This window comes from Vidua macroura, chromosome 5 (genome assembly GCF_024509145.1).
Source record: "Vidua macroura isolate BioBank_ID:100142 chromosome 5, ASM2450914v1, whole genome shotgun sequence".
NCBI classification, from domain to species: domain Eukaryota; kingdom Metazoa; phylum Chordata; class Aves; order Passeriformes; family Viduidae; genus Vidua; species Vidua macroura.
The window spans coordinates 26,938,066-27,082,244 of NC_071575.1; the positions used below are offsets into that span (position 1 = coordinate 26,938,066).

Below are 144,179 nucleotides of genomic sequence, written 5' to 3' on the forward strand. Positions count from 1 at the left end.
TTCTTCTAGCCCTGGCTATCCAAATGGTTAATTGCTCCTTTGATTTACCCCAAAAGGAGAGTATTTAGCTTGTCCTTTGGCTTTTCTGAGGTCAGTAACTAGCAGCAATGATGAATACATTCCAGTATAATATAATTGCAGGGAGGTATCATAGGCAACTTTTAAAATATCATCTCTTTTTTCACATGAAGTTAATTCAGATACACTGTCAAAATGCTTGCTTTACATCCAAGACTCCTAATAGCAACATCTTGGAATGAACTAAGGAATATCTCAGCAATACAGTCAAGAGAAAAATACAGATTCACCACTGCTAATCTGGCATTGCAGCTCACTTTAGTTGACAGCTTGAAGAGCCACCCAAAGGAGTTTTCAAGTTTTTTCTTTATCTTATCTTTATCATTGTTTTATCTGTCTATCTATCTATCTATCTATCTATCTATCTATCTATCTATTTTTATATATTTATCTTCCGGTATCTACTTTTTTGTGCTACTGTAAATTAAGACTATCAGTGTTTCATAGGGTGAATTTGGTGATTTAGCCACTTTGAGAGGTCTACAGGGTTAATTGCACATCACCCAAGTAGGAAATAGCCTCCAACACTAATTATACTTTGAAATCTTTCTAGTGGCTGGTCCTGTGTCTTATGAACAATAAGGCTTGAAAAAAAAAATTAGAAGGTAGATTACATTATAACTTTTAAATAGTGATATAAAGTGGGCTGCAAAGACATCAAGTTCCTTGCTCAGTGCTGTGCTGTGAGTCAATGATAAACTCTGAAATGTACCCAAAAATTACCCACAGCAGGTTCCTTTCCATTAACTGCCAGGCTGTATTTTCTCAGATATTAAATTATGAGATACACAAGTTTTCTCTTTTCCACTATGGAATACAAAGGATCAGTAATTGGAGGTAGGCAGACTTTTTTTAATTTTTGTTTTATGAAGCTGTATAATATTTCACAATTAAGAAATTTCTTTATAGGAAACTTACGGGTCTTATGTTTTTGCAAAGGTTTAGAGCATTATGGAGCATAGGTCTATTCTATTGTTTTAGCTCTTATTTTTGTGGAAAAAACAAAAGAAAAACCAAAAAAAGAAAGCATACACACAAAAAAGGAGAAATTTTTAGCTTGAGCTCATTTGTTTTGCCTCTACTTTAAAGATCTGGACTGGAAGATGGAAACAGAAATCTTCAGACATATTCTTTTTTGAAGGTAGCAATTATGAACAAATTGGTTTGAGAAAGGCAGAGAGAATGGCCTTTCATTATAAGGATTTCATAAGGAGAAACTTCTCCCTAGAAAAATATGTAGGCAATTGTTTATTTCTTTCAGTCATTGTTAATAAAATGGAAGTACTGTTTTACGAAACTGTGAGAGAAGTACTGTCAGAATTCTTTCTTTATTTGAGACATCAATATAACGTATTCAATTTTTCATTCACATATCATTCTTTTCTTCCATTAGCATCAGCGCTATTTTTAGAGCCAGACTGCCGTGGTGTGGTGTTTGTGTCTGGGACAGAGTTAATTTTCTTCACAGTAGTTAGTACAGGCTATGTTTTTGGTTTGTGCTGGAAATAACTGTTTATGCAACAGAACTATGGAAAGCTACTGCTGAGCTGGGCTTACCCAGGGCCAGGGCTTTTCCTGCCTGTCCCCCCACAGGGAGTGGGCTGGGGGTACACAAGAAGCTGTGGGGAGGCACAGCCAGGAGGGCTGATGCCCACCGACCCAAGGGATATCCCATACCAGTGAGCATTGTCATGTTCACTGGCCAAAGCTAGGGAAGGGGGAAGTAGGGGCATGTTGGGAGTGATGGAGTTTTTCTTCCCAAGTCACCTTTACCTGAGATGGCACCCTGCTTTCCTGGGGATGGCTAAACCCCTGCCTGCCCATGGGAAATGGGAAGTGGATGCCTTGTTTGGCTTTGCTTGTGTGTGTGGCTTTTGTTTTATCTGTTACACTGCCTTCATCTCAGTCCACGAGGGATTTCACTTTTACTCTTCTGATTCTCTCTCCCATCTCACTGAATGAGAAGCAGTGTGGGGGGTAATTGCCAGGTGGGGTAAACCAATACACTCAGCAAGCACTTCTTATGAGGGAAAGAGCTGCTACAAAATGAGGCACAAAGTCTAGAGAGGTCTCAGCAAAGAACTGCACACTCTAGTGCCATAATGGTGATGAATCCCTTTCCCCTCATTCTGATCAAAATGGTGGAAAATGACCTTAGGACTGAAGCTCTTCAGCTTCTTAAGTGTTTGTTTCATATCCTGTGATGATATTTGTCAACCAATTTCTGCTACACAATGTAACAAAGAGTAGGAACCTGGTTTTGCACAGCAAACTCAATCTTCCATGCAGCTCTGGTGACTGTGACCTGGAATTCAAAAGCTCTTCATGTGCCTGCCATCTGATATCTCCTAATATGTCCTAGCTGACTGACAGCTTTATCAGACCTCCAACACACTGGTGACTTCCGAGCACTATGAAAAGCATGTTCAACACATCTAGAAACAGCAATAGGATGATTCCCAGGTACATTCTCACTGTGCAATACCCTTCCTTGACCACAAGCATTGTCTACTGGTGTTTGCCAGCCCTCCAATGGGCAAGAAGTGTTGGATCAATTAATGCATGCTCAGCATCCTCTCTTAGTATTTTATTACTTTATTATTCACAGGCAGTGAACTTTAGTGAGCAAGTTCAGTCTGTCCCAGGCGATGCCTGATGTGCTTCAGTACAACATAGAATCCTACATATTTCCCACATATTTCCCACTAAGTATGAAAGACCCTTTAAGGCAAACTTGTGTTGGTATTAAGGAAGTTCAATACATTAAAATAACTCAAACAAAACCCCTGAATTTGAACTGAGAGTTTTAGAAGGAAAAACAAGCTTCTGAGAATTGAATCATTGTTTTTCAAAAGGTTTTAGACACTTAGGAGTTCAAGTCTCCCTAATTTGCAATGAATATTAAGCTTTCACAGGTTGTGGATGATTGTAAAAATTAACATAAATGTCCCAAATTACTGGGGTGCTTTTATAAAGTTTCCACTAAATCACTGTGCTAAACATTGCTCACAAATCAGACCAGGATTGTGTTTTACATACTTGCTTCTCATTGACAAGAAAAAGATTTCACCTTTCTTTTCACTGCAACAATCATAATGTGTCAGTATAACTCAAAGGGTCACAGGCTTTAATTTTCATAATCAGCCTATGGTTTAAGTGAACTACAAAGCAGAAAAGTGCTGTTAACAATTCAGTTCACAGAAATCCCATAGTTACCCTATGTGACATTTTGAACCTAGTATTAAAGCAAATAGTCTAGCCATAATAAAAGAAAGATTATGGATGTTGTAGTGCATGAATTATTGAGAAAAACTATTCTAGCCAAGATAAAATGGAGAGTACTGAAAATCATCTCCTTATTCTACTTCTATCTGTAAAGTCAGCTTAGATTAAATGAGGTGATTTTAAGCTTTGATCAAAGATTTGTTTAAGATACAAATTTTGCTGAAACATTAACAAAATCTTATCCAGTCTTTCAAGCTGGATAACACAGAAAGCATTACAAACAAAGAGGATTTCACACATTACTCCTGTGCAGCTGTGGAGCAAACAGGGCAGCTCCTCTGCTGATCAGCATCTAGCACAGCATTTAAACTTCTCAGTCATGCTGGTACCCCTGACTGAAATCTCAATGGGCTGTACCAGGAAACATCAGGCTTGCCAGTGCTGTTAAAGTGGCAAAGCAAAACTTCAGAAAACCAGAACTTTCTGATCGCAAAGTTAGGTTACTTATTTGCAGCCAAATCCTAGAACTTTAGTGCATCTTTTCCATGTAGTATATAAAATTCACAGTCTTCCTGGGATAAACTCTGCTACCCAGTGAAGGTAGGAAAGTCTGTACATGGCCAATAACTGCTTGTGCCTCTTTACCCATCTGGAAAATTAATATAAGTAACATCTGCTTTCCAGGTCTGATTTTATTTAAGATTTTATAATAGAGGTCTTGACATGCAGAGGTTCAAATGAGCAATAGATATTATTACACATTTTCATTTCTGCCATTTATTTAGATTTTCTAATAGCAGATTCCCAACAAGAGCAAGTAGGCAGAGCAAAACAGAACATTCAAGATGAGCCACACAAAGCCACATAAAAGAGGCAGGTCGGAAATAGTAAATCTCTAACATACCTAAGGAAAATCATAGGCACGAAGTTACTTCTTTTAAGTCAGAACATTCCAAGCTCAAATTTTTCCCTGCACTGCAATCCCAAAAGTATAGTACTGCCTGTGCCTCTTGCCTGGCTAACATAGTTGCAACCCTGTGCCCCTGTGGCCACACGACTTTCAGCATTGGCATCTTCCCTACAACCTCGTGGCACAGGCAACACCAGCACCTGCCCCACTGGGTACCTCAGCTCTACCAAAAGTTCAAGTGACACTGGGTTTTCTTCTCTCAGATAAACACTTTTGTGAGCCTTTGCTGGAAACTGCACAACAGGGAAATGTTTTTGCCAGATGGCAGAGGATGGTTTGGATCTTGTTGGTGATTTTCCATCAGCATTTATATATTTTTACCTTTCACCTGCATGCCATGCTGTGGCATATCTAGATAAACACAGGCACCCAGTGCCCTGCCTCATCCCCACACCCAGCAAGGCGACGTTCTCAAGTGTGAGGCATCAAGTTCCTGCCAGCTTAAGGCCGCAGATCTCTGTCTGACTGAAATGTCAGATACTATATTAGAAAGGTAGCAGATTGTGGTGATAATGAAGTGCTGCAGCCTGTCGCTATGTTACCAACTGCTCTGAACTGACATGTCAGAAAGAACAGCAAGGAAAATGCCCAGAATCCCTGTTTTGATCCCCTTCCCACGCCTACCACCAACTGAACTATTTTAAATATTTACATATATAGCCAGCATGTTTCTTTATAAACAAAGCCTAAAATGATAAATAGATAAATATGTTACCCCAGCAAGCCTGCTGTCTAAAATCATCCTCTTGCCTCTCCAGTTCGCCTCAGATTGCGTTTTTCACTCTTCACAGAGAAGCATTGGTTAATGAATGGGCATTTCTCTACCCCTTATCTGTCCCTTAAAGAGGCCAACCTCACCCTTTCCCAGCACTGTGTTCAAAAGTACATTGAAAAAGTAAGGTTTTAAAAAGTTTTCCTGCTGACTGGGGGGGTTTGAGGTGAGAGCTGTGGATGATTTTTAAAATGAGCGGGACACTCTCCATCCCTCAGCCTGCAGATTTTACCTATTATTGCCTTATTTATACAGTGTTAGTTACTGTCCTCAGCAATGAGTGTTGCTGGATAAGAGTGTTGCTGGCTGCAGCTGGTCTAGGGGAGTGAGGGCAAAAGGAAGGAGGGTGGTGTACAAGGGAGAGCACAGCCAATGCCTTGCTTTCATCCTGTACAGAGCAGCACAGAGCTCCCAGCAAGCCTAATTCCTTCCCTTTCCTCAAAAAACCCACCTATTGTGCCAAGCAGAAAACACTCCCAACCAATCTGCTCCTGCTGCCATGGCAATTTTGCATAAATAAAGAGAACAAAGCAGAAACCTTATCACGATGCCAGGGATTCGCTGTGACTTGTCTGGCAATTTTGATATGAGATGGGTCTTCATCACAGGCCATGTTTGCTGAGGAGAGATTGTGTTTGGAAGAGCACCACATTGGGATGTGTCTCTGTGCTCATAAGCCCCAATGCCATTTTTAAAACTCTCTCCTCAGTCAAGCAAACAAACTGCTTGGAGTCACTTTTTTTTTCTCCTGCCCACTATGCAGAAATGGGATTCTCGATTATTTTACCAGTTGTGGCTGAGTTTTCAGTTCCATAAATGTTAGGTTTTCCCAAAACTATGTAAAGTGATCTTTCTTTTAAAACCTACAACATTTAAATTAGAAACAGGTTCATTTTCTGCTAAAAGATCTAACATATCATTATCCTAATTCAGCAGTAAAATATTTTAAACTGGTTTTAGGTGAAAGTAAATTCGTGCTAAAAATACACAGCAGATACATTTTCAAGAGCCATTTTCATTATGGAAGTAATTTTGTTGTTTGTGAAAATCGCACCCAAATAGCAGTGGCTGCTAGGCATTAAATTTCAATAAAAAATTTTTTTCTAGATGATATGAATGTAAGCATCACAAGGAGAGTGTCTGGATTTCTGCAGGGTACAACCCCTAAGCTCCAGGTGCCAGATGAAATGAAGGAAACAATGTGGTATTATTTGCTGCTGCTTGACATGGTACTCCATAGGTAATGGAAAACAGAATTAAAAAAAAAAAAAAAAAAAAAAAAGACAAACCAAAACTACTTAAACCCCACAATTCCTGATACTTCTGAGTGTGTTTGAAAACAAATCGCTCAGGGCATAACTGAAGCTGTGTGCACCCAGGAGGTCCAGCTACTGTCCCTGTCCTTCTGGTGGTAAGGGCACACAGTGGCAACAGCTGTACTGAAATGGAGGGGAAAACAGGCATTTCACAAAATTTCTGATTACCAGTGCATGAAAGCTTCATGGCCTATCACACTTGATCAACCCTATTTACCCTCATCACATATGCCATCAGTTCTCATTGCTCCTGCCACACAACTCAGAGGAAAATTGGCAGAACTTCTGCATCCAGTGCCAGGGCACACCAATATCTTAGAGATGCTGTATTTGCTCCTCTCTCAGCTTCATTTTCTGTTCCTCCTTCTTGCACCCACACTTGTGAATGGGCAGAATCCAGACATACCTGAGACAAATATCTGAGAAAACATCTTATTCTTTAGGCTCTGCTTTGCAACAGCTGTCATCAGACCTATTTGGATAGGGTAATATTGCATAAAAAAGGAAAGAAAGAGACTGCCAGGGCCAACTCCAGTGGTCTACAGCACCTTCCAGTGGTACTGTAAAAGGCTGGGTTTAGCTAGAACAGGACAGGGCTTCAGGAGAATGTGTGTGCTTTCTTACAAGAGATAATTACTAAAGACAAGGAATTGTTAGTACAAAAAAGCTGTGGGATGTCTACTGTTCGAGGTTTTCCAGATGACTGCCAGGTATATTTTAGGCATAAATATAAGGTGCCAATATAAGCCTGATGATTAAATAAGATCCCTTACAGCCCTATTTTCTATGATTATAATTCTGACATATATTTTAATATATTTTCTGCTCCCTAAGAAAGAGGAAATGCTGCTGTACAGTTCTTTAACAATATTTCGTGGTATATTTTTATTGACAGCAAGGTCTCTGGAGTGCAAGATGTCAGGCACGCTCATTCAAATATAAATAATAAAATAGGGTTTTTGCTCCTCTATTAATTTCACATAGCCCTTTCTTCCCTTCCTGCACACAGATACCTGATTAACATAATTGGAGCAGAGAGTTTTGTTTCCCCCTTTCCAGCAGAAAGTTTTGTTGGCTTTTTCCCCTGATGGGAATTCAGTGCATGAGCTTAACAACACCAGCCTGGTAGACTGAAATGTGCCTTTTAACTTTGTCTTAAAAGGAAGCTAAAGGGAAAATGTGAAAGGAAAACAATTCTAAATGAAAAGTGCAAGGTAACTGCTACTCCACAGTGGATCATTGGCAGAATATTATTAAGGTCTGTCTGCATCAGCAGGGCTTGTAATGGAATAAATTCTCGGGGCCTTCAGACAGTTTGTTGTAATGAGGAGAAGTCTTCTGTGGTCAAGTCTCTTGACTCTACTTGTTTTTATCTATTTACTGGCAGGGTGTGCTTTATAGATGAACCATTATTGGCAGATGGCAGACAAGCACATGTGCACTCAGTTGGACACCCAGGAGCCTCAGTAAATTGTGAGATATCCATAAGACCAAATGAAGCATTGTCTAGGTGAATTTTGGCCATAGGGAAATCTGGTAAAACAACAGTCTCTCACATCCAAAGGCTTGACAAATACTATGTACATGGGAGCTGATACCTTTATGTTCTCTGTTTTTCTGAGCCTGAGACGTCCTTTGCATTGTTAAAATTCCTAGGGGCATTCTGAGTTACCAGCAATAGAGAAGAAGCCTCATGGATGTATCCACATTTCCACATTTCTCTTTATGTCAGGAAAGCAACAGAATTAATTTTCTAGCTCATAATCAATAACTCCAACACTACAGTGGGAAAAGGCGCATTTAAATGATTGTACAAATGTAATTTCATAAATGCAATTTTTCTTAGATATCAATTTACACCATGTGCTTTAATTTCACAAAGTCAGCGCAGTCAGACAGAGGCATCTGTGAATCTTTCCCACTGTGCCCAGGCTCTGAACAGAGACTTTGTTCTTTTCCAGTTCTCAGAAGTGCAGCTCTTATTCTATGCAAGAAAGAGAAGAACATTCCTTGGTGTTTTCAGCTTCCTTGACTGGCTTGCTGCTCTTGTGGTAAGATAAAAATTTAACTTATATGGTTAAAAACTTGTCCATCTCTTCCCTCTGCTTTTGAAGCATCCAAAACATGTGTCAGGGAGGAACATTACAGAGAGTTACAAAAAGATAAAATAGAGAGGTAATCAAACAGATCCAAAGATGGCATGGAAGAGTGAGAAAAAGCTGCTCTCTCTCTGCAGCCAGAACTTTTCTCCTGGGTTTTCTGAGCTGAAAACACAACACTTAGATGCAAACTCTTTTGGAGTTGGACAGTGGATGATAATAAGGCCGTTGAGATGGACCGCAGACCGACAAGCAAGTGTGAAACTTATTGGTTCAGAATGGAAATGAAGAGGGTTTTTTTTGTCTTGAGAGCGCAGATGGGCAAACTACAATGAATTGAGTTGGAATTTAGCAGATCTGTAAGGAAAACAGCCTGCAAAAGAGGGCAAACTGATTGGCTTCCTGAAGGCTCAGCCCCTTACTGCCAAGCTTGCATCCATATCCAGCCCCAGACTCAACCATCTGCTGCAGAAGGAAGAATATCACCTCCACCACCAGGAACATACAGACTTACATGGTTGAAAGTCCTCAGTCTTCATGGCTTTAGAAATCAGAGTTTCTGGTGTTCTAACTTAGTAGTATCCCCAGTAGTTATTAGGATCAAATTTACCCTCTGCACATTTCATTTCAGTGCACTGGCACAGGTTGTCCAGAGAAGCTGTGGATGCTCCATCTCTGGAAGTGTTTAAGGACAGGTCGGAGGGAGCTCTGAGCAACCTGGAATAATAAAAGCTGTCCTTGCCCATGACAAGGGAGGTCTGGAACTAGATGACCTTTAGGGTCTTTTCCAACCCAAATTATTCTATGATTTTATGATTTTTTATAATATTTCATCTAGAAAATTTCTTAAAGATTAACAGCGATCTCAAGGAAAAAGAAGTTTCTGAGAAGTTACACTGAGACTAACACCCACAGTAATATGGAGCCATTATACTACCATTTCTTATGAAAACATAAACAAATATTCAAAGAAAGTGTATAAAAAGTGGATTTCTAGTGGAAGTACTGCTAGCAAATTTCTAATCAGTTCTGATTCTTAAAATAACAGAGGATCATATTAAATTAAATACATGACAAATATAACAGGGAAAATAAGACAAATCTGATTTATTTCTCTTGATGACTTGCATTCTGTACTTGCTAAGTTATTATTTTTTATAATAGCCAATATTACTTTAATTTCCAGAGTCTGTGATAATGCAAATGTGCTTTTTAAAAAATAAAAGGTAGATCCCATTGTTCCCTTGGGACAATTTTAGGCAGGATAACTTTACCTTGCTTAAATGAGTTCACTGAAATGATAAATTGCAGCATTTATAAAAGTAGCCATTGTACTCAAAGGCAGGTGCTGTCCTTTACTACATTGAAGTATTTTGTAAAAACATGATGAACATTAATCAAATATTATTATAAAAATTATATAAGATGCATGTTTGTTTATCAAAAAGAATCTATTTCAGATTCTGTCAGAATCCTGGCAGAAACACTGCTAGAGCCATTTAGGAGCATATAAACAAATTAGTAATTTGGAAGACAAGCTCAGATCAATAGATGTTAGATCAGTTGGGTCTCTTAAAAAAAAATTGGATGGAAGGCACAACAGAGATGGTCCTCTTAATGGATTTTAAAAGTGAAAGTGATTAGAGATAAGATTATTCTGCACTCTGATAAGATGGGCTCAGTGCCTTCCTGACAAGGTGATTACTGGTATGGGATAGTAGAGAAATATACTTCCAGTTATTTCTAGAATATCTGCTAGTATAAGAGTTTGTGCATAGCTGTATGAGGATCTACATGCCATCTACACCCCACACACACTTTCAATAAGATAAAGTTGCAGAAAATGTTGGATTCAGTCTACGGATTCCTGGATTGTATTCACTGTGGTAGTGTCAGAGAGATGGGTGACCTTGCATCAAACTCTGTTACTTCTCTATACCTCAATTTCTTCAATTCCAAAATTATGCCAATCACACTTCGTCATGGACTGTATTGAGATCTGCTGATCTCAATATTTCATGTTAATGGACTGAAAATCACTTACAGCTACTTCTCAGTAGTGTGAGTTGGTTAAAATAATAGCCATGAGTTTGATTTCACTGTGTCAGTGCCAGGGTTTTGACCTCCTTTTCAGCACACTGCTTTTCACTGAATTTATCTTTTCTTTCCTGTGGCATGGTGTTACAATTTAGGAGCCTTATCAGATCACAGCACTTGCACAGAGAACACAGAAAGGTTTTATTATCCCAAAGAACTCAGTGATCCATAATGGGAGTTTCCAGTGCATTTGTGTCAGCTACATTTGTACCCTTTAGCATTGCTTTCTCCACAGCATTTCCAATGTTCCAAACTTTCATGTTTTTCCCTGTGAGTCTCAGAAACACAAGGGGAAGGAAGAAAGAAGAGAAACTCTCTCTCTGGGTCTAAAAGCCTGTTCACTGATTCCTTTTCACACCCCCAGTCTAGCAGACTCTGAACAGCTACCTGCCTGACTGGCCTCATGATCTTCATGCCCACCAAAATTATTTATTGGTTATGGTTATTGGTACCTTTTTAAATGTTTCCATACACCTCTCTCAAAGCAAAAAACCATCTGGATAACACCTGACAGCCAACATAAGCACAGGCTGTAGACACAAAAACATTTTCCAATTCTGCTACTAACAACACAACAATGGTCAATAAATTTTGTTATTTGCAAGACATGGAATGGAAAAAGAATGAGATGAGAATATATGCATAAAATGGACCTTCTTTCCAATACTAATTTTTTTTTAATTCTTTCCATTACTCAGTTGTTGAGGATGAGATGTCTGTGTTCCTCAGAATGCTTTTTCCTGCATCCACTCTAAGTGCAATGTTGCATGGGTTTACTGGAAGAAAAAAGGGCCACAAAAAGAACAAATTACATAACAGCATTACTGTCATCTGTGCAAAGAAAGTATTGCACTGGCACCTTGCAATGTTGTATCTAGTTTATTGTTTTTCTTCGAAGAACAAATATTTGAAATATTCAAATACTAGGGAAGAACATGCTTATTTTACCTTGTCTGCAGTCTGGGTTTTGCAGCAAAGGCTCTTGTCAAGAGTTCCTGAGCTTTAGGCTTTAACTTGTACCAGGGAGTAAAGGAGATGGAAACAGAGGTAGAAATGTCAGGACAAACTGTCTGGGATCGTTGAGCAGAGAGCATGGTGTGACATTCACATTCTCTGGACAGAGAGACATAATTCCGTCTCTCAGGAGAAGAACAGAGAGAAGAAGAGAAAACAACCTTTATCTCTGCTCCTTTGTTTTCCCCATGTGGAATGTGGTATGGAGATTGTTTACCTGAAGTGATTGCTTGATTGGATTCTGGTGAAGGTTGTTTGGGTTCAATGCCCAATTGGATCCAGCTGTGTCTCAGACTCTCAGCAGAAAGTCACAAGTTTGTTAGTTAGTTAGGTAAGTAAGAAGTATGTAGAGTAGTACAGTATCTCTTTAAATAGTATATTAATGTAATATAGTATAGTTTTAATAAAGCAGATCCTTCAACCTTCTGATCTGGAGCAGACATCATCATTTCTTCCTGTCGGGGGTTGCCTGATTTCCAGTAGCTTGGAGATAATGGTGGGGACAAAATGCTTAACTGGTATTACAATCAAGGATGATTAATGAACAGCACCAAAAGTATTTTTTTCAAATAAAACTTGCATAGTTCAATTATTTTTATTATTTTTCTATGGGCTGTTTTATTTGAGGTGGGGTGGGGCTTTGAAAATCATTTAGCTTGTCCTGAGGCATTTACCTCATAAATAATAAACTGCATGCAAAATATTTATATAGTACACAAAAAAATTAGGGAGTACTAGGACTGAGGAGACCTTTTCAGTCATGCTTCCTCCCTTTGTGCAGTTCTACTCCTTCATAGTCCCTTAAGCTTTCATTTCATGCTAACAACTGCCTTTTTCAGCAGGCACCCTTCCTCATACAAAGAAGTCTCAAGCCTCTCTGGAGACCGTGTTTAAGCATTCCTGCCTGAAGTCCAGGCCATCAGCTCAATAGACCATTCCAAATGATCTTGTTTTATATGTTGCTGCACATCAAGAGCCTTACTAGGGCCATGTGGCATGACACAGCTGTGCTTTTCCAAATGTTTTAGACAGAAGGAAAATGAAACTCTTGAAACAGCAAAATAAAATATTGAAATGAAGAAAAAAGATACTTATCTGGTAAAATCTAAACAAAAGGAGAATGCCTAGTGGGGCCTCCTTGACTCCAGGGTATACTGATGCAAAGGGCTTTGATTGCTAAAACAGCTCAAAAGATGCATTTCATATAGTGCACCCTGCAACACATTGAAGTGTGTTTTTTCTTACTGTAACTGCTTCCAAGATTTCTCAGCTAGCACATATCTGCTGCTCACGTATCACACTTCCTCATGTCCCTGAGCAATGCCAGCACAAATGTTTTACTGTAGGAGCTCATCTGATATCAGGTCTTTTAGGGGCCAGTTCAAGAAGACATGAAGGAAGAACAGTTTGATTCCCTTTCTCCTTTTATATCTTTAAGATAGGACAGTACATTGTGCAAAATTCCCTGAGTACAAACCAGCTCCAGCTATAGCTTAACACTTTCATTCTTTGGCTTTTTTTTTTACCTTAAGCTTTGACATAATTCTTTTCATGCGTCAGCAGATCTAACTACAATAATTAGAGGCAGCTCCTGGAATGAGCTTCAAGGATAATTGCCTGGGTACTTGTGAAATAAGGGACAAGAAGGGAAAAGATTATCTTCCTGGTTTTGCTAAACACTTTGCTAAACAGAATCAGTAACTTCAAAACTACATTTGTTTACCTGTGCACTTCCACAAAAAGTCACCCTCAGATGTACAGTGAATTTTTATGAAGCTTTTGATCCTTATGTGCATATTAAGCAAAAAGGGTGCAGGAAAGTGTCCTGTTTTAGGTTAGGTAACAGGTGAATAGGGAACTGAGCCAAAGATTTGCTATAATGTTACAAATTAGACTCTGTTTGTTCCAGCAATTTCATTCAGGCTCTAGGAAATGTTTCCCTTTACTAAAACAGGGAAATATCATGGGTTAAATTTACATTGCATAGTGGGTTAAATTAAATTCTCAGTGGGGAAGGAATGGTTACTAAGGCAACAGGAGCATGCATTTGATACCTATTATTCAAGTCTGTAACCTCACGCTCATTACCTATCACATTGTTTTTTAATATTCACTCTAAAATGGATGTTGCCAGAACCACCACCTTACTTCAACCTAAGTGGCAATACATGAACTAATGTGAAAAGAATTTGCAATCACTATCAGTATATTAAGCTACTTCTTGAGAAGTAGAGATCTTTCTATCTGAAGATCAACTTTTGCTTCTACGGAATAAGAAATATCCAAAAAGCATTTGCAAACATAATTCTGAAAGAGTTCTGAACTAGAAAACAACAGATCATATTGTGATTTCCTGAAAAAAACTGTGAAATTAGCAAAACTGAAATGCCCACTACCCCTTAGTAGATACTGAGCACTGGCAGGTCAGAAGTACCTGCAGGAGAAGATTAAGAGCATCTGGCTGTACACATTGTTGAAGACCATGAGCAATATGAAATGTTTGAGATTAAAGTGGAGCACTTGTGTCTCTCTATGTTTTTCTCCCGTGTTGGATGAGAATAACATATTCATTATGAGAATATATTATCAAAATGAGAATGTATATGCTAGTTTTGGTCTGTGGTAGTTAACAGAGGTCAGGAATATTATGACAAGAACTTGCAAGAAGTAGCACACATTGTACAATACAATAGCACTTTACAAAGCTCTTAGGACACCCTTGTGTAACCTCCCACACGATCACAGAATCAAATACACATAGCAATTAATCTCTAAGCTTATTCAAAACTCTCTCATTCAGAAACTAAATGTCAACATAAACAGGTGCTTTAACTTGAGCACAAAATAAATATATACTTTTAAAATGCTTCCTTGAGAGTGAATTTTTTTTGCCCTTCATAATAATCAGATTGTGTTACTTCATTTAATTTAGACTTTTAAACCACTCTAATATAAATATGTGATATTATACAAAAATGTACATGACACACATGAACACAGTGTTTTATTTTAATAGGATATAAATTTGACAGTACAATTAACAATGTCTCCTCATGGAAAGTGTGAGCTTGCCTCACTGTTTCTTGACACACTACCAGAAAGAAGTTAGGATCAGCTGGATCATCTCAGTTTTCTACTTCAGTAACCTTTCAGAAGGCAAGACATTAAGTTAGTCCTTTTGTAAATTAGGCCTTAAATGTCCAATGCTTTTCATAATTTGGAGTTAGGCCTCTAAGTCTATCACATTTCCTCATCCACAGAATTTACACCTTTGCAGCCTCAATGTTCCCAAGTATAACAGAGACATATCTATCATCCATCTAAAAGAATTGTGCTATTGAAGTAAAGGATCTCATTGTCTGCATCTAAATGAGCCTATCAAAGAAGGAGCACTCAGTTATTGAAACAGAAGGAAACTACGTGTTCTGAATTACATATTACAGACAAGTACAAAGCACAGATTTGATATTACATTCATCAATCTGGTTAAAAAAATCTTAAGCTAAAATCTCATATCTCATAATATCCTTGACTTTAGCTGTATGAAATCACAATGATTTGAATACTCCCTGTAACAGCACATTGAACTAAACAGAGGACTCATTCAATCAGTTCAAAAAGTCATTGCAGGAAAAATTATGTACATAGTATGAGTTCCAGACTTTTGTTTTTATTAAATTCTTGTAAATATTCCATTCTCTAGAGGCAGCTGTCACATGAAGCATGGGTTTTAGTAGCATTTGAAACTCTAAATCCTTTTTGGGCTGTTTAAATTACTTAGCCCAAACCCCAAAGCCAGGAGAAGACTTGAGATGCTCTGGAGCTGTAATTCCTCAATAGAAGCACTCACAGGCACAGCAGTCAGGGGCAGGGCTGCCAAAGAGCATTCATAGAAGTTGTGCTTCCCAGATTTACTTTATTGGCTTGTACAGTGATGGAAACTTGGGAAGTGGCAGCACAAAATTTCTTGGTAGCTTGGTAACCGGGAGCACTTGAACTCTGATTGCTTGCCAGTGAGTATGACAGTCATCAAAGAAAAACAGAAAGTGAGTGAATACCAAATAACTGAAATCAAGTAAATGAGGTTCCTCAATTCTATGTGATGTGTGCAGGTTATTATTTACACTGAAGACCAAAAAGAAATGCAGACCAGGCTCAGCAGAAAGCAACAGTGTGGATTTTCTCGTGTCAGAGATTAATTGAATATTTAGAGCCACAGTCCTGCAAAGGCATGACATCTGTGACTTGCCACCTGAACTTCTCACTGCATACCTGGAAGTTGCTTCAAGACAAGAATCCTGGGGCATTAAAAAAAAAAAAATCTCTTCTTTTTGACACTACTACTGCAAGGAGAACAGGTCACTCTTCAGTCGATCTGTATATTAATTCAGATTATTTTAATTAACTGAAGAAATGATGTCTAAGAAAATAACACCAGGTAGTTCAAGGGGCTTGGGATTTTGGGGATGACAGGTTGGTTTTGTTTTGTTATCATAAAAAGCAGAACAAACAATCTCATGATAGAAAGAGGAGAGCTAATTAAAATACGGACAGATAATCTTATTCTTTTTGAAGGGTTACTTTTTAAAGTGCAACACCACAATTAGATTATTCCACCAAGTTTAATGAAGTGGGTCAGTTAAACCAGTGTCTCTCTGTCTCTTATGTAGTGAAAATCCAGAGTGACTTTTGGAAGGAAAAAACTGTTTGAAACAACTTTTAATAAATATTACCTAATTCTGGAATAAAAAAATTGAAAGATGTTGATAATATTTTTGATAATTTGAAAATATTTCTTACATTCTTGCTCAGGAAAAGAGCACCATCTACTGATCATCACTCAGAAATTCCTGTATGATGTTTCCCTTGCATATGTTTTACTTGTGTGCAACGTCATAAACTTAACTCCAGAAGTTCTGGATGACTCTTGAACACATGTGAAAGAAAGCCAGTGTACCTTCAGCCATCAGCTAATACCACTGCAATGTTTCATTGTTTTAGGAGCCAGCAACACCTTAGCAGCAGGAAGCGAGCTCAGCTTCAGATCCAAGGCACAGTGGGCCCCAGTGAGGAGTCTCAGTTTTGTCTCACAACCCAGGGGTGGTAACCAAGGCTGCAGAGCCTGTGAGTGCACTCAGGGCCTTAACTGCAGCAAGAAAGCTTAGCTATAAATAGGTTTTCTTTGCTCATTTTTCTGCACTTTTGATAGGATTTGAGTTCTTAAAAAGCTCTAGTGCTGTTCTGAGAAACAATTTCAGAAAACTAGTGTGCAGGTGATTGCTGTCATCCTATGAGTGATGGGACTATTTCTCCAATGTCTCACACCTGATATGATTGTGATGATTGTCTCTAAACCAGCATGTGAGGAGCTGAACCAAGAGCCCCCACAGCTGCATGCACAGCTACAGTTTGAAATACCAGCTAAATCTCCATGACTGGCACCCATGCCCTCTGTGGGTCTGGCACAGAGTGGAATTCATTTCATATCTATTGCTCATGCATTTCATATCAATTGCTCATGCAATTATGCCTCTCTGTGAGTCACTGGAGAATTATATATTCCTCATACATCATTTACTTCTCATATATTGTCCTTGTCAGGCCACAGCCCAGCAGCTAGAGTGGAAAGGTATCATTACTCAATAATTTTTTGCTTGACTCAGCCTCCAATTTTTGAATTTCTAGTCTCAGGGACATGTATTCATGGAAACATCTCAATTGGCTGAGGGAGGAGTTGTTTCAAGAACATTTCTAAATGTCGTAGCTCCAGGGTAAAAACTTAAAATCATGACTCATTTGCATTCAAGATACTCCACTACCCTGACTATAAATAAAATCATCAGTCTTTTGGGTTTGAGGGGTTTTTTCATTATACACTGGAACTTATATTGAACAGGTTTCCATTTCTCCTGGCAGGGTAGATGATTATTTCTTTATTTTTGTATGCAAAGACTGAAAAATAGGTTTCATCCATTAAAAGAAAAAAGAAAACCTGAAAGATGGATATGGCACAGCCTCTCTGACCTGCACCAGCATCTGACTGACCTCATGATGAAACAGTTGAAATCTGAGTCCAAGTCAAATATAAGTTGCCTATATATAAAAATACACTGAAGGAGTGGAGAAAAAAGAATAAAGCAGAGCCATTTACATGGGTAAAACCAGAGGCACTAAGACGTGTGGTCAGATATTAAGCAGATAAATTACAGCTCTCTGTAGGCTTCTATATATCACTGTGTGAGATAATTTCAAGGTATATGATAAATTCATAGATAGGGCTTGCAGATCACCTTTTGTTGAAATGCAAGATTAAGTTGCAATGCTAGGATGGAATGAATGGCTAAATGGGTCAGGAAGTGCAGTTTCATGCATCTACAAGTAACAAAAAATATGGCTGAATTATTTTTTAGGTTTTTTTTGTGTTTGTTTTTTTTTTTTTAAGTATTTCAAATTCCATGGTTGGTTTGTTGGAAGAGCATCCCATTGCTATTATTTTGCACATAAAGTATTGGTTGTATTATGTGTTTTCTAGATACTCTTCAAGTCCCTCTGATTCCCTCCCCTTGTGCCAAGGGTCTTGCGGAGTTAGTCTAGAGAGGAACAAGCCATAGATGTTTAGATTCACAGATTGAATTAAAACATCCATCATCAGACCATGCCACAGGAGTAAGGACCACTTTCTCATTTTATTAGAAATTCAGAAACAATCTTCACAGAAGTGGGGCCATGGTCCTGCATTGTTGTGTCTCCCCGGGAGTGTGACAGATCCCTCACCTCCAACTTATGATTCATGCTGTCCCTCAGCCCTGCTGCTCAGAGACCTTCTGTAGGTTTATCCCTTCTGGTTCTCCTGGGGCTCATGTTCCTCATGCTTTAAAGTTTCCCTCTTTCTGCTAAGGAGCACTTTTAGGAGAAGGGAGTGCTCTGGAGTGCACTCTGGAGTTCACTCTGAGCTCAGTATTGCCTGACATCTCCCTGTTCCAGCTGTTGCTGAAGCCTGTTTCCTCCAGGGCAGCAGAGGGGGAGCACACACAGCAGGTTGGCTGAGGGCTGGCACAAAGGGCTAAGCTGCTCTCTGCCTCTGACAAATCATTCACACAAAGCCAGGCAGCCTCCAGTGTATAGAATCAGCTTTGGCTCTCAGAGAGCTCTGTGTAAAAATTGACTTTGACACGGTCAGTATGAGCCACCATAAACCATCTACCTCTTCTAGTCATAACTACCTTTGAAAATTTGGCCTTAAACAATCTGACTTACATGGTGAGTCAGGGATGCTTTCTGGTTTTCTGTCAAAAATGTAGTAGGCTATTGATGTGAGAACTCCAGATACTTTGGGATACAGCCACTAAGAGAAAACAGAAGGCACTGGAAGTTATCACAGAAAAGACGTTTTCAACAACTTTAACAATAAACTGCACCTCCACCAGGAAAGATTTGAGATGAAAGGCTACCTATTTTTTTGAGGTAGGCAATTACACTTGGTATAATGAAAGGTCATAAGTTCTACTAAATTTTTGACAAGCTTACTGTCCTGCAGTTCTGATTCCTTATTACATATTGTTCAATACCTGTCAAGTGCAGAATACATTCTGTATCTATTGTGTGCTATAATAGTGCATGTCTCCATGGCAAGACAAAAGAGTCTGGATAATTACAACTTCTCAGAAACCTTGAAACCACATCACAGATTATAAAAATATGTTACTAAAACAAAGCAAAGACAATAGGCAGAACTAAAACCAAAATGTACAGATTAAACACAATAAAACTTTAACAGAAATTTTAGTAGATGGTTTTGTGGCTCCATCTGGTGTTTATTTTACAAAATTCCTATCTCAAGGAAGTATGATTTCCCTTTCCAGCTGCACATAGGAAATGAAGAGTGGTATTAAAAAGACAGTTAAACATACATATTCTGAGGACTTACATTCAAATTTGTATATAATTTATTGTGAAAGTAAAAAGAGAATACTTTTAAAAATTAGTTTTTATATCCTGTGATTTAAATAATTTTCATCTCTGAGAAAAGTCTTCTATAGCAAACTTATCATTTCTCATTAGGATACCAGTTAGAATGCCAAAATACTATTCCTCCCTACCAACCTTGCTTTGCTTATATCCTCATGATTGCTTAATCAATACTACTGCTTTATTCAAATAAACTCTCAGATATTTGCAACACAATTATCACAAGTTTTCACATCAGATATTTTATTGGTGCTGCTTTCAGATCTGACAATCACGTATTTACTGCCTGTACAGAAAAATCACCTACTTCAAGTGGTTTGTAATAGTTTCTAAGAGGAGTTGATCGATCACTGTCCCAGGGGTTGAAGCAACACTAATGAGTCTTTAGTTTCCTGGGTCTTCTTTTGGGCCCTTCTTGTGATGTGTCTGGCATTTGCCCTCTTCCAGTCATTCAAGATATCCTCTGAGCTCCATAACTTTTAATTATAAATTTTAATACTATAGACAGTGGCCCTGCAGCAATGTCAGCCACTTCTTTCACACTGGGGCAGATTTTGTCCAGGCACATGGACTCATGGGGATATCAGAATATAAACTCTTCTTTGTTAACAATTCTCAGAATATCATGACAGAACACCCTTCTTTTTCTACTGGGCCTAACATATAAAACATCCTTGTCCTAGTATGTTCATAACCCAGCAAACATTGTAAAAGTGGGGTAAATTAAATGTTATCCTTTAAAAAAGGTATTCTCACTTTCCACAGAGTGGAGTACATATGTACTGTACATGCTCTATAAAAACAATATTAAATCAACATGAATGCATCTTCAAATATGATTTAGCAATAAATAATGTTGAGTAGGCAGTACTTCCTGACAAACAAGCTTTCTTCATGCCTCAGGGGCTTGGTTGTACTTGCAGAATACCAGAGTATAGTAGATAGCATTTAGAAAGTCTTCCCTAGCAGAAAAAAAAAGTAGGTTTCGGTTGTTTTTTTGGTTTAGCTTCTCCCCCCCACAGCCCCATTTATAAAAGCATAGTTGTTCCATTATAACTACCAGACTGAGCTCTTCCTTCCACTAACATACACCATCCACAGCACCCACCCTCTACACTCCCTGACCCAAAATGATTCAGCATTGGCTGATGCAAACGAAATAGTTTTTACTTTAAAGGAAAAAAAAAAAAAAATTGGCAGTCTGCTAAATGTCACAGAGGAAATTCATGACATGTAGGAAAATAACTGTGTAGAGTAATGTTGAGCCAAGACTGTCTAACACATGTTGGATGCATTATAGACTAAGCATAATAACAACATTTTAAATGAACCTTATCTCCCTGTGATGATACTGAGGAGGCATTATAACTACTAAAAGCCTTGTTTGCCCCATCTGATTTCTGACATGTGCTCAGGCTGGAGTCTAATATTATCTCAGTGCTCGATCCTGCACACATGGAGAAGAATTCAGTATTAGGAAAACAGTTTTTAGCAGCTCATTTGTTCTTCTTTCCAGAACAAAGCTCATTTGTGAGACCCCTGGAGGAGTCAGTCATTCCAGAGGACAAGGAAGTCCAGCCCTGGCTCTTGTGCCACATCCATTCAAATCTTTGTGTCATTTCCAGGTGTCAGCTCTCTCTCAGGGAGGGAAGAACACAACAGCTTTGGAACGCCCTGAAATTCAGAAGAAAGTGGTCTCAAGTCTGGATCCTTACCAGGGTATCACCAGAACAAAAAAAAAGGTGGTACATAGTATCTTCTTGTGCTTTTTTTTTTTTTTCCTGAAGTGGGAAGGAGAGCCACCAAGGTACCTTCCCCAGAAAGGTGGGTGCTACCTGTTTTCTGCTAGATGGAACATTTGAGCTTTCTGGGAACTGAGATGTAATGCGAGTTAACTTGCTTTCAGGGTAGAGTTTCCCAATACCTCAAAAATCTACATATCTCGCGGGGTTAGGGGGGTTGGTTTGGTGGGGGGTTTGTTTTGTTTGTGGTTTTTTGTTTGTTTGTTTGTTTGTTTGGGAAGGTTTTGGGTTTTTGTTGGTTTTGGTTGGTTGGTTGGTTTTGTTTTGGGGTTTTTTGTTTGTCTGTTTGCTTTTTCAGTTTTGGGGTTTTTTTCCGTTTTTTTTTTTTTTCTTTTTTTTTGTCTAAAAATTTGCAAGGGTGAAAAAAGAGTTTTGCAATAAATTGCGATAAAGCCTGCCATCTCTTACTGACTTGCAGCAGGAGAACTCTTCATAACTGGTATTTACTGCCCAAATCTCAATGAATTAAGCATAGCCATTAAAAGAAGCTGAACCCAAAGTGATTCACAAAGAACAACTGCTCATGCAGCCTAAAAAACCCAAACCAAAACCAAAACCAAAAGAAAACAAAACGAAAACCAAACAACAACCACCGCTCGGCATCCCCGCGCAGCCCCTCGGGAGCGGCCGCGGCCGCCGCTTCCCTCACGCCGGGGCGGGGCTGGGCCGGGGCCCGGGCCAGAGCCTTCCCCCGGCCATGGCGGCGAGGGCGGGCCCGGAAGGAGAGCAGCCGCCGCCCGCCTCACTTCCCCTGCTGTCGGGCGGGGCGGCAGCGCGGGCAGCGGGCACCATGCTGCAGTTCTTGGTAAGGCTCTGGGCGCCGAGGCGCGGCGCCGTGTCGCCGCCCGGCTGAGGGGAAAGGGCGCGGTGTCCGGCCAGCCCCCGGCACTGTCAACGGAGCGGCTGCGCCCGGTGTTGGCTCCCCGGCAGCGCCCCATCCTTGGGCGGCTGCCCTTCTTCCGCTCCTTCCCACCCGTCCCCCTTGTTCTCGCAGAACGGTGCCTTAAAGCTGCTCTGAAAATGGGGTTCCACGGCTTGTTCTTCCTCCAAGCCGTGCTCTTAATTTGTCTCGGAGATTATGCTTGCTCACGGTGATGCTCCCCTTGCTGCTCAAATTTCTTTGTGTAAGCATAAATGCCTCTCTCCTTCAGTGACAGCAGGGGCGTCAGCCCTTGCCATTTTGTGCACCCTTAAAAGTGTACTGCTGGAGATGTGGATTTTTATATGTGGAAATTAAAGCAAGGGATCGCGTTTCATTACTGCCCCGAAGAACAGCAGAATTATTAGACTGAATATTAGACTTCGTTGGGGTAAGGTAATGCAGCAGGCTAGTAAGTTTCATAGCGGGTGTTGATACAGAGCAAGAAATGATGGCCTGTTGTAAATTGGGATAATCTTGCCTGTTTTTTTATAATAAATAAATATATGAGGCATATTTCTCATCGTCCTAGCTTCATAATAACAAGTATGAAAACCTCAGCCATTTTTGTAGCTGTTTATAATCCCCTCTGCACCCCAATGGAAACCTTCAGTAAGGCTAAATATGGTTAGCCTCTCTCAAAGTTTCTGTGTTTCTCAGCTCTACTGTTTTCTGCTAATGTTTTTTTTTTTTTTATTTTGTGGTGGTTTTGTTTTGTTTTGTTTTTTTCCTAGATGAAAATACTTTATAATTACAACTTCTCATTAGTGCATGACCGTTAGACAAAGATATACTAATTCTGGGCTTCTTCCCTGCTTGGGTGTAGATTGGATGTTTGACTCTTGCTCTCCCTGGTTAGGGCTGTAGCAGAGAGATAAAGGGATAATCTCACAAACCTTGTGTTTTTGCAGTCCAGAGTTAAGCTTTAAATAAGCCATTTGTTTACAAAGCACCTTGAAATGCTGGGTAGAAATTGGAAGACCCTGAACTTTCATCAGTCCTGTTGTTTTTAGTGAATATGCACATTTTCATTTGCTTTCCATGTAATTGAAGTCTTAAGCAGTGTGCGTGGCTTTTTTTTTTTTTTTTTTTTTTTCCCCACTGCTTGAATCGTCAGCTCTAAAAATAAACGTAACTGAGTGCACACAGTGCTGGACTTTCCAATAAAGAAGTACACTTTAAGGGAATACTGATCTCAGTACTATCTCTACTGAGTAAGGGTTATCTCACAACAGAAGAATATGACATATATTAGAGAGGTTCTAGGATAAAAGCTAGAACACTGCTAATAAACAAGGATTTGGTTTGTGTTTCCGTGTGGCTTCCCAGACCCTGCTAAAGATACAGGAAATTCTCCTCTTCTAGAGTGATACTCTGAATTAAGAGGAACCACAGGTCTGGTTTTCATCAGTGCATTTTTTGTTAGTGTCTCCCAGAGTACCTACTTAGCTGGTAATTGAAACTAGAAGAGCACATGATAACCAGGACAGTACACACAAGAATAATTCTTCTTAAATTGTTAAAGCTAGGCTTTAAAAAGTAATTATAAACAAGGAATAAGACCAAAAATGTGTTTAAGGAAAGACTGAAGTAACTTGCAGTCAGAGTTCATATGACAGCTCTCAGCCAATTTTAGTTTTCTGTAGATAGATTTTCACCAGTGCTGCTTATGGAATCTGGATCACAGAAAAGATGAGCTGTGCTGCTTTGGGCCTGGAAAAGATGCCTGGTCAGTAAGTGATGGCAAAGTTGTTTTGTGGACTGTGGTTTTATTTTTCTTAAAATAGTCTTATTTTGACAGCAGTGACCATGAGCAATAACAACTTTTTTTAAATAGAACTGTTCTCAGCTGTTACAAAGAGTGATTTGTCTACTAACAATGAATGAGAGCACAATATTTGCAGTGTCCCCTTTCAAAACAGTTAAATGAGCTTTCATGGTATAGGGCAGACTTATTTTGAAGTGCAACAACAAAAATAAAATGTAGGATACTGAGCAGCTGCTGAATGAAATCTCATCACCTGCCTTTGAAAAGAGGAATTTTTTTTCACTCTGGAAGTGTTCTTATGTTTGAGGATTTTCCTCAGCTGGCAGACAGGGTCTGGGCCAGAAAGTCTGCTTGTGTTTTGCTCTTGCTCTACTTCCAGAGTGCATTTTTATGGACATCTTTCATCAGCTATAAGTTTGCACAGTTGTCAGAAGAGGTTGTGCCCAGCTTCCAGCCAACTGTACTGCCTTGGAGGAGCCCCTAGAGCAGAGTGGATTTGGTTGAGAACTAATCTCTTGGGGTCAGAAGGGTTTGTCTGGAAGATGCACAGCTGTTGCTGCTGAAGAGAAAAAGCAGTTTAAGTTCATGTTGTGAAGTTTTGGGTTTTTTTACTCCATCCTAAGACATGTATGTCCCTTTTCAACGCTGGGCGCTGTTCTAGTGGGATGTTGCATTAGGCTTTCCCAGCATGGACCAAGAAGTCTGTGATATGTAGGTCGCTGCTGCTGTCGCCCCCATTTTAACAGGAGTTATAGCCTTTGTGGGTGTGTAGAAAACCTTACAAGGATGAACACAGCTTGATCCAAATAGTCTTGGGGATGTGGATTGAATAACAAAACTGTGTGGTATTTTGGAAATGATGGCAAGGTGTTTCTGGTGAGGAAGATGGGGGGAAATTGTACCTCTCTGAATGAAAGATGAGAAATTATGTAGGAGTGGAGTTGAAACTCATTAAATAACTTGCAATATCCCTTTTTCTTTATTTTAGCCAATAAGCTTTTGATGGAAGGATAATAACTCTTCTCCCTTTCTTCCTTTTTAGCTTGGTTTTACTCTTGGAAATGTGGTTGGGATGTATCTGGCTCAGAACTATGATGTGAGTATCCTAGTGTTCTCAGAGATAAACCTGTCCTGAACTGTAAATATACAGCTGTTTTCCCTCAATTAGAATTGAATCAGTCTTTATTTTGATGGTTTATATTATTTGAACAGAATGCAGATCATGCTGACTTTAGTTACCGGAGAACTGAGACTTCTTCAGGAAGAAATACCTCACTGAAAGAGTGGTCAGCCATTGGAGCAGGCTGCACAGGGAAGTGATGGAGTCACCATCCCTGGCAGTGTTCAAGGAATGACTGGACATGGCACTTCATGCTCTAGTCTAGTTAACAAAGTGGTGATTGTTCAAGGGTTGGACTCTGTGATCTTGTAGGACTTTTCCAACCTTAATTGCAAAAAAAAAAAAAAAAAAAGTGCAACCAAAACATCATCTGTGGTAGTGTAGTGCTTAAAGCCTAAACTTCTGTTCAGTCCTAGAGCCCAGCCTTCTACAGGCAAAGACAGGAGAAACAGAAAAGGTTTATCAATTGCTCATGGATTTTATCAGTATTAAATACTGGCTTCCTGTCTCAGCCTGTCTTCTTACAGTGTTCTCTACTCAGTATAACTGTTAATAAAAATTCTCAAAGCACGTGAAATGTCTTTTTTCTGGACCTATAATGAAAATAAGTTTTGCCAGCATTTTTTATAAATGCAATACTTTCTCCTACTTCAGAAAGTGTATTGTCCTGCAATCTTTTTTTCCTTCTTTTCTCACAGTGAGAAAAAAAAGAGAACTTTCTTTTTTCAGTTCTCAGTTAACAGTTTTCAATGTGAGAGGGCAGAGGAAAAAGATTTCAAGCTGAGCCTTCAGAACATGCTTTTACTTTCTGCTGAGTCAGCAGAATCCCTTGTAAGAGCAGTGCCACATTACTTACTGGCTAGAGGAGTTAATAATATTTAACTTATAAAAATCTTTTTAAATTCTTAGGCAATCTATATTGGCCTTAATAAAAAACCAAACAAAGTTGTTGAGGCTTTGGTGACATTTATGTTTTGCTTTCCTCTCATCTTCAGTATTGAAGTCATCTTGTTTAAAAAAAAAAGTCTTATATTTTGCTCTTTGTTTATGCACAAACTTTGGTGATTTTTCCTGTCAGTCAGTCCAGTAAAAGGACTAATGAAAGGCTGGTGTTTCTGTCCAATACATGTTTTACAGTGTTACAAAAATGTAGTCATAAGAATATATTTGGATGTATCAATATGTATCACAAGCATTGTATGGTGCTTTTCTGGCAGCACTGATAAAGTATTGCCACAAGAGGGGAACTCAGGCTTTGATTTGCTGGAGGTATTTCCCTGGAAATGCAACACTGACTTGCAGGATGAACAGGGAAGTTTTACTGCTGGTGTTGAAGATGATTGGTCTGAGGTGACATATATATAAGCTTGTCATAATGAGGTCCTAATTCCACAGCTGTACACACAGTGTGCTTAGTAATAAGGACATGGAGGGTTCTGCTGACAGTGGTAGAGTTCACTTGGTTTAGTTTAAATGTCAGGCTGGGCTCTTAATTTCATTTGCTCAAACAGAGCTTAATTCTGAAAAGGAAGATAAGAGGAACTTGTAATCAGTTCTGTGAGTCTCAGACCATTCAGTAAGAGAACTGCATTCTGTTTGGATTAACTTTGCTCTGTGGTCAGGTGACATATGAAGAAAAAAACCAGGATTTTTTTTTTCAAAGCTAAGAGTGGAAAATTTGCATTCATTTTGTTTTAATCATACATTATTTTGTAAAATCTTACATTATCACTTCCCAGTTTTAGCTAGTCACAATCTTCTTTGCTATTAAGAGCTTCAGCTTTTTTTCCCTTTTAAGTTATTGAAATTTACTGTTGGATTATTTTATCAAAATTATTTTATTTGTAAGTGAAAGCTGAATATTTGGAGCTCACAAGCAGTAAAATGAATTTTCATTCAGGTGTAAAACTGCAAAAAGGTGCCAGTTTGCATTGCAGCAGAATTCCCCAGTGAGGAATTTTGTTTCCCACAAGATAAACCAGGAGAAATATTTCTTAATAAATTTCTTGAGAACATAATTTATGCTCTTGAACATCTCTTTTCTCTTGGGCTATGACCAGTATAGTGCAATCTAATTTCCCCTTCGAAAGCCTGTGCATCAATGTTTAAATCTGCTTATTCTTGGAAGTTTGCCTTCTTTCAGTCAGGAAGCCAGACTGGTCATGCTAAATTTCCTGTAAGGTGATCCTTTTTCCTTCCTCCTGTTCCCATCACCACTGACTTATACCCTTAATAATCTAAGTATTTCCTGAAGCCTTATCTGCTGTTTGCCTGATACTGCTTAGATTTAATCTCTGTTCAAGGTAACAGATACTGGAAAAACCTTTTAAAAACCAGTTTAAACTTTATGGAATTTCTTGCTGTGTGTATGGTATTGTCTTTCCTGATGAAACTCACACAGCCCAGGATTTTTTGTAGTGTGGGGTTTGATTGTTTTGTTTTTTCTTTAAATTAGATTCCTAACATTGCAAAGAAGCTGGAAGATTTTAAGAAGGATGTGGAAGCCAAGAAGAAACCTCCTAATGACAAGTCCTGAAAGAGCAGTGTTCCCCAGGTCAACTCTGTGTACGCACCAAGGATGCAATTTACCTTTCAGGCAGCAAAGTTCAAGTAGAGGGTTGGCATGGGAGGTTCCTCCACTCTTAGTCTCCTAGAACTGGAATATCCTCCTTTTGAAAGGGCGTCTGTGAACTTTTCCTGGGACTGATTTTCAAGGGTTTCAGAATTTGGATTTGCAACTGATGCGTGACTGGATAATAGGATTTGTATTTTTCAGTGTTTCTTTTCCTAATATTTTGTAACCTGTTTTTACCTGATCCAACTGGAGTGCTTTTGGTCCTGTTACAATTGTAACCTCACACTTGATAATACCCTAGTTCTTAGAACAGCACAAAAGAAATTAAATGCATCGAGAAGTAACTTTCAGAGTTTCTTGTCATTTGTTGTGAACAGTGGTACTTCGCTGTCCTTAAGCCACACACATATGCAAAGCAAAAAAAACAGCCATTAAAACTCCTGGTGTGTGAGAAAACACACATCCGTTGTAAATCTCATGTCTTCTCTTGAAACCATAATTCTGCAAAAATCCTGTTGTAAATTCTGAAAAAAAATTTGCAATGATTTGAATAGATGTCAATTTTATTTAGTCAAGAATCTATCAATAATTTTCTTCCCTTAAAATGGAAGAGGTCTATCAACTCTGTAACATGTCTTAAATGACAAAGTCCCTTTGACAGTTTTTTGCAGGACATGAAGAACACAGAAAAGTGCCAGGAAGGTGTTCTTGCTCTTATTGCAAATGCCTGGTGATGAACTGCTACAGACAAGTACAGAGAATGACCTCCATTTGTTCAGGCTCTAGATTAAAGCATACCTCCATTAATGTTTTAATTACGATGACGATTGTGCCTTAAAGTGGTTTGTCCTTTTACTATGTTTTTGTTCTCATCATAGGAAAACTGTAGAGCACATGGTATTTATTCCTCTCAGAAGAGACTAGATCAGAAGATGTGCTTTGATCTCTAATGGGTGTTTAGTCCATTAGACAGGTCTAGGGGCACTCAGAAGGAAAAGAACACAAGCTCTGGGCACTAATTGTCTTGCTTTGTCAGTGAAATGTGCTGTTTGATATAAACTTAGCTTCAAAGTACAGAACCGTCTATGTACCCATTGTAATTTTCACCCTCTACCCCAAAGCCTTTAATATGGATATATCTGAGTGGACTCCAAGTGCAGAGTTCTCACTGGATCAGTAAAGACACATTTACAGAGTACCATACACCAAACACTTGCATCCTTTGCCAGAGTTTGGTGGTGACAGAGTTCTTCCACACACAGTTCTTCCTGAAACAGAGGAAAGTATTCCTCATGCAAAGATTCTCCTTATTAAGCAATATATATAAGGAATATTTCACATGTAATTTTAAATCCTTCCTTTCTCTTCTGCCCTGAAATGTGTAGCTGACATAAAAGCTTTCAGTCTTTGCAAAGGGTTATTTGTTAAGTTTAAAAGCCAACTCAAGTCAGACAATCTTAGTAGCAATGCAACCTATTTTCTCTACAGGAAACACTCCAAGAAACTCCGACAGGGAGAAATGGTTGTACCACCAAAACCCAGCTGCAAGAAACCCTGTGGCAGCAGCCTGTGTGGAAGGTACCCAGAGAGATTTCCATTACCTTCAGACTTTAGACGTGACTGAAAGAATTTTCTTCCATGCCCAAAAACATTTCCCTAGAATGATAGTGCTACACAGCTGTTTCAGTGTTTTCATGAACATGATGAATTTAAGTTTCCCCCAACTTTCTCTCCCTCCCCTCTCTTTCCTGTTCTTGAGCATTGAAAAATACTCTCTAACCCCTTCATTTTTCTTTGCTTGCCATGTAAAATTATATTAGTGTTTAAAATAGGATTATTTCTTTGCTCAAATGTACTTTATGTTCTTCCCTTTTTTTACATGGGAATGAGAAATGAAATAATGTTCAAAATCTCTGTATTTGTTGCCAAACAGGCCAGTTACTCTAAAAGTGTTTTTGGACCTGACTCTTTCAGCTAAGCATTCCAAGCAGCTATTGGAATTCTTTTTTTTTTTTTCCCTATCGTATTAGTAAGTGAAAAGCTGCAGCTGTAATGCTGTGGAAACAATATATGCTCATTAATATATTAACAGGATTTTTGAGGTGTTTCACACTGTAACACCTTCCATTTTAGCTCAAGTTGGGTTTTTTCCTCCTACACAGTAAGCTGTAATTCTGGATAACATTGTAACACAGCTGATGTGGACTTTGCAACTACTGCATAACACATTTTACCTAGCCTGAGGTTGTCCTAGATGATTGTTCAGGTTTGAAAGCAAAACCAGTGAGACACTCTAAGTCAGAAATACAATTTATTGGGAAAAGGGAAAAGAAGCAAAACACATATAAAAGGAAAGCCACTGACAAAGTCAGAATACAACCTGACACCCCTTTGGCCAGCATGTTGGTAGCAGTCCAAATTGGAGTAGCAGGTGTGGTTCTGTTGGAGCAGTGGTCCTGTAGAAAAGGTATAGTCAGTCCAGTGGAAAACCCCAGCTGTGTCCTCTTGGGAACCTGTGGAAAGGCTGCCTCTCTGCCCAAAAATCCCAGAATATATCTAGGTGGGAATGCTTAGCTCCTCCCCCCTGGGCGGAGCATCTCACAATGGGCTGATGTCATTCTGAGTCATGCGGTGGGTCCTTGATCACCTGTGGCTCCTGGAGGGAGTTATCTCTGAGTCATGTGGCAAGACATTGATGGGCCCATTAATAGGAGATAAGGAAAACTGCCCAGAAGGTAAGTGCTACACAGATGGTAATACAAAACATCACAATTTCCAATCTCGGACAGTGATACTAAAATTTGACCTTATCTTTCAGAGGGCAGAGGGTGAGCGCAGATAATGAGTGCTTGATGCAGGTCTTGTATCTGGTGGCTCGGAACCTTTTGGATGCACTGGTGTCATAGCAGGGCACAAAAGACAGATGCTCCATGAAGTTACCTAGGAGCAAGTTTCCCACTTAACATGGACTCTGGGAATGTCTGCCCATTTCAAATGCCTTTGTGGATAGCTAAAATTGCCAGCTAAAATATGCAGTTCCTTTCATGAAAACGGTTGTGTTCATGTACTGATTCTTTTGAGACATAGTCTGGAGCTGAAGGTTCAAGGCAAAATGGGAGGAAAGGAATATATGAGCTACTGACAGACTTCTAAAACATTTGCTGTGGGTTGAGAGTATTATCCTGTGTTGGAAAGTGCTGCCATAAGGCTCTTCTGCCATTAAACAGTCAAGAGTTAATAATCAAAATAAACAAAAAGCCAGACAGCAAAGCTAATTATTAGCTTATTGGGCACCAGAACCCAAATACAGTTGGTGGATGCACCTCACAGAACTTCACTAACATGAATGTTCATTGGTTTTACATCCCAAAAACACTGCCTCATACATCACCACGTGGGACATGGCAGTGACAAGTGCCAGCAGCTGTGAATGTGGAAGCATGCCAAGAGCACCAAAACAGGAGAAACCGTCTGTTGGGGAAATTCCTTGCCTGAATCCCCTCCAAATGTCTCTGTACCAATCTCGTGAGACACAGCTATGCCAGAGCCTCCTGGAAATGTTTCTGAAGAAATATTGTTTGAGATGTGGAAGAGCACCAAGCCATTTCATTTACCTACTGCTATTGCTGTTCTTACTAAAGAGCATTGCTGGACACCCTGTTTGATTTGTGAGTAATCCCAGGTCTCCCTAAGGCTGGCCAGAATGCCAGCTGCTCGTCTCTCATAAATGAGAATATCCCGTGTTCATATCCCCTGGGAAATCTCTGGGATAGCAAGATGTGATGGGAGCTGAGCAGAGCTGAGAAATCAGCACTGGGAGGGCAGAGAGCAATTTGTTGCTGAGCAGCAAAGCAATTGGAAGATGCTGGTGGATGAAGCATAAAGTGAAAAGGATCAGAAGATGAGTGCAAGTAAAAGGTGCAGAGCAGCTAAAGCCCTGGGAAGAAAGCAAGCCAGAAAGAGTTTCTTGGCAGGGGGAGAATGGTCAAAAGTAACTTTAGGTACTGTGAACAAAGAGATGTTCTGCTTGCTGTGTGTAGGGACAAAACTTGGTATTGCAGACACACCCACCCACTGTAGTGCTTGTCCTGGAAGAAGTTGCGTATGTTGGTGAACAGGCATTGAAGCCTCTTCCTCTCCTGCTCCTGGGGCTTCAGGATAGAGCTTGTGTCAGGGGAGGCCAGAGTGCCTCTGCTTTGAGCACCATTTCAGGGTCTGTGTTCAGAGCAACCTCCTGCTGGGGAGCAGGGAAACACTCAGGGAGGGGAACAGAAAGGGTGAGGAGGCTCTGCATGGCAGAGGCTGCCCTGAGCTTTGTGTGCTGGAGTGCAGCAGAGCAGCAGCTCAGGGTGGGGGGAACACAGGAACAGGTGAGGTGGGAGGAGAGCTGGAAAAAGTGAGGGCGAGGTCTTGTTTTATGCATTGGGGGTCACGGGGATGCTTTAAGTGACTGATGCACAGAAACACTTAGCTATTCAAAATGAAATTTACAGGAACTACCAGGAATAGCAATTGTTTTGCTAAAGGATGCAGCTTCCTGCTTTTGGAATGAGGGCTAAGACATGCTTTTTGTTTTTTCCCATATTTCTCCCCTCTGCCAACCTTTTATTGTATCTGTTTATTTCCAAGATGATTCTGTGGGATCCCTCTGTTTTGACACAAGCAGTAAGCCAAAACCTCCTGCTGACTCAACACCACTTCTTTAAGGGTTTGGTGGGTTATGGGTGAAATATATCCAATTTGTATGCACATGGAGCACCAGAATATGCAGTAGTGAATAATTTATTTTATTAACATTTTATTTTTTCAGAATACATTCATGTCTAGAGAGCCTAGATTAAAAGTGGAAAGCATAAAAGTTCATTAAAGTGTGTGTGTAATTACATGAGATTCAATCATTCTAATATACAGCTTAAATGTATTGACATTAAAGAAATTATTAAAAACTGGACATAATACATGAGAAGAATTAATGAGTGTCACAGGGATCCAGTGAGGAAAGCAGGGCATTCACTTTGTTGATGAGAGATAAAGAGATTGGCCTTTTGGCTTGGTAGTTATTTACTCTATGCCACAGTTTCCTACATTTGGAGTTCCTGCTTTCTGGGCTGCTAGAGAGCAGGGGGTGTGAGATTCAAGTGAATGCACTTGATGGGGAGATACACCAGCACCACTCCACTTCAGCCCTCTCCCTTCTTATTCATGGAGTAGCACTGAGTGCCATCAGGGATGAGACTTTCTCAGTCAGGGGAATCATAAGTGCAGAACTAAACAGCAGCCAAAGAGACAGGAGAGATAGGGGGTGTTGGCCTGGTATGGTTTTGCTGGTCACAGCTTCCCCTGCTGAAAGAACTCCCACTGCAGTAATGATGAAGAAGGTCTTGAACAAAACTTTCTGTTCCTGAAACTCTTTCTTCCAAAGCTGAGACTGCAAGTACTGCAATATTGGAAATTTATACTAGTGCTGTGTGGAAAAAAAACCCCATATTCTCCTTCCAAGGAGATTTCTCCTTCCTCTCTGGAGGTTTCTATTAGCCCTTTGAAGTGCTGTAGCTGGTAGTTGGTAGCTGAATTTCTATCCAGGTCATAGGTGGAAAACTGGTTTTTGCAATATAGCGATGAGTCATCTCAAAAAAACAAGAATAATTTGCCTTCAAAAGAAGTAAGCTTATAAAACTCCTCTGGATTTTGGAATAAGGCTCACCCTACATTCAGTGTAGGACTGAATCTGCTGCTGCTGAGTACACCAGTGTATGTGTACTTGTCTTTTGCCACTGGAATCCTGCCTACAAGTCCTACCTAACTGCTCTAAGGCATGAAAATCTATAGGCAAGTAACTTGGAGGAGTGGATTTTTTCTGAGTTATGGTATCCCAGAGAAAGCAACAACAGAGCAAAGCTAATCTCTCCTTTTAACTCACACTGATTTTCAGAACTGAAAAGACCTCCCAGTTGCAGAAGACCTCCCAGTGGATTTTCTTCATGGTTTTACAACGGATCCTGGTTCAAGCTTCCTTCTTTCTTTCATATGTGAAATGTAGGTTCAATATTTTGTCCCAACTTACTTTGGTCTTGCACTTTTGCTCTTTTTGTCATTTAAAATTACATTTGGCTTGTGATGTTGCTGACTGCTGCCCATTCTGGAAAGCTGTTCAGCTGGAAGAGTCTAATTCCCCACGTGTTGATGGCCACCATGACAACAGCCAGGCCAACCAGATTTACACCCAGGCCAGCTTTCACCTGCAAAAGCAAAATGCATCAGAGCAACTTAATCAAAACCAGTTAACAAAAAAAAAAAAACCAAACAAACAAAAAAAAAAAAAGAAGCAGTAGGATTTATACTGACTCATATATAGTGTGATAATTTATGTATAGTGATTTCTAGAGCAAAAAAAAAAGCATAAATGAGAGCATATGTGTGAGGGTATATGTTGGAGTATTCAGGAATGAATATTCAGGTTAGAGACTGATGCAGTTCATTGTGAACTGCTCAGTTTGTCACTTCTCAATCAGATAATCAGAATGGGGAGTTAAACCATACAGTGATACACAACTTGCTATGGAGCTAGGTGATAAATCTAATTTCTTATGCTCTCTTGTGCTTGTCTTAGTAGGTCAGTGAAGAAAAGATTGCATACTCCTAAAGATCTTCAGACCATTGCATTCATTAAAAAAATACAAATAAGAAATGTGTGCACCCTACAGCAGATCTGTGGTTGTTCTTAACCTGACAGCTCTATTGTGTAAGAGCAGTGCAGACATCACTACTTAATATTAGCAGAAATATAGTAATTTTTATTGCACCAATGCTGTTGTTATTATTATTATTATTATTATTGTTGTTGTTGTTGTTGTTGTTGTTGTTGTTGTTGTTGACTGCTTGATGTGGGAGTTATGTTGGAGTTGTATGAAGCATGGGAGGATAAATCCAGTGCCAAGACTCACCATATCTTTGATCTGGCAGTGCCCATAACTGAAGACAATGGCATTTGGAGGGTTACCCACTGGCAGCATCACGGCAAATGAGATGCACATGGTGACAGGAATCAGGGTGTATAAAGGGTTGATAAGCAGGGTTTCTGACTGGAAGAACAGAGGGAGAGAGGTGTTTCACCTGATCAACAAAAGTCACGGCTGACAATGACTATGAAAGGACCCTCTCTGCTGTGAATCACATCTGCCTAATTTCTAAACTTAAGCTTGAAAGTACTTTTTGGTTGGTTGGGCTTTTTTTAGAGCAATGCCATAATTTTGAACTGGTGATGCTCCGGGGATCTCTCTTGAGACTTTTCACACTGAGGGAGGTTGGAGTTTGCTACTAATAGGACATGTTTGCTCTTTCTCCCACTTGTTCTCATGTCATTCTGTATTGTGTCTTCTGGACCTTAACACTGACTGCTGCTTCAGTCTTCATCCATGAGAAGTCACAACAGGTTAACACAAAGAACTTGCTTCTTCCAGTTGCTGAATATGCTGAGACCATTATGTGATGTCCTCCTGAATAGTGGTTGAGAGAACCAGCTGTTCATGATCCAAATTTGCATGGTGAGAAGGCAGAGATGATGGAATATTTTCTACAGTGGGCTAAAGAATGCAGTTTTCAGTGGTGATGAATTTTTCCATTTTTATTTGCATTGCTTTGGCCCAGTTTTATATGAGAGGGAAAGGGAAGGATAAACAAGGCTACAATCATTTTGGGGATAGGAAGTGTCTCCAGGTTACCTTTGCAATCTGAAAAGAGAGTCTGCCTTAAGATGGCATTTCTTGCTACAAGTAGATTATTGCTCTAAATATTTTTCAGGAGAATCTCTTTCTGCATGGAGCAGAAGCAAAACTGAACTCCTCAGCCACAGAAACAGAATTACATATTGTGATCTGACCACATCTTAATATTAACTCAGAATTGTTCACATAATATGATCTGGGACAATCCCATAAAATAGTTACAATAAGGAAAGATGATTCATACCTCCATTCTTGGACAGAAAAGTTTCACGTTACATTAAAGAAAAAAAAAAAGAAATTTTCCGTAACTGTTATTCCAGTATAAAATTAAATTACTCTCTCTTTCTTCTACCTTTGTCAATAGCATCCTGATTTTTCTGCACCTTACAGACATCTCTGCTTTCCATGGTGAAAGACAGTATGCTTACCAGATAAACCCCTTGAACACTTCTAAATCTGAAATAAAATTTGGTACTCCAGCCTTTTCTCATAAACAGGGAGCAGGTGACTACTAAATAATGAACAACACATTTAAAATAACATTGACAAAAGCATCTCAAGCTTTATGTGAAATTCACCTAACTTGTTAATTCCATAGTCACCTTCTCTTGTACCTGGCATATGAATTCCTCAGTGCACTTTGTCTGAGAGGTATTATAAATTCCATGATGCTAAAATATGATTTTGGCTGCCCAATTATATTATTTTTCCTAGTTTCAAGACTACAGAACCGTAGCTTGGGAACTGAGGCTGGGTTTCATTTGGACAGAGTGCCAAGATCCTGACATCATGAAAAATTCCCACAAGCCTGTGAGGAAACAAAAGACTAAAACTGTCACTATTTTAACTCACCATGCTGCATAAAATAGGCAGAAAGATGGTAACAGTTGCTGGATTACTAACAAATTCTGTTACCATGGACACCAAAATGCAAGCCAGCAGAGTTACAGCCCAGGAGGGAAGGCTGCTCAGGGAGAGCATTTGACGTCCAATCCATGTAGAGAGGCCAGAGGTCTGGAGAAAGGACAGAAGCACAAGACTTGCTAAATACTTGGTATGTTTGTAAAACAGATTCTTCTTTCTGTGGCAGTTTACAACAGAGAATCCCACCAACAAATAAACAAAGTTCAGGTCAATGCTTTCTGCATTTCCTTTTGCTTAGTAAACTAGATTTCACTGCAGTGTTTAATAAATAGCAAGAAAGACATACATTGAGTGCAGGGAGTGCTGCCCACTATATTATGTACAAACTTGTAAGTATCCACATCATAAATCCAAACTGGGGAGCATAAAAAGGAATAAAAGAGCAGGTTGATAATATGTTTAAGAAGGAGGATAAAATAAGAAATCTACACCAGTACCTTGCATCCAGCTGCTAAGGCATAACCTCCTCCAACCAACACTACAATCTCCCAGGGCATGGTCTTCTGAAAGTCCTTCCAGGTAATGATGGGCTCCAGTGTGTTAATTTCTGCTGACTTTTCACCATCTCCTATATCAAATAAGGTGTGTGACCAGTATTATACTGCCTTTTTTGCAAAGGCCTTCACATTTTTCACAAGAATAGAAATGGTTGAAGATGCATGGGACTGTCTGAGAGAGAGGCAAAGAGGCAGTGCATAGCCTGTTTCTCTCGATAGCCTGCTTCTCTCGAGCCTGGCCTCACAAAATGCAGCATATTAATTCCAAACATCCTGACTTTCCCTTGCCTGCTCCTTTGATGTAAATGTTTGTAAACCCCTGTGTTCTCATGTTACAGCTTTTTGAGGGACTGTGTGCCGTGTTGTGGTATGCATGTGCATATATCTGTAGACCCCAGAGATGGTGTTACAATGGGATTATATTATCAAAGAAGGACTATGAAGTAGGCCATGATGCTTGACAAAGTGCATTTAGGGCCCTAGATTTTATCTGAGGACATTAGGATTTTTTTAGTGCCTGACTATTTTCTTAAAGGAGGAGCTAGAGAGTGTCATATTTTCCTAAAACCTGTACAAGATATAACAGCATAAAAATATATGTTTCTATAAATTTATAATCTTTACATAAGACTGTGCAGACAATTCTACTTTCATACAGCACTGCTGAAAGACTGGTGCAGCAAACTGATCAAACCACTGAGTGCTACCCAAACACAAATGTGAAATAATCTCACTATCAAAAAGACTGTGAGAGAAGCATTGCACAAAATTGGAATATTGTCTGGCACTTTATGATGTCTTTTATATTTTTCATAAGACATTGCAATGATTTCCACTGTATGAGTGATGACTCATTTTTTTTACTGGGGTTTGTCTTGAGCTGATTTTCCATTATAGTTTTTTAATATGGAACTCCATCTAAACCTTTCCCAAAGCTCAGTCCTCAGTCCTGAAGTCTAATAACTCTGCTAGCACAGAACAGGCAGCAGTTTCAGATTCAAGACCTGTTTGCCATCCTCTGGATGAGACAATATGAATTACAGCAAAGGAAAAGGGAGTCTGATGTAGGAAGGACTGGTATCAGAGGAGAAACTGAACCTTGACTTACCAACATAAAAGTATCTTGGAGCTTTTTACAGACAAAAAAAAAAAAATCATTAGACATTGAAAAATGTACCAGTTCTGTTTCTTACTGCATTCGCCTCACCTTTTCTCCTTTTCCCAAAACATGGCTTTTTTGCTGGAATCAGGAAAAGGAGAAACCCAAGAAATACAGAGACAGTGGCGTCAGTCCGGTAACCTTTCCTAGGAAAAAAATAGCAACATTTTCATAAAAACACATTAACAGAAACATTTACAAACCAGGTACATAGCTCCAAGCACATTTCTGCAGGTGCAGTTGTATTCCCACATCTGAAGTCATGCTAACAGCCCACTAGAAAAATATGCCTGCATATCAAGGGTACAAATTGGATTTTTTCCCATTTATTAAACTGACTGTGGTAGGCAACTTCAATCACAGCTCAACAATTTTTAATATTGTGGTTGAAAAAAAATAATCCCTTTTGGTTTACAAATCTATTAACTTGGAGGTACAAAAAATAGTGTGTTTACTGTAGTGTAAGAAACAGTAAACACATTCTGGGGAAAAGCCAAACCCAGGTGATCCTTTAGAAATGAACTGTAGATTGATTTGAAATTAAATGTTTAAAACTCTTTCTGTAAAAGTATTTTGAGGAGTGCCAAACTCCATTGATCATCAGAAAATCACACTATTAGGAATTGTTTTTCTGTCGAAACTGGAATGAAAAATTAAAGTAATTGTATACAGTAGTAATATAAATTACATTCAAATCACTTATTCTTTGATGTGCAAAGTGTGTTACAGTAAGCTTTAATGTAATTTGTTTCAATATTATTTCAAATAAAAGAAAAATTATTTGCTTCAGTCCCCATTCTCAGCAATATTTAACTGAATGGATATTTTCTTGATAAAACACTCTTTGTCAAAAATTTTAATTTCAATTATAGTTGCAATATATTCTAGTGAAAACTTCTTTATGAATGCACTAAAATGTTTTAAGCTCAGCATCTGACCCTCCTATTCTTTTAGATTTGAAATGGTTTCATTTACTTTCTTTACTTAACTCACTTTGAATATTGAGAAAGAATAAAATTTTTCACTATCCAGACAGATATAATTAAAGAAAAAAAAATCCTAATTTTTGAATAAAGACTCCATTTTTCACTGCTTCATTAAAGGTGGCTGATGATGTCTTAGGGGAAAAAAATATTGTAGGAAGTTATAAGAAGCAAAGTTGTATTCCTGTGCAGTTGTTTGGGGGATTTTACTCACTTCTCAAAAAAAGATGACCATCCTGGTACAAAGCCAGGCTCACGAGTGAACCAAAGCAAGGTCATCAGGATGAAGAAGAATCCAGTCACCATCTCAGGATAGCTAGAAAGAAAAAACAGAGAAAGCAAGGAAGTAATTCCAAGGTCTGTCTGAAAATTCAAGAAGTAAGTAAGAAAGCAGAAACTGGCTTCAAAAAATGATAAAAATCATAGGAAAAATAGCAAGGAATATTAGTTTGAATTAAAGAATTTTAGATTTGGCTTCCAGCTGGGAACCATCTAAACCTAGTAAGAAATAGGCTAAAAATATCCATCTGTATTTGCAATTCAATCATTCATGGGCAAGACCTGAAGGAAAATATTTCTAAATGCTTGTTTTGTATTTGCATTGTTATCTGATTAAATGTGTTAACAAGGTGAAGCTCATATTAGCATTCCACTGTAAACACATTCTCTTGCATTTTTTAGAAGGGTAGAAAGCCTAAGAGTAAATGACAATGTAAATTAGCACAGATGGTGCACACAAGGTGACTTGAGGATACTTGAGGTGGCTTGAGGAATTTTAATTTAGCATAGATTTAAATTAAGAGTGATTTCATATTTAGGCACAGCCTGAACAACAGTTTAGCTCCAGAGTTTATCATATTCAGGCAGCTGATCTGTCAATATTTCAGTTAAACAACACAAAAACATTTTGTGAAGAAGGAATTCTGTGACATATCAGCCTTTTTGAAAATGAAAATCTTGCCAAATAATCTTTCCAAGAGACATTTCTTGCCATTGTGCATGAATATTATGGGCAACTAGGAAGGCTGGGTAACTCATGGCATGGGAAAAGGCCTTTTTTGAACTTATATCCACTAAAATAAGTATGTGCCTGAATTAGGAGAAGGGGTCCTTTAGGATTCAGACAAACCTGGACTCAGATGACCTTTGAACCCTGGAAGAAACTTTAATCCTTTCCTTTCTTTTCCTTTTTCCTCAGAAATAAATGAGTTACAAGTTAACACACATGCTTGTAACAAAGACTTTGATTTTAGGGTTTTTTTTTTTTTTTCATTTTGTTCTATTTCTATCCTGGAGGGGAGGTAAAAGCTGAGAGCATTAAAATAAACTACATGAGCCCAAGGCAACATGGAGGGCAATAGGAGACAATGAGAGACAAATTCCCAAGGAAGGCAGGTCTGGTTTACCTAACGTTTCCCAGTTTCTTGTATTCCTCTTGAATTCTTCTCTCTGACATTTCTTCTCGTTTGGTCTTCTTCTTCTTGCTCACAGAACAAGTCTCTTTAAAACTGAGAGAGCACAATAAAATTAGGTAAGGGCATAAAGAGGAGGGAAAAAGGTAATTTTAAAAAAAACAGCAATGAGATAGAGGGAAAATTCTGGTATCAGGGACTGTTGGGAGAAGATGTGACTGAGACAAGGACTGATGGCAATGGGAAAGGAAATTACTGAGTGTGATATTTGGTTAATCTGGTTTCAGTTCTTTTAAGTTCTTTTAAGATTCTATTCTAGACATAGTTGGAAGGTCCCTAGGGTGCTCTGACTAGTACTGATTGGTATCACTGAGCCATCTTGAGCCATGGCTGGGCTCCCTCTGCGTAGGCTTCCTCAAAGAGCTGCCAGAAACCTCCAAAAGCTATGGCTAGTGTCTATCATCACGTGGAAAGATTGTGACAGAGGTCAGCTATCAATAGAAATTTTTCATGGGCTAACTATGCTTTCCTGGATCAGGGTTATCCAACATATTTGGGGCCTGCTCTGGCTTTTGAGACCATATTTGCCTTGAATATTCAGGATACAAAAGGAGGGAAAGCTGTGCTTGGGATCCCATTAGCTGTCACGACCTGTCTGCTTCTGATTATACTGTCATAATAACATTTGTTTCTAAATCAGGCACAGCCAGAAAAGCACCACAGAGGCCAGGGGAATCAGCCTGGTGTTTTGTCCAGGTGAAAGATGCCTGTACTTCTGCCAGGGACATGAAAACGAGCATATTTCCTAGCTGAATACATTGATCCTCCTATATACTTGTATGGATGTTAAGTGAATCTCTTAGTATATTCAGTTTTCCTTCATTCTGTAAGAAAGCATGGACATTCTTCATTGAAATTAAGATGCTTTCAGGCTCACTTTAACCCTCTCCTTTTCTTCTTTCCAGAAGTGTTACTTAGCTGTGCTTTGAGCCACAGATCCCTCCTTTTTCACTCCAGCTGTACCCTCTGTCACACAGAGGTGTAACAGGATCTAAGCCAGTCTAAAAGAAGCAGTAGCAGTGACTCAGGTACCATGGCAGCACAATTTTGTAGCTCTTTAAGGTGATAATAGGTGCTTTTATGGTTCCTGCTATTTTAATGTCTCATTGAGTACCTCACTAGGCACCCAGCTGTAGCACTGGCCAAGCCATGGACTGCAATCTCCCTCAATGTATCTGGCCAGACTCACAAAGGAATTTGCATTGCCCAAGATGCAACAAAAAGACTGGTCAACAAAAAGACTTAACCAGGGTTTTCATTTCACATGGGCAAATATGTAACACATTTTTTTAGCTCACTTAGCATTGCTATTCATCTATAGGTATTTTAAATTTCCTTGCAAATCTAGCTGTTAGACTTTAGTAAAATCTACCAGCAGGGAGAAACAAGGCTGGAAGAGCCCTCCAGGCTGGAAGAGAAGAGCTATATGGTTTATAAAGGACAGCTCTGTAGTAACTTCTACCCTTAGCTCTTCTTTGTTGGCAATGATCCTTGGGTGGGTCCATTCTCTTTCACCCTTGACCTGGTTTAGGGCCTTAAAGTCTGCAATGCTGTTCCAGCTAAGCCAAGCAATATAACAGATTGATGGCACAGGGCTTCCTAGGAAAATAACATTACGGGAATTCATTAAACATTTATGCACAAGCGTTAGGCAGCTGTTTCAACATGTTCTAAGTGTTTCCAGGCTCAGGCGCATGTGAAGGCAGAGAATTTAAGCCCAGCTCCCAATATAATATGTTCTTTAATGAAGTGCAGTGAATAGAAGTCAGAGATTAAGAAGCCTTGGAATCAACTAGTACTTCTCAAAAAGTCAATAATGCTTCAGTCTCTGGTATTATTTAGAACAACATTAATCAGCATGAAGTCTTGGATGCAATGTGGAATTTCAATTTTTTTTTTTTTTTCAGACCAAATTAATTGAGGGTCATGTTAGGACCTGTTTCTTCTCAAGATTAAAAAACAGTGGCAGAGGGAATTTATATTAGCTTTTTAATTCAAAACTATAAGACTCAAAGACTGACTAAGAGGGGCTTGGAGACATTCACCTCTAAATTACTTCTTCAAATCTAGTCAAGGTCAGCAGCAAGCAGAACTCAGTATCAATTTATTCATTGTCCTGGGTGAAATAGTGATGTCAATTCAGTTTACTTTTAAGAGTGAACTAAATCAAATTAAGGCCAATTTAATTCAGAGTAAATGTGTCTGCATCACAATTCAATGCAGATTAACAATTCCATTCTAAATGCACACATTTAGGCAATTTTCATTAACTTTGTAAAGACAATATGTGGCACAAATAAACTAGAAGACTGAAACTTTTTCTTATTTTGAGGCCTAGGGACTGGTATTAAACGTATTTGTTTCTTAAGCTGTGAGTCCCTTCCACTTTAAAGAGAAATATATAGAGAGTCCATTTACCTTTAATTTTAATTGGTCTTATGTTAATTTCATTGAGCTGGAGGAAGATCTGAAAAGTGACTTGTTCACTTGCAGTTATTTTTCTATTAATCTTTTAAACTGTGCTTTTCCAAAAGTGCTTATAATAAGATATTTGGTCCACAAAGGAATCCTCATTGTCACAAGAGTGAAAAAAAGCCCCCAGACCAGCTGAATGTTTAGTATGGATTTCTATCAGCAGTACCTGGGCACTTCAATCTCAAGCAGCAATACTCTACACTGCTGTCTATGCAGGGCAGCTAAGCAGTGAGATTTCCTCTGGTAATTGTTCTGACAACAAGAAGGAAATTGTGCCTTAAATCCTATCATTTGCCAGTCAAAACTTCTTTATGAAACACATTTGAGAAGAGCTGCAGATGCCCTGCTTTTGTAATCTGTATATCTTGAACAACTTTCACTCACTTGCAGCCCAAGAACAGCCAGTGCAGCCAGAACCAAGTCAGCACCAACATGATGAGGGAGATGGGGAAACTGAACAGAAACCAGGTTCCAAAATTCACCACTTCAGCTTTTGGGTACTGGCTGTGAATTAAAAAAGAGGATGCATGAGGAGTTAGAGCAGTACAGGGACAGGGACCTCCAACAGACATAGTTGCACACACATCTATGGGCATATATATCTGTCATGGGGTGAGAGAAAAATTCCATCAGTTTGCATTTGCAACAGCTGCATTACCTATGCAGAATGAAACCAACAGACAGTGTAGCACTCCAAAGCTTTAACATCAGATGGTCTGGATTGTCTGGCCAGCTTCAAAAACACTTGGAGATACCTAAAGTGAAACTCCATCCCTACCTGTGGCTTATATTAAAGCTTCTTTTAGGGTTGTCAGTCTTCAGAATGATTTCACCCAGAACCTCTTTCTATGTCTTCTCATGGGCCACACAAATATCAACTACATTCTGCTGTGCTCTGACAAAGATATTGGATGTGTGCATTTGATGCAACTGTCATAAAAGCAAGATCTTGGAAAATTCTGTAAAATCCAAATCTGTGGATTAAGCATGACTTCTGAACTTAGTCTCTCTCTTTAAGAGAGACAAATGAGAGATATCAAGGCAGTAGTGGTAGCAGGAGATGGTCAGAATAAGATCTGAGCTTGGATGTTTTTCTGTGCATGACAAGTGCCACTAGTCTCCTGACAGAAAAACATTCATGTTTCTGACATTGAAACATTCATGTCTTTGAGAGCCCTGGGCTAATGATAAAGGAAATACTTAGGTGATCAGAAAGCTGTTTCTCATCTTCTCTGAAGCAAATGCATAAGGTCACATATGTAAGTTGGTTGTTTGGGGTTTTTTTGCACTACATGTTGAGCAGCTGTTTTTATGACATTTCTTCTTTTGTGAGTTTTTCTTTGTCTTCTCTGGTCTATCTTCATAGCTTTAGTGTTTACTTTTCTAGAGTGCCTGCTGCCTTCATGATAATCACTATGTCAAATCAAAAGAAGTTGCTGGAGAAACTTCAGTGTTATCACACTGAGGAGTTTTCACTTTGCATGAGAGAAAGACATAGGTATGTGTTAACTTTCAAACATGAACCACTGGTAATAATATTAGAGTAGAGGAAGAAGCAAACTTTCCTTCACAGAGAATGTTCTTACTAGGGTTCCTTGAGGTAGGAAATGACCCACAAGGATGGCAGTGATTCTCACCAATCCCAGTTCCACTTACTTGTTGAAGTGCTCAAGGAAGATGAGGCTGGTGGAGGTGCCTATGATGGTGGTCAGCCCCCCGATGGTTGCCGCGTAGGAGATGCTCAGCGAGAGGCATTTGCAGACCATGTGGTCATGCCTGGTCTGGTATCGGTACTTGCTGCTCAGCCCGAGATCTGAGGGCTCAGGGGGCAGGACCAGGATCTGAGCCTGTGAGAGGACATATTCACAAGCAAAGCAGGTGATCAGAGCAGCAGCCCAGCTCTCTCTAATGCCTGAATGATATGGGGCCCAGAGAAGCAACAGGTTTGTGTAAGAGAGGACCGGTTTTTCTTCACAGAGACTAACTGGGATCAGTCCTGGAAACTTGTCCCAGGACCTAAAATTGCCTGGTCTGTGACAAAAATGTAGGACAAACAGTAATCAGACTTCTGGCTAAGGTTTGGGCCAGCTACAGGTCTGACTGGAATATCAGTGGGATACCAAAAGCCTTTGAGGGCTGCAGGGGCAGGATGCCAGCACTGAGCAGAAAGAGTCCATAATCCTTGAGGCTTAGGAGCAGCCACCACACAAAGGCTTGGTGAACTTTTCACACTTAAACTGGCCACGGGCCTCTAGGGATGGAGTGCTAAGGACCTCAAAACAGCATGGAAAAGGCTGAGCAATGGGAATATGGAAGGAAAAGATGCCAGAAAATTTTGTTCCAAAAGAAGTTTTCAAATCAGTGACAGGAAAATGTCTATGTTGGTAGATCAAGTCCTTGTACTGGGAAAAAACATACAGTACTTAAAGGCACTTCTCATGCAACCTGTAATTTAAGTATGAGGAAAAAGGCAGCAAGTGGTTCATAAAGATTTGTTACATTTACTAATTTTTATTTTGATTTATTGAATTAACTGTGAATGCAAATTCATGTGTTGATTTTAGCCTTTTCTGTCATGGACATAAATTTATGCCATTAGGACACTACAAAATTGTCATCAGCAATCTCTTCTTGGATCCACTCAAGAGAAGTAGAAATATGAATTGATTTTATGGAGGATTTTGAGGCTGGGTATTTTGGAAGAATTGATTTAATGGAGGATTTTGAGGCTGAGTATTTTGGAAGACCAAAAGGAAGTGGATATTAAGAGTACCTAACAAAGTGGCTGAACAGATTAATGGTCTGCTTTTTTCATTCTGAGTAGGGTTTTGTGTGCCAGGGGTTGTTATTCTTGAGTTGGGCTATTTTACAAGGAGGATTTGCAGAAACAAAGTCACTATTACAGTCAAATAATAAAGGAAACTCATGATCACATTACTGGATGTAAAGCTAAATGAATTGTCCCAGCCATTGGGGAAGGGTCTTCTGAACAACCTGTGCTGGGTGCATCTAAATGGGAGCAAGAACTGGCAAAGGGCCAAGCTGTGGCTGTGCTGAGATGATGGAGAATGATTCCTTTCAAGGAACAAATATGAAACAGTAGGGAGCAGGTGATATCCACATCTGTCTTTTGCCTCAGCCCAGGGTCTAACATTTCCTTACCTGAGGTAGGTGCTGCCCATTGCTCATAGAATTCATTGTTCCAATAGGGTTGGCTATCATGTGCACACCATTCATACTCTGCAAGAAGGAAAATGCCATTGGATTAGCCTTTCTTGTATTCCTAGGGGCGCTTGGAATAGAATTTGTGATGCTTTGTAAAGGTACTGGGTGGAAGGCTTTGGGAACAAAAAAAGGAAAAAGAAAAAAAATGTTCCAAAACTACAAGAAAATCCAACCCACTAAAATCTGCTGTTAATTTTACACTGGGGGGAAAAAATGTTTAACCCCCCTGCTTTTTTAAATTTTGAAGTGATTTTAAAGTCAGATTAGGTCTTCCTCTATCATGTAGGAGACTCTAACAGGTCCCTTGAGCCTGTGGCTTTGTGATATGTGCAGGCTGCTGTAGCTGAGAATTCTCAGCTTCAGAAGCTGGCAATACTGGAACAACAAAAGATCATATCTGAATTTGGTATAAACCGTATGGAATTGTTAGTTCACTGACTGGATCTCAGGATCTCCAGCAAGGAGTACAACAGACTTCTATGGTTTTGTACTTCTGTTGTTGCTGTTACAGAGCTAATGTTCCCCAACTGATTTGTGCAAGCAGGCTACCAGGTTAAATACGAAGCAGGACATTCTGCAATACCTACTTTCTGCCAACAACCACCACACATTTGAAATAAAGGGACCAGCAGTTTTTTCCAGAGCTGTGCACATTTTGCTCTGCTGGCTCCTGCATTAGAAGACAGAGTAGCACAGAAGATACCACCTATGACAATACCTTTGAGTGTATCAAGGAGCTGAAGTCAGTAGTAGTAGCACTAAAAACAAAGAAAGGAAAATATGCTTTAAAAATGCCTGTTCACCCAGCTCCTGCAAGAGGCACACATCATGGGTAGGAGGGGCAACATCTGCAGGAGATCTAGTGCCTACTAAAATGTTGAATACCAGTTATTAGAACCTCTTATGTGGGCTCTCGGCTGTCAAACAATAAGAGTCATTATTATGTTTCATAGATCAATCTCTAGCTGTGTAACAGTGCAGTTCCACCTCCATGCAAGAAAAAATTTGTTTCTTGGTAGTATTTATCCCATTCTAGGAGAGGACTACATTCTCTGTGGAGTGAATCACCAGGCAGTCCAGCACCACTGCTGCCTGTTCTAGTCAAGTTCTTCCTCTGCCAACTTTTCCAATGTTGTTTCTAAGTACCTACCTGTACCACATTAAGGCTTGCCTAAAACCTGCCCTGTGTGGCATGTGGATCATGCAAACAATCCACTGAAGTAATTTCCAGAAGATGTGTTACTTTTCCTGCCAAATTCAGAACTCTTTTTCAAGTAATCCTATTTTAATAATAGTTCTGTTTGAAATATCCCACACATACTCTTCAATAAGGGGTTAAAGGGTTTAATGGCACAATGCCAATCTGAAGATTTCATTCTATATTGCATAGAAAATATGGCTGGGATAAAAAGAGATATGGCTGGGATAAACAGAGGGAATATTGGAGGACCCAAATAGTCTCTAGATTAATGATAAAACTATTTAGATCTCATAAGTTAACTTAAAGTCATCAACCTGTACTGTTTTTATTATAATATTTGTTTTAAGGCAAATTAAAATTTAAAGTAAAAGAAACTTGTTTATCTTTTATTTTGAGCAGTTGCAAACAATACAGAAGGAGCTCAAAAAAGGACTGTGCAATTTTGTTCTCACACTTCATAAGTTGCCCCTCAGAATTGGCCTATAATTTTTAGAACATTAGCTTTGTATACCATCTTGTATATCTTGAACTGATGGTAAATTAGATAATTTGACAAAGAAATTAGTCCTTTACTTGATTTACCTTTTCCCCTTACTAGATTCTACCCCAAATAGAAACTACTGGTGTTTCAAACCTCTGAAGAAATGCGTCTCTATTTAAAGAAAACTTCTACAAATTTTGTAGGGGAGCAGGGGTGTTTTTTTGTGGCTTCTCCCTCCCCTCATGTCCCCCTGCCCTCCACTCTTCAATGCAGGCATCTCTCTTCAATGCAGGCAGTTCAGACTTTTTTCAGAAGGGCCCTGTAAGTGATGTCCCTCTGGATATGTCCTGTGAGCAGTCTGTGCTGTACTTGGATCTTCTTCATCACTGATCCTTCAGGGGAACAGAATAAAAACCTGTGGACAACACTTCCTTACACAGCACAAACTTAGATTTCAAAAGAGGTTTCAAACCCCTAGAAATATTTTCCTTCTCCCTAAAATATCTATAGTATTAAAAAATGAATCAATACTGCAAAGTTTTAGTGAGATCCAGACCATTGCATTAATCCCATTTATCATGTAAGCCTTCCTTGTCAGTCACATGTGAAACATTCACTTGTAAGGTTTTGCTTGCCCTTCCTGGCTCTACTCCTGGGTTCATCTCATTGCAACCTGTGTAGGGCTCAAATGTCCAGTCCTGGTGTACAGGGTTCATTCTTACTCCTCATTGATGAAGATAAGCTCCAGTGAAGGCTGGCCGTGCTTTTCACCGAGACCTGCAACAGAAGAACAGAGAGCAGCCCTTGGGGTAAGAACTGAGCTGAGCCCCTGGCTCACACCACTGCACCTGGAGGAGCTGCTGCAAACGAAAGCTTGTCCAAACAGTCTCAGGTTCTCTCTTGATGTGGCATTTAATTATTTTGTATTGTATTGATCATGTGCATCTGGCAATTGAAAGACTGTGATACCTATGTATAATAGACAAGGTTAGATGAAATAATTTTCAGCCTGGAAACTGTAAAGTGAAAGAAAAGAGAGATTCTTTTCTTCCTCGGCCTTTTCTTCTGGGAAGGAATGAACAAAATGAACCTTAGAGCTCTTATCAATTTTTTATTATGAGATTGTCAAGAGAAAACTTCTGAGCCTCTTCTAAATTTCCTGGACTTTTTTCCCAAAGGTTTCCTTCCACCCCTGAAAAATCCTATGACCAAGAGCTTATGACACACAGCTACAGCAGATGTCCTGATTCCATATAAATAGCTTCCCAACTCCTATTCTTCTATCTCTTCTAAAATTTCCTTTCATTTTTTGAAAGGAAAATCAGAGTACAAAAAGGAAGACTACATATCAGTGTTTTTGGCAGTATAAGTGAGACAGATCTGACCTCGATAGAATTTCAATAATACCTATCAACAAGTCTAGTCACTGACAAACAAATGAGAAAAGAGTGAATATCAATAGTGACAAATACCTATTGGCTTGTTTTCTTCAGCAATGGTGCTGCCTGCAGTCGTGATGACCTCGCACTCCTCCTCAGCATTCACCAGCTCCTGGAGCACTGCCTCCACGATTGGCATCACCATGGCTGTGGTGGAGGTGTTGGAGAGCCACATGGAGAGCACTGTGGTGCAGCACATAAAGCAAAGGAGCAACCTGGAGTGCAGCGTGGGGAGACACAGGGAGTCAGAGGCGGCAGAAAAAGGAGGGGAAGATTTCTAAGCTTTCAAACTCTGAAAGGAAAGATGGGTATAAAAAAATGCCCCAAGCCAAGGTAGCTTTTGCCCCTGAATGGGAAGATCAGAATGGTTTCAAGCTGCTGCTCTCAGCCTCAGACTACCCCAAAGCCAAAGGTTCACTCACATGCCTGGCTTGGCTCCAGCCATCATCACCATGCGCAGGGCAATTCGCTTGTGGAGATTCCACTTTTCTACAGAAGCTGCCACACAAATCACACCCATGAGGAGCAAAGTTGTGTTCTTGAAATATTCAGCAGCCACCTGCATTAAGGGCCAGGGGGAAGCAGCCAGTTAAAAATGCAGTAAATACCCTACACAGAAAACATGCTGAATGAGAAGAAATATAGCATAGTACATTTTTGCTCCCTTAAGTAAGAATGACAAGGAGCTGGAGAAAATGAAGAATTCATAAATCAACATATTCTCTTTAATCTCTTTCTTGTTGTGTTTACAAATAAGGCTCTATCCCCTATTGTTTATAGGCTTCTGAGTTTTGAAGAGATCAAGAGAAACGTTATATTTGCAAGCAGGATGTCCAGTGCCTGCGGTGAGTCAGTCATACTCAACTAGGCTCAGATAGAAACAAGCACAAACAAAACTGCACTGAAGGCAGCTTATTCATGTGCTTCATCTGCTTTTTCATTCTGCAGGTATTGTTGTCTATCTTGCCTATATTTATTCTGTTTTGTTCAGCTTTTGGGCAAAATGTGGCATCCCTAAAACCTACAGTGTCAGGGAGAAAATGTGTCAGGACTTGCTCTTCGAATGCAATAAAAAAAGGTTTGTATATTGCTTCAGTGATCCACAGATCCTGTGTCAAGACTTGTCACATTGGAAATCCATTTCCATTTATCAGGAAAAGAGGGAAAAGTTTCAAGAAAAAGAACTTTAATTTAAAGACAATGAGCAAAAACCATCACTGGCTCAGGAAAATATTCAGACATCACCTCCAAAGCAGGAATCATGGATGTGGGTCTTGCTAAAATATGAGAAGATATTCTGTGAAGCAACTGCAAAAATGACAAATTAGACCAACCATAAAATTCTTACTCCAACACACACACATACTTCCGTAAAAACAAACCAAATGGGAGAAAATAAAATTTACAAACATATGCTTGGGGCCTAGCAAAATTTTTCATTTCATTTTGATGCAATCCTTCCTAGGCTGTTGCTGGAATATTTTTCAAGAAATGTAATTTCTTCAGTTTAAAACTAGTTCTCTAATGAAATGTAGGTGCCAGCATTTTAAAACAATTAAGATCAGAAGAAGCAATATTTTTTTCCATTGTCCTCAGTTATACTGATGATCCTTCATAAAATGCAAGAATGACAATAATGTTATTTTGTGAAATCTGCAACAAGTTATATATTTAATGACATTTCTTCAATAAATCCCTATGGTGACTAAATAGACTTGGCCATCATAATTGTGTACCAGAACTTTTAAATATCACCTTTTTGGCTTTCTTCCACTGGTTTCTTTCTCATTAACTCTCTTTATTTTCCTGCTACCTTTTCAAAAAATAATGAGGTGAATAAAGGAAATTCATCAATCCAGCGGCATGAAGAATCTGGGATTTTTTTTCTCCTTTATTCCTTTCATAGACATTTTGGAAAAATAAGTGAATGCTAATAGTCCCATTAATACCAACATACACATACATGACACTGTTTCATGCTCTTAAGCCCCTGTGAGTAATTCATATCTTAAATAGTAGCAATTTTCTAGGCAAGAGTCAATCCAGAACAGCAGATTGGAAATAATGCTTCCGAGTTGTTTGTTTTTGAATGCAGGGATTTATTTCCGTTCCTAAAGCAAATAATACATTCTTTGCAGTAGTCTTACTGTCACTTTATTTGCTATTGCATTGAATTTCTCTCAGGATGACATTAAATTTCCTTCTCCAATGTGCTGCCAAATTTTTAATGAAAATGCCCAACTACTTTACCTTTATGTTAGGAAAAAAAGATTGTGAAAATACTGAATTGTTTTGGTATGAAAATGTATCTAATTTTATTACAAAACTTGGGGGAATAAGCAGTCATTAAACTCTTGGCTCATGCTTGTTTCTATCCATTTATGGGTATTCCCAGTGCTAGATTGTGAGAGAAATCCAACAATTTTATGTTTGCTACATATTCCTCTGCATTCTTATCTGTATTACTCATCCTTAAATCAAATGTGCTGTCCCCTCACCCCCCCCAAAAAGAGATAGAAAAAGGCAGGGGAAAAAAGTTGCAGAGAAAATAAAAGAAATTCTTGGCATATAATGAAAGAAATTAACATTCAAAAAAACCTCAAGTAAGCAAATTCAGGTCTGATCATAGCGACTTTTTTGTACAGCTACTCCTTTGCCTGAGAACTTTTGGCTACAGTGCAGCAGAAGGTTACAGCTTTGAAAAAGGCTAGACATTCACCTGGATAACAATATTATCTAGTCTTTTGCAAAATTACCTAGTCTTTTGCTCATTTAACAAAATTATATAGTCTTTTGCAGTAGATGGTAACTGGTTTTAGCATATGTTACTTCTTGCCTTATATGACATCCATAATAAATAAAATTGGAAGGAAACTTTACTATACTATACTAAACTTTACTATTGGAAGGAAGCTTTATCCTACAGCTGCTGTTCACATGGATTTGAGGAGGGCAGAGGTGGGATCCTTTGGTGCAATAAGTTTTGGTAATTGTTGGTGATGCAGGAGCTGAAAGGATGGACACCTCTCCTGGCTATTATTGTCTATCTTATATCCTATATCTATCCTCAGATGAAGAAAGGGCTGGTGGGACCCAGTTACACATTACAGGATGTACACTTCTGCCTCCCATGCCTCCAAGTCTTGTTGCTGCACTAAGATCAGTCTCGTTCAGATAATTAGCTGAGAGTAAGAACATTAAATGATAAAAACAGACAATGGTCTGACCTCGCTGGACTTCATGACCCCAAAGAGAGGGTACAGGAAGGCAGGAACCAAGGCTGCTGCCCCAAGAGGCACTGCTTCAGAGACCCAGTACACAGCTGTCACGATGAGCACATAGGCACACGAGGCTTCCTGCAGGGACAAAGCACAGGGGATGAGTGTTACTGCCCCACCACATGCTGTGGGGAGCCCTGTGAACTCACACAGAGGATTCTTCAGACTGTGAGTGCCTGGGTTAAAAAAAAACCAAAAAGGACTGCATTGGGACCTCCAAAGGTGCAGCTGTTTGGGCGTGAAATCTTGGCTACCTTGTAAAAGGAGAGTGTCAGAAGATAATGCTAATGAAAATTTTCAGACATAATCCAAGGCAATGTGTTGGGTTAAGCCTATTTATCAGAAAAATAATGGCTTCAAGTGCATTTGCAAATTCTTTTGATTTCCATAATCCAATATATGTACCAAGCATTCAATCATGACTCCTCAGATTAGACCTGTTGACCTGCTATCTCAGCATATTTTTCTCTCCAGTCCTGGACGAAGACAGGAACTAGTAGTTTTCAGGACCAGATGAAAGCAATCATATTTGCCATAAAACTGCCTTGTAGTTATTTTGGGAAATGCTCTGGAAACTTGGGTTGGTTTGAGGGGTTTTGTTTGTTTTTTTGGTTTTTTTTGTGTGTGTGTGTGTGTGTTTGTTGTTTTGTTTGTTTGTTTGTTTGTTTTGTTGTTTAAGCAGTGTGCAAACATTTTTTTTAGCTGATTTTATTTGCTCAGGTAATTTCTTCAGACCTTCGGAAGAAGACCGCGGGCCTGCAGGGTAGGAGGCAATGGGTGAAAGGAGTTAATAAAAAAAATTTGCTGCTGTCCAAGGTTCTGGTTGAAAAAGGCATGAGAGCATCATGGTGAGCAGTCGTGGGGAGCTGGGATATGGTAGAGAAAAGTGCTATCTGCTGAATATTCTTACAGGAAAACACAGCTAGTGAATGGAAGTCTTCTGGTCCATTTCTTTAGAAATGTCTTTATTTATGGCTCTCATTGGAGTTCTCCTTATGCTCAGTTTGTTGTATTCAGCAATAGTTCCTATACTTAGAGACCTGGGGATGTCTGCTGGTGATAATTGCAGAAACTATCCTCAAGAAAAGGTTTTTTCTCTTCTTTCTCTTTCTCAAATTTGAAGCCAAGTCCTGTACTTGCCTTAACCTGCAGTTAGTAGGTCTGCACTGATTTATTCCTGCTATAAATTTATCTGTTCTTCATTATGTACCAGATGTTCCATATGAGCTTATCAAGCCATATGGAGTCACAGCTCACAAATGGCTATTGTTTAGAAAATTCACTGTTCACTAATGTTATTTGAGTCTCTTAAAATATAATTTTATATATTATACATCTATCCTGGCTGGATGACTTCTAAATAAAGCAGCTTTCAAGAGGTCTCGCAAGCAATTCTCACAGATCCTTGTGCAAATCAAAGAGCATGTTTTACATTTCATTGTTTTCAACCAGTTTTGTGAACAAGGTGGTAAAGCCTAGTGAAATTATACAGGGATGTGGGTTCAATAGAATTAATCAATAGCTAGTATTTAAATTCATCTTTATAGATGTCATTTTTACATTACCTCTAAAAAAGCCACAATCAGATGTTCTTTTTTTTTTTTTTTTTATTTTTTTTTTTTTTATTTTTTTTTTTTTTTTTTTAAGTACAGCTTATGCTAACAACAGGCTGAACACAACCCAAAGAGGAAGTTAAGATTGATTGGTATGTACTATTTCCTTTACTTGTGCAAGAATTGTAGCCAAAGTTACTCAGAAACTTGGATTTAAATTAGCTGCCAGGTCTCACGCTGACTCCTGTTTCAGAAAAGTGTAACATTAAACAGTTATAATTCAACAAAGCCAGGGAAGGTTTATATTGGATATCGGGGAAAATGTCTTCACTGGTAGGGTGGTCAGGGATTGGAACAGATTGCCCAGAGAGGTGGTGCATCCACCATCCCTGGAAGCTTTCGGAGGACGTGTGGATGTGGCCCTTGGGAATAAGGTTTAGTGGTGAACAGGGCAGTGCTGGGTGAGCAGGTGGACTTGATGATCTTAGAAGTCTTTTCCAACATTAATGATTTTATGACTCTGTGATTCTATGAAGTAGGGCCACTAAAATAACTGAAATAAGTTTATAAGAAAACCTAAGTTCCTTTGAGCAGATAAACTCAAATTACTTGAGAGGTTATGAAGAGTATCTGAAAGGCTGCTGGAGAAATTTAGCTCTGAATTAGCCAACTTGCTGCTCAGTCACGTTTAACTACATTGTACCTCAAGGTTAATATTCCACAGAGAGCAGAGCATGGGGCCTTTTTTGTGACCTTGTGACTCCGAAACATTTTTAATTTTTAACTCATTAGCTTCTGCTAATGCCTGGATGGGCTCTGTATCAGATTCAGCAGTTGTCTGAGGAGAAAAATAACTTCTAATTAAAGGAGAATCAATTATTTTTTTATTTTAGAGCAGTCCAGATGTAATATCCAAGGGGTATCCAAACCATTTTCTCACTACAAAAATGTACTTCTCTCTAATTTCTTTGAGCAATTATGTCATTTTCTATTACTCCTCTGTGTGTGGCAAAAAAAGTAGGCTGGTAGTGAAAATTGAATAGGACAGAGGGAATTTGCATCTCTACCAAAACCTTATTGGGATGGGCACTAAGTCTTTGTGTTTCCTATATACTAGGCTGTAGTCATTTTACAAAAGAAAAAAACCCAAATAAATTGCATTTTTAAATGGTACAAAACTGTAAGCAAGTACTGGGAAAGCCAAGCTTGCTAATCTCCACTAAAAACTTAATCGGCTTGTCTGGCAACTTTATTTATTTTCTCAGTTGGTTTCCAAGAGAAACCATAATAATCTCTTCTATTTAATTGAACTGAGTTTATATATTTAATTAATGGTTACCAGAGCTACTAAGTATTACACTGAAGCAGTGGCAGTGTAATTTTAACTGCTTCACCCGCCTCACTTGTTGTTTTACAGCTGAAAAATTCTGTTAAACCCACCTCAGAGCTTGAAGCAGGGAATTGGAAAACGTGATGGTTGGAGGGACTGTCATCTAATTATTTCTCTTCAGTCAGTCCCTTAGGTTAAAAGAAGAGCTGAAAGGAAGCCATGGCTAAAAACTCCACACTAAGAGTCATGCATAAAACTTCTGTAACTAAAATTTCCAAGGATCTCAGAATGATTAAAAGGAAGAATAAATTCTATGTTGGAAATTTGCCCACTTATTTGCCCATTGCATATCTTGCATGCAGATATGTGGTTAAGCTCTGCAAAGTGGAAGTCCAGCCTCCGGAATAACATCTTTGATTTTATGGAATAATGCTGAAATTCCATCCTTCAGCTTGGTAAATAAATAAATAAATAAATTTAAAATTTCCATCCTTCAGCTTTATTTGGTATATAAAACCAAAGGTAAATGAAAATATGTCAACTGTGGCTCTTCAGAGCATGTTCTGTGCTTTAGGGGCATATTCAGATCAATATGCTGATTTGGCATATCAAGATGCCAAAATCCCCTGATACTGCAGGTCTCACAGCTCTGTCAACAGGTGACTTTCAGGAGTCATCCAAATGTCCTTGACTGGGTGCAGTGTGGCCACAGCAACAGTGGTCACAGAAAGCCTGTCCCCAGCTGACTGAAATCATGCGGCATGCCTTGTGGTATCTCTGGCTTTATGACCAAAAAAAAAAAAGTGGATAAAGATTACAAAAAAAGAAGAAAAAATGCTCACATGTCACTGTAAACAATGAAGGAAATGAGGACAGAATGAAAAAGACCCTCAGTTTGTAAAGCACACCCTTTTTTTTTTTTTTTTTTTTTTTTTTTTTTTATACCTGAAAGGCATTTATGTATGTCCAAACCTATGGTACAAGTTCAGTTGTAACTCCAGAAGGGGAAAAAATAATTTGAGTAAATTTTCTCAAATTTATTCTTCACCCAACCATTTATTTTCACAAAATAATATAAAAGAAGCTGTGGACTTTATTCCCATTAGCAGCATCTACCAACAATTCTGAGTCCTTGTGCTCCCTTTGATCTCTCTTGCCACTACACAAGTAATGCTCCTTTGAACTTTCCAGAGATGTGCTGGTATCATCAAAGAAACTGCAAGCTGATTCCCTACAGAAATGCAAATATAAATGACCTGGTAATTTCAATCTCTATTAAAAAAACCCCAAAAAACCCCTAATATAATTGTAAAAATGCAACCATGTAATATTCAAATGTAGAAAGTAATCATAGTCAATGGGTTGTAACAAAGTAAAATCTACACAAAAGCACTTGGATAGTGTAATGTCAGCTGAGTTTACTTGGTGTAGATGTTTTCTTAATAGCACTATAAACATTTGCCCAGCTCTTGGTCAGATTGTCAGCTGTACTTTACCCTCTGTGGTCACTCACATATATACAAAGTGGATGTAAATCTCCACTGGATGGATTTTCACATCACTTTGCAGGAAAGCAGCACCACGAAGTGCAGAGTGACAGTGCAGAGGAGCTTCTACTGTACAACAGCAATTCTTGCAGCAATCCTGTCAGTGAACTCCTGCTTCAGCAGCCATAAGGTGCTTTACAATCCCCTTGGCTGAGCATGCCAGGGAGCATCTCTTTTCATGTCACCCTTCCAGTGACATCAGGGGAGATTAAACCCCTCTGTAGAACAAGCCTCTTGGAAAGGGTGAGCCTTTCTGTTCCCTGAAGAGCACAATTGTCTGTTATTCATTCACTCTCTTGAGATAAAAGAGATGAAAAAGCACTGTAAGAGAACAGCCAAGATACATTGAAGTTCAAAGCAGGAAAACTCGAAGTGCAGCATAAAGTTCAGTGGTGCAGGAACATTTCCTTTCAATGAATCCTGGTTTATTTTCCAAACAAAATGTTACTGTTTTGTTTTTGAAATCAGTTGTTCTATTTCTAATCCTTTGTAAATTGGGTAAAGTACTAGTATTCATAAATCCCCTGATACTTTAAGGAAGAATGAATCTTTAGCAGGGTAGAGGATGGAATGGATATTGCTGCACTTTTTGGACAGATTTATGTCTAGGTCTATGGGGAAGGAAAAGCTGCAGATTTTTAATGCATTGCAGATTTTGATAAGTTAAAGTCTCTAAGGTAGGAAAACACTGCTGTTTTATGGGTTACAACTGCAGAGATGTGCAAAGAGAGGACTTTACCATGTGGTCAAGGCAATCAGTATCTCCAAAGCAGTGTCAGGAACCCAGCTGCACTCACTCCTTTCCCTGATCTGTGTGTTAAACACAGGATATTCCTCCTTTGCATTGCTGTGTATGCCAGTGTCAGAGCTGCAATGTTCCAGCAGAGGTACCTATAGCTGCTCTGGAGCAGTCAAGTGCCACCCAGTCACCCAGTCCCAGCTCCTGCCGCACCTGAGTTGCTGTCTTTATAAATCCCCACTTGAAAAAGTCCCTCCATGCATACTTATAACTAAAAACTAAAGACTCTATAAGCATTCATTTTAAAGACCTCTTCTTAAAGAAAATGTCATGGATATGTTTGTTCTGTTCCCCCTTCTACACGATATTATTTTAGAAAGAGATGCAACATTTCTGCTTTAAAGCAGTGCTTTTCTAGCTTCACCTGACTCTTCATTTCTTCTTGTGACACCACAAGGTATCTCTAGCTCTTAGTGATGATTTCTCAGTAACCCTCACAGTCCTTCAAATATGAGTCTTTGATTTTTCTAAGATCTGTGCTTCTTGACATCTTTGTCTTTCTTTTTGCACGCTGCACACTTAATCAGCAGGACTACCTGCTGCACTCAGAAGCTTTGGTAAAAAGAAAATGAAAATGTACTTACACTGCTGGGGTATATGAGTGGCAGAGGAAGCAGCAGAAGTGGAATGAGAATAACGAGCAAGAGATTTCTGGATCGGAGAATCTCCTTCATCACTGCCATACTCCTTCTAGTGGCTTTCTTCTCCTTCAGATTCTTCTCTGGTTCCTCAGATATTCCAATTTTCACGCCACGTTTTCCTTCACCTGTGCCTGGATTTTCCCCCCAAAAAACTCTCACAACCTCATCTCCAATCCCCACAGCCACTTAAAATATCTTCCTTACTTTATTTATTCTTCAATCTGTTGTTTTGAAAAAGTTTTTTGATTAAAAAGACATTCAGTCTAGGTAGGGCTCACCAGCACATCTGAATTATTATCACACAACAACATGCAGAGGTTTGCAAGTTGGAGCATAGTGATCTTTTGAGAAATTTTCTTTTTAATTCAGACTCACAGCTGTAGATGTGTTGTATCCTTATTCCCATGTTTTGCAAAGTTTTTTTCTTCCATCATCTGGTGGTGTTATTTCCATTTTCATAAACCAGGCAAGATATGTTTTGAGCTGCTGCTTTTCCTCCTGTTTGATAGTCTGAAAGTCTCAAATACAGTTTGTTTTTTTTTTTCTGCTGGAAGATTACTAAACCAAATAACTTATTTTCCAATGCATAGAAGTAAATTTTCAGGCACTTCTTCTTTAAAGAAAAGACCAAACCTCCCCTCCATTTGCAGTTCCTTCAGATTTTATTTCTTTGCTTCTATTTTGTATCTACCTTTACCCTACTTTTGCCCTGAGCTTGGAATTCACAGGGCAGTAATTCCAACGTGGATTATACTTGATCTCAAGAAAAAAAATTGTTAAAAAGCTACAGGCAACTCTAATTCACCAATGAGGACTGCAGAAGGTAGAAGTTGCTCCACCCATTGTCCCAAACCCAGTCAGAACATTTGAGAAAATCAACAGCTTTCTGACATTCCCACAAATATATAAAAAGACCTTTTTTAGGCAGCTGAACAGTTTGTTATTGTTTCAAGGTCCCTGTACTGATGATAAATAAATAAATAATTGTTTTTCTGAACAGTATCTTTTGTCTTCGTGTTTCTTCCATCATGACCCTTGAATGTCACTGATTCAGAAGGCATCGGCTGATGTCTGCACTGACCTGTGTGCCTTGAGTAACCATAGAGTTCCAAATCAAATTGAGAAGTTTTAGACTTTTTACTCTTGTATTCTAGAGGAAAAAACATTTTTCCAACTCTTTTGTTATTAATGCTTTTTTTGTGGGGCAGAAAGCACTGGAGATTTAGGACTGAACCCACTGGCTGGTTACATGCACCATCTGTAGACAGACAAATGTATATTTGCTCTGTATCTCATGGGAAGAACACATCTAGGATTTTCCATGCCCTCCAAACTTGCTTGCCTGTCCTCTGCCTACCCTCTTCTAGTCAGTGACAAACTGAGCTCCCCAGGCTGGACTGTGATGCTTCTGTGACCCTGAGTCCTAGAAACCTGGCAAATGTAGACTTGCAGAGGAGTTGGATGTGCAGGGTGAGTTCTTGAAATTAATTGTATTGTGTTAATTAATTGTATCTTAGATTTCTATACCTCAAAATTTCCATCAAGCAACAGAACCTTGAGACCTTTCAGGCAAATTTAACAACTAGATCTGGAAGAAAAGCTATAGTTAATGTGAAGATTTTAGGTTGGCCAATACAGCTCAGGAGCACTTTTTTAAATAGGTTCAGAGAGACTAAGTAAATAATACAAAAAGGTCTAAAATATTCATAAAATGAAAAATTGTTTTATTTTGAATAGGAAAATATAATCTTATTTCATATTTTTATGATCAATAAGGTCAAAGGGTGGAAAAAAATATGCCATTTAGGGGCAATGGTTTTCTAACCTGAGAGATAAGAGCTGCCCATAAAGAAGATTCAGTCCAAAGTGATGACAAAAACTGAGACAGGGAGAAAGCAACCTAGACCTGCATCTTAAGCAATACTGAGGCAGGAAAATGCCCTAAGCCTAAAGAACTTCCCTGAAGGCAGAGTGCTCCTTTCCACCTGAACTCTGGAAAAAGGAGGCACTCTCATTTCTGTTTATTATCTTCTTCAGAGGGAAGGGCTGTTCCCTCTTCTCTCTAGTACTGTTGCTCCCATGAAGAGTTTCACAGTCTGAGACAAGCAATTACTCAAGCTGAAGTTGCAAAATAGTAAACCTACTACTGAAATCAATACAATGCAAAGGCAAGGACTTTTTTGTAGAATGTTTTTATTGTTACGTTGAGAGTCTCTGTTAAATTAACCTGGGCAGTCCAAGAACTTTCCCAAGGAATAAATCTTTTTCTTACATTACACACAGTAAAAGGAGAAGGGAAACAAACTCATAAACCCTTTATTTTCTGTTGAGGACATAAATGTTTCAGTTACCAATTTGTAAGTATGGTATGTATGCCATAGAGAATAATAAGCTATTTAAAACTATCTATAATTCTTTTTTAGGGGATATTTTATGATTAGCAAATTCTGCTGGGCAGTCCTGTTGTGGGGTGAGGAGCATGGCTGGGAGGTATTTCTCTGATTGGTGACTGCTAGCAATTAATATTTGCTCTAGTTCTCTTTCTAGTTATTTTTGCAGACTTGGAGTAGCTGGCTATGAGGCATTTATGAATTGCCCTGGTTCCAGGCTCTTCCAGCAAGTGGTGTTTCAGGAAGCCAAGAAGCAGAGATGGAAAGGTAGTGTTGCACTCTGTGGCATTTCCCTTTCATGTGTTTATAAAGCATGGCAGGGGAAGAAATCACAAGCAGATCACCAGTGTTAAAGCTGAGGGCTCAAAGAGCATGTGGGCAGGAAAGCAAGGCTGCTTTGGGGGTGCTGGGCTCTGTGTGTGTGCAAGCAGAGGAGGAAGAGATATTTGTGGCCCACAGCTTTGCACCTGAGGTTTGAAGTTTCCTTTGCCATCTGCCAGACAGGTTTTGAAGATGGCCAAAAAAATTCTTCAGGTATAAAAGTGCACCTACACATTTGTGTGTCTAAATGAATGTGCACACTTGTACACACAAATCCAGAAACTCCTGGGGGAAGCAAGACTGACTCTGTCTTTTATAAGCCCTTTGTCCAGCTGCTAATGCCATGGCCAGACTGCCCCAAGGCTGCTGTGCTTCCACATTCCCACAGGTGTTTGCCAAACCCAGTGCTCTGATTGCCTGCACTGTGCTCTTTGCTGTGCTTCTGGGTGGATTTTTTCAGCTCCAATCCTTAAAGTACCCCTTTTAAGAGACACAGAAGAATTAATACCTTTTGCTCAAGTGATGCAAAAGCAGTCAAAAGTGATTCAGAACTTGGGCTGGAATCCTTAGGTCTGTTTTAGTGTTGGCGATTTATGATTTGGACCTGCATCCTTAATATATTATGCAATAGAAAAATAGAGAATGATGATATGAAAGGATGAAATAAATGTTCAGCTATTTTCCCATGGTCTGGAAGCAGAAGCACTCTAATATCAACAGAAAAACAGAGTTTGTATCTCTCGTGCACAAACATTAGGGAGTTTGATTTAGAAGAGTCTGGATTTTTGATAGCTGGTCATCCTTCTGACAAAATAGACCTCCTTTTTCTGTCTATTTTCTGTTCATTTTTTGAGCAGAGGGGAGTTCATTATAATTGGTTGCAGTATTTCTACATTTTTTTTCTTTGCTGCTCCCAAATTCGTAATTCGAACCACTGAATTGTTAAATGGCCTTTTTCTGCCAAGTGGTCAGATGCAATTGTTCACTGACTGAACAATTTGGGATTCTTCTACATACTCAGCACTCATATGCACACACATGCAGGAACACAGACACACACACACACACACACACACGGTAACTGAAATGATTATACAATTTACTGTTCAAAAAGAAGAGCCATAGTGCCAAATTCAGCACCAGGTATGTTTTAATGCACCTTCCTCCCTTGCCTCAGTGGGATTCTGCAGCACAGGTTTAGATGACCTATGTTCAAGTGATAGAACCAGGAAAAATGTGCCATTTTAAAATTAAATAGGGCTTTTGTCTTGCCTTGGATTCCACTGAGGACAAATACATGTTCCTTTCAAAAAAGAACAACAAGCAGCAGAAGCAAATTCAGGTGCAAATAATGAAAGAATCATTGCAGACTGTTTGGGAGGACTGCTCTAGGAAGCGGGGAATACGGTCACAGGCATTGTTTGCTGCTGGTCTTCACAATGCCCTTTGTCTTCTGCAAATGTCATTGCAATTAAACACTGGCTCAGCCCAATGAAGTGAATCAGAGAGTGCTTATTTATGAATTTATATATTTGGAATTAATAGTATGTGGCATAATTTCTGAAGGCTGACAGTTATGAAACATCTTCCTTTTACAGCAGGTCTTCATCTCTGTAATATTCTCTTATTGGCTAGCCAAAACATGAACTTGTTTACCCAGCTAGGAAAGCAGCACTCTCCAGCACTTACACATCAGCATGTGAGCATAAGCACATTATATTTATGTATTGTTTATAGGAAACCCAAAGGATGAATCAAGGGTTTGCCTCAAACAAGGGTCTGCCTGGGTGTGCACCAAACTCCCTTCTTTTCCTGTCACAGAACACGCCTGCAAGCCAGGAGAAAAAAATCGAATTCTCAGGACTGAAGATGTTTTTCACCATTTAGCATGGAACTAGAAAGTGGACTCCACAAGAGGGAGCCAGAAAACGAACAATCTTTCACGAATCAGGCTATTAAACTCTTTAGAGAATAAAGTGGTGGGCGTGCTACATTGTGTCCTTCACCAACCAGAGCAGGTGGCTGAGCTGCTGCTCCCCTTCCATTATGAGTGCTGTTTGTTGTATGGGAGCATCAAGTCGTTCTTCAGGGCTTTGTAGAGATTGACAAAGGATTCAGCCCAAGTGTCTTTCTGGTGCCCTTGGGACTGAGCAGCTCTGTAGGCCGTGTAGACCATGGTCAGCACTGTCCTTTCAAAGTCCTCCTTCTTGAGGACCCTCGGGTAGGAAGACAGCCTGCTGCTCAGCCTGCGGATCTCTGTGATGCTCTTGGGGATAATCTCGTTGCAGATGGTGTCAAACTCAGCAGCCTTCCTCAGGGAAGCCAGCTCCTCATCTTTGATGGAGATCCTCTGGCCTTTGTCAATGTCAAGCTCAGCTAAAAGAAACTGGTACAAAATCAGAACACAGAAAGCTATTTATTTTCTCCAAGAGACTCTAGACAGAGTACATGTAAATTAACAACATGTCCTTGGGTCTTTAATTTTTGTCAAATGGAGACAGTTGCACTGTCTGGAGGTGGGGAAGACCAGAAAGTTTCTATGTGTTCCCACTTTTCTGGTGAACTATCACACAGCCATGGGCTTATTGCTGGGATGAATAAAAGTGACACAAAGCCAGATAATGGATAACCCCAGTATGGGCAGTACCCCCAGTCTTGGTTAAGGTTTAAGGTACCATATACTGAACCTCATAAAGCAGGACCACATCTTCCAGCGAGTTTTGTAACACTGGGTTGAGGAAGGCAGCTGAGGACCTCTTGAATCGCTGAGCAGCTGGGAAAAGCACAGCTGGAAGATAGCAATGGGAAAAGAGAGGTTCCATAAGGTGCCAAACATTGACAAGAAGCAGCACTTTTCAATAGTAGAGTCAAGTAAAAAACTGCCTCTTGCGAAGTCTTACTGTACAGTATGGCCTTTTACTGTAAATGAAATGTGTGGCAGGGATTGCTTTGACCCTGATCTACCAGGGACGAAGGTTAGCTGGGTCCATATGGTGCCTAACACGGGGTGCTTTGTTATCCAAGTCTGGGACTCTGAGTTGCACCCTCAGAGGTGAATGGAATAATGATAATTGCAGCATTAACATTGTCTGAAATACAGGTCCTTTTCCTGCATCTGAAAGGAGAAATCAGCACTGATACTCAACAAAACCTACTTTCTTTTGGTCCATTCTTCTATTGTCATGCTTCTGAGAGTTTACATTTCTCCTGATTTCAATTGCCTAAAAGTTGATCACTCCTTATTTATTAGAGACAGATCAACCAGAGAGTAATCAGCTCATCTGTCCTGGGCATTTACGCTTGGAAGGAGTGACTCACCCAGACGTCTGTGTCTCTTCACTGAGCCTGTTACCAGCTTAGACAAGGCAGCTACATCCAGTGAGGTGAATCCCAGCTTAGTGTGACTTTAATATTTTGCAGTGTAATAACTGGAAAAACCAGAGCCTGCTACCATCAGGTATCTGTTCACCACTGTGAAGTGCACTACAGACGCTGTCTCAGGGAAATTAGACAGGAAACATATGTACAGTCCCTGAACTCAGCACCCCAGTGAAGTAGAGCATTTGTGGAATCAGTGACCTGGACAGTCCAGGGTACAGAAAACATCTGATATTGCTTCAGAGAAGACCTAAATGCTTTGAGTTATTAACCAGGTTACAAACCATCCATGTATTGTTAAAAAGTCTAAATTACTTTCAGAGCAGAAGGAAAAAAAGACTCTGTTTAGTGTTTTATTTGTATATTATTATTTGTATATTGTTTCGATTTTGATGTTTGGGTAAGCATAATTTGAATTTGTTGGATTTTTCCTAATTTTCAGGAATAGGAAGGGCTTGTTTTTTTAACTTGTGTTTATGTGACGGTTGGTATGTTTCCCATAAACTTCACTTCTCAACTTTAACTCTGTTTGCCAATAGATAAATTTGGAAACCAGTCTAAGAAAAAAAGGAAACAAATCCCCCAAATTTTGATAGGCACTATGATTCTCTGGTCAAAATTAAGATTTTTTTAGAGTTATGAGTAACATGTAATAGAACATGCAGCTTACTCTGAATTTCTGGAAGGTTTCAACCCACCCTTCCTCTACCAGATTTTTTTCCTATGAAACATTTTTACTAAATCAATTTTGTCTAGTTTTGCCAAAGTTCTTGTGATGGATTTCGCACGCTGGCTATAAAAAAAACTGAACATCATTTAAAACTCTCTCTTCTGGGCATTAAAAAAAAAGGCTTGAGCAACTGTAATTATTTTATGGAAAAGTTGTCCCAACTCTCTGACTACATGGTTCATCAGACAATTTGCCTCTTTGGGGTTACCCAAGCAGATCATAAATATGCAGTTTCTTCCAGACTCTGTACCCTAAATGCAGCCTGCTTCCTGCACCATTGGCAACTGCTGACTTTGTTATAGTTTGGCTTGTTAATGCCATTTAAATTCTAGTAAAGCAAGAAGAGAGAAACCAGAGCCTCAGGACCTTTATTATCCTGCATATGGAAAATGAATCATGATAATGCAAGGTATGAAGCAATTCATACTTGATGAAACAAAGGCTATTTTGGCCTTAAATTAGCTAGGGAATAGGTGAAATATTTTGTTGAATTGCAATAAACATACTGTAGTTAGATAGAGTAGCTGGGATGGGTTTCAGGCATAGCTGCCCCATCCCTCTCTTGCTCAGAGCTTTGCTCAGGCACACTGGAGCTACTCCATTTTTTGCTCTTGACAACTCAGGAATGTAACTGAGTGCATGTGAAGCACTTGAAACTTCAAGCACTAATTGCTGAGTAATTAAAACTTTTATTACCAGGCAATTAAAACTCTAATTACTTAGCAGCTGGCAGAAATCCAGTCCATAATGATGACTATTCATTTTTATCTCTTTTAGCTTTTCGATGCCCTTTTGGTGAAAACAGCCTCAGAGCATGGAGTACCTCTACATATGCAGATGGTTTACATCTCAATATCCCCTGAGCCATGGGAAAAGTGTCTGTGGCACCTTGCTTCAGTGCTGTCATGCTTCTTGTCATCACACTGATTGCTTTTAAGCTTCAATCCAAGCAGAGATTCCCATCGTGGAGCTGAGCTGGGAGCCACCAGCTCCAGCCCATCACCACTCCCCCAGAAAAGCCTCAGCAAAGGACTCACACAAAAATGAATGCCATGCTGTTGATTCAGTGCTGGCCCACTTGCTGAGTCACAGGTAACATCTCAGAAAGAAGAAGGTTTTGTTAGGAGATTCAAAGGCACAAGGGCTTGGGCTGCTCTGTTGTGAGAAGGGATTTTTATGCATATTAGAAGCATGCCAGCCTCTGTAGCACTGACTCCCTTATCTCATTATCTTGTTCCCAAACCACATTAAAGTTTGTTACAGTTCTTAGAGACTCTACTCAGAAAGTCTTTCAGTGCTCGTTTGTATTTGTCATGGTTATCTGATTTTCCTGATCTGCATTTTATTCAGTCTTTCCCTTTCTCTTTCTTCCTGCTCAGTAGTCAAATCACTCCCTCCACAGTCCTCTCCATGAATTCACGAGTTCCTCCAAGTCTATATGAACACTTGGAGCAAGCACTCTGATTTTCACTGTACTGACTTAACACGTGTATCAGTTAAGTACAAAACCTGAGATACAGAAAGATTTTCAGTCAGTTTCTGCATTTAATGATTGCAAATTCCTCTTGAAGCTTTTTTGCTGACTTTTACTTCTTCCTGCATTTACTTCCATCTCTGCCATGGCTTGTCTGGGGACATCAAGGAACAGTAGAAGAGTTTAGAACTCTTTACTAATTTCTTTCCCAAGGGACTTCTCTATAAAGCTCTCAAGCAACTGGAGATGCAGAGTGATGTGCATGATTTGGTGTTGCCAAATTCATTTCAATGGCAGAAGCCATGAACATCTAAGCAGCAGAGATCCCCAATTAGTATTGACAGAGAAAGCCCAGCCTAGTGATCTCTGAAGTCAGTGGAGAGTCTCCAATTGATTTATTGTTTTTATTTCTCTTACAAATGTGTTAAGACATCTCCAATGTAATGGGTGCTTCTGTCCTAAGGGCTAGTCAATCATGTAACAAAAAACTTATGATTTGTGGAGACAAGTTAGGGAAAATAAGCTTTGCATTATCCTTACTGAAAACATTTTCTATTATATTTCAATATATAACTACCATCCTCTTCCAAATCCCTCCTCCAGAGGGGCCTTGGGAGTTCTGCCTTGCTGCCTGCTCAGGGCTCAGGGCTAGAGGTGGATCAGAGAGAGCAGTGTATCTGGGCACAGACATCCCCTCCAAGCCTCCCTGCTTGGCCTCATCCCGTGCCTGGAGTGCACCACTGCCTCTGCCTGGAGACTGCAGCCAGCCCACACATCTCCGGCTAAGGGTGGTTAAAAGTGCCCTTCAAAACTGGCACAGAAATCTCCATTTTCTTCTTGCTGCAGGAGCCCATCCAGTCTCCTATGGCTCTGTTGACTCAATTCCACTCTCCTTCAAGACTACCCAGGCTCAAAAACAAAAAAAACAAAAAAAACAAAACAAAACAAAACAAAAAAACAAAAAAAAAAAACAAAAAAACAAAAAAAAAAAAACCAAAAACAAAAAAGCGCCATGTTTGCCAACTCATTGACCTGCTTCTAACCACTTAGCTGCCTCTTTATGGCTTAAACTTAATATCACATTTGAGGCTGACAATAGCCTCATTTTAAAGATGTTTTCATCTCTCTTAAGAGATTCTGCCAGAATCTTCTGCACTTCATTAGCCATGTGGTAAATATATGTGATCCTCTCCCAGGTTTTTCCTGCAGTTTGATTGGTGAGGGCACAGATGTTTAGTTTTGCTTTCCAGTTCATGCATCTGTTCATTATTTCCCAGTTGCTTCTTGTGATGTGTTTGCTCCATAAGCACAGAGCATAACTGCTGGAGTTCTCAGTTATTTGTGAATCATCAATGCCCTTTTCTTCCCCTATGAAAAGGTATGAAGCATGATTTGGGCCCGGTGCAGACCATTGCTCCAAAGCAAGTACAGCTCCCCAGGGCTCTCGGGCATGAACAGTTTAATTGGGGTTACGACTCCGAAGGAATGATTTTGATTGTCATCAGAGGCATGGAAAAGAGTTATCTCATTGCTTCAGAAGGACACTTTTCATGAAGGACAGGAGGAGCAGAGGAACAAGACAGATTCAAGTTTTTGCCAAAGAAAACAAAGTCAGCACTGTCCATAAAGTGATTGTATAGGCAGATACATTAGCCATTATAATTATGCAAAAAATGATGAGTGGTCCAGGCTGACTGAATTTATTTGGTTGCAGAGACTGCTGGGCAGTTCCTAGAAGCTGTTGGTTTGGATTTTAGGGCAAATGCCTGAAATGCTCAGAAGAGGATGCTTTACTGTCTGGGCGACTGCACACTGGACCAGATTGTCCAGAGGGGTTTTGGGATCTCCTGCACTGGAGACATTTAAGAATTGTCTGAACACAATCCCTGGGATTGACTCCGCTTGAGCAGAGAGGTGGGACCAGGTGATTCACTGTGGTCCCTCCCAACCTGGCCCATTCTTTCTGGATGATTCTATAACTGTGTGTGGGAAGCATAGGTTTGAACTCTCCTTGACCAGGTTGTGCAGAAGAGAAGAGGACACCAGCGTCAAAGTTTGCATACACTTGAAAAAAGATTTTTTTTTTATATTTCTCTTTGATAACCTTACTTCTGAGGCCTTGCACAAAGACCAGAAATATCTTTTATCCATAAAGAATTTTATTTCTGTCTAATGACATTTTGGTGGGTCCATGCTGAGTTGCTTCATTGCTGGAGTAAAAATTCACTATTCCCTATTTGTTGTGTCAGGCTAACAGGGAAATACCCCTGAAAATATGTTTAAAATGGTACCCTTTACCATTCTTCAGTGGTGCCAAAAGCTTCACCTACATCAGGGTGGGGGGATGGTAACCTGTCACAGGTGTGTCAGGCAGTGAAAGTGGTAATGTAAATCACAAAAAGGGCAGGATTATTAAAGGATTAATGTGGTTTTTATGCATTTTAATCCTTGTCTTGTGCTTGGCTCATCTCCAGAAGGATGCATCTTCACCACCTGCAAGGTGTTTGCATTGTCCTGGGCCAGGGCAGAACATGAGCTTTGGCTACACTCCCTGACTTCTGGCTTTTCTGTGTCAAAACTGCTATATTAGAAATCACTGAGCACTTTGTCCCAGTGCAGAAGAAATTGACAGACTGGGGATTTGGAGGAAGAATAAGGGGAATAAAATAAGGGAAACACATACAAAATCCTATAAAGACAAGAAAAAAAAGCTGCAGTGCTACAGTTTAGCATCTGAAACTTGTGTCTGGATTTGCAGTTATTGACATAAGTAGCTTCTATGACAACAAGTGCAATGCAAAGACTTTTACATTTCAACTTTAATACATTTAAATCTCCATCATTGGGGATTAAATCCCAATGGTCCTTAGGAGAACACAGCAGTGAGATGGAGAAAACATTTTAATTACAAAACAACATGAATTAGCACATGTTTAAAAGCGGCTACCAAGAGAACGTGCCTCTTTTTGCCCTCAGTTCATATCCTTGCTGTCTTAGCTCCTAAGGCTAAACTTAATTCATAACTGTTGACTAAAAGTAAGAATAGACATTAGCATCATATTTAGTTATTGAGAAAAAAAAATGGTTAAAGGAGAAGAAAAACTTTGTCTTGAAAAGTTTTGTTAATAAGGATGTAGGAAGTAGATCTCCCTACAAAAGTTGGCAACTGGCAATACTGTTCTTAAGGAAAAAAAAACTTTAAAACACTTAAAATTAATAGCAGATTGTATTTAATTCCATAGTGCAACACATTATCAGTTTTTTCAAAGTTAGATTTTACTAATTTATCTCCTTTTTAAGAAACAAACACATTCTGAAAGGGTGTCTCAGTTGCATAAAACAGAACCCATTCCTATATAAAACTTCTGCCCTTCATAAATGACCTGAGATGTGTGAGATTAGATTAATGTGCAACAGAATTCCCATTAAAAAAAAAAAAAAAAAAGAGTGGTAATAGCCTGTCTAGCTACTTGGCACAAGCAAGAAATGTAAAGGTGTATTAGAAAGACCAAAAAATCATTATGCTTGCAGAATTGGATATTGCTAGAGAAGAAAATAGTTTGGCTGAGCCTGTGTTTGTGAGAGGTGGAGGATATTTACATTTATGACTTAAGTGAAATGGTTTCAAAGATATCACGAGCACCAAGCAACTAAAATGGTCTGAGAATTTATTCCCTCATATGGAATTTCCATTATGCAGCATTTTCACCTGTTCCCAGGCTGAAACAATGCATACTGTGTTATTTATTCTTCCCTTGGTGTGATAAGGAGGGGTCCCCAGCTGGAATTATTTATGCTCATAAGAAAACATTCCAGTCAGCCAGGAGAGGCCTTTAATACGCTGGAGTAAAGTTGCCGTAGAAGGTGTGAAGAGAAAAAATGCACCCAAAGAAACTGAAGGAAAGAAGAAGTGAAATATATTGCTTTCTTATCCTTCAGTTTGCTGCTATATTAGCACAAACTGGGGATAGACTATGGCAAAAACTGTATAAGTGAAAGGCAGCAATAAAGGAAAGAAATATTAACCCTGCTCCACAGGTTTAACTCATAGGCAATTAATAATTGTGGTAACACTGTTAATTTCAGGCAGAGTCGAGAAACAGACCAGTACTTTATATTCATGTCTTCATTGCACAGCCACCTCTCCATCCCTGTCTGTGTTGCTCACAATGGTTCTGATCCAAGGGAAAAGACACCAAGCAGTCTTAATTAAACACATTTGAAATAGTTTCCTACACATGAACAGGTGAAGGGGTACAACGATGAGCCAATCTACTTCCGTTTCTCCCAGGAGGCAGCAGAGAAGGGAGTGAGTGAGGGAAGGAAGGAATGAAGAAATACAGCAGGGTGTTTGTGTTTGGTGCTGAGCTGTGGGGAAGCACCCAAGGAGCAGAATGAAGCAGCTGCCTCTGCTGTGGAGCAATGGAGAGAGAACAAAGGGAATCGGAGCTCTGCTTCACATGAAAAGATAGAACTACAGCAGCTCCAAGAGCTTCTTGCATGGTGCTATTGCTGCTCTGGAAGGAAAGCCTTTCAACACCAAATCCCTCTCACCAGTCCTCTGCCCTTTTTATATCAACATCACAGAGCCCAAAGCGGGGAGCTCAAGCCTTGCACCACCTCCCAGGTATGTATTTCCTCAGAGCTGAGTAACTGGGCACACAGAAAAGGTATTCACTCAGTAGTTAAGAATGGCTGGGTTTCCTTTGTGTCTTGGCAGGCAGAGGTGACAGCTTGGCGAGGTTTTTGCTGAGCCTGACCTAATCGAGCTGTAGCTGCAAGGGGCAGCTCCTGCCTGGTGCTCCCTCCTCCTTCCCTTGGTGCCAACACCGCTTTGTGGGGCCACACAGGCAGCTAAGCCAGGAATCTGCCTGGTCGTGAATGAAGGGGAAAAGCAAACAAAAAAACCAGCAGTAGTTTTTAGCTGTCTCACTTCACAACACATCTGCTACGCCAGCAGCATTTCCACACGTGAAAAATTCCCAGTGCAGTTGTGCTCTAACTGTTCTTGGTGTAGCTGGTGATGATTCAAGTCCTCAGATGACCTAAGGATGGAAATCAGCCCTGGGAGGAAAAGCAGAAGCCCTTCCTCATGCCTTCACACCCTTGATCTAACCACCAGATGGATAAGATCCTTTTTTTGTTGTTGATGGCCACCTCAACAAGGGCAGTCATTGCTCCTGCTAGAGGTGAGGGTTGGCTGCAGGACCATCAGCTGCCAAACACTTCTTCACCTTCTATGCTTCCACCCCACTGAGCTTTAAACAGAGGAAATTCGACTGGCAGAAAGATTTTTTTTTTTTCCCAGACTGGATGAAAATAAAAGAATCATAGGTCCAGTTTGAACCACAGCTCAGAAATGCCAGGGACCTTGGAATTATTCACTGAAGCCATCTGTGAATGTTTTCAACTGGCAAATAAATTCAACTGTCTGACAGTGGGTCTAGGAGCAGTCTCTGATCTGATTGCCAACAATTATTATTTTATTCACGTATGAGATGCTCTGAAGCAACAAGGTACTCGTCATCCTCACTAAGTATGAATATCACAGCTCAGAACTGACCAGGAATACACATTAGATTAACCATTTCTTCTCACTCCAACCAGAAACAACCAGAAATGTCTTCCCTTTTTCTTCAGATCCCCATCCAAATTGAAATAAATTGTTAGGAAGTGAATACATAAGTACCAGTTTTCTGCTTCCTCTGCTTTGGGATTTCACTTGCTCTTCAAAAGCAGGGAAACCCCAGCTGCCTTTCCAGCTGTTCATTGAGCTCCAAATGTCAGTGCACCTGCTGGGGTTTTCTTAATGACATGAATATGTGCTGGATGAGAAAAAGTATAAATCAGCCTTGCCCGGAAAACAAAAAGAATAGGGATACTGGGTCCTTTTTGTAAAGAATTGTGTAATTTTTAGGGGCAATGCCTTTTCAAATCATTGTATGATTTCTAGTAGTGTCACTAAAGATATGAAGATTGAGAAAGGGACTCAAGACCTGAAGATAGATTTAGGTTTGTCTCTGAACTGGACTGGTACAGCTGCTTTGTTACATAAGCAGAGCATGAAAGATGGAAAGCTGGGCTGTATTCCTGGTAAGAGTCAGGGCAAGCACATGTTTCTCCTGGAGAGGTGAGGATCAGCATGGGAAGACATCTATTCTGTGAAGAACACACCTGTGTGCATGTCTGGGCCCCGTTATGCTAATGTCTGCATCTCTGTGGAAATAATATTAAAATATTAGTGAAGTTCAAATATGATCCTCCACTAAATCTGATCAGTGGATTTCAATGTGTGCAGGTGTGGTGCTGGGCCAAGAGAGTCTTTGTGATATTGCCATAAACATAGCATAGAAATATAGAGGATGAATGTAAAATGGGTTGGGTTTATAGCTGCATCTCCCATTTCACAAACATGCATATGGGATTTCCATTTTACAAAGCTGATATTTTTCCAATCTTCTTTGTTATTCCAAACTCTCCTAAAACTTGTATATTTTGAGATTTTTCAGGTTTCAAAATCTGCTGAAATAAAGCTGAGACTGATGTACAACTGGATTCACCACTAAATACAGAAAGTTTTGCTAAAACTTGGAATGCTGCAAATGTTTAAGGCTGCTGGACAGTGTGGGTGAGATCCTCAGATGACCTGAGCTGGCACCACTAGCCCTGTGATGCTGCTCTGCTGGCAGCCAGGCCACAGAGAGCCCTGTGCTGTGAAAGACAGGCTTCGGATCACAGAGGAGACAAAAATGGTAGAGTCAGGGTTACAGAAATCTTACTGCCAACAGAATAACCCAAATATACTGTTTCTTGAGGAGAGAGACCTGAAAGGCACAAAATGCTGACAGCTGTGCCTGAAGCTGATGGAAATTCAAACCCTTTCTCAACCTCTTCCACTGCTGCAGTCCCTGCCCCTACAGGTGCCATCTCCCAGTGGCTCCCTGCCAATTTGTCACATGTATTTGATTCAGTGCTCTTCTTCCTTAATGTACACTCTCCTCTGGAGCCATTTGAGCTGAACTTGTAACAAAGATTTTGGCTTATGGGAAAATAATGTAAGTAAATGTTTAAGGAGAAAATTACCTCACGTTCTAAATTTAGGATGAATAAATTTAGAGAAAGGTAGGAAGACCTAATTTCCAAGAAACCCTTTAGCATACTACTGACTGAAACTAGCTGGGAGTCAGTTCCTTGGTTTAAGTCCTCTGTGTGTGAAGGCATTGTTACTGTGGAGAAGCACTTTAATTAAGATGCTGCAATACTCATTGTAAATCTCATCCTGTTGTTTCCTACATTTAGGCTTTCTTCTTGCTAGCTCAGAGACTCTGAGGCTTGCATAATGAAATGAGCTTGCTTAGCAAGGTTTGCTGGTGTGTGGGTTACATCTTGCTAGAGAAACATCTTCTGCTCAGTCTGCTGTCTGTTGCTTTGGCCTACAGAAACACTCCTTGCCAAAGCGGGACTTCAGCACATGATATATCTGCATGACAGATCTTCCTCAGCTTTTCAGTGATGGTGACCTCCCAGGTAAGCTTATAGACACCACCTGGTTATGAATATGTGATTGATACCCATCTTACATCATCTTCATAGGATTTCCTTTTGTCAAGTTAGGGTAATCATTGTCTGAGATGCTGGAACACAGTAGTCATTTGTAGGGGTAGATTGATATTTAGTATGGCCACAAAATAAGACAGGCAGGGACTACTTGTCTCCTAATTTATAATTCCAAATGCTAGCCCCAGTAATCTTTAAATTCTGCTTTGACCTCTGAGTGCCAAGGATTAAGGATGGATGAAGGAGAATGAAAACTAGCTTGTCATGGCTGAGCTCCTTGGATTAGTAGCTGTTAACCATTGAGTTGGGTTACAGAGACAGGCATGCTGATTTGTTGTGAAAGGAATGCTCAGAAGGTGATTTATAACTTTTTCTAAATAATACATGTGTTAATTTGTCAGCAAAAGCACCCATAGGGAAATGCACTGGGCTTTGGAACAGCTCAGTAAACCACAATTTGCTCCCAGCTGGAGCTGCAATGGGAAGGACTGGCACTCTTTCCCACCTCAGCAGGCAGACATCCAGGGGGTGATGAGCTCCAGCCTCAGGTCCAGCAGAAGATAGATCATATCATGTCATGGTTAGTAGCATGAATTCAACCAGGAGGGAAAAGCTCCTGGGGGAACATCACAGATGGGTGTGAAAAGCCAGCTGGGCATGACACACATTTCCATCTTTGATCATGAAAATAGAAAGGGAGTATTTAAGACATCTGACAAGTTGGTTAAATCTGTGCAAGTAAAAACTGAGCTCTTTGCCTTGGTGATATTTTACTTCAGAGTCCCTCTATGTTCCTTTGGAGGATCTAAGTGCACATGTTTTTCAGCTCTGGCATTCACTTTGGCTGGAGCACACTGACTGTGAGCAGCAGGCACAGGGAGTGGGGTTGACAGAACTGGTGCGTGATGGATTGATGGGCTGTGGCACATGCAGTTAGTCATTCGGGGTTTGAAGGGTATCCAGAAATTCCCAGCAAGAGTCCAGCAGCCTGCTCCCCAAAATACAGTTTCTGGCTAGAAAATGAGCATCTTTCTAGGGAAATACAATTTGTTATGGTATCCTTAACATGTAGGTATTTACCAGGCAGATTCTTCAAAACCAGACTTCATCAGCTGAAGCACTTCCCTGCTGTGAACATGGAAAATGCAGCACCATGGCAACACTACTCCCCAGTCTGTGTGACTGCCCCATCTCTCTCAATCCCACTGCTAGACATCTCCATCCTGCTCTCTGCCTTCCTGCAGAATTCCCTCCATCCCAAATATGCAGCAGTGCCTAGGGCTCAGCCAGGTGACTGCTGTCTTTCCTCAGAACAGCAGGATGGTTTTAGGGAGAGATCAGATGCTGTGATGCCCATTAATTTTACCCTGGCTTTTCCAAGATGTTCTGTGTGTCAACAGGGCCACATCATCATCCTCCTTCTGCTGGAGAGCTCAACAGGGCAGACACACAGTGTCCCCTGCCACTTGGGCCTAACTGGGGCTCTCATTTTTGCTGATTGCATCTGATTCCTGCTATGGGATAGCCCAGTGTGGAAAAATCTTTGGATACTTTTCTATCCTCATTCCTTTGTGAGGAGCCAACTGAGCTTTATGTTTGCTAAGTACAGGTCACGGTAGGACAGCCCCTCTGAGTTCTCTTTATTAAAAACCTGGCAGTAGAAAGCAGCAGAACAAGTAGTGTATACATTTTTATCATTAGACTATTACCTTCCAAAACTTCCTGCCAAATTGGCATGGTAATCTAGGAAAACAGAAGTTGCTGCAACTATGAAAAATAGATGGTTTTGTTCAACACATGCTGTACTATATTAGGAGGTCCACAAGTAGTGTTTAACTGGAAATGGAGTTTGTTCAGTGCCAAGCCATGAATAATTACATAAATAAAAAATGAAGCATGTTTTAAATGTCTTTTATTTTAAAAGAGGGCTTAAAACAGGAACAGTTCTCTGAGACATAAAATCTGTGCTTAATAAATAAATTCAATAAACACTTTGTGTTTCTTCAGAGCCAAGCATAAACAAAAAAAAGTAATGTAATGGCTGTGAGTATTATGAAAACCAGGGAGGAAACAGAAGGCTTTCAAAACTTGATCCATTCCTCCAGGGAGTGATAGGGAGCTACAGGGACTTGTGCAGTTATGGCGCTGTTTTTATGACTGATGTTAATGGGAAATGCTGTTGCTCCATAGTCCTGTAAAACTGCAAGATTCCTGCAGCTTCTGTAGAATAAAACAGGCTGTTTCTTGGGCAGTGGCAGGAGACTTTTTGCATACCTACATAGTGTAGAAGATCAAAGGGAGGGGTTAAAAAAAGTGAGGAAATCCTGACACACTAATGATTCAGTAGCAGTAACTTTAATTTTTATACTGCGACTAGAGGTCAATTGCCCAGACTGGAAGCTCTCAATATCCTGGTAGGATGATACTGGGGACTAGAAGTAAAATTGAGTCCTGCTTACATGAGAAAAAAGGCAAAGCCATCTCCAAAGAAAAGCAACCATTCCAAGAGCCTGAGAGGCAGATGGGTAAGATGGAGACCAGCTGTGACAGATGGGCATCTGCTGAAGTGTGGGTTCAAATGAGGATGCACACCGTGCTGACAAGGGAGACAATGCTACTCTAATCTTCATGCGGTGCACTTTAATATTTCCCATCCATATTTATACATTTTTTCTCTCTTTCCACTTTTCCTTTATCTTCATTTTTCCTCTCCTTTTCACCATTTTCATTTTTACCTACATCTTTTTCTTTCTCAGCATATCTGTCCTTTGCCTCTCTGTCTCCCTCTTTCTGGCTCAAATGATCCCTGCCAGGTTGGAAAGTCTCTACTCTTCCCAAGACAGAGAAGAGATCAGAAGCATCAAGATCATTTTGTGGCACACCACCACCTGCCAAATGGATGAAGATGATTAAATCTTGATGTTCTGGCTTGCAGCAGATATCCACATCCAGTCTAGTGCAGTTTTCTTTCTTTACAATTAGGCAGAAGCTATCTGAAGTGTTCTGCTTCCCCTGTGCCCTGCCAGGAGGTGAGGGGGCCAGGCAGGTATCACAGGAGACCCTGTGAGTTTGGGTCACCAGTGTGAGACTGGAGCACAGCATTGTCCTTCCACTGTCCCATTTCCTCCCAAATAACCTCTGAGCACTCAACAACTTATTTTTTCCCTTTCTCAGCATCTTTTTCCAGCTACCCACCTGGCTCCTTCTGAGCAGAGGGAGGCTCAGTGGTTTGGAGGCTGGCTCCTGGCTGGTGACCTGCTTCCCTGTGGCCAGGGAGGAATTTCCAGAGAAGAAGTGGTATGCAGGCTGCTCTCAGGGGAACTGGGGGGTTGCCAAACCTAACCAGCAAACTGGGCCAGGAAAGGCCTCACATATGCTTTCACCAGAGGAAAGGAATGTTTGTGGAAACTGGGAGTAGTGGAGCTTTTTAAACTTTGCTTCTCTCCTCCTCACACTCTCAGCCTCCAGCCCGGCCCTGAGCCTGTGCTGTAACAAGCACTGTGACAGTGAGAGAAGTGCACACAGGTTATTGCTGGAGCTTGGAGCACCTCATGGAGAGCAAAGGGGCTTACTGCCTGAGGCTTGGTCACTGAGTAGGCATGGGAGCACCACAGCCTGTGGTGCAGATTTGGGCTGGTTTAATGTCTCTGAATGAGCAAGTATGGGGATATATCATAAAGCTGCCATAGCAATTCCCAAATTAAACAGGTGTGTAAATTTGGGTGTAATGAGACATGGGCACAATAGAGACACACAGGATCTCTGCCTTGACTTTCTTTCCTTCTGGTTAGAGAGAAAACCCCATAGATGACAGTCCCTTTGGGATTTTTTGTTTGTGTTAAATAACAAATGCCATTTGCAGCTTATTCTCAAGTTGCCTTTTTTTTTTTATTTTTATTTTTAATGATGCTTTGATACATTTCCCCCTCTGCTTCCCGCATCTGCTCTCTGTACAGCTGACCCAGCATCACCTTCACCCATGACAGTGCCATTTTGCTGAAAACCCCTTTAAATAACAAATACTTGATTTGAGCTGGAAGATTTTTAAAAAGCAAGGAAACAAAATTTCAGGTAATGAATTGTGGCCCAACTACTGAGAGCAGAAAAACTACTCTTGACTTTGTCATGCTAGTTTGCACATGGAAGTGCTTTTAAAGTTAAAGCAAGGGCCAGGTTTGTGCCCTTCAAACCAAGACACTCACACAGCCGCCTGTTCTGCTGCAGCCAGGTCCATGAACCCAGCTGGCTTTTCTGCATCTTGGATGGACTCAGCTCTCCTCAGCAGAGCCGCTGGGCTGCAGGGGATTCACAGAGCCCTGGCACTGCCTGTGGGCAATCACCAGTGTCTCCTCCTGGGCTTGCCCTGTGGGTCCTGCCCTGCCTTGAACACAGGCACTGCTGCAGAGTTAATTGCTGCCCCACTCAGTTCTTTATTGGAAAACAGGTGACCCCCAATGAGAAGAAATTATGATGTTTGGTTTTAGAAGGTTGAAGGATAGCTTTATTAAAACTATACTATATTACATTAATATACTATTTAAAGAGATACTGTACTATTCTACATACTTACTTCTTACTTACCTAACTAACTCAAACTCCTGACAATCTGCTGAGTGTCCGAGACACAGCTGGATCCAATTGGGCATTGAACCCAAACAACCTTCAGCAGAATCCAATCAAGCAATCACTTCAGGTAAACAATCTCCATACCACATTCCACATGGGGAAAACAAAGGAGCAGAGATAAAGGTTGTTTTCTCTTCTTCTCTCTGTGCTTCTCCTGAGAGACAGAATTATGTCTCTCTGTCCAGAGAATGTGAATGTCACAGTTCTTTACCTCAGCAATTTACATCTTGCCTGTCACCAGCCAAATAATCAGAGCCTCTGCAGCCTGATGATGTTCATTAAGGCCTGCTGACTTCCCTTTCTATTAGATTGTACTGTTCAGTGCTTCTGACAGGATTTGTTTCTGCGTGAGAACTCATTACACTCCTGCTGAATTTGGCATGATCTACCCCAGGAAAACAAGAAAAAGCACTTTATGCTTCAGAAAGAGAATTAAAAAATAAAATAACCACAGCTATTAACACACACACAGCCATCCTGAAGAGATCTGGGGCAAGGGATTTAATGACTCTGTGCCTCACAACAAAAAAGGATGCTAATATTTCCTCTCCTTAATTACACTGAAAGTTCTCTGGAGAAGGACAGATTATTTTTTAACCTGCGTGTTTGCATAATGTTAGGTATCACTGAGGTGTCTGGGGCCAGCAGTTGAGTACAAGGTAGACAGGAGGGGACTCACAGTGTTTTACACTCTTTGCATGAGTTGTTTCATTCATCATAGAGCTGCCTCACCTCTGGAAGAGAACACAACAGGCACTAAGAGCAGTGAGATGATTGTCAGGCGTGAGGTGAAGGGAGCTATTTCCAGATGAAAGTGGAAGGAGGGGCTTAAAGGGCAGGAGGTGCTTCCCAGATGAGCTTTGCTGAGGCAGGAGAACCTTTGTGCAAACTGATCCAGATCCCAGGACAGCTCCATCTCTGGAACTGGGGCAAATAGATGTGACACTAAAGCATGCAGGAATTCTGAGAAAGATGACCAAAGTGGCAGCAAATGCCTAACTGACTTGCCAGCCCTCAGTACTGGGATGGAACTGAGATCACCAGGAAGTTTCTACAGGTGCCAATTTCAGCAAATAGATCGCTTTTGGTCTAGGACATATCAAAGAATAAATAGCTTTACTTTGTGTGTCTTCCTCTTGTTGTTTATTCAGGTTTCCTCAAAATTCCTGTCTCTTTTTAACTTTTACTGTGTGAGCAGTAAGCTTTAGCCATTTTTTTTTGGCTGCTTCCTGTGGTGAATACAGTCTCAGAATCACTTAGATCCTTGCTTCCTAACAGCATGACTGCTTTTAAAGAGTACAAAATCCATCTGTGATTTAAACTAAAATGTGAAAACTTCCATAATCTATCTTGCCTCTGATCTCATCAGAGTTTAGCGTCTTTGCCCTAGAAGAAATTGGAAACTTTGATTTTTTTTTTTTTTTTTAAGCATCTTTTGCATGTCTTTCAGGTTCAGGTATCCACTGTGAATTCTGATTCAGGGATCATCCTCTATGCAGGTTAAATTAATTAAGTCTGGCCCTAAAGGAGCATCTGGGGACTTAGGACACACTAGCATGGATTTTGATTACCATCACAACCCTGCCTTACTGGATATTTATCCTACCATGGTTAAAATCCATTCAGAGACTGTGATATTCCAGCTACCTTTGCAACACCCAGCAGCTTTACAAATAACTAATCCCTCTCCAGACCTTCTTTAGGAGATGCCTTCATCTCCTTACAGACAGAATTGCAATATTTGGTGCAGAAATAATTTGCATCAGGGGACTCCATCCCACAAACATCCATTCCCAGGAACTGATCAGCCTCATGGAACAGACTCTGGGTAGGTGGGAAAAACCTCTGCAGGAGATAAATCATATTTGGCAGTTCCAGTGAGGTTGTTGGAATGGGCCCAATGAGCAGGGAAGTTGGGGAAATTGAGGCAGTTTTCCAAGTGATCACATGAGAACTAGAGAAAAGGGAAATATTACATTTTCCTCATAAGTAACGTTCTTTACACAGCCAGGCTGAGACAGAGTGGGTGCTGTTCCATTGCATTTCATATCTTCCATTTGCACTGCACATTTTAAGAACTGGATAACAGTATCTTTATAGAAATTTAAATAAGTTGGATAGATGTTACAATTTAAATATTTCTGGTAGCTGGTCCAGCTGATGTAAGTGCTTTTTACACTTGGACCAGATCTCTGGAAACCTTGTCACATATCAAATAACACAGACCATAACCTAGTTTACTGAAGGACCACTGGGTACCTAAATGTGCATGTGTTTGACCATTTTTGTTGCAATTACAGGCTGTGTTCAGGCCACATTCCCTTTGCTCATGTTCTCCAAGCCAAAAAAGTCACCCAAGAGTTACTGTCAGTGGTGGAATCCCAGAATCTGCTCAAGCACAGAGTGTCTGGCTGTAGGGATGCAATATGAGATGCAGCAGGGAAGAGAGGGCAATAAGACGAAAAGGAGTGGGGATAAAGGGCATGCTCTAACTTCTGAGGCACTCAATCTTTGCACACACAGCAGAGATCACCAGCAACCAAATGACCACAGAGATTAGAACATTTTAAACAGTGCTTCCTTACAAAAGTACTGGCTGGCTTTCTAGCAACAGACAGTCTCTCTCTCTTCTACACAGTGTTCCTTCTCCTGGCACTGGAGAGCTGCCAGCCTGCTCAGGCTTAGTCCACAAGCAGAAGTAGCAGGACAAAGTTGCTCAGGCAGCAGCTGCTCCATGAAACCCACAAACTGAGCTCCCACCACACTAAGAGTCTGCAATGTTGTGGGGAAATCAAAGAGGAAGGACCTTCTGTTCTTTCAAGCAATTCCTTCTGCAGAAAACCTTTAAGGAGAGCAGAGTGTTCCCCTGGTGCTCTCAAACAGCCATTTCACTTTCACCAGCCACTAGAGACTGGGTAGAAAATAATGCACATGGACCAGATGGATCTGGATGGGACTGCAGTGCTGCTTTTGAGGTCTGGAAGGAACAGCACAAAAACTCCCCAAAAGCATGAAACCTCTGTTGTGCTGATACATCCTTTTGACACTGATGAGTGAAAAGCATTCTAAAAACTATTCTTAAAATTTTGTTTTAACATCTCCTTTTCCAGCCTCCACTGAGGGGTGACTTACCCTTGCAGCTGCTCCTGCACTGTCCAAAAGTCACAACCATAAGAAGTCTGCATCTTCCCTCCTTTAGTAAACACACAGCAAGAATGCTACTCTTTGTGTGTCCCATTTATTAGAATCAGGCAGCCTTTACAGCAAATAAACTCCAGCCAGCTGAGATGTGCTAGTAAGGATTACCTTAGGGCTTCTCCTCAGGGAACAGACAACTCTTGTAATGCTCATAAGGCTGGCTTCTGCTCTCCAGTGGATTGGTACTTCTCAAAGTTTTCTGGAAGCAACCAGCAAGCAGTGACACTGGTTGCCATAGCTGCATGGAAGGGTTGGGTTTTTTGGTGGGTTTTTTTTGTTTGTTTGATAGTTTGTTTGTTTTGATTTTGTTTCTGTTTTTTTTTTTTTTTTTTTTTTTTGGTTTTTTTTTGTTTGTTTGTTTTGGTTTGGTTTTGGTTTTTTTTTTTTTTTTCTTTTTTTTTCTTTTTTTTTTTTCTTCTTCTTTTTGTTGTTAAAACCCAGGATGATTTGTTCCTTGGTTTCTTCAGAAGAAACATTTCTTAAGATCTGGAATTCTTATTTGTAACTTGGTGAATTTATATGACCTCACCTCTGCCATTGCATTGGGAAAAATACTTAGTCAGTAAAGAGCTATAATTACCTTTTTTCATTCCCTTTTTTCCCTAGACAGGAGGTTCACAAAATCTGAGAGGATACTTCCATGCAGCTAAGCCTACAAAAGGCTCAAGGAAATTTGAGGTGATGACAAGAAAATTATTCCATCATCACTCAGGATCTTTTCTTTGTTATTTTAAACACACCCATCCTAGCGACTGAGTTTTGCCTGTGACTTCTGGACCTGTGTTCAATCAAGGCAGGCTGAGGAGTGTGTGTGAGATTTTTAATGCAAAGGGCTGAAGCAGTTTAAAAAGAAAAAGGAATGAAAAAAGCCCTCTGTTTTCCTGCCAGAATTTTTTTTTCCCCACACTCATTGATGCTTCCAAGCAAAGGGAAAAGGGAGTCAGGAGCTCACAGTCACCAGTCAGCACGAGTGTGTTCATCTTCTCTCATGTCTGAGTTTTTCTGGAGCCAAAGCTTGAGTGATTGGTTACAAGGGTTGGGGATCCCAGGCTGCCCCAGTGCTTCCCATGGAAAAATGATCAAAGCCAGACATTGTTGTATACACTGACTGCTCATTTCTGCTGCAAACAACAACTGCTGGCAATTAAAGCCAGACCTTTGCCCTACTGTTTTGTAAACAATCTGGATGACAAGTCAACATGGAGATGATACACAGATCTGTCTTTCATTTCCATCAGATCAGATGATGATCTGTCTTTCCTTTTTCACTGCAAAACTCAAATCAGGACTCAGATAAGACTTAAATGACTGAGGTTTAACCTAAACAAGACTCAGTTGTCATTTGTGGAGGGAGAGAAGAGCTCTGAGTGTGCAGAAGAATGTGTCATTTCTCAGTACTCAAATTTTATCTTAGGTTTCTAAACAATTCAAAAATTAAGACAGTGCTTGGACCCTCTCAAGGTACTGCAGATTTCATTGGGCTGACACACAGTTCAAGGGAGTGGAGGTTTACTGAAGTAGTTATTGCTAAAGGAGTCATGCCTCTAAAACATCTTTAGAGCAGAATAGTCCTAGTAGATGTGGAAAAGAAATCTGGTTTCCTCCTCAGAAAATGCCTGCACACACTATTTGTGGCAACTGAACTCCTTATCACAACAGGGAATTAATCTTCCCTTCCCTCTGAAGTCTCCAAAAATAAGCACTAGAGCTTCCAGCTTGAAAAAAAATCTGCTTTCCCAAAAGGCACAATAGAATTTATAGAATAGAATAGAATAGAATAGAATAGAATAGAATATATGATGTTTACTTTAAATATTCATGGTGATTAAAATTGAAATTTTTTAAATTCTCTTTAGGGTGGTGATTTTGTTTAATTAAAATAAGTGTGTTAGCAAAAGAGAAGAACATAATTAAATTGAATAGTGATTATTACATGAAATTGAGCTCCTTTTTCTTAATTTTTTTCCATTTCTTAGTCAACTTGACATCATTCTTCCAAAGGGTGGGGCTGTGGTTTTTGGTTTTTTTTTTATTAATATATACAAATCTAGTTCTAATTTTCTCATATTTTTGTGTCACCCCTGGAACAACAAATTCTTACCAACAGAATTATAGGATCTTATGACAAGATAGCAATATTGGTGCTATTTCCAGTCTTATACCAGAAGAGAAAAGTAAGGTACATGCAGGTACAATGACTCATGCAATATCAGCCAAGAGTCTGATGAAAATGTTGTGGAAAGAACCTGCCATGGTGAGTCCCAGGTCAATGCCCTACCAGTGAGCTCCCACTAACAGGGATTTTTGAAAGGAATAATTAAGCATTGTAAGGAAAAATTAAGCAGCCTGAGCTGGATTGTGTAGCTCTTCATTAATTCCCTCAACCATTCCCTCTCCTACAAAATCAAAACCAAACACACATGGCAGACTGGAATGGTACTGGCTATGATGAGGAAGACATGGGAGACTGGAGTAGGGAGGGAGGCATTTGAATGCTCTATTTTTTTAGCAGACTCTGGTTCCTTTAAATGTCTGTGAATCTCAATATCAGAACCAAAGAAATCATTTGGGAGGTGTTTCCTTTCTCCACTTCCAGCAGTTCCTGAACCAGTGCCAAATAACAGAGGAGAGAATAAAACCAAAAAAGGGAATGGACATCATCACTTGCTTTGAAGCAAGCATCTGCTATGCAATACAATAGTTCCCAAACATTCCATATGCTGCTGTCACACTTAAAAAAAATTACAAATATGTCACGACTGTGTATTGTCACATTGGCAGCTGAAGCCTGATAACACACCAGGTCACTTTCTCTTTGTTACCTGTGCTCCTCTGCCAGGGTAGGGTAGCAACATTCCCAGGCACCCTGTACAATCTAGGCATTCTTTGCTTTACTATTCCCAGGTATCTTTCTGCTAGAGCAGATTGTGCCACCTGTGACTGCACAGGCTTTCACTTTAAAGTTTCATAAGCTATATTTTTTTTTTTTTGTTAATGCAGGAGAAAAATTAGAAAGAAGAAGGGAAAAAGTGCAAGAATGTAATTGTGGTTCTTGGACTATTTTATATATTTTTGTTATAATAGAATACATATATAATTTTACCTTTTTGCACTTATTCATGTGTATTTTTTATTTATCTATATCTATTTTTAGCTGACCTGTTTAATGGAGAAAAAAAATCCAGAGTTGGGAGGGAAAAAAATTATAATTGTATATATCTATCTACAGTCATGTATAATGCAACAAAATTTGAGACCAAATCTACAACTCATTTTTTTTTCTTAAATAGTTTTTCAAGTTGAAATCTTACCTCTGCTCCATCTGTGGGTCACAGTGGCATAAGCACTGTAATAGAACAGCAGCAGCACCAGAGTCTTCCAAAGCATCCTTCTCTTTAAAATACGTGTGTCTAGCTGTACAGTAGCTTTTTTTTATTATTATTTTCCCAACTCCTTTCTTTTCAGGAATAAATAATGGCCTTTCCTCTCCCCCTCCCCCTTTGCAGAAGAACCTGCCTGTTCTTCTGAGTAGAGCTGAAGTCAGCGCACAGCTCCTCTCCCAAACCAAGTCTCCTCGGGATCAGGAAACTTACTTTCACAGACAGACTTTGTTTTTATCCACATCTGGAATGACTCATAGTGCATGTGAGTTTGCTGGCAGCTGGGTGAATAAATATCATTACATTTTTGTAGTTGAGTTTCATTTGTTATATGGGCCAGTTGGAATTTATTTTTGTCCAATAAACAGCCGCAAGGAACTTCATTAAAGAGACTCTGGAATTGTAGCTGCTCTTCTGTAACACAGGGGGCTACACACTGACTAACCCCTGTCCAAGGCCAATCCCTCCTCTGGAATGATGGACAGCCACCCTCAGACACTTCAGTCACGGAGTGGGGCATGTGCTCTGCAAGAACATTTTGCTACTGTGATTCATATAATCACTCCTTTATTAAGAACATACCATGCTGCCTTTAGATTTCAGTTCTAGGCAAGACAAGTCCTGGCCTTTTCCTCCATTTGGCCAGTATGGATAACAGGAAGGTGCAAATCTTTAACTGGCTCTCCTCAATGGAACCATGAGGAACACTAAACAATCCTAAGGACAGTCTACACTAGCCAGGCTGAATGTGGAGGGGTGAAGCTGAGAAAAATAAAGGCTAGTGATAGACATCTCCTGGCTGATGCTGGTGCCAAGGAACACAACCCTGGGAGAGTTTATCCCAGACTGACTTAGCATGGAGGAAGCTGCAGGTATCTACTGTCCCTGACACAGCTTCAGCAGCAGCATCATGGGGAATATAGCACCAAAATAACAGTAGGCTGATGTGTGTTGGAACAGACTGATGAAAAATAGGAATACAAGGAGTATTTACAAAACTAAGGGATAGGGGATACACCATTTGGTACCTAGAAATGATGAGTCTAATTCTCTTTTTTTTTTTTTTTTTTTTTTTTTAATGGGTGAGAGTAAGCCAGTAACAAACCTACAGACATCCATGAATTTATACTGGTGTAAAACTGGCACATAAGAAAGGAGAATGCAGCTCAGAAGGTATAAATAGAAGGATTAAGGGAAAGGATCAAGAGCTGGAATGACAGAGGACACTGTGGCTCAGGATTAATGTGCACTGGCAGGAAGGCATGGAGAAAACCTGTTCAACTCCTGTGTGCCTGATGCCAACATCTGGCCTTAGCCTCAGTCCCCTCATTCTTCTTTGTCCCAGCTGAAATACCAACTGCAAAGGAAGGAGGAGGGTCAAATAAGGTTGTCTTGCTCAAGGCAATTCCACTTCTTTTCCTACATGTACAGCTTTTCCTATGCTCAGACTGCCCCAGGTTACTCCCACATGAACAGGACATGAATACAAGACAGTATTTCACATGCCAAGGAGATGACAAAAGGTGCAATTCAAGGGGAGGGTGGCTCACCAGCTCTCTCTATATACACTCCTGTTACCAAAGCATAGTAGGGGTGGGTCTGAATGCAGGGATAAATTTAGGCATGGGCTCACTCCTGTGTCTGTCCAGAAATTACAGAGCTGGAGGCAACTGAGTTCTAGCTTCCCTAGAGAGGGGGAGAGAGAAAGAGAGAGAATTATTTGTACTTTGTTCAGGTCACTTAGGATAAGATGAGTTGTTCTTAAAGGATGTAGATTCAGTCATCAGCTTGGCCAGTTCTGAGGGGATGTGCATCAAGAATGATGATCTTAATGTCAGCAGGGTCTGTGAACAAGGTGTTTTAAAGTCAGGTAAACAAGGGAGAAGCATTACTTGGGATGCACATTGCAGGCTTGAGAAATGGAAGAAAATTATGAGAGAACCTAAAATCCTGTGGGGTGACAAAGGAACATCTTTACAGTGTTATTTGGAGAGTGTGGATATAAACTTCTGAGGTGCTGTATTGTGTAATTTTTACATTTAAGGTAGTAACAGCTGATAAGAGAGAATTAAGGAGGTCAGACAGGCTGTATCCTACCCTAAGCCAGAATCGGAGCCATGCTCTAGAGAGAGCCCTTTGGAATGGCTCGCTCCTCTGGCTGGCAGCAATGGGACACTTCCTGATTCTTAATTGTCACTGCTTTATATATGCAGCCTAGAAAGGCTGAGGAGAAGAGTCCTAGGAATTTCCTTGCCTAATATTCCCCTTACTTCTAGCCTCTGGAGCAAGAATCCTAGGAGCAACAGAGGAGTTGCATCTGAGCAGAAGAGATGTGTGGTAAGACAGATGTACAGATCAAAGGGATATGAGAGTATGAAATGATTACTGAGCTCTCCTTTTTCAGGCCCTGGACATGCTGCTCTGAAGTTACATAACATATTTTCTTAATTGTTATTTGTTTCTCCTTAATCTGAGTCTGGCTACAGAATCCTCTCCAGCAGCCTCTTCCTCATCTGAGCTCAAATACAATCTCTACCCACATCCCACATACCAGTGCAGTCTTCAGGCACCACAGCTTTGAGAGTCTCCCTGCATGTACCACAAGTGTATGGCAAACTTGCCTGTAAGACTGTGAATGATGCACTCACACCTGTTTTCTTACAGGAAACTCAGCAGCTGTAAATATAGCAGGTCCACAGAAAATAAAGAATGTTCTCTCTTTAGCACCTCCTCAAGAAGTGTAGATGTCCCTTCCCCCCCTCCTTAAAACTTTAAAATATTTTTCTCTCTTATATGGATATGTATATATACACACAGACTCCAATCCTCCCTGCTAAAAAACCCTCCAGAGGAAGCCAGGAAATAAATCTTTCAAGCATGCTCAAGGCACTTCAACTGTATAACTCCTATTCATCTCATGACTATATTTTATTAGACAGTTGCTCAATTTCAGCTCAAGGCAGTTCCTGTCTATGCCAGAGGTTTGAATCACTGCAACTATAATCAGTGCTGAAGCAGGGTAGAAATCCTGGCTATTTATAAATATTAACCATGCCTACATTGCTTTGGAAGTATATAGCAGGGGAGCTTTAGAGTGAAGAATTCATCCCTAAGATGCATCCAGAAGGAGAGGGTGCCATGCTGCTGCAGCCAGGAGGCTGACGGCTGCTGGCTGGTCAATATTCAGTTCTTAAATCAGTGTAGTGCTAGACTTATGTGTCACAGTTATGTTAAGGTGGATATTTATGTTTTGCCAAGTCTCACAAATTTAGGTGTGGGAGCTGCAAGTCCGGTGCTCCCAGTATGTGTGAGACCTCTCCAGCCCAGGAAAGGTGTGACTGCTGTCTCTGGCAGGCTTTTTGAGGTGAAAATGGACATTTATGTAACTCCAGTGACTAGACACTAACTAGCAACTTTTCCTTTTGAGTCCTCCATCCTGATGCTGTCAGTAACTGTCTGTCACTGCTATTCCCACACAGTCCTTCTGAAGAACCTGGAAATAGGGCAGGGTGGAAAGAAGTGCATGAAGATCCAACAGGGAAGCTGTCAGCTGGCATTCTGCAGCACAGGAAGGGTGAGAACAGGGCTTGTAGTGGTACTCCAAAGCTCTTTCTTCCCATCACAGATGCTGTCATGGTGGAAGAACAACTTCAGCCAGCTGGATACGTAGAAATCCTGAATTTCCCAGGAGATGCTCTGGAGTGACCAGTGTATCCAGTGGGGGGTCCCTTGTGTTCTTTTTAGTAGCTCAAAGTGTGAAAAAACATAATTTTAAAAGTGACTGGAAGGGGAAGCAAGGCAATGGCTGATCAGGAGCCTGTGGGTCTCCCAAATTAAATAATCTCTATTCTACTGGGGAATACCAGCTCGTGATACCAGCTCTGGCTCTGATGAGCTTCTTCCAAATTCAAGGCAGGATTGCAGTCTGCCCTGACACCCCCATCACTGTGAGTGTACCTTGCAAATCTTCTGTCAAACAGATTTTTTTTTTTTTTTTTTTTTAGGATATACCTTGTTTCAATAGGAAAACAGAGTGTGTATGGAAAATTCCTCTGAGCAAGAATCTGCTCTGCAGCCAGAGCCCTGCCCTGTGCCATGGGCACTGCAAGATCTGCCTGCCAGTCTGCCAGCAACGTGGAACAATGTGTGTGACACAGACACTGCTGTCCTGCCCACCACAGGGATGGAGAAATGGAGACATGCACACAAAGCCACTCACCCACTGAATGAACTGATGGTAGAGCTGGGGGCAGACACTGACAGTAGATCCGTTCCTCTGCCCAAAATATAAGGGACTGCTCAGACACTGCAGCAGCTCACACAGCACCACTGCCATCTACCAAAAAGAGAAAGTGGCTTCTGCAAGTGGAAAAAAATACTCTCTTAACAAGGAGAACAAAGAAAGGGGGGAAAAACAGCTGTGCACAAGCTCCTAGGAGAAGAAAAGACCTTTTGAAACTAGACTACTGGCATTTGAGTCCCATAGTCCATAATGACTATAGCTGGCCCCTCAGCTGAGCTTGCAGCTTATTGCAACAATAATTTGGATGTCAAAATCTCACCAAGCCTCAGAGGAGGATGAACAGCCTCAGAGCAGGATGAACAGCCAGGATGAACACAGTGACATGAATTGGAAGCTGGAATGGACTTTAAGGGCACCTTTCAGTTGTCCTTGTGCCCCAGAGCTCCCTTGTTGCCTTCATCTAGCTGTCTGAGCTCCCATTCACAGGAGCACTTAGATGCTGAGCCGATACTTTACAGATTTACATTTAAATAACTGAAATTTGAATTCTGCACATGCAGCTTTGCAGATATCTGAATTCCTTGTGTGCCTGAGCTTCCCCTGTGAGCCTTCTTAAATGCTTGTATCACTGTATCTACCTTAAAAAACCGAGCTTCTTACTTCCTAGTTCATATTTCAAACAAAATGTTGAGACTTGTCTTACTACTCACAAAAACATATGACTGCAAAGGCCCCTCTCCAGTCCCATGTTGCACATTTCAGTTTTTTCCACATATTCAGGAAGCAGATGGGGAACATATTTTGCTCTGGGACTTGTGTGTTTGAGAAATTGTCTGCTTTATAAGGTGTCCTGGCTCAGCCCATTCTCTGCCCGAGGAGATGTGGATACACACCACAAGAAACACCCCTAAGACCCGAATTGCAGGATCTTCTGGGATGGAGCTTTTCAACTTTGCTGCTGAATCTCTTACTATATGTGAGAGGTAATGAAATATTTATTGTGGCAGAGAGAAGGAAAAGGAGGGTGGTGCTTTTTGCCATGATCACAGCACTCACACGTAAGATGCAGGTTTTACTGCCTAGCCATCTTTTTTATTTGGAAGCAGGATACATTCCATCAGTACTGCCTTACTCACCAAGCTCATATAAAAGATGAAAGTTCAAGTTGCCTCAAGTAGAAGAGCTATTTGAATCCAGGTTCTTGCTTCTTATTCGAATATGTTAAGTATCTAAGAAAAGCTCTCCTCCTTTAGATACAAAAAATATCATGTTTGCAATGAAAACTTGAGCAGAGACAAATAGCTCCCACTCGCTTTAAGCTCCACAGAGACACAAAATTTAAGACACCCCTTTCTTCTTGGTATTTCCTCTTGACTAGCTTAGAGAGTCTCTGTGTTTCAGCCTGCATTATGTGAAACATTCTCAGAAATCAGGCTTTCTCCCCAGGCACTGTACAGATAGCCCAGATACTGAAACTGGAGCTGTGAATACAGCTCAGAGTGGTGCTCATAATGTCAGCCCAGCAACAGTGAGCCAGAGTCTTCCCTAAACCAAAACTTCATAAAAAATGATGTGCCAGTAAGGCAGCTTTGGTCAAATGTGTGTTAGACTACATAGAAATTAATGATGCAAGTGCAAGGGCTTTTTTTGTTCAGTCCCTCAAGCATCAGTCAGGATGCTGCTGCTGACAGCAATCTGCAGTGGAAGGAGAATGGAGACAGGAGGAGTCAGCAGTCAGCAGGATGTAGCACAGAAAGCCACTGATGGGAGGCTGATTTCCTTCTCTTGCTGCACCTTATAAAGTGCAGACTGTTAACTTTCCTCATGGCTACTTGGGCATTGCTGATGTAAGTCACTACAGCTACACCTCCCTGAGAGACTCTCTGAGGATTGATACCAGTCTGTGAGCATGCAGACCTTGCTGGCTAATGCAGCATGACCCTTTTGGATTGTTTAACTTTCCAAAGATCCCATCAGTGCTGCTTTGTTGCAGCCTGTTGGCTGCCAGGGTAAGCTCCAGTGGCACGAAGCCAATGGAAACTCCAGGGCCGTGACTTACAGTTAAGCAACAGAAAATGCTGTTAGCAGTGCTACTGTAAAACGGGGTCTGAAATGCAGCAGACAAGAAATATCTGCCACAAATCACTGCTAATATCATAAAGGAAGGTCAGCTATGCAGAGCATTTCCTGCTTTTCAGCCTGCAAAGCCAGTAATGACAGGAGTGAACATTCACAGGGGGAGTTTCATTATTAATTCCTCAGAACTGCAGGGGAAAAAAGTCTCCTCAGTAAATGTTATGAAATGTTAAATCCAAAGCAAAATAAAAACAGAGCTTTACAATATAAACTCAGGAATAACTGGTGCTATCTCAGGAACAGAGTGAAACACCAAATGCTGAACATAAGCTCATTTCCACTCATTATCAAGAATAGCCAGACCAGAGCATTCTAGAGATTTTACATTTTAGTTCAGAGACCATGATTCATCAGCTTATCGAAATTGTGGATAAAATTGTTCTGGGATAAAGAGAAAGGCAAAGACTCTGGCTAAACATTATAAAATTGAGAGACTAGAGACACAAAAAAGATGGATTATATGGTGATAGTATTAGAGGTGGGGTGCAATGAAGTAGCATTGCATGAAGGCTCAGACTGGAGTGGGATGAGATTGGATAATGCAAAGAAGATGACAGGAGAAGGGTTAGAAGTGGGTGTCAGATGCAGGTGAGGTTATGACATCAGCAAACAGACACAGGAACTGGGCAGAGCTGGGCTCTTGTGCAAAAGCCCTGAGATAAAACCAGAGTCAAAGGGAAGTGCAATGGTTTGGTTCGTGGAAAGTTTGGTTCGTGATCTGAAAACTTTCATCTGCTGCTTCTGCCTTTTAACACACTGATATTCCCACTTGTTTACTCCAGGCAACACTGGTGGGGCTCTTCAGGGAAGGGTGGGGGACTAACTACAGGAGAGAGATGAGAGGACAACTCAAACCATTCCCTTCAGGCACAAGCAGAAGGGTGGTTCAGCTCTTCCCTTCTTCCTGGGCAGCCATGTGAACAAAGCAAGGAGAGATGCAACAGGTGGTGTGCAAAGCAATGCCTGACCCTTCAGATACCAAACACTTCCCTCTGGAAATGTTCCCTTCCACACCAAGCCTTTTTACACTAAGGAATCACAAACCAATTGCATTTTTCCTGCAGAACAAAAGCTGAGAGCTCCTAGCCTCCCAAAAAAACCCCCCTTAAACCAGTTTGCAGTTAGGTAGGATGCAGGAAGTCAAAACATCCTCAAAAAATGGGAGGTCTGATGTGTGTCTGACACCTCAGATCCACTGAGAATGTGCAGATCTTTAGCGAGGCAAGAGTTACTTTTCCTTGCTACCAGTACACTTGGCTGTCACACCCCCAGGGAGACAATTCATCATTTCCTGAAGCAGCAAAGTTTTCAAATAAGAGAACAACTTTGTGACAAAGGTCTTCAAGAGTAATTCAGGGATACTTCCATTTCTTTCTTTGTGTGATGCAGGCAAACATTTGCTTCAGGTAAAAGGCAAACTTTGAGTAAAACACTGAATTTTTTCTGCTTTGTTTACCTGTGGGCAGAAAAGGAAGGACAACACTGCTCTTGTTCCTTGTCTGTTTATCTCTTTAGACTCTAAAATCCTTCAGCCACAGCCTATCTGTGCCACACTAAGCACACAAAGCCCTCACCTCTGTGATGCCCTGGTGTGCTTTAGGTGTCTGACCAATCCCCCATACTGTGCCTATGACTGCAATGAGCCACCAAGATGAAGGAAGAAAGGAGTTTTCACTTTATTCAAACAGGTCACACCCTGAAGGATTCCCAGCTGACATAACCAACAGTGATATTTAGTACACAGATTTGTTTAGAAGCCTTAGGAGAGGACAAAAGTGACCAGATTCTTCAGATTAAAAATCAAGACACCTGTTTCAGGTGTAGGGAGGTGTGAGGACATATAAGAGAGACTGCAGATCAACTCACTTCTCCAGGACTTTCTTTGGCTGCATTTACTGAACAGCAACTAATCACAGTGATAAGAGTTGAGACACAGCTTTACTGACAGCACAGAAAATAACACACAGGCTGGAGAGGAAAAGGAGGTCAGAACCAATTAAATCTCCTAGGCTTCACAGACTCAAGTAAAAATCAATAATCTAAACCCACTAAGTGCTGGATTTTTGTTCAAAACACATTTTTTCAGACTTGTGAACCAGGATTTTTCTTGATAAACAACTATGAAGTGAATAGCATCTTAAAGCCCTAGACTGTATCTTAGGCTTCAGCAGAGGAGTGAGCTCATTGATTTAACAACTCAGGCTTATAGCTAAAATCTGTCCAGGATGCAAGATTTGATCAAGGATAAAGAAGCAAAGGTGAGTGGAAAGCACAGGTAATGCCCTGGCTTTAAAAGAGCTCCCACAACTGCTTTAAATCACTACAGCTTTCAAGAGACTCTTCCCAGCTGTGATCCCTGGCTCTCTGCTCGGGCTCACAGGGCATCCTCTCACCCTGTGGGCACACAGGTGCTGGGGCAGAGGTGGATGCATCCCTCCAGCCATCCCACAGGCTCCTGGAGCTGCCTGTGCCTGGGGCACATCCTCATCCCCAGCAGCTGCAGCTGCCCAGTGCCACGTTGCATGACAGCATAAAATATTACACTGTGGTGACAAAACTGCCTCAGGGCCTTTATAGAACTGTTTCTAACAGTGCCAGCTTCCTAAAAAAATCCCAGAATAAACCAAAACAAACAGACTGTGGGAGTGAATAACAGGCACGAAACAGAGTTCTTTCTCTTCCAGAAAAATAATGGATGCATACAGCAGGCAATTCCCTTGCTGGAGAGGTCTGAAACCTCTGAAGTTAATGTATATTCCAGCTTAATGGGAATTGTAATCATTGGCACCAGGCCCACGTTTAGCTCAGTACCAGCCCTAGCACAAGGGAGGCATTCAGAAGCAGCTCACATCCGAGGGCAGGAGAAATGAGCTGCCAATTGTGTCAGACGTTGCCTCAGGAGGGGGGGGAAATTAAGCTTTTGCTGCTGCTGCCTGCTCCCTTTCTCTGATCCACCCCAGAATAGGCTGCCCCTGCTGTGCTAGCACCCACAAACCACCCAAATTTATAGCACAGCCAAGATTATGATCTACCAAGATTTCTTGATCATATGCATCACAGTGCAGAGGTGATAACACAACCAAATATCTCTCTTGTTGCTGAGAAGGGTGTGGGCTGGCTCTTCTCTGATGTGCTCTCACATTCTTCTTCAGCTTGGCACAAAAACTTGAGGGCAAATGTAATGGAAAACCCAGGAAATTCTCACCTCCTCTGTTTTCCTTGAAGAGCTATAGAAGGAAGCATGTACACATGTCTGTGTGTGATCATACAGCAGGACAGAGCTCACAGCTGACAGCAGCTTCCTCAGCCAGGGGACAAATTGTCTTTCATGCCTGTGAATCCCAGCAGTACAAAATCTCCCGCACCACAGCAACCTTCCCTCTCTGATGGGTGTCACTCATCAGAGGTTCTATCAGCTGCTCCTTTGCATGCTAGGCTTTATCAAGTGTCAAGACACCAGGGGAACACTTTAATTATCTTGAGTTGCACTAAGCCTCCAGTGACCTGAGCATCCACTCAGCACTGAGACCTCCACCCTATCTGTGAGCTGAACAATTCCCTATTGCTAAGTTACTTGACTTCAGTGGGACTTGAACCATTACTTTTGTTCCCAACTCTTTCTGTTGTACACAATAGCAAAAAGTGCCATGGAAGCCAGATTGACCCTGTTTCTTATATGTCCCTTCCCTTCCCTTCCCTTCCCTTCCCTTCCCTTCCCTTCCCTTCCCTTCCCTTCCCTTCCCTTCCCTTCCCTTCCCTCCCCTTCCCTTCCCTTCCCTTTTTACAGAATACATTAGGCATGTTGCAAAAGAAAGAGAGAAAGCACTAGTTCCCTTTTCTAAACAGTAAAATCAATAGGATTCAGTTAAACCTAGAGGTGTCAGGAACTTATGTTTAATAAGTTTCTTCTTGGAAAACAACAACTAAATAAAACCAAAATTTTCTGAGTTGGGGAAAATATGTGTACCATTTCTGGCAGGAAATGTTTCTAAACCCCAGAGGGAACTGCTGGTCCAACTTAAGAGAGCATTCAGTCCTCAGTGAATGAATGAAATATTTTCATGTATTGTTACAAAACATGGAAAACTTGGATTCAAATCCTTGTAACTCCCACATTTGAGACAGGAACCTTACCTGGCACTTGCCTACATGTGGAGAGAATCCTTCAGGCTCCTCCATTGTAAGGACTCAATTTCTTTCAAGGAAATCAGTATTCATGGAGACAGGGATTCCAACTTGTCTCCTTCACATCCCATCAACCTTTTATAAACCTAATGAGCACCTTCCTCACTCTTCTTCTTAATGAGTATTTACTTATACAAAGTGAAACCTCTTTAACAAAAGGAGTGAAGTCAAACCTCTCTTTCTCTGAAAGGTGTTGGATTTCTCTCAACATTTTTTGACAATGGAAAATCTTTGCAGGGCAGGAAACCTGGTTTCCACTCAGCATTAATTATGCCCCTGTAATAGGACATATGATAAGCTGAACTAGGTTTAATATACCTCATTAAGTGAGGTTTGGGCACCAAAATTCAAATCAGTAATGGCTTGGATTTAGTACTTTTAATTGAGCTTACAAAGCTCAAAAGGATTATGCAAACAGTTGAAGAAATTAAGAAGTTAGTCTTCCCTTGGAGGCAAATTGTGTCCAGGCTGCACAGAAAGCAGTGGTAGGTTTTCATCTATAGACACAGGTTTTACAACTCTCCTCTTTGTAGGAACATGAAAATGCCTAGTGCAAAACAAGATGCCTAGCTGTCTGTGTCCCTTTCATACCTCTGTGTTCACATGACTGAGACATCTTCTTTTTTAATCAAGCTTCAGAGATGAGGTTTCCTCAAGCAGAATTCAAATCTCTAATAATGTGGAACTTTAAGAGCTCACCATCAAGGTGGGTGCATCAGTATCACTGTTCAGAGTTCTGGAAATACAAAAGCATCAGCAGAATCAAAGGGAGGTGTGATGGGAGCTGGACAGAACCACACCAGACACATGCCCTTGTTTGTAAAACGTCCCTACTCCATAGGAGGACAGCTCTGCAGCACCACTGGCATGGTGAGATTGTCTGAGGCAGCTGACACTGAAGAGCTTTCACAGTGGTCAAGAGCATGCAAATAAGGGAGATATGGAATGGGAGTGAATGGTATGGATGTCATGATATGGAATGAATCTCCAGAGATAAGGAATAATCCCACTGGGGCAATGCTGCAGGGCAGTCAGTAAAAGGAGGAAAACAGCAGAGCAGAAGTGTGGAAGAGGTAAACTCCTGTCTAATGCATGTGCAATTGTAGCATGGAAGCAAAGGTTTGAGTTGAACTGCAGAGCATGGCTGGAGATGAGGAAAAAAATACAGAAAATCCATTTTAGCATAATGCTCTGAGGATTTAGTCACAACATGACTCTGGAGCTTCATAGCCTCAGGGCATTTCCAGCTTGCTATTTCCACAAAAGCTCACTCACCAAGGTGCTTACTGCACCATGAGTACCCCTACTCCTCCTAGACACCAGGAGAAGCCTGTGCTTCATGCTGGGGGATGAGGACAGGCTCCCCCCCAAGCCAGCACAGCTTCACTCACTCCTGTGGCCTCATTACAGTTCTGGGGCCCCTCTTGGCCAATTTGCTGGTCAGGATGGTGAAACTGGGAACTGCTTGGCCTCACTGGCCTGGAGCTGCTCCTCCAGGTCAGATCTTGTGCCTTGTGTTAGCAAAGGGGTACCAGGCTGGTTGTGTACAGAAAGCACGTGGCAAATTTTATCTGAACACAGGTAGGCTCAAGTACAGTGACAAAAACAGTGCTGTGCATATTGTGTGCTAGCAGGTTGTTAAGGAACCAGAGACTTGAAAAAAGAGTAGGAAAAATTACTCAGATAACAGTCCTCTTGTGACCACTCCTATGTCCCAGTGATCTCTAAATGCAGATCTATGTCAATTTTAAGGTCAGTATCAGATAACCTCCTTCTGTGACCTGTGAAATTTCTTGATCATTGAATTCAAACTAAGGGTCCAGATGAATGGAGAGCTTCAAAATGATGTACGGTTCACTTCCAACAGGTCCCTCCGTGTCTTCACATGATGCTGGCTGTTGATGGCAGAAATGAGGGAAAGCAAAATTGACCCTGTACTCTTAAGAGCTGGATCTAATGGTTATGCCACATTTGAGTTAAAACAGGAGAATAAAGGAAGGAGACAGATTAGGTGGAAACAGATTCTGGGAAGTATCAAAGAGAGATTAAATGTAAATGTTAATAAATTGGGGAAGCAGGAAAAAATAAATTTAACATAATCCTTTATGAAATTATAAAAAGAAAATGGCTGATCCCTTCTCTTTTCCCTCTCTCTCTTTCAGCAACTATCTTTTTCATTTTTATTTTGACAGTAAGCCTAATAGAAAACCAACAACTGAGCTAAGTTGTTAAAACATTGAACAGCAAAGGGAAAAGATGAAGGCAGCTTTGCAGATTTTACAGGTTACTGCCTTTGTGACAATAACCTCTTTTATTCCCTCCACCCCCTCCCTCTAGGGATGTGCATGGCCTGCTGTGTTTAGCTGGAGAGCAGAAAGACACAGCAGATAACTGGTTTCAAGCATGTGTCCCAGGGAGATAATAGTGCTGACGTTATTCTAATTTTTCCTAATAAACTAGGGCTTGGTCCTGAAACACCCTCTCGGGCAAAGGGCCCAAGCATATTTCAGGAGCCCTATTTTAATCACAGAATATTATTTGCAACAGAGCTGTTAGGTCTTCACAGATGGCTGAATGGGGCAGAACTTTATGTTTGGTGTTTGCCAGGTAGAAAGGAGATAGGACATTCAGATGGTGGAGCAGAGACTGTTTCCTGCTGTAACCCAGTGACCCATAGCACCTCCATTAGGGAGGATTTACATTGTCTCCAGGAGCTGTCCTTACCTCTCTCTGCCCCCATGTCCCACAGTCTCCTCTAGCAGTGACCCAGTGTCTTGATTCCTCCTGGTATCCAGCTCTGGTGCTGAAGGAATGGCAGGAGCAGAGGTGGGCTGGGAGCCAAGCACTGCATGCCAACTTTGTGGCTTTGCAGCTCACCTGTGGTGGTTTACTCTGCCTCCCTCTTTGCCCAAATGCTCTTCTTAGTTAACGTCCAATTACAACAAATGCCATCTCTCTGTGGTTCCCTGTGGTTGTTAATTAGTCTGCTGGGGAATTACTAAATTCCAGGAGAGCAGAGAAGACATATGTGCCAAAACCTTCCCTATGTTGTCTCTCTCTCCCATGTGGACACCACCAGAGGAGAAGCAGCTGGCCCCGTTGGCACAAAAGGTAACAAAAACATTCAAGACCCCACCCAAGGCGATTGAAGTATTTAGAAAGACGCCCAAAGGAGTAAGGCTCATAAAGAGCACATATTTTTAAAATTAGTTGTCACCACTGCAGCAGGGAAAGGAAAAATGAGTTTTATATAGCTTGTGGTTGTGTCAGCCTGAATCTTCTCTGCGCAGCTAAAGCAAGATCCTATGTGGAGCAGCCTCTGACCTGGATTAGCAGATTTCCACACCTGGAGGCTGTTCCCTGGGATCTGCTTGGGATTCAGCTGGCATCCTCTCTCCTTGCTCTGAGGGGACAGACCAACCTACATGAGTGCAGAAGGACATCTCCAGGACTTCAGGCCCTTTCCCAACAGCTCCTGTTCCACTCCCAGTCCCACAAAAGGCAGAATAATCTTTCTGAATTCAGGTGGGAAAGCTCTGTGAGAGACATGGGGCTAGGACCACAGGCAGTGCTGGGGCGTGCCAACACCTGGAGCAGACTAACATGGAATTGTTGGACCTGGAGCCAAACTGAGCTGGTCAGTGCCTACTGTGTCCTGGCACTCCATGGCCCATCCCAGCTGGTGCCACGCGGATACACAAGGGTGGGAGGAGAGGTGGAAGCCTCCTGCAGTGGCAGAACAGGCTGTGCAGGAGGAACAGAAGCTCTCTGTGCTCAGGTGTGCTCCAGCCTCACTAGCACCTGGGAAGGACACACATGGAACGTACTCCTGCTGTCATCACGGCAGGTCATCTGGGAGACCACGGGAAGAAGTTCCACTGTGGTTTGCAGGGCCCTTTTTTACAATGAGGAAAGTTGTGTTTAATCACTTCTTCCACCCACATAGAGATTAATTTTCCAGGTTCTCAAACTTGGCACAAAAGTTATGAATCCTATTTAAATGAACTGTTTGTTCTTTACAAGGAAGCATAACATAGATTTTTTTTTTTTTAAAGCTGTTTGTGGTGAGAAAATGACGCCATTCATATTTGGTGTCTGTGCTGTATGTTGTTGTTTGTTGCATGCTTGTTGTGTTTGGTTTTAATTGGAGAAAATTGATGTCATATTCTTTACAGCTTTATGACCACTTGCCTGGGCCTGGAGCTGTTTTTGTATTTAAGATGTCTTGTCCCACAACTGCATGAAATTCCTTTTTTCCTGAAAGGGAAATTTCAATATATGACTGATTGCAAGACTACAATTCTCTCTACAGGGTAAAAGCCCTTCTACCAGTATCTGTAACTATGTGAGGCCTACATACAGTCAAAAGAAAGAAAATATCTGTTAAGTACAGATCAGTATTTGTAGAACCACTGAAAAAGGTAGAAACATAAGACATTAATGTACAGTGTGAAACATTTGTAAAACAAATCTCAAATTATGAGGTGGAAAGAAAATACTGTAACTCAAGTAAGCAAGCACTGTGCTGGCATTAGATCTGTTGTGTGCCTCACTATGATGGGTGGCTGCTGCCAAAAGAGGGTGAAGGAATGACACAGGGCATGGGACTCGGCCCAAATCCTGATGAAACTGAAGAAATAAGTTGGACTTCATATTTAGAGATTCATATTTAATTTGAAAGCTGCATTTCCCACTTTCTGATAGCTCCAGACTTTCAGACTTCCTTTTCAGTTTTTGTACCAAGATTTTTCTAACTTCTCCTTGAAATAGGAAGTACAAACTGTGTTTCTCCTATTTCAAAGTTTAGGTAAGATTAAAGGCATGGGTTTGAATTTGCAAGGAAAAAAAATTAGAAATGCTATTTGAATTATTATTTTGAGCACCACCATCAACATACTTTTTCAAAATACAATAAAGCTTTTTAAAAAGTATTTCTAAAAAACATCATAATTAAAATGTGAAATTACTTAGTAGCAAGTATTTTCTCTATCATGAAACATGATCCATATTCTGGATACTTTAACCACAAGAAATCTGTTCTGCTAAATTTGCAGATTTGTGTGATTTATTTTATAAACATTTAAAGGAAACAAGAAATTACTTTACATTCCTTGTGGATGGATGAATACAGAAAGAAAAATGTAGATTTGGATATAGTTGCAATTTGTTAAGGCTTTCGAAGCCTAAGTCTGTTGTGAAATAAAAGGAAATAATAATCATCAAAAATAGCTAAAAACCAAGTAATTACAAATACTGAACTTTAAATACTACTAAAGTGCTTCCATTCTTAATTGAGTAATGTTGCATTTCCAACTGGCTCATAGTGCTTTGCAGCTGGATCACACATACTTATTGCTGGAACGTTCCATATTTTAGGATGCCCTCCACGCTGCCATGCAACCAGGTGTTAGATGTACAAAATATCAGTGTGTGAGCACTGCTGAAACAGCCACACATCTCTGCTGTGTTCCCCACTGCTCCTGGGACCTCTCCACATGTCCTGACAATCTACTGGGTGGGAGGAGAAGGCATTTTTAGGTCGGGCCATCTTCATGCTTGGAACTTAACCATCTTGTCAGACATCAAAAGGAACTGTGAAAGTCCTACAAGGTGATCTATGGCAAAGTATCAGTCAGAAATTTGAGTCCAATCAATTCCATATTTGCTCTAGTGAGCATCTAATGATGTAGTTGACTTAGACATTTGGGAAGCTGTCCCATCTTGGTAAATGATAAATTTATGGTGAATTTGACAAGTCTTTTCTAAATTTGTTCCAAAATTCATTTTCCTCATTGTTACAGCTGCTCTACCCATGCTCCAAGTAACCTGAAGTTCCTGACAAAATGAAACAGCATTAAAGCATTTCTTCATTGTGAGAGTGGTGAGAGACAGTGGAACAGGCTGCCCCAAGAAGCTGTGGATGTCCCATCCCTGGAAGTGCTGAAGGCCAGAATGGATGGGGCTTTGAAAAACCTGGTCTAGTGGCAGGTGTCCATTCCCATAGAGGGAATTGGATTTAAGGCCCCTTCCAAATCAAACCATTCCATGATTCTATGATTCTGAAGATAACAGGAACGTATCATCTACCTCAAAATCTCTGACCATACCTAAACTCATACATGCCAAATATGTGTCACCATGAAAAGACTTTTAACCTTTCTGAAAATGAGGAAAACCTCAGCATAAATGGAACCTTCATAGCCCTATGGGTGTTTGAAATGAAAAGGTAAAGAGATCTCCAAGACTCAGAGCACAGTTATGTGAGCAAATGGGCACAGGTAAGGTACCCTTCACAGCAGCATGGTGAAAGAATGAACTCAGTACCACAAAACCTGCTGAGTTCACAGGAATTCATACTCTGTGCCTTTGGCTCTGTCACTACATTTGTATAATCCCTCACACCAGCTTTGTTTTTGTGTCTCTGCAAAGCACACCAGACTTTAACCACAGTGGCTGCACTTTCAGAAAGGTGCAGCTGAGATTAATGTATCTCATAAAACAGTGTCTCATTATCAAGACATCAATATTTTAATCTGAAGCCACACAGGAAAGAACAAAATGATAAAGATTTGCACCCTTTTTTTTTAAAAAAAAATGAGCTTTCTCACTTTTTACCCATCTTTAACCCAGGGTTGTGAAGGGTTTCTGGTAAAAAAAAAGTCTAAATGAAGACTCCTAGGACTGTTCCAGGAAGAAAGTGTTATGGGTTTGTCATAAAAATAAGCTCCTGTAGGCGAGCAAAGGGCTGAATTTGTGTTGATTTATTAGATAATTTAGCTCTCAGGTGGTTTAATCTTTGCTTTGATTGCTAACTCAAATACAGGCAAGTTAAGCTTATAAATACTTCAGCAGAGAAATGGCAGCACGAATTGCACTTGGTGCCCTTCTGCTTTCTATGTTCATTTGTAAATGTCTTATGTTAAATCTCTCAGGTTCATTAACTCATTTTATAATTGGGCAATATACACACAAAGAGCCTGCATTTTCTTTTTACTTACAGCTTTGAAATTATGAACACCATTGAAGCAGACAGATAATTGATCATGTATTTCTGGCAAAGTAAAACTGGTAATTTAGTTTTTTATGCCTCAAGAGGCTTTATATCTATATAAGAATCGTGGTGAAGCTGTGTTATTCCTGCCTTCAAGGCTCAAAAAAACCTTTGTAAGGAGCAGTAAACCCACCTGTGTATGGTTCACTTCTGAGCTAGGAAAAAGGGACATTATATTGATGAGAAAATCTTTTGCCATGCTGGGCTGAAGACCCAGCCTCATGTAACTCTTTCCATTGTTAGTTCATCTGGGTGAGTACTGGCAGTCTGAGACAGCTCCCAGTATAAGGAACATCACTTATGGGCCAGAGAATGGGTGAAGAGAAATTTTGACATCTAGGGACTCTTTGGTTTAACAGCAAGGGAGTTTTTGCCAGGATCCAGAGGCTAATGCCTACATGGAACACTTGACTGGCATCCTAGTGGAGAATCCTGGTTTGAATCAAATGGCACATCCTGTGGCTGAGTGGCTCCTGTCAAACCATCAGATAAATTAACTTTCCTCCCAAGATGCTTTTTGGTTTTCCTTTTTATAAAGAGAACTACAAGAGCAGATGGTTCTTGGTTCCAGCTCCAGTAGTTATACCTGAGATGTTTAATGTTTCCTGCATTTCTTGGACTTAAATTTGAAAGTATCCCTGTTTTAAGGAAGAGAATAGACCAGTTGATCCCCCAGAGTCACTTCTGGACTGAATTTTTCTATGATTCTGTGGCCTCATAGAATGGTGTGAAGAGACCCAACTCAGAGTGTCTAAACTGTCAGGTTACATGTCCTTTTTTTTTTTTTTTTTTGCTTTTTTAGTTGTTGATGTAGTTGGTAAAGCTTTTGATTGTACAAACACACTGTAGTATGACAGAGGAATTGCATGAGCACAAAGAAGAAAAAACATTTCCTAGATAAATATTCCCTGCATGGTAAATGCCCTTTTATCATTATACATCTCAAATAGCTAATGAATCACATCTATGTTTCTGAGAAGGATCCTTCTGAAATATGGGAAGCATGGATTCTGGAAATAGCCCTAACACAGGAAATGCCATGAGCTATTTAAAGGCACTCTTCTCATGACAGTGCATGACAGCATTCATAAGACCAACAGCAAGCATGAAAGATTTTAATAATTTTCAACAGGGTAAATCAGTCGCTTTTGATTACAGTCATTCCTAGCCTAACTACACTGCGTGGAACTATTCCATGATAGCAAGTCTGCACTGTCCTGCCCAACCACTCAGCAGATGTGCTATTTAATAGCACAAAATGGCCTTGGGGGTTTCATGTCAGGGATATTGCTTTTATAGCAATATCGGTAATTGCTGGACACAGGGGTGAAGAGCATTTTCAGAGCTCTCAGACTGTAATAGAAGTAGGTTATGATAAGTGTGGACCTTCTTAAGGGGTCTCTCAGATGCTGAAGAATTGGATGGAAATCTGAGATGTAATACCCAGTTTTATGTGAGGCCATTTTTTGCCTATAATTCTTCTGTGTTCCAAGATTATTGGAACTCTTGTGTTGATAGCTGAACATCTCTTTACAGTGGTGTAAAAGAAACATCATGAATGCAGAAACAAAGAGAGAACATTCCCATCGCTGCCACAGTTGATAACCTGAGATTGAAGTGGTTTATTTCCTTTTAAATCAGAGGACTTGCTTGTTTTCATATGAACCTTGAATCACAGCAGGCTTAAGTATTTCCTATATTGTAACCCCAAGTATAAATTACACAGTATAAAAAGCTATTTGTCTTTCACTAGTGCAGTTTCTTCTCTAGTTCTCCCTGCTCTCTGTCATTTAGTGGAAACCATGTTTGATGGGGTAGAATTAAAAAAAAAAAAAATTAAAAACAACTTTTTTTTTCTTGGGCCATTTTGTTTTGTAAAATACTTATCTTTTAAGACTCATCTGCATTCTGGGTCTGTTTCTGTTCCCAGATGGTGCATTTCACAGGCATGGTTACTGATAATTTAAAAAAGCCTTTTATTAAGTCAAAATAATAATGGGGGGAAAAAAGATTAAGCTATAAAGAGAATAAATAAAAGGATTCAGTTTTCCTTAAACTGAAATGCTGTTGAAAGAAAGACTGATGGTGAATATGGTGGTAAATGTTTTCAGCAGGAAAGGTCAGCGACAGCAATACCAAATTCTCATAAAACTCTTGCTTCAGTAAATGCAGCAATGAAATGAAAGAATATATTAATATCTTCTTTGTGCTTTTAAGACCCATTGCAATAATAATGTTGGGCACCTCTTGTGAGCTTGATGTGGCTGTCAGAATGTTTATCATTGTACTTGTCCTCTTCAAACTGAAAATGAAGGTGGTGTAAAGCTGGAAATAAACGTGTTCTTTATAGGTCCTTGATTTCAAGTAATTATCCAAACATACCCACAATGCTACTGTCTAATTACCTTTGGACTTTTATACTGGGAAGTTGAACGTGAATATTTTGCCTGAAATCAAATATAACACCTCTATTCTTTGCATGAAAGAGCTGAAGTACTTTGTAATTTATTTTCGACGTTTAGAAATAATTCACTGAATTAATTGTTACATAAATTGCTATATTGCTATATCAGAATCATGAATGGTTGGGGTTGAAGAGACATCTAGAGATCATCTAGTCCAGCCCTCTTGTTAAAGCAGGTTCACCCTAAAACATTGAAGCACTGCCGATCTATTTGCTGGTAATTAAGTTACAAGACCTCATAAAGCAGTGAACCTAGGCACTCTTTTAATTGAAGCAGTGTTATTTTGCTTGTGGCATATTCCTGGGTGATCACCCCAACTAAACTAAGTAATTTCATGGGAAGGTAACTACAGAGCACTGACTCCACCTGTTACAGAGTAAACAAACCCCAAAAGCTCAGTGTCTCAATAAAAAATGCTGGAAGAGAAAAATATTCTTCTTTTCATACCTAGAAAAGAATACTTCTAAGCTTCATATGGAAATGATACTTGATGTTTTATATAAGAATATTTTCTGGGATACCATGAGTCACAGAAACTCTTCCTTAAGCATAGCCACCCTCTAAACAGGATAATAGTGGTAGTCAACAGAGTGATGTGTTTTAGTTATAAAAGGAAATAGATCTACTTTTACTGTAGATATATTTAAAGCAGATAGATAGTAGCAGATAAAGTAGATAGATCTACTATCTTCTTTAATATATCTACATGATAAACATGGAATAATCTGGGTGTGACAATTTTTAATACTGTGCATCAGTTTTATTTGACAAATTTATAAAAGACTGAAAGAGAGAAGCGAGAATGTGCCTTACTGGGGGATAAGAAAGGAATAAGCTGGAAAAATGTGATGCTATGGAAAAGTTCCCTGGAAGCAACTTGGCTGCGTCAGTGTGCGTGGATAATTGCAGGACGATAGTCTGTTTTCAGGTACCAAACTCCAGCTAGACTTCTGCTCTGCCACTACTGGGATCAGTCCTCAAAAAAGCCCTGAAGCAGGAGAATCTTGTTGAGAGGGTATGGAGGGCACAGTTTATGCAGTGATCTGTTATGACCCAAAGGCAGCCTGAAGGAGCTGTGCTCTCCAAAAAGCAGCAAATTGCAAGGCTTGGAGTATCAGCTAAGGATAGGGTCTGGGGAGCCATTTGCCTACTGAAAATCGCAGTGCTGTTGGAGGGAAGAGAAATACACTGTTCAGCCTGTGCTGGACCTGCTGACATAACTTGAGGTACAAGTTATTTGTCCTGATAGTACAAGGACTGCAATGCTCAGACCTGTCAGAGAGCAAAAAACAGCTGTGGTGCCTCTCCTCCACACAAGGTCATTTAACTGAGGTGATGGCTGGGAAGGGTGACCAGGCAGGCCAGAGTTATCCTGTCCAGTGTGCAGGTTGCATGGCACTAATCTCTTCAAATCCTGAAACAATGGGCTTGTATTTAAATTGCAAGCTCCTTAGCAGAGGATTATTCTCTCTCACATTTTCCCTTCCTACCATTGGGACTCCACATGATCACAAAAGCATCCTTCCCACTTGCAGCACAAAAGTGCTGGTCTAAACTGCAGCACCAGCAGAGAAGACCTGAGCTCACTCTGCTCCTCAAGAAGCAGTGTTAACAGGATTTAATGTGCCACCTCCAAGGTGTCACACTTGGTGCCAGCTGCAGGAGAGCTGCTCCACCCTGCCAGGGAAGCATGTAGGGTGACTCTCCCCCTTCTCCCAGGAACAGGAGCCACAGTAAGGTTTCACTGGGCAAGGGAATAAGGCAAGCAAGGAGCCTGAAACCTCCTCTCTGCCAGGCACAGATTAGGCTGGAAATTAATATTTGAACTTTACATCTGCTTCCTCTTAAAAACAAAGAACCGAAAAATCCCCAACCCACACACATTTCTCAGCAGCTTGCCTTGTGAATGCTCACTGATAACAAGCCTTTGCTCCTTTCTTACCCAGAATCACCCCAGCTTCCCCTTGCTGCCACAACTGCTCATTGCCAAGTCTGTGTTAGTCTGCAAACAACGTGAAAGAGCTGAGTTCTCTGAGGCAGGTGTTTCTCACTCTCCCTACCTGCTGAGATCAGGACACCAGAGAATGGATATTAAATGTGAATTATTAACCTGGCCACAGTTCAAAAAGCAACAATAAAAAACAGCCCTTAGTAGTAAGCGGGTATTGGCTTATTAACTGCTCCAATTAGTATTGTTATAAATAAAGGCAGAAAGATATGAAAATACTTTTAATAAGGTTTTCAACAATAGCTGTTGCTCAGTGACACTAAGCCATGATAAAATAAAAAATTTCAGCCCCTCAGGAACTAAATAGAAAACCAATAAATAATTTGTAAATCCAATAAAAATATGCTTGTTAATGTGTCATAAATAAGCCCTCAAAGTGAGGACTACTTGATAATTTACTGAATGCATGTCAAGGAGCAACACTTCTGGGAAAAATCAGGTTTATTGCATATGAGCTGGGCATTTACTGTGGGACTGGGTGCAAAATCCCATCATGTCCCAGGCAGTGCAGTGACACAGACAGAGTGATGGCATGTGCCCTTCCTCTCAGGCAGGCAGAAAAACCTTGTTCTAGCTCACTCAGCCAAATACCAAAGAATGGGAATTGTGATTTTAATCTGCTAAAATGACCCAATCCTAGAGTTAGGAACTGGAGACTTGTCTCTTCTAAATGAGGACTTATATTTTCACACAGGTCCTAAGGCAAATTTGATGAAATGGTTATTCTGTTATAAAGTAACCCAAAGGATTCAGTCAATAAATCCTTTTTTTCCTCAGCTGATTCACTTTGCCCCCTTTAACTCAGTGGGGGAATAATGTTTGCCAACTTTCTCTAGTCCTGGGGTAGCTCAGTGAGTCCAAGCAAAATCACACCTACATCAGAAAACTGACTAAACCTACTGTGGAAGATATACCTTAACAACTCTGTGTTGGGAAACTCTGCTGGAGTTCTTCAGACCAGCAGCAGATTATCAGGCCATAAGATTGGTACTTACCTAAATTTCACTTCACACATCTATGTCCTCTTGTAGTCTTGGACCTTTAAAATCTTGTGGTTTTGTACCTAAACAAGAGAAGGCCTTGCAAAACTTATTTTTGGTCTTCCCCTTCATGTTTACATATCTAAATAACTTAAAAGTTCAACCTGAAGTAGTGTAAACAGTTTTGACACTCTGTGTCATTTGTCACAGAACTCGTGACTGTCTCAGTCTTTGATCCTGCGGACTGAGCACCCAGTGAATTGGCTTTGCAAGGGAAATTGGGGATTGCATATGTGAAAACATTAAGGAGCATTTGTAAGTTCGGGAGACTTGCTTTTGGGGGAGATCTAATGTCATCTCTGTGTAAACAAAATAATTTTTATCGTGGCTTGTGAGGGAACAAAGGCCATGGAAATAGAAAAGTGAAACTTGAGGGCATCTATTTTCACTGAGTGCTGAGACAGAGTGCTCTACCATCAGTGTAATCATCCTAGGGCCTTGTAAGGGAAGAATTGCAGTACTTTTTATTTCCTCTACTCATCTGTAGATGAATTTGGCTAAAGAACAACCATGTGGAAGAAACACGGATCCAAATTTTAAAAAGTCTAATCGGCAGACAAGAAAATTGGTTTGGAGTGTATCTCTTGATGGGAGAACATAAAGGAAATAGTATAATCTATGGTGTCTGCAGATGTCTGGGGAACAGCACAGAACAGCACTATATAGCACAAAGGTTTGAATGTGCATATGTGGAATCATGGAGATGTTCATATGACACATAAATCCAGCACATATCTTTCAGCACAAATCCTACATAAAATTCAGTGTTTGGAAATACACCGTCCTGAGCTTGCTTGCTTTGCAGAGAGAAATAAGTGCAGTGAAAAGTTTCAGTGGTGACGATAACAATATCTGGCAAGACTAAATTCTCAAGACAGTCTGGGAAACTCCAGCCAAGAAAAATTCTGTGGTCTACTTCTCAAAAGCGATGTGGTTTTAAGGACACAGACTGAAAAGTGCCTCTGCAATTCATCCATAACACAACCTAGCACCAACTGGATCCAGCTTCAGAAAGCAGATGCCATCACCAGTGCAGAAAAGGGAGAAGCTATCTTACACAATGTGCTGGGGCTGGTGGAAACTTCTATGAGCTGAAATAAGGTCACCTACTTTTCCTTTCTGGAAGATAGTAAAAATTATGAAAAATTGCCAGCTGGGGTTTTGGAGTTTGGCTTTAAAACCTCAATGAACTGGTTTTAAATCATATGAGAACTTCTTTCCTTCACCTGATGGTGGTTACTGGATAAGGTAATCAGTCACACACCTTTATCCACTTTCTGGGACCTTCACTGGCTCCCCCATGCTGTGACCATGGGCTATGAGGCTGTGCCCTCCCTCCTCTATCTCAGTGCATGGCTGTGCAAGGGGGAAAACAGCCCAGCCTGTGTAAAATAGCTGCAGTTGTTTTTTTTTTGTTTTTTTTTTTTTTTTTTTTTTTTTTTTTTTTTTTGGTTTTTTTTTGTTTTTTTCTTTTGTTTGGTTAGGTTTTTAAAACAACCTGCTATTCAAGCAGAACTTGCCATTAAGAAGATAGAGGGCAGTTTTCCTAGAGAGTTGGGGCAGGGAGAAGAGGTCTGCCTTAGAAGTGAACCTGTTAAAACTCCTGTGGCTGGGAGGTTGTCAAGACTGGAGGAAATGAAGAAATAAATCCAGCTAAAAGTCAGAAGAGGCAAGTATCAGTGGACTTATATGTCATTTCTTCATGGGCTAGGCTGAAAAACTAAAGGAAAACAATTGAAATAATGTAATACGTGGATTTGACAGCAACAATTTGTATATTCTGAATATTTGAAAGGAGTACTTTTGTTATGAGAAGAAACCTTATAACAAGAGATGAGAGTAACACCCTGTCCCAAGCTTGGGGAGATTAAAATTGGATCAAATTTGGTGGTTTGGCACTGCCTTAAGTTGAATAGCTTGGGCTGGGAAAGTGGCCAGTAGACTGTCTATTGCCAGGAGAAACAAAGAATGAGAGGTACACGATGTAGCCAGTGAACATCAACTAGTAGCCAATGACAGCTTATGCTGAGGGATGAACTGTGGGTTCTCAACCTGTAAATATTCTTCTTCCTCCAGAGACCTTTCTGTCCCCAGCACTTGTCATGGGCTCCCCAAGCTCAGTGAATGATCTCAGTGTCCTGCTTTAGTCAGAGACTATAGGAATTTAAAATGTTCCTTAGTCAAAACTCACATGTAGTTATATTTTCAGAAAGGTCAAAACCAACAGGGAGGAATTTAAAGCAAATATGGAGGACTGTTATAGCATTTTTTTTTTAAATCACACTAGTTAGGCTGTGCATAAAAAGGAAGCCAAGCAGGATACAATCAAACATCTGTGCTGAATTGACAAAGAGGCCATTCAGCAGTGGGAATATGTAGCTGCTACTGGCCTGATTAGGTCTTTATTCAAATACATTCCTATTTCCTTCAGCAGAGTTGATGCTGTCATCAGAGGAAGCCCCAATTAATAGAGCTAAAAGCCTGAGCCTTCCTAAGTGAAGCTCACCAATGCATGATGTGTTCAGGATAGGTTTACATAATCCATCTTCACATGCCAAAAAGCCTGCTGCAGCATGGTGCTGAGGCTGACTCCTTGCTAATTCTCTCTCTGTCTCATTCTCCTTCTTCTAAGTATCAGGGCCAGATCCCAAATCTGTGGCTCATTTTCTGTTCTGTCTTTGCTGCAAAGGACTTGGTGCTGGTACAGGCTGACATCCTCCTGCACCAGCAAAACCAGCAGCCTTCATGGTTGCCCTGAGTATTAAGGCTGCAGGTGCCAAGAGCCTTGTTGCCAAGGCTGGCTCTGCTTTTTCTGCATGCCAGTGGGTAATCCTGTGTGCCACAAGGCAGCTTTGGTTGAGAGGATAGTGTGATTGATGTTTGTCATTCTCTGCCCTTCCTGGCAGCCCCAGGCAAAGGACATGCTCTGCCAAAAACCCCAAATCTTCAGAGCTCTCTCTGCCCGAGCTGGCCTGGGGAAAGTATTATTGTGTCTACTCAGCGCTCTGTCCAGGCTCACTTCAGGGAGTGCTGAGCAACAGTTCAGCACAACCAGAACACATCAATAGGGGGAAGAATACATTGTTGAGGGCACAAACATCCCATGTACAGTCTTTCTAAGGAGTAGACATAATGCCAAGGTTTAACCACACAACTGCTCATTCCCCCTGAATGGGCTGGGGGAGAGAATTGGAAGAGTAGCAGTGAATGTCCCTCCTCATCCTTCTGCTTCCCCTAGTTTATGTGCTCAGCATGGCAGCATTTGGTCTAAGGTATCCCTTTGGTCAATTGGGGTCAGCTGTCCCAGCTGTGGCCCCTCCCAGCTCTTTGTTCACCCCCAGCCCAGGTGCTGGTGGGGTGATGAGAGTGGCAGGAAGGCCTTGACTCTGTGTAAATTCTGCTCAGCAACTACCAAAACATCTCTGAGTTACCAACACTGTTTCCAGCACAAATCCAAAGCATGGCCCCATACCAGCTACTCTGAAGAACATTAACTCTTATCCCAGCCAAAACCAGCACATGTAAGTCTGGTGTCCTGAACCAAACATCCCCAATGTCAATGTGGCCACAGCAAAGTCCTGATTCAATCTGCCAAACTTCAAACATTGCAGAGAAATCCTTTACTTTGCTCTCTGGACCCCTCTCTCTATATTGACTTCCAGGCAACAGAATGCACTGAATCTCCATCTTAGCTTAAAGTTCAGCGCCTTGGGTCTTGCCCTACTCCCTGCTCTGCTCTCACTTAAAGTAGGTTCTGTCAACATTTTGGACATATCACATTAACTTTCTTTTTGTTTTGATGCTTGACCTTCTCCTTATTTTGTGCTGTCCTTATTCTTAATGGAAAAATAGCAAACCAGACTAAAATTTTTCTCCCTGCCATTGAACCCTCCCTTATATCTCAAGGGACTGTTAATAAAAAAGAGAAGCTTTCCAAGCAGCGAAAAACATAACCTTTCAGACTTCCTTTTTTGCTGCTTATTAAGACTTCTGATGGTCTTTTATTTTTATTTTTTAATATCCTTTTTCCTTCCACTCTCTAGCATCTCTCAGTTGTTTTTATATTTAAAGCATGTGTGTCCCAAATATGACTTTATAACAATGCATCTTGTCCTGACCTGCATTCTTGTTTGTTTTCTTCTTGCATTCAAGAATTTTCTTCCATACTTTGCCTTATTTAAGTGGCTGTGGGAAAGCAGTGCAGCTAATAAGACACATCTGATGCTTTTTCCTGTCAAAGGGTAAGCCCAGCTGTGAAGCTTGAGCAGCTTGGGCTGTACAGAGCTCATTAACCTCACCCTTTAGAAGCAGTGTGCTGCAATTATTGAAGCAGCTGTGAGTAGAGGGGCTAAGAGGTGGCTTTGAGCTCCCTCCACAGCACCAGGGCCAGGCTGGAACAGTGGGAAAGCACTCCAGGCACTGGAGAAGGAAGGATACAGCACAGCCCTCCTCTGCCACAGATTGGTACTACCTATTCTTTTCTAGGATGGTGGGCTGCTTTCCCCACCTTTTTTTCTCTGCCTCTATGCCCTGGCCTTGGCCCCACAGATTCAAGCCTTTTTTCTCTCATCTTGTCTGCCTCATGATGCCTCTTGCAGCAGGATTCCTGAGCAACAACAACCCAGTAATATTCATGGCCAAATGTCTCTTTGAAAAGCATCACTGTTCCAAGCTATATAAATAATCCAAGGATTTGCTGTAGAGCTTTTGAACTCTGACCAAGACATTTGTTGCTATTATCTAGGTTTTATTTTTTTACTGCTAATACAACAGGATTCTTGTGGATACGAAGTCTCGTGGGCTTACTCTTTGCCAAGAACCACAGAGACTGATGCCCTGATGATTCAAGTTTTCTTCTGCCAGTTCTGACAGTCTTCTTTTCCCTTAATTTTCATTTATGTCTCTTCTGATCAACCTGCATATTCTTTTCTTAAAAAGGTTCCAAATTAGGATGGTACGAGTTAGCTGGCCTATGCTGATTTATTTTGGGTAGGAATTAGACCACTGTGGAAGTTCACAGCTGGATGGGAAAAATCTGCCAGACTGGCACTTTTCAGTAATAAATCACTTGTTTGAGTTTGTCTTCTCAGTCATAGAACTACAAAGCCCACGTAAGTGTTTAGGTCAGGAAGCTGAACTTGTCTTTTGAAGGTTTTGGTCCTTCAGTGCTCAGGCTGGGGACTTCCCTTTGCTGACTATTCCCTCACATATCTGATCATGGAAGCACCTGCCTTTCATTTTGCATAATGTATGTGAAGGTATAGTTTGATATTTTCTACATTTTCCCCACAAGATGGCACAATTTTCTTATGAACAGTGCATGCTAAAATATGGAATGCTTTCTGCTCTGACAGTAATACAAGGAACTGACATACTCTGCACAGGTCAGGTGCTTTATTTTGCTCACAATTAGTTGGTTTACTGTGACTAGTTGTCTTGGAGAAGTTTGCTTTCTCTCTCAACTTCTTGTTCTCCTCTCATTGGTTCTTCTCCAAGTCCTAAGAGGACCTGTGTCCCTGCCATGACAAGGTGGGCTTCCCACAGCTTTGTGTTAGAGGCATGAAAATGTCTACAAGAAATCTCAGATGCTGTTTTTCCATTTGGAATAAGAGAAAAATAGAATATTTCATAGACCACCGGGTCTTTGACACTGTTTTGGACAAGTTATTAACCAAACTCACACACACCGAGTAGCCCTGTCACAGAAAATAAAGAACCTCACAGTAGCATCAGCATTCAAGAGAGTGAGCTGCAACGTTCCCATAGCCCTCTACTCACATTAACAGTTTATTCTACTTTTCCCCTTCTTTAATCTCAATAAAGAATAATTTTCCCTGGAAAAAGAGTCAATTACATCAAGTGAGAAGGAATTATTTTAGGGAGAAGGAGAGCGAGAAAGAGGGAGTTAATATTTCAGTACTCTACCCAGTGCCTGAGTATGTTGAGTCAATTTGTGCAGGAGCTGGAGAAGGACCTGGGAGAAGCAGGCAGCTAATCAGCTGCTCTCCTGTCGTCTGCAAGTTGATTTTTTTCTCCTCAGACCTAATAACAGGCACTGAAAAGCAGGCTCGGGATTGGTGCTTTTCTTTTTTTCTTGCACACCATGAACTTTTCTCCTCTTCCTTAAAGTTTGCTGTGGATTGTTTTTGGAACAAAACACATGCTGACCTGCTGTAACAAGTTTCAGTGTTAGAGACTCAGCACTGCTCTTCTCTGGGTAAGAATGTCCTGTTCCTGTGCCTCTACCATGCCAGTACATCCCTTCTCCCAGAGAGAATGGCTGCAGGACATAATCATCTATTCAGAAATATGTTCTACTTGAACCCTTCAAATCCTATTATGTCAGAATTCACATGACTTATTTCTCATGCTCCATTACAGGCCAGACTCCTTTATCCCACCCTGAACTTCCCCTAGATTACTGCAGCTTCATCCCAAAGCAAGTGGCAAGCCAGGAGCCTGCAGCACCCCTGGCAGAGATATGCTCATTTTGAATTGACTTCAAATAAAACTCCAACTGAGTTCAGCAAGACAAACATTCTAATTTGGGAACATCAACATTGTTCATTTTGGTCAAAAATGTTAAAACAAAATATGTCAGCTTTCCAACATGTTCTTTTAAAAAATGGTAAAATACCAGCAGCTCCTCTGGAATGGAAATTGTGATTCACACTTAGCCTGTCCATAGGCAAAGAGAACCAGTGTGTGAGTGATACAGAAGAAGGACCTTTTGAGCCAAACCAAGGGAAGGAGTGTTAAAGAGCTTTGCTGTTCAAGGCCTTCACTGCTGAAGGACACATCTGGAAGACAGCATCCAAGGAACCAAGTGATGGTGCACAATGTCACATGATAAGATGATTGGGGCACAGTCTCATAGTCTCTGGCACTTATATGCCACCACTGTACAGCCCCCTAAATATTTGTTTGAGGTGAATGATAATGATTGAGCAGCGTAAGAGTGATGCAACATCCATTCCTCACCCTCCCAAGTCTGCCAGTCAGGCAGGAGCCAATGCAACAGGGAAGTTTTTTCCTTGATTGCTCCACAGAACACTAACCCTTAATCTTGTTAAATCATGAACTTCTATCTCACTACTTGTATTTTCTCAGGGCTTTATAAACTTTTCCTGTTAGTATTTATTCTTAAGTATTTGGATAACTAAAACTGAGCAATTCCATGTCTCTCTTCATTCCAGTCTTCTGTTGCAAAGCTTTAGTTACCTTTCTGCTACTACATGATCTTTCCCAGCAAGCTCTGCAGAAGAACAGTGGCTGTAGAGAGGGTAAGATGCCATTTCTAAGACAGACTTTAAGAGATGTTGTTGGGGGTTGATAATTATTCAGTCACCTTAAACAATCTTTCCTTCCTGCTCTTCCTCATTCTCGTCACTTGGGATTTAAGTGTATTCAAGTCATGCAGAGATAAAAGAATGAATGTGATTGCAAGATTTTGTCTCAAGAAGCATTACCAAGCGAGCTTCCTCCTGAGCAAGGTTGTTCTTTTCAGGGTGGGGAAGGATAAGGAGATTTTCTTTTTTTGTTTGTTTATTTTAGTCAGTATCCAAATGCCAAATAAGGAACTTCATATGATATTAACTCAGGGATCCCAAGCATAGAGTTATAGAGTTTCATCCAGCAGTGTAGTTGGATGAAAGGGCTCCAATTCTTGCAGCCATCACTTAGATATGTGACATTGGACCTGGTAACTTCTCTGCAGCTGGTGGGAGCCAAGAGAAATATGTATTTCCTTGCTGCTTTGAATAATTTTAGAATGAGGAAATCTCCTTGTAGATAGAAATTTAGAGACAAAATGCTTAAGCACAAGGAAGAGTGATCAGCTCCTTGACCTCAGGCCAGTTTGCAGGGTGGAGAATTAGGTCCATGCTGAGATCTGAAAGTCACTTAATGAAGCAAATAGAACGGCACTTAGTGAAACAACTAGACTGCCAAACTGGGGAAATAAAGCAATCCCAAGTGAAGCTTGTGGAGCATGAATGATGCATTGGCATTGTCAACTTGGTAGAGCATTCAGCATACTAAATTAAATACATTTGAGACAGAAAATGGTAAGAAACTTGATAAGAAACTTGATTTCAGAGAGTACAAAACATCATCTAATGTGGTGACTAAATTAATGACTTCATTTTACAACTGGGAAGACCTCAATGGATAACCTCACTTTATCTGATTTTTCAAGAGCAGGCACCATTCACTCACACAAATTATGTGTGGGCACACTTGGGCAGGACTGTAGCAAAAGATGAATGGATGTAGTGGATGGATGGCCCCATGACAACACAGAAACCCTGAGAAGAGCTCTGGTTCCACACTGTCACCTCAGAGGCAAATCCAATCCAAAGTCACTGCAGCACTGAAATATTGATTCATGTTAGAGCACTGTGTTGTATTACTGATAGTTGCTAGTTATAATTAATGTTTATCTGGAAGGAAAATGTGTTGATAAGAGGCTTCAACAACCTTTTGCAAAAGCCAGTTGTGCTCACTTGAGCTGTCTAAAGTTGATATCACATGAAGTTTATTATTTGGCCTTTGGATACTGGGTAAAACAAACCACATCCAGGTGCCATCTCAACTTTTCCAGTGTGACTCCCAACTTTGACAGGAAGAAGACTAAAAATGTGTGTAATAATAACAGTGCCATCCCTTTTTGACATTGTTGTGAATATTAATAACTAAGCAACATTGTGTTGGGCATACAGAACAGCACTTTCCGACTTGCAGAGAGAACAGATTGCCTAAAGATTGTAATTCAGTAAGATAAATTTGGATCTCTACTAAAGGGCACCTCAGTAATGTAAATGGTAATGCTTCTCTCTGTGGATTTTACCTTTAAAGAGTACACATTTCCAATTTCTCTGTCCCTCTATAGACTGAGGAATATGCATTAACATATAGCTTCTTATTGTTCCCATCAGATGCTCACTCTCAGAGCTGCTCTAACCAGGATTGTAGTGGAACTAAATTAAATTTACATATTTGAAAGTATATTCCAGCTGCTGGTTTTTGTTTGGTTGAGTTTTTTTTCAAGTTAACTTTCTAGAACCAAGTCAGTCAAAAAGGAAGAAAATAAAAAAGGGATTGGTGTAGAAGCAAATCCTTTGCATGGAAACATCCCTAATGTAATAATCTAGACCTCAGCCCAAATGTTAATCCAGGCTTGTACTGTCCCAGTGGGGAAACTTGAGCAATATTACAGAAACTGTGGTGAAAATCTTACGAAGGGGAGAATATCTCATGTGCTGAAAAAGGCAAAGTTGCTCCAGGCTTTGAAATGATTGCTCTTTCTGCTTTTTAATATTAGAAATATCCACGACAATGCAGCAATTTATCTCTCTCTGCTGCTGTAAGGTAGGATATGAAAATCTGTCAATGTCCTGCCTGCAAATTTCTCATTTGTGAAACTCATGTCAGTTCTGTATCCAATGAACACCTTTAAGTTTCATTACTAACAATGATAAAAAAAATACAAATTTCTCTTTCATGGTAATTTTGACCATACAAAACTGCATGTAAAAAGAAATAAGTAATTGTATTTCCTATGCTAAAGGAAATGTTGTTTAAATTCCAGAGAAAGAACAATTTTTTTTTTTTTTTGTTTGTCTTAAAATGGAATTAAAGTCAGGCATTGTGCCCTCTTGCAGAGCACTCAATAGAGCAAAGAGACCAGCTACTGCGGTTTGCCTTTGACATCCTTCTTGAAAAGACAAGGTTTAACCTCCAGGATTTTATTTTTTGTCTTCTGGTCCTTTGATGAGGGTTTCTATCATTTTACTTTCTCTGCCAATATGGTTAAAGATTATTAATGGTGATGTTAGCAAGAGATAAAATGCAGTGTTTGAGTTTGGGTGGGGTTTTCTTGTCTTGGTAAGAATTTTTGCTTCCGATAATTGTTTTAAATTTGTGCATTTCCTGACTCGCTTCAAAACATAATAGAAGAGGCTGAAGTGTTTTATTTTCTTTTAATTTACATGAATGTGTAGCCCTAGACACTTCTTTAAAATCAATAAGCTAAAAGAAGGACAAGTAAGGTAGAAAAGGAAATAATTAAATAATCCAGAGAGATGGGTAGCAAGGCATAGTGAAGGCCTTATGTTATAAAGTTACATTTATTTTGGGCAGTTATGACTAACCCTGTGCTGAGTAATAGGATAGGAGGGAAAACAGGATTTCTCCTGGCTCTGTAGTGTTGACAGGCAGCACTTGCACTCCTTGGAGGTGTATAACCTGGAACCGAAAGTCAGAATTTTCAAGGATATTCTTAGAACTGAGCACTTAGTCCCAAGGGAAATTCCTGGCTCCTTATTGCTTATTATATGCTTGTTCAGCTCCCACTTTTCCTTGTGCCAAATCAGAGATTTTAATCTCTATTCTAATTGCAATATATCCTTGATTTAATTAGCAATCATATGGATTATACAAGGGCAATAACAATCTTGAAGATGTTCAGTATTTTGGTCTTGATCTGGCAAAAGAATCAAGTGGAGTGTTATCCTCAGCATGGACACAGCCTGTTGGTTCAGCATGGAACAAGCCTGTTGGTCCTGCACACGAGACATTTTCTCTTTTGGAGTGAGCAGCAGCCTCCAGAGAAGGAAAAACAAGGGGAAGAGAGTGGGAAGCAAAAACAGTGCCTGGAAGCACCATATAAAACAGCAGTCACTGTGTGGGTTCAGGAATTTGGAGCCCATCTGCCACCAGGCAATGACCTGATTGCTCTCTAGCATATACAACTTGCTGTATGATTTTGGAAAGCATGGATTATTTTGGCAGTTTTTGACCTGCTTCCCTGAAAGCTTTTTGCAAATCCAGACGTTGAGGATTGGTGCTCACGATGCTCTTGGGTGCTGGGGACATCCTCTGCTAAGACTAGAAACACTCCTACAGGAATATTGTGCCCTCTTGCACAATTGTGCCCTCTTGCTAGGTAGTCTACTTTAGGAAAAGCAAAAAAAGTCTGTCACGGTTTGAAACTATTTTTCTTCATTTCACATGATTTGAAATTGTTTAAGAGTGCTGTGAAACGATTACTCAGAGCTGTCCATCTTGGCCTGACAGTAAGGTACAGCTCTGTGCTGGTGGAGCCAAACCTGTGCGCTGCCAAGGAAGGACCAGCAGAGGAGCAAGCTGGGCTAAGCGCCTGCAGCAAAATAACAGTGGCAAGATCAAACGTGAGTTACCTGACCTGGTGCTACTCATAGGGACAAGGATTTCTGACTCTGAGAGTGATGTCTCTCTACAAAGCCACAAGTGAGAATTAATTGCTTCACTGAGGTCCCAGTGTAGATGAAGAGCTTCCCATATCATGGAGCTGAGATTTTGTGGGTGTCTACTTTGGTTATTAATCTGCTGGAAAGAGAGAAGAAATCACACAAAAGGACTAAAAAGCAAAGGAAGACTTTTTCTACATGTTTCTGGAGTATTTCATCGTATAACCTTTGTGCTTCTGTTTCCAAAAGGAGATGGGATACAGCCTGGCTCTGTCAGTGAACTTTAAAAATAATTTGATTTTAATCATTTTAATCTCTGCTACTGTCCTACCTAAAAAATAGACTGACTGGCAGAAAAGAAAGAGTCCACAGGACTTTGAACTGCGGCAATCATTTCTGTATCAATATAACAAAAGATGAAACTAGCAGCACTGAGAAACACAGAGAAAATTGTGAATAGGCTGATGTAGGTATGAATTGTGCCATAGATTTCAGTAAGGCTCCTAACAAAGGTACAACAGATGAGCCAAAGACCAAGGCACAGTTACTTAAAGGCACTAGAATTGAGAACAATTAGGAGATGCAGCCCAGCATATCCAAGGCATTATGGTAATTTCACAAAATGGGTTTAATTAGAAGGGAAGGATACACAACCACAACCCTTTCTTTCTCTCTTACTTTTGGGAGGTGAAAGAACATGGCCTTATTGCAATTGCCATTTCCAAGACTGGTTAAGTAAACTCCCTCTAGTACAAAAGGTGAAGACCATGAAGGCTAAAGTGATATTTCACTGTTAACCACAATAACTGCTCCTTGCAGACCAATAGTCAGGAGATGCTAATTCACATCTCAGTCACACATTTCAGTCCAGCAATTTGTCCATCCTGCTCAGTAAACAAACCCAGAGTCTGCTTGGGTGAGCAGCTGCAGAAAAATCCAGATAGCTATGTGCATGCAGTGAGGTTCTGTGCTACTCTGTGCTGGAATGCTCTGGGTGGTTCTCCAGGGATGAAGCCTCTGGATTTCTGCAGAATTTATCCTGTGAGTTAGATATTCAATGGGAGACTTCTGCATGTCAAAATGTTTTAAAAGGGAGTTCAAAGCTCTGCTATTGTAACGCTTCTTTAATTGATTTTTTTTTTTTAATTATCACCTCAAATTTGTAGTAGGACTCAGGGTCCAACAAAATCCTACATGTCAGAGCAGTGGGACAGCAGAAAGGCAGGAAAACCTCTCCTATGGACATTGATGGAGGGAAATCCAGAGGGAGAGTCTTGGGAGTAACTTGAAAGTTTTCACTCCAAGTCCATAGATTTAAACAGAAAAATTTCCAGGTGATAGGCAACCACTCCAGGTGTTAGGCATGCTGATAACTTATCATCTCTAGATGCATCCTGCCCTGCTCTCAGCTCCTGCAGAGGCAGAAGGTAAGACTAAATCAATTTAGTAGTGAACCAGTTGCTGATAAGCTGAGAATTTCTCCATAAGAAAACTTCACCATCCCTCCACAGGTTATTACTCTGCTATTGGTGGCCTTTCAGACCACATCTCTCCTCTGTCTTCTAGGTAGAGCAAAATTAGAGAGACCCTAAGAAACAAGGATCACAAACTTCTTTCCTGGGTGCTTGTCCTAGGGCAGAGTGAACTCATAAGCACCTTTCAATTTCTCCAAGATGAGCACAGTGGCAGCTTGTTCTTTCCAAAGTTAGCTGTGCTGAGTTGCTCTTTTTTCCCTAGTAGGAAAAAAGTGTTGCTTATTGTCAGTGTTGTTCATTGTTACTGGTACAAAAGCTCATCTCAGAGCTCTGGCAGCTTTTGCAACGTTATCACAATTTATCATGTAACTGGTATTTGGTTGCATAAGGTAGGACTACAGTAGGAGCAGTGAAGTTTTTAAAGCAGAGTCCTCTGGTAAATTGACTCTTTTGACCTCCTTTACACAGTGTAGTCTTACCTAATGGAGTTTTCTGGGTGCTCAAATATGAACATTTTATATTAAAAAAATAAAGGAAGAACATTTCATTTAGAACTGAATGTGTGGGCTGGTACCTGAGCTGAGAAATAAATCATTGTATTGTTGTGGTCATTCTCCTTAGACCCAAGAGATTTAGTGTGTAAGCTGTATTTTAAAAGTTAACAGATTTCCATATGGAAATATAAGGTAAGGTGTTTAAACAACTTTAACAAATAAAGAACTGTATAGAAGCAGTATTCACAGCATTATTGACAGAAAAAAATTATCATTGCCCCAGAAATAGCTCCTTGGAAAATATTTTCCCCGTCTCTGGAAGCACAAATATTGAACATCTTTATCATAATCAACATTTTTTTCCACCATTTTGCTGAGGAACAATCACCTTAAATTCTGAATGATCCAATTCTTGTGCCAGTTTCTCATATCAGTCTGGCATAATTACACTTGCAGAGTGATGAAAACACATCTTTGTGAGCTTATTGTCTCTGAAGTAATTGTTGTTTACCCTGGGATATAAAATTTAAATCACATCCTTTCTGACATAGACATCCTCACCCACAACAAGAGACTCTGCAATCACAAGTGAATAAACAAATCTGATGGTTAGTCAGAGGAAGCAAGCCTCCAACTCCAGCTTTGTGTATCATCTTCATTTCCCAAAACCATTCTAAATGCAGAAAAAGGTGTCCAGTTATCAACATGCTGAAAATAGAAGCCCTCAAAGCTCCAAGTCAAAAGAAACTACAAGCTCAATCAAATGGTCTTGTGACTTCCTTTCCAGCCTGGCCCAACTTGGCCTGGCCCATCCAAGACAGAGAGAGTTGGATTTCCTAGTCCTGCAGGTTTTGGGACTACACTGGGACAGTAGCACAAGTTATAAAAACAAAGCTGTGTGCAGTAATGGGAGACTTTTTTTTTTTTTTTTTAATAAAGTGCTTAATAGGGCCAGTGGAATTATAGTTGGCACAGTTTCTTGCAAGTGTTTACTTTTACAAGCCAAGTGTTTTTTTGTTAAGATAAATTGTGTCAAGCAGCATGTTCAGCCCACATACTTGTCTATTCCCTGAGGATACGAGGGCTGGCCTTGATATCCAAATGAGGTCAGAAGAAAATTTCCAACTCTACACTATCTTGCTGCTTTTAAGAAATGCAGAAGAGAAAAAGGGACACCACAGAATTTCCCACAGCAAGTGAGGCTTGTGTGGCTTCCACTTGGGCCAGCAAAGGTCCAGTCTACAGATCTGAAGAGCCCTCTGTGTGCAGCCTGGGGTGCCTGGACAGTGCAGCTGGAGCTGGTTTGCCAGCAGCCTCCCTGGAAGCTGAGGGACACACAGAACGAAATCAAAGCCTGCCAGAAGGGACTCAGAGCTTTCAACAGTAATTTGAGATTGCCAAGGACATAGCTCTGGATGACACACCTAGGGTTATTTTAGCAAATGAGTGTTTCCACTGCAATGTGGATGCACACAAAGAAGCAGCAGCCTCAAGAAAAACAGCATGACTCGATTACAGCATTGTGGATAAGATGCGTGTTATTGAATTGTATAGCTGCATGAGTCACAAGGTAAACTGTCCCACATTGCTCCTGAAACAGCTTCTACTTCATAATCAATGAGAAACACTTTCCCCATTTCCTATTCTCATTCTAACATAATTTGTATGGTAATAGAGCACTGAGGCCTCAATCAGGAAAGCGACCACGCTGTACCAGCGCTGAACAATCCAGGGATTGTTACGATGCAATGTTTGCAACAGCTTTTCCCTGAGTACAATTTTATGGGCAGCAAAATGCTACAGTCAGGACATAGAACCTATCAAATAAGACTCAAGTTAGGAGAAAACAGCCAAAATGTATTTTCATCAAAAGTACAGGAAGCAATAGGCTTCTCTTAGAACTTACCTCACAAAAAGTAAGCACCAGTGAAATGAAGCTATTGTCTGTGTGATGAAGTTATCCAACATATTTTTTGGGATAGTAAACTAGCACTCCTCAGTGCAAATCATAATATATTCTTAAGTGCAATAACCCAGGCACAGCTGAACTGAAGAATGGCTCAGACACTGAAGTATTGGCCCTTCCCAGTCTTTTATCTTGTTTTGGACATCAGAGACTGATTGATTTTCCTGGGCTACAGGCAGGTTGCAGGCAGAGAGCTTTCCCCACTGTTGTTTGTTTGGCTGGTTTTTAATAACATCTTTTTACTTTTCCTTCCTCTTGATTTACCACCTCCAGGGCTGCTTGGGCAGAGGGAGAGAAGCAGCATCCTGAGACATTTCTTACCAAGGAGGGGCCATGTCCTGGAATTTGGGTTGGATGGTTACATGCAGAAGGTACTCCTCTGTGTGTGGGTTGCCATTTTTTTTTATTTCCTTATGATAGCCAAACTGTTTAAATCTTTTCAACAGTAATGATGTATGCAAGGAATGATATTTTTTTGTCTATTGAAACAGCTGGACAATAATTTCAAGGAGAGGGTAAAGGAAATAGCTTTTTTTATATAGTTCTTGATACAATTTCTGTGATAATAACACTCAGATTGCTATGTTTGATAAAGAACATATGTGTGTGTATATATATTTATATAAATATATATTTATATGGGGGGGAAAACACAAGCAGGGCAGGAAAGGTGGCTAAGGAGAATGATGCATGTAAAATGCCTGGCTTAGTCTGAGAGGGTGGGAATAGGTAAGACAGAAATTGCAGGCTTGACTGATTTCTTCCCTGGATACCTGACATGAGAAGCAGTGTTGGCTACAGCCCAGCTGATGGGACCATTTCACAGTTTGACTGCAAGCCAAAGAAGCCTGTTGGGTTTCTGTGCTCCATTTGGTTTGTTGCCACAAACAGAGAATACAGCAGCCAGCAAACATCCAGCAATGCTGACCTCCCCTCTGCAGCTGTTTTATAGCTGCATCAGCAGATGGGGGCTTTTTGGTGTAAATCTAGAGAGCTACTGGAATGATGGAATAATATTTTCACTGTTTTGTCACACAAGCATATTTGGAGACATATGGGGGACATGGTCTGGTTACTCCTGTGTCTGTGATCTATTAATTTATGCAACACCTGCTGAAGTGAAGGGTGAGATTAATTTTACTTAAGTCTAAATGCTTGCCAGGTATTCCCCCTGGACTCTTTTCATGCTTGCTGGACAGAATTTGACATTTTTAGTGAGCAGATAGTCTTGATCTCCTTAAGTGTCCCCTTGAGTTTAAGTGAATTAGTCAGTGCCTTTTTCTCTCCCTTGACCTCTCAGGGTGGTTAGATAAAGAGCCCAGACATAAAGGTCTGTGCTGTAAACAACTTAAATGAGATCCCACAAAAGATGTCTGGACCTGACAGAACCATGATGCATCCATAAGCATCACTCCTGCAGTTAGTGGTAGCCTTGTCTCTCCAGGTGAAATGGTTACAAGAAGAACTTTTCAGGAAGACTTTTTCTGGATCATGGCAATAATACTGACCAAAAAAAAAAAAAAAAAAGTGGGAGTTTAATGAGCAATGCTTTCTAATTACTAGAATAATACTAATACTTTGCTAATAATAATGTGTCTTGGCTTGTTATCTTCTCAGTTTGGTTTTTTTCCTTCAACAAGTCTTTATTTAGATCTTCTGTCACTATGAACTGAGAATGTCAATATGTTGTGCACAGAGCTGGAGACACATTTAAAGGAGGAAAATAAACCCACTAACACTCAGAATATAGTTAAATCTCCTGATTCAGCCTGTTTTTACATCTTTTGTGGAGGGTGAATATGGAGAGAGCATCTGTGCAGGACTCATGTACAACTTCATGCAAAAAATATTATTTCTCCAGGTTACCACCTAAAGGAGATACTATTCCAGTGTCTTCATTTCCATCTTTAAAGGGACATTTTGTTCCCCTTTGATTGCAAATGTATTTCAGAGATGTTTCAACTTTTGTTTCTGCCCTTGTCACTTTTCTAATCACAAAGTCTTGTGATCTTTTAGGCAGCTGCCAGACATACAGGACACGAGTAATGAGATATCATCATGCTTACTTCAGAATGAATCTCTTATGAATAAAGGAGGATGTCAGAATTCCAGGTTTTATACATTGTTCTAAATATCTTTTTCAGAAAGTAAGACTAATTATGATTATAAGATTATATTATAATATCTCCAATCTCTGTATCACAAGAGGTTTTTTCCATCACCAGCAGTTTCTTGTTGCAGATCAGAAAGGCTTTATGTGGCCAGTGTGTGACACATTAGTGTACACTGCTCTTTTGGATTCATCACATCACACACAACAGGGCCAAGTCCTGTATTATTTAATTTGCAAAATTTGGAAAAAAAGCACACATTTAGGCTTGGAAAAGTGCCTGACAAAATGAAGTCCCATAATTTTCAGAATGTAATTTCATTCTGTTTCCATCTGCAAAGTTTTTTCCCCCTTCCCCTGAAGTGAAAGATCTGCACAGGTGTAACAACCACTTTCTTTCTGCTTCAGCATTTTGATTGCTGGGTTTTGGCCACCTCACAAATGGTGTCAATGGGGTCACCTGTGGTTGATCATTAGAGGGAATGCATGTCCTTATCTGCATCCCACATTTGACTAGAAGTGTAGGCCTCCTCATCAGGCTGGAAGTGATTAATTCAGTAGGAGCATCCTTTTCTTGATGTCAAGGAAAGAAAGGTCAGTGCCAGCAATTGCTGATTAAGTTTAGCAAAGTGAGGAAAGAAGATTAGTAGGATTGAGCTTTGTCACCTCTTGCTTTTTTGGTTCAAGTCTTCAGTGAATGAAAAATCATCTGTGCCTGATTGGAATTCATGTCTGTCAGAACATATTTCAAAGAGACAGTAACTTCTACATGGCTCAGGCTGAGGTAAGTCTGGAAAATTCGCCTCGCCTTACAGACAGTTCAGCAAAGACAAATGAACATTGATGAGACTGGAAGATTATTGGTTCAGAGGAAGTCAACGAGAAACTTTTCCTGGAGTTTAACTGCAGCCAAGGAATCTTAAGGATGCTGTGGATTTTGACTGCCACTTCTCTACTACCTTCCATGAATAGCATATGAAAGTGGTACAGAGAAAGCCCTCTTTAACAAAAGCTAGAAGTTCAGGCTTCTTTTTATTTAATTTGATTTTGCCATTACCAGGAAGGTAAGCCCTGGTTATTTCATTCAAGAAATAGCCACACATTTTTTGAGGAGTGTGAAAAGTGAATTAGATCCCTTAAAGAAATAAAGCTTATAAAGGAGGAGGAGGGGGAAATATCAGCAATATTAAGTCTGCAAAATTCAAGCTCATTTCTAATGATCAGTTGTATAAGAGTAAATTTTGGCACCATATTTTTAGGGCAAATATGATATACAGGACAAGTGGGCATGGAAGCCAGCCTATCTAAGATAACCTGCCTGGTACTCAAGGGATTTATTAGCAAATTGTACAGCATGAGAGACTGTTGCTGTCATGATATTGTACCTTACTTTTGTTAGGTATTGACTGATTGCAGTGTCAGTTCATTGCCCCTGAAGAACAGAGAAATTGGAAAAGAGAAACAGCATTCAGCTTTTCTTGAAAGAGATCTCATTTTCTGTCTGTAGGTGCTAGAAATGAGAACAAATGTGAAAGAAAAAGAGAAAATTGAAAAGGGCAAGACAACATCTTAGTTAAAGTTCCATGTGTAACTTGTTAGTTATTTATATAGTTTTACTTACAGCAATTGTAAAGTGCTGAGAACAAATCCCAGAGGATAAACTCCAAAGTATCCTTATGGAATTCTTAACCTGACTTAGAAGGGCTGCAATATCTCACAAGCCCTACATGTGAGAGAGAATTCTATGTATAAAATATTAAATGGGAAATAGAGATTTCAGTGGCCTGAGATAGTCACTTCTTCCAAGCAAGTCTACAGCTCTGGTGACACCGTGGTGGCTACTGTAATGGAGCCACCACATCTCTCATCTTAGAGGAGCTGCTGATGTGATTCCCTTCCACTGGACAGGAAAAAGCAGTCATGTGTCCTAGGGCAGAAGCAGCAGTGGTGAAGGAAGGAAAGATATTGAGTTCTATTCATGAAGTGCTGGTTCCGATAAATCATCTGGAAGGTATGTGCCAGGACTACTGTTAGTGATGTCATGATTTTAGTCTGGAGCATTTCCCTGTGCTCCTGGGAACCTGCAAACAGAGCAGAGGTGGGAGCTTCTGGCTACTTCTGCTGACAGTCAAAACTCTAGGTACAAGTGGTATGACTCAAGCAGGGGTAACAAAATAACCTCTGAGAAGTTTGGAAACCAGACTCAGACAAAAGATTCTGAAAGCTAAAACTCTGGAGAAGTAATTCCTTTTGTTTTAGCAATTTCTTTACTCTTTTCCCCTGCCTGGGACTGTACTGTTGCACTTTACATCAGCTTGTCTCCCCTGTGTGTATTATAATTCAGTTGTTCACAGACGCATAATTCAGGTAACCAGGTAGAATGAGTCACTGTTCACCACTGGCCATGTCCAAAAGCCTGATTCCATCTGTCATTAAACAACAGCTGTGAACAGGACAGCTGCATGAATACTACCATAAGGCCTTAAAGGAATTTCTTTCTCTTGGCAACACAAAAAAAGAACTTCATACTGCATTGTAGAAATCTCTATGTTTGGAAGCTCACAAAGTCAAAGGTACATGCAGATTACAGAAACAATGAGACAAATTCACAGAATAATACTGTCATCAGTCTTCCCCCATTCCTTCTCTCTGCTCTCTACCTTGGCAGGAACTTTGGCCTTCCTCTGAGAAGTCAAAGCCTTCCTTTCAGAGGACAACAGAGAAAGAGCAAGCAATTCTTGTCCTGAATGGCTCTCTACACTCAGCTGTCTGTGAAAGAATGTGCAACCCTTCACAAGATTGCAATTACATTACCTTAGAATTCCGTCTTTGAAATAGACAGAGCATATTTAAAGCTAAACCCAAACTTTGGAGCAGTACCTTTGAAAGTAATCAGTAAATTAACAGTGTAACACTGTGTTTCCTATACTGAAGGTTTGTAATTCTTCGAGTCAATTTTTCCCCTATTTCCCCTTATTTATCTGCTTTGAACAGAGACTTAATAGGGTGGTGGCCTGATGGGAATGCTGATCTCTCAGAGAGCTAACAAGAGTACCTGTATCTGCCTGTCTCCATGACTCATGCACTGATTTTAAGTTATTCCCCTCTGAGGGCCAGAGGCTGCCAGCTTCTGTGCTTTTCTGCACATGGAATTTCACTTGCACCCTCTGGAAAGCTTTCTTACCTATATAGCTCTGCTGCCAAAGGTCCAATTTTGGGATTCTGCATTGGTTTCAAGGAGATATTTCATATTTAAGTTCAGTGTTTGCTAAAGCAGCTAGTAAAATGAGCTTTAAAGAGAGAAAGACTATCCACTCCATCATGATTTTTTTGTTGATTCCTCTCCTCTACTTTGCCCCTAGAGATGCTATCTCAGCACTGCTATCAAGATAATTCCCTGCTTTCTTTGGCAGGTCACATGGTCTTTCCAATGTGTGTAGTTACCAGCATGGCAAAGTGAAAGGGAAGCAGAGCAGAGAGAGACTTCAAACATCAACCGTTTCCTTGTTTTTCTGGTCTGTTTTCAGAGGCTGTTTCTGTAAGGCAGAAAAAGAAGCCAGCACAGAAGGTTGTGGTTGTGGTTGGTTCACCCACAGCAGCAGGAAATACACATCAGCCAACATACTTGAATATCCTTTCTCTGTCAGTCTGATAGAATTCTTTTACAAACCCAAAACCCAACAAACCCAAATCCAATGGTGAGGAATGTTTTGTCTCTGAAGCCTTCCTGTTCTTGAAAACAGACCCGCTGGGACTGGAAACTGCACCTGCGGTTTTCACAACCCTCAGGTGATCACTCCTGGAATTTGCTCCTAGGACATACTTCCACAAATTCCTCACACTCATGGTTTACGCCCTGTGACAAAGCCTGCCCAGTTCTGAATAAAAGTATAGAAATAAACAAGCTTTATTTACCTGGGAGCCAGTCAGGATAGAGGTCATTTTTAGTCATTTAGGTAATTTTTAGAGGTCATTTTCAGCTCTCCAAAACCTACGTGGTCTGGTCTCAGTTAGTCCTAAGAAAACATTTCCATTGATAATTCCACGTACTTATGGTTTTTTCCCCCAGGAAGTTCTTTGCTTTTCTAATCCTTTTCTGCAGTGGTAAAAAGCATTTGATCTCATACTTATTTTAGAAGTTTGATACATATGCAAAGAGAATAGGATGTAAATCAGCACAGGATGCTGTTTCCCCCAGATGAATAGCCCTATGTAAATGTAAGGAATCAATACAATATTTGCTAATCTAGTTTATTTATGTGGTGAATCATCTTGGACCCTACGATTTTATTTTGAAGACTAAAGAAAGCAACCACTTTTAAGCTGAATTTTCATTTGATTCTACTTCTTTCAAAAATAAGTTCCATTTAAAAGAATCTCATGAAGAAGTTTCTTGTTTGAGCCCATCCAGCTGTCATGCAAAGTTTTAGGCAACAGTAAAACATAATTCTCCATCACTGCTACACTTATACCTAGTTTGACTTCCAGTACAAGCTTTAAAACACATGCCAAGCAATTTATTGGGATGGCACAAACAATATAAATGAACCTTAAGTGAGATGTTCTTTACCAGCTGCTAACAGCATCTATCCATTTTTCATCTCAGAAATTATGTAGGTAAAACATTTCATGTGCTTAAGAAGCTTTTAGTAGGCCTACCCAGCATGCATAAGGAACAAAAAAAAAAAAAAAATCAGTAAATTTAAAATAGAAGAAAAAATAACATCCACGAAAACATAACCTGCTTAAAGGATTTTTTTTCCTCTCCAGTGGTTTTACATTCCACAGCCTATGGAGTTTTTTAAACAGGAAAGGAACAGATTTTCTTGGACTTTCTGGCAACTCCCCGAAAGTGAATTCAAAACATAACTTAAATCTCTGAACACTTCAGTGTTGCCAGCCAGATAAATAAGCATTGCAGCAGGTTGCAACACCTACAGATGTATTCTTCCAAGTTTGTGGCTGTCTTCCACAGAACAAACATTGTGAAATTGCTTCTACAGGTGTACCACAGAATTCATGTTGTCCCAGCTCTGGAAAAACACTCCACACCACAGCCCAGGCTCAGATCACTGCTGTGGGCAGGATTGCAAAGCTTTTGTCAGGGTAAAAGAGTGTCAGCCAGAAAAACCAGCAAGGCAGAAGGAATATTCACCTGCCCACTGCCCCACTCATTATCAGGGCGCATAACAAGGCTCCAGACAGCCAGGACAGCACCAAGGACCTTGATCATTCATAGCCTGGGTGACAAGAGCAGAAGCCTCTTCCTTGGTATGGTGAGCAATCACAGAAAATTAGGGCTGTGAGGGACCTCAGTCTAATAACCAGTTTATTCATCTGCCCTAAGGCAAGATTTACTGGACTGCCTCAAAAAGGACAGACGCTTATCTAGCTGTAATGTATTATTAAAAGCAATCAGTAACAGGCACACCACAACAAACAGAGAATTTATTCCTGTGTTTTGCTGTACTTTCATCTGCAATTATTACCAATGCATTTTGCATCTTTCTCAATGCAATCAAAGTTAAATTTAAAGTCATGTTAAGAAATCCCACTCATTGGCAGCAAACATAATTTCATTTCCCTTTTATCACTTCTGGAAATTTTTAACTCTATTTCAGCAGAGCATGGAGGTACCTGGAGGTTCTTCAGTGGTCCTTTTTTTTTTTTTTTTTCTTGTTTGAAAAGATATTTTCCTTTAAAAGTACCAGAAGAATTAGGCTGCCACTCTAAGTTAATAGTCTCAGTTATTTACTGATAAATGTAGGGGATTCATAGGAACAATTCTGGAAAATTAAGTCCTTGTTTTTTCCTGGATATCTTCCACCTGAGTCCAAAGGGTAGCCACCCTTACTGGGGAGGATGTATTTGTTAATAGTACAAGATTTTTTACCTAAATAGTAGAACTGGGGAGAAAATTATGGTGATGTTTGGGTTAACCATGCAATGAAGGTATATTTAGTGCAATCTCTGACATTACTGTACTTTATGAGTACTAAAATTAATGAATGCCTTAGAGTAATAATCTTGGTTTATTTCTGCTCTTATATCATATATATCTTCTATAATTCATTATTTTCTCCCTATAACAAACTTATAGTATTTGACTTTATAATTGTAAAACCCTATAAAATTTGGCTTTATAAAAGGAGACAGAAGACAATAATTAATACAAAAAAGACAATTCCAGGGGGCAGAGGGATCCCACCCTGTGACTGTGGTGCTTTGCAGAGGCAATAGATGAAGCAATGCCTTCCTACAGGCTGTAATTCAAAAAGAAGTACCAAAGCATGTCTGAGAACAGTGCACTTGTTTCCCTTCAAACATTCCTTTGCAATGAAATGCATTATTATTTTAAGCATCCACCTCTTGCATTGGGAAAATTGTTGATTCCCACTGCAGAGATAAGGAGGAAGATAAAGAGATGGGAAATCAAGCAAAAATGTTACCTGGTGGGATCTTCTATGGCCAATAAAGTAATTAACAGCACAGCTGTTTGCAACCAGTTGGAACTAGTTCGCAGTGACCCCTGCAATCAGAAGTAGAGACAAGGAAGTCAGGAAAGCAAGAGAAACTAGAGGTTTTCAGCTGTCAGAGGAAAATAAATTGGCTGGCTCTACCCCTTTCCAATAAGCTGTTGAGTAGGCACATCTTGTGCTTCCCAGCCAACCATGCAGGCTGCAGGAAAAGAATGGTCTGGGGACTTTCCATTTTCCCTCATCAAAATCTTAATCTTCCAAATAATAATGCAGCATGTTTGCTGCAGAAGCCACGAGAAGGGAACAGAGAAAACAGCTGGTTAGAGACTGAGGTTGTTGGAAACCACCTGCTTGAAAAGGTGCAATGCACACACTTCTTCATTTTTTATTCATGTGAAAAAAACATTCATTGCCACTGGAACTTTAAGCTGACACATCCTGTGATTAGTCTCCTGGGCTAAAAGGGTAAGGGTATCAACATGTTCTTTAACACTGAACATGGTGATTAAATCTTGTCTCCTGAGCAGGAAAACTTGGTTGAAACAGTAAAGTTTTAGGGATATAGTCTTGATTAGAGCAATCAAGTGATGGCAACCAGTGAAAACCAAAATTCTTTACAGAAGCCTGGTAAGAACTTTGCTGAGCTACAATCAAGCCAATACACCAAGGTGGTGTTTGCCGTGCTGTGTGCTGCCTTCTGGGAGCTGCCTTACTCTGGAAGGCAAAGAACTGATCTGTGGAATCATAGAATTAACAGAAAAGGACTTATTAAATGGTATGAGAAACAGAGAACAAGTACAAAAGCAGCATCTTGTTCACTTAAGTAAACGTATAAAGATGAGTTTTCAGTATGAAAGCAAAGCTTGCCACAGAACAGCAAGAGTTGATTGGGTTGGGAGAGATCAGAGGTAAGGGTGACAAGCAGTTGTGACAGCAGGCAATGTGAGGCACTGTGTACTTTTTCCTAGGAACTGAACTGGAACTAGCATTTCCTTCAGCACATCACAGAATGAGCCATAAATTCATTTGCAAGATTGTCTGAGCTCAAATTTGAATTTGAGCATCTTTGGCTTCAACTGAAACAGACTTGAAGAGGAAGAAAACTCTAACAGCAAAGATGTTCAGTCTGCTGGATGAGTTATTTCCACCTTGAGGTTCATACTAATTTTGTTTGCTTTGCTACCCTTTCTACCAATCCTGCTAGATATTAAAAATAACCAACGCAGTAAAAATCCTGTCCTTTCCACTGTGGGCTTTGGCATATGACAATTCCCTCTAGAGACAGCCATGAGATGTGGAATTTCTGAGCTCAGCACATGCCTGGAAGAGGCAGAGGAATGGTGGTGACCAAAAGGAGATGAAAAATGGGGGGATGCTGACTCTGACTTGAAATGTGTATTTTTTCTGCCCTCCAGAAATAAAAGCCCAAAACTTTTGTTTATTTATTCTCTTACTATTCTAGTGAAGATGCCAAGAAAGATGATAAAAAATGTAAATTGGTAAATGATTCAGAAAAAACACTTCTAGTCTAAGAGATAGAATTCATATCATTTTAAGAGAAAAAAAAAAGAAAGATAAAACTGTCATAATACAATCTGATTCCTACCATCTCTCTCTTCTGTAACAGTTTTGTTGAGGCTGAAACAAGCACAGCCTAACAAAAATCTCTGTGCCCTTGATTTTAATACTTGTGGTTTACAGGGTATCCACTCCAATCAACAGATAAATCATTCAAATGACCAATCATTCCCATGGTTGGAGTGCTATTCTCATTAAATTCTGGTTTCCACAATGACATCTTAATCTATGGTGTGGCAGTTTGGCAATATTTGGAGATATTTGCAACACTGTCACAATGACGTTGGCTGATATTCATTATGCTCCTGACTGGAAGAAATTTAAGAAAGAAATTACTGAGTAAGCACTTTCTGTAAGTCAGTATGAGCCAAAGCTCAAAGAAGTTCCAGGGGAAAAAAAAAGTGAAACGCTGATGCTTAACTAACAAATCAAAATGCCATTCCAGTTTAGCTTTATCAGAACAAAATAACTGCTGCTGTCTGTGACTCTGGGTACCCACCATCAGTCTAAAAAGAAAGGTGCCTACCAGCCTCAGGAACAGCAGCTCAAAGCCAAAGGGCACAATTCTCCTTGCCCTGAAGTTGGGTGTCTAGGGAATATGCCCTCCCTTCCTTGACATGCTGAATATCTGAATAGCTGACCACTCCCAGCACCTGACCTAGGCTAGAGGGAGTAATGAAATAATTCCTGTTCTGCTTTCAGAAATTGGTAAAACAAAAAAGCATCTGTCTGTTAAAGTACAAGAAAAGGGCTTTGAGTTACAGGGAAAAGGCTGAAAGGCAACAGAAGTTGGTTTATGTTCATCACTCTTCATGTCACGTAGCCTTGTTGTAAATCTACATAAGCACTTAGGGTCTGAATTTCAGAAGAATTAAAAAAAAAAAAAAAAAAAACTACTAAGTAGGTAATCTAATGGTGATATCATGAACTGTTTCATAACCATTTCATAAAAGGAAATCTTAATTAAAAAAAAACCAAAAAAACCAGACCATTATATTAAACTTCTGTCTATATTGTCTTAGATTTTGCAGTTCAGGGGAAAAAAAAAAACAAACTAATCTCATGGTGAGAGGTTGGAACTAGATGATCTTTAAGATGCCTTCCGACCTATACCATTCTGTGATTCTACGGTGATTCTATGAAAAACAACAGTTGAAAACACAACCAAAGTGTATATAGAGACTCAGAACATTAGAGAACAAAATAAAGCCTCAACTTATCATTATAGAATACATGAGAAAAAAAGGAAAAAGACACAGTGCCCTGACTTGTGCCTGTCAGGGGTGGGACAGAGCAAACAACACCCCAGAGTGACAATGTATTTAATGTTTGTGACAGGACATATTGCTAAGCTACAGAAGAACCTCAGAGATTTTCAGAAGCATCTAATGGCCCTAAAAGTATCCATGAATTTCCTACAATGGAGACATTCTTCACCAGGAAGAACTGCCTCAGCTTGATAAATCAATACTGGATGACTTGGAGAAAATTGAGAAACTGAACCAGTGAAAAACTCCCCAGATGAGATGATATTTATTCAGGAGCTTAAAGCACTTCAGCTATGGAGCTGCCATGACATGTGATCTATAGTTTAGCACCGCCAAAGTGCTGGAGAAATGAAAAGTGGCAGTGTGGCACCAACCTTAAACAAGGGCTCCCTGCCACTGCTGGAAATCACAAAAAAGAAGACAATGAATAGTAAATATTATCTGTATGATCTGTATGATCTGTGTATCCCCATTCATTTTGTCCAGGGAAGCCATCCACGTCACCCATCACATGGACACAACCAGTGCTCAAGTGTTGAGTTTGCCATCTTCCAAAAACGGTGGCAGCAGTGCTCCTTACTGAAAGCTCTTCAGCCCTCTCAGTTTGGGAGGAAGAATTCCCTCAAGGACTGATAATGGTTTAGTAAGTAGGAAAGAGAACACTGAACTAAACACAACGGAAAGGTAGCTATCATGATGCTCCCAGGTTCAGTGCTGGCTTCTTTATTCTTTAACATATCAATAAATTACATGAAATGGGCTAAAAAGTCACATAATGGTGTTTTCAGGTGAAGCAACAATTTCTGGATACTGAGATCATGAGCCTTCAGCTCTGGCTACTGTGAACTACTGCAGAAGGATTGCATGATGTCGACTGACCAAGCAATAAAATGGACAATAAAACTCAGGAACAATGACTGTAACATAATGCACATGTGCAAAAACTAAAACAACCCCCCAAAACCCCCATACAGACTTTTTCATCGATTGTAAATGAGATATTTTCATTCAGGACAGAGCTCTTCCACACACTGTACATGCTGCTCTGGGAAGGCCAGCTGAATTTTCCAGTAGGTGTCAAACAGAAGGTTTAGCCAAATAAATGTCTCATTGCTGACACAGCTTGGAAGCCTCACTCCCCCCTAGTCCCTCCTTCTTAGTTATTTCCTTCATTCCTGTCCAGCCTTCCCTGCTCTTTCCTCCAACATCCACTGATCCCAAGTGCCTGACCCCTCCGTCTGGCGCTGTGACCTGACGGAGCGGGAGGCAAGCCAGCTCGACTCACCAGAGACAAAAGCACTTTTTTTTGTTATTATTTAAGTGACCTTTCTGCCACTGCAGTAAATTGGCTTACTGTGTGTCTGGAGGAGCACCAGCAATGCACAGGCTATCTGGGGTTTATGAAGCCAGGAGCTAGGGGTGCTGAAGCTGAAAAGAAGGGCAGGGCCTTTCTTTCTTGGCAACAGCGAGCTTTGGTCTTGGCTTAAGCTGCATTATGAAATCATAAGCTGGTGCTCATTTCTAAGCATCTGCTCCTGGCCCTGGACAGCAAATTACCTAAATTAATCTTTATTCTAATCCTGCACTGAAATAATTACACTCAATGAATCAGTCTTGGAAAGCAATATGGATAGCTACCTTCAAACAGTGTAGATAATTCTGTGAACAATGTCCAAGAAATTCAATAGCCTTCTCACATTAAGTCATCATTAAGTTCTCCCAGCACTTCTCCCTGTTTAGCAAATCATGAGGAATTTAACTACAGAAGGCTATTATAAATTTTATATAAATGCACAGGTATTATTGACTCTCACAATTTGTTCCTTGTTTGAAGGTGGAATACATCCATCTTTATTGCATTTTTCTTTTTCTGAGCACAGAAGTAAATATGTTGCTATATTCCCAGCAGAAATGTTATAGCTGAACTCATACAGACATTTTGGAAATGATTTCACCATTATTGTGAAGTCCCATGTGTTGCAAAACTTGTCAAAGAATGAAATGCTTTAGGGGTTAATTACAGGCTCTGAGTCATACTTTTATAAAGCTACCACAAAATGGCATCCAAGGAGCACTCAGAGATGAAACCATTTTAAGTTTTGAAATCTTACAGCCTGAGATGACTCTACCTGGAGACAGCCTTTATGCCTCTGCCCTGATGGATCAAATCCAAATTTGGAAATATGGGGGCCAGTCAGTCAAAAATATCCTCAACTTGGGATGAAGACAAGGTCAGCAAAAGAATATGTCATTTACCGACATTACCTGCTCTTTCTTCAGGACATACAAATGCAGCAAAAAACTGGATAAAACTGAGGAAAGCCCAAGAGTCTCTGTTCATTTTTCTGAGCATAAGGCATCTTGCACAACTGTTACTGTGATACACAGTGAAACTCAGGGGGTCCATGCACAAGGCTAAAGAAACACAAGAAATGTGAACACATCCAACATTAAGACTTCTGAGTGCTTGTGCTCTAAATAAAAATGAAGCATTTAGCAAGTGTGCTAGCTCATTAGTTGCTACCAACACATTTTAAAGACAATCAAGTTTGGCCCACAATACAAATATGGGCTTTGATATGTTGTGCTTTTGTGGGATTTTTTTGTACTTTTTTTTTTTTTTTTTCCTCTGGAATCGCTATGACCATACTGATCAAAACACCTAAAAGCTTTGTGTGTATTCTTGCTGGTGTAGCCTGGCACAGAACTGGTACTAACCATTTTAAATTGTGCCACACCTCTCTTCCAGCAGCAGATCTGTATCCAGGTTAAGTGCAAATATAGCCAGGCCTACATGTACGGCTTGATTTTTGTGTGAACAGGAGGCAAGTGAAGCCAGGATACCAGCCTGTCCTAGATAGGAAGATGCTGGAATTTAAATGAGCATTACAATCCACTGGGGTAACCCTTAGGAAAATAGCCATAGGCAGCTAACAGATTGGTTAAACATGCCTCACCTTCCTGGCCTAAGTGGAGCTCTGGGAGTGCATTAATATAAACATTTGCATTTAATATATTACCTCATCCTGGAAAAATTGTCATGAATAAATACAAACCCAAGCACAAATTTTATTCATCTAGTTTATAGTGAGAAAAACACATGATCCTGTATTCTGCTTTTCAAATATCCTCAGTCTGCAGAAGCCCAGGCAGCCAGCTTGTGAAGACATGACAAATTGCTGCTACAAAACATGAGGGAGCTCAGGAGCTCAGGAACAGCACCTGGCGCACATCCTAGAGGTGATATGGCACAGCTCTGCTCTGGCTCCCACCTTCCCTTTGACTTTGGACAAAATGCTTCCTCTCTCCAGCTTCTGTTTTCTCTCCTGATCTCTGTTTCCCTTCAGTATGTCAGGCATACAATCCAAGGTGCAGAAGTTTGGCTGAAAGATTCCCCTGAGAGACCATTTGGGAATTGAACTAAATGTAACTAAAAAGTAAATTCTAGGTCTGAGATTCACAACCAGACACTACCTAGGGTAAACCCAGCTGTAAAAAGTCTTGTCAAAGAAAACAGTTTTCCTAGTCATGTAGCACTGCTTAAGAGGGGAAACTGTTTGAAATCTCACTTTGCAGTTAATTCTCAATTTAATGAGACTTCACAAATTCAAACTCTAAAAAAGGGCATCTTTGTAATCTGGTGGTTCAGCATATGGGTGTTGGGGGAAGGAAAGCTACTTTGCATGTCTATAAAAGCTGATACCAGAAGCTGACAGTTATGAAATGTGATTCTAAACAGAGTAGAAGCTGTTGGTCTGATGGTAGGTTGTGTGGGGAGCAGGGGGAATATACAGAAGTGAGTAGGAGGATTCAGCCTGGCTTCAGCACTGAGATAATCACAACTGATGTGAAGCAGGATCAAAGGCCAACATCAGACAAGAGCTAGAGAGAAAGTGTTGCCCATTGATATAAAAAACTTTTCTATTTCACTCCCAACATTTTAAAGAACATACAATAATAACTTTTTTAATGGCTTATGGCTGGGGTGAAAGAATGATCCTCTGCGTGGTTTTTGACAGTAGCATTGCTGTAGCTTTGGCCAGAGAAAGTGAAGCTTGGAGCAGAGCTAACATCATTCATCAGAGCAGATTTAAAATATTTTCAAAGCACAGAGTCACCTGCAGGGTCTCAGAACCTGATAACATACCTGATTTTTCCAAATATATTGGCAAGGCTAGTAAATAATGTTGTCTCTCCCTAGAGATCATGCTTTTCTGAAAATATTGTTCTATACTTTTCTACTATAAAAAGTTACAACACAATTAAATTGTGCAAAAAAATGAGGTCTGGGGAAATTCTTGTACCAAGACTGAATAGAACAAGGGAAAGAGAATAACTGCTGATGGACACATCAACTTTTTGCTTCTTAGCAATGTTGAAGGGACACATCTTTTCGAATTTTGGTCCCTCACCTATTACTGGATTCAGTGGATGTGACCCAAGTTAGACAGAAAGAATAGCTATGCTTACTATTAAGCAGCCATGAATTTCAGAGGGAAATACATTCTGAAATGAAATGAGAGGCCCCAGTCAGTGCTAAGTGAAGTAACTGCTCATTTTGGGTGTCAGTGGAGCTATGGCAGTTTGTCAGACAAATATGATTCTTCTCATTTCTCCAGACACTACCTTACAAAACTGATTCAGGAATACAATGATTAATACTAGCAGCAGTCACTTAAATTCCTCTCTGACAGCAGCCACACAACATTTACCATGCTGGCTGAATGACTTCCCACTGGGACAGGGAGCCTAGTGACTGAAATCAGAAAGTAAACCCAGGACACTAGAAAGCCAACAAGGGGAACAAAAAATTTGAAGGAAAAGAAAAAGTAAAAAAGTAAATAATTAGTAAAACCACAATAAAAAATCAATGTGCCTGTTTTATTATCTGCTGATCCCACTTCTTTCCAGCCAATGCAGGAGGCCACATGCCAAGCCAGTGTAAATGGAATATGTTTATTCCCTTGATCACAGCCCTTTCTCACTGCTGGAATGCATGCTATGAAGCTGGGTCTGACAAACCTCTGAAAAACACTTCCCTAGACAAACACAATGTGACAAGAAACCAAACCCCACATAAAGTACATAAAGCATTCCTTGATGACTGGTTTTCGTTTAACCTCTGTCATCTTTGAAGGAAATATCAGAGTAGCAAAAGTCACTTGCTAATGTCAAGCACCTTCTGAAAGCAGGCTCTAAAACCTGGCTTTCCAAAATAGTCCAAATCTCTGAAAACTGCCTTCAAAAACTGCAGTAGAACAGCCACCCATCCATTCTCAGCTCTTGTCACAGTAACTCACAGAGATACACAGCCATGCTGACGTGTTGAAGGCCAGTGAGATTCCAGAGAAGGCCATCTGCATGCAAAGCTTGCTCTGTTTTTGCTGTCTCAAGTAAAGCCTACTTCTATTTTGTTAAGTGATTTTTGTGTGTGTGCCCATGTGTGGCTTGCAATAGCACTTGCTTTAAACAGGCACAGAAGAAAAGAGGTCTCAAGCACAAGGCTGGAAAAATGCCCCTGAGCACACCCACCCTTTTTGCTCCAAAAGGCAAACTTCTTAACAGTGTGGCCATTGCCAGGAAAAGGTCATATTTTAGGACTTGGTATTTTTTGTACCTTAAAATAAAGAGATTTATAAGCTTTTCTATCCTGATTTCATCCAGTTTCCGTTCCCTCTCTCCTGGTTGTGCCTTTGCTGCTGTTCTTCTGCCTACACCTCCTCCTCCTCTTCATTCCATTTCGTGACTATTTTCTCTGGATCTCTTGAACTATATCTTCTTCTAAAATATTCTGAAAATAATTTATTCTGAGAATAATTTATCTAAAATTTTGTGTTCTATGCTTTAAATGAGTTCTTCATGCTGGCACAGAAAATCTCCAAATCCCTCGTACAAAACATGGGAATAAATGGAAGAGTTGTCAAAAATAATGGAAAAACAATTCTAGTGTTCTGTGTCAGGAAGGAGGCTGCTCCAGAGAAGCAGGAATTGCCATCATTTTAAAGGACCACTCACACTGTATTTTTGGTAAGAAAAGGATCTACAACTGTCATAGCATGACTGCACTAATTTCAAAGCAGGCCAAAAGCTGAATAATTTTAATTAAATCTCACAAAAAAAATGCACTTCAGAGTCACCCTCACTGTGCACAACCCACATGTACTATGTTCCTTCCCTGAAAAAAATACAAGTGGTCTATTATTAGTAAAGGGCAGCAGCAGAGCTGGGAGAGGAGCACTTGGCAGGTCTGGAGAAGGCAGTGCCTGTGGCTGAACACGTTTGCTTGCTCTTCAGTGAGCCAGGCCAGGACTTGCACAGCTTTTGGGACTAGCAGCCTGAAGGTCCAGGCTGCACAAAGTTGCAACAACAAAGCTGTTCTGTGCTTATTTAAGCAAAACTCTTCCTCTGAGGCAGAGTCTGAGAGCTCCCCATGGGAAACTTATTTACATATTTGAGTGATACCTCACTCGGTTATGCGAACACTTCTCAGGACTGTGAATCCTGTAGCTAGTCTAAATCTGGGATCCTGCCATGGTTTCTTAGCTTCTTCCCAGTTACAGGCAGAGAAAAATTCCAACTGATAAACCCTTTAAACCCTTTTAAAAGTGACTTATTTTTTTACTGCTGAAGGAGAAAGAGGAGCAAGACGAGCCTTAAGTTTTCATTCATCTGGTGGTGAAGTTTGTGACTGTTTTTAGCTCTTGGACCACAGACCATAGGCTTTGAAGACTTGCAGGCCTATACAACTCTCTCTTCGAAAACTGAAGGAAAAAAAAAGTTCTTTCTTCTATCTAACAAAGCTACAAAGCTGTTTTGGATCATTGAAGCAGAGCAAATCTGTAAGAGCAAAAATCTAGTTGAAGTAAGGTTTGGGGAATCAGTTTTTAATATTGAGTGGTATGGAATGGAAAGCCAATGTATCCTTTAAAGCACAGGACTCAGATGTTACAGGAAAGGTCACTGGACATCTGTGCCACACATACCTTATTTTGCATTGGACTTTGGACTGGGGGACTGACACAAAAGTATGGGATTTAGAGGAGAGGAGATGCATGGGTAAGAGAACAGTGGTGGGAGTTTACCAGCAGCAGCATCCTGCAGAAATGCACTTCGAGAAAAAGCACAGGACCGACTATTCCCCTCACACCCTTTGCAGGAACAAAGTTTGAACAAAATTCTCTTTTTCTTTTGTGACTAAAAGGGAAACCTGGAGAGCTGCGAGCCAGACGCTGGCCCAGAGCTGTGGTTCACAACCACGAGTGCTGTGGTCCCCAGAGCTGCAGCAGCACAGAGCCTGTGGCCACAGCAAGAGCAGGCAACAACACTGCTCAGCAGCACCAGCTGCTGCTCTGTGCACACCAGAGGTTTGCAGGCTGGAGCCCTTCTCGTGGAAATCTTCAGGAGCTCTAAGCTGCTGAAGGAGCTCCACAGACACTTGGTGGGGCTGTGCAAACACCCCTATGGACCTTGCTGGAAGGGTTTCCCCGTGGAAGCAGATTTCTTCTTCTTCAAAGCACAGATAGAGGACAAGCAGCCCTACACAAAGCCATTAGCATTCAGAGCTGGGCCCTAAGCTGCTCTGGAGTTCAGAGGGGAAGGTCACACACCTCTCATATTGCTGATGGCTTGTTTTGCACAGGGATGCTGCTGGTGATGAATTACTCAGGGCACTGTCCAAAGCCCTGTGCTGTATTTCCCTAGTCTAGGGCTGTTTCTCTCTCCATAATTGTGCAGCCCCTGGGAGCCAGGGCTGGGAAGCTGAGGGAATTATCAGATTACTGCGAGGCAAGGCAGGGGAGAGCAAGTGGAATTGTAAACAGGCACAGGGAGGGAGCAGAAAGACCTGAGCAAATAGCTGTTGTTTCCAGCTGCTAGCACAGTCAAGTTATTCTGTTCAAGGCCAAAATTACAGCTGAGGCAGAGAGTGTCCCAGGGAATCTATCATTACTGGAAAAAGGAATTGGCACGAGCTACCTGCAAGCACTGCTGTGAGGAAGTGAGAGCTGGCGGATGACAGACTTCACCTGCTGGCCTGGCTGGAGAGAGGGACAGAGAATGCCAGCGACAGTGTGGACCAGGCCTGGGAAAAAAAAAAAAAAAAAAAAAAAAAAAGAGAGAGAGAGAGAAAAGAATGAAAGAGGCAAAGAGACCAAAAGGGAGAGGTGGGAGAAGGAGTAAAACCACTTCAAAATCCAAAGTGTCTGTTCATTCAGAACAAGGGTACATTGCCTTCTGTCTGTACATACCCAGCTCTCACCTGAGAGGTGCAGCAAGATAAGGCCCTGTGCTTGGCAAATCCCTTTATTTTGCTGTGTGTCATCTGCTTGCTGGAGATGTCTGCTGGCTGTTCTTTTACCATGGGTCTTGTTTGCCCGATTAGGCTGTAAACTTTGAGGTGCTTGTGCACCATGTCTGGCAACAGTCATGGTCCCTGTGCCTCAGATGAGCCCAAGGGGCTGCTGTAACACAGCAGTGCATGTGTTACACTGAATGTTCTAGTGCCCTTCAGCTGCAGCAGCAGCAAGTCTAGCAGCATCCAGTGGGATGCTGAACATCCAGTGGGATGCTGCTGAGGCTGAGGATCCTCTGAAGCTGTTAATACCAAAGCAGAGGAGAAAACATGTTAAGGAATAAATGAATTTTCATCTTCATGAGTTCTTAGCAGGGAAGGAAGGAAGAAAGAAGAATGGACAAGCAGATAAACAAGTGAAGTGAGCAAGGTACTATGATCTACTGAGGACGTGCAGATCTAGGCCCAGAAAACTGGACTACAAATAATCACCTTTTTGATGCTCCCAGAGCAGACCTCTGAAGTAGGTGCCCACACTTCTTGCACAGCCTTTAGTGAGCTCAGTAGCTCTCTGTAATTCTTTTCTTTAAGGCACTGTAATGAGGTCAGCATCATTACTCCCAGTTTACAGATGAGAAACTGAGGCAGAAGGAAGAGA

At 40.5% G+C, this 144,179-nt stretch overlaps 3 protein-coding genes across 3 annotated transcripts; 1 reads left to right on the forward strand and 2 right to left on the reverse strand.

Moving 5' to 3' along the window:
- The first annotated feature begins 21,994 nt into the window (after positions 1-21,994).
- STMP1 (short transmembrane mitochondrial protein 1) lies at positions 21,995-28,067 on the forward strand. Its single transcript, XM_053979059.1, has 3 exons — positions 21,995-22,146; positions 25,071-25,124; positions 27,604-28,067. Exons 1-3 carry the CDS (start codon positions 22,039-22,041, stop codon positions 27,682-27,684), a joined length of 243 nt encoding a protein of 80 aa, XP_053835034.1. The 5' UTR covers positions 21,995-22,038; the 3' UTR covers positions 27,685-28,067.
- Positions 28,068-32,491: 4,424 nt separating this feature from the next.
- On the reverse strand, positions 32,492-58,493 carry SLC13A4 (solute carrier family 13 member 4). Its single transcript, XM_053977731.1, has 16 exons — positions 58,395-58,493; positions 52,531-52,659; positions 49,726-49,862; positions 49,337-49,518; positions 48,587-48,641; positions 46,901-46,940; positions 46,120-46,197; positions 44,614-44,804; positions 43,342-43,461; positions 40,417-40,518; positions 39,225-39,326; positions 38,076-38,173; positions 36,809-36,939; positions 36,300-36,461; positions 34,668-34,805; positions 32,492-33,962 (listed from the first exon to the last, which is right to left on the reverse strand). The coding sequence occupies exons 1-16, from the start codon at positions 58,491-58,493 to the stop codon at positions 33,825-33,827; spliced, it is 1,902 nt and encodes a 633-aa protein (XP_053833706.1). The 3' UTR covers positions 32,492-33,824.
- Positions 58,494-60,645: 2,152 nt separating this feature from the next.
- FAM180A (family with sequence similarity 180 member A) lies at positions 60,646-85,607 on the reverse strand. The gene is made up of 3 exons (XM_053979073.1): positions 85,437-85,607; positions 63,850-63,950; positions 60,646-63,548 (listed from the first exon to the last, which is right to left on the reverse strand). The coding sequence occupies exons 1-3, from the start codon at positions 85,510-85,512 to the stop codon at positions 63,207-63,209; spliced, it is 519 nt and encodes a 172-aa protein (XP_053835048.1). The 5' UTR covers positions 85,513-85,607; the 3' UTR covers positions 60,646-63,206.
- Between the last annotated feature and the right edge of the window lie 58,572 nt (positions 85,608-144,179).

Coding starts and splice junctions, on each gene's coding strand:
- SLC13A4 (XM_053977731.1), bottom strand. CDS start 58,493: ATGGCAGTGATGAAGGAGATTCTCCGATCCAGAAATCTCTTGCTCGTT. Junction 48,642..49,336: donor TGAAGAAAACAAGCCAATAG/GTATTTGTCACT, acceptor CTTCTGTTGCAG/GTCTCGGTGAAAAGCACGGC. Junction 46,198..46,900: donor GCTCCTTGATACACTCAAAG/GTATTGTCATAG, acceptor TCCTTCTTGCAG/AGTATGAATGGTGTGCACAT.
- STMP1 (XM_053979059.1), top strand. CDS start 22,039: ATGGCGGCGAGGGCGGGCCCGGAAGGAGAGCAGCCGCCGCCCGCCTCA. Junction 22,147..25,070: donor GCACCATGCTGCAGTTCTTG/GTAAGGCTCTGG, acceptor CTTCCTTTTTAG/CTTGGTTTTACTCTTGGAAA. Junction 25,125..27,603: donor ATCTGGCTCAGAACTATGAT/GTGAGTATCCTA, acceptor TCTTTAAATTAG/ATTCCTAACATTGCAAAGAA.
- FAM180A (XM_053979073.1), bottom strand. CDS start 85,512: ATGCTTTGGAAGACTCTGGTGCTGCTGCTGTTCTATTACAGTGCTTAT. Junction 63,951..85,436: donor GACCCACAGATGGAGCAGAG/GTAAGATTTCAA, acceptor GCTATCTTCCAG/CTGTGCTTTTCCCAGCTGCT. Junction 63,549..63,849: donor ATGTGGTCCTGCTTTATGAG/GTTCAGTATATG, acceptor ATTTTGTACCAG/TTTCTTTTAGCTGAGCTTGA.